Genomic DNA, 121,896 nt, shown 5'->3' with positions numbered 1-121,896 from the left:
CTGCATATTGGGGACGTGTGCTGTCTAATGGGGACGTGTGCTGCCTAATGGGGACGTGTGCTGCCTAATGGGGACGTGTGCTGCCTAATGGGGATGTGTGCTGCATATTGGGAACCTGTGCTGCCTAATGGGGATGTGTGCTGCATATTGGGGACCTGTGCTGCATACTGGGGATGTGTGCTGCCTAATGGGGATGTGTGCTGCCTAATGGGGATGTGTGCTGCCTAATGGGGATGTGTGCTGCCTAATGGGGACGTGTGCTGCCTATTGGGGACGTGTGCTGCCTATTGGGGACCTGTGCTACCTATTGGGGACCTGTGCTGCCTATTGGGGACCTGTGCTGCCTATTGGGGACCTGTGCTGCCTATAGGGAACAATGCTGCCTATTGGGGACCTGTGCTGCCTATTGGGGACCTGTGCTGCCTATTGGGGACCTGTGCTGCCTATTTGGGAACAATGCTGTCTATTAGGGACCTGTGCACTGTTCTGATCTCATTCCAATTTATTATTTTTTTTTAACTCTTTGACTGCGCCCCTACTTGTATATGTTTGAGGAAAAGGTGTGTGTAAATGGGTGTGGCTTAAAAATGGGTGTGGCTTTTCTACACACAAACACAGAACCTGTTGTTAAAAATTTGAATCCTACCACTGCAGTGACATCATTGGTTCCCATTAGGGTCCCTCTCCCTTGACAGTGAAGCCGGTACTACCTGTAGCTTCCCTGTGACCACAGATGACAGAGCTGCTCCGTAGGTGTCATGACGGGTCTGCTGGCACTGCGCTAGCTAATTGCGTTGCCAAGGTTGGCAATGAGGGCGGGCTACGATCTTAAAGGCCACACCCATCGCTCAATGGGCGGGGCTATCAGGAGGACTCCGCCCGCTCGGTGACAGCGGCTGTCATGAAGCGGACAGGCTGAGGCTGGGAGGTGACAGCTAGAGAAGTGGGCGGAGTGACGCGCATCTAGGAGTGGGCGTGGCCTGGGAGCTGATAGCGAGATGGGCGTGCGTTAGGGGGAGCGGTGTGTGGCTGTGGGAGGAGCTACCCGGGATAACGGGAGGAGCGCGGCGCTGTGGGGAGCTCCGGCCTTGGGGTGCGCAGTTAGCAGACGGTCAGAGGAGCTTGTGCCTGAACAAGAGGGGACATGTGGCAGCCGGCGAGCGAGAGACTGCAGGTGAGCTGCCCCCGAAACAGGAGGGGGAGTCCGGCACAGGGGCACCGTGCGGCGCGGCAGTGAGGGGCCGGGGCAGAGGGGCAGCTGGCAGTGCTGAGGGTGAGTGATGCGGGACTGGGGAGTGCAGGAATGTGATCACTGCAAGGCAGAGCAGAGGGGCAGCGAAGCCAGGGATGTGCTCCGACTGCTGGGCACCGAGGATGGGGGGGCACTGAGGATGGGGGGGGCACCGAGGATAATGGGCACCGAGGATGGGGGGGCACCGAGGATGGGGGGGCACTGAGGATGGGGGGGGGGCACCGAGGATGGGGTGGCACCGAGGATAATGGGCACTGAGGATGGGGGGGCACTGAGGATAATGGGCACTGAGGATGGGGGGGGCACCGAGGATGGGGGGGCACTGAGGATGGGGGGGCACCGAGGATAATGGGCACCGAGGATGGGGGGGCACCGAGGATAATGGGCACCGAGGATGGGAGGGGCACTGAGGATAATGGGCACCGAGGATGGGGGGGGGCACTGAGGATAATGGGCACCGAGGATGGGGGGACACCGAGGATGGGGGGGGCACTGAGGATAATGGGCACCGAGGATGGGGGGCGCTGAGGATAATGGGCACCGAGGATGGGGGGCACTGAGGATAATGGGCACCGAGGATGGGGGGCACTGAGGATAATGGGCACCGAGGATGGGGGGCACTGAGGATAATGGGCACTGAGGATGGGGGGGGCAACGAGGATAAAGGGCACCGAGGATGGGGGGGCAACAAGGATAATGGGCACCGAGGATGGGGGGGCACCGAGGATAATGGGCACCGAGGATGGGAGGGGCACTGAGGATAATGGGCACCGAGGATGGGGGGACACCGAGGATGGGGGGGGCACTGAGGATAATGGGCACTGAGGATGGGGGGCGCTGAGGATAATGGGCACCGAGGATGGGGGGCACTGAGGATAATGGGCACCGAGGATGGGGGGCACTGAGGATAATGGGCACCGAGGATGGGGGGCACTGAGTATAATGGGCACCGAGGATGGGGGGGCAACAAGGATAATGGGCACTGAGGATGGGGGGGCACCGAGGATAATGGGCACTGAGGATGGGGGGGCACTGAGGATGGGGGGGCACTGAGGATGGGGGGGCACTGAGGATAGTGGGCACTGAGGATAATGGCACCGAGGACGGGGGGGGGCATTGAGGATAGTGGGCACTGAGGGTAATTGGCAATGAGGATAGTGGTACCGATAATAGTGGTCACAGAGGATGGGGTCATCGGGGATAGTGGACACAAAGGATGGGGTCATCGGGGATAGTGGGCACAGAGGACGAGGTGGCACCAAAGATAATGGACACAGAAGATCGGGGGGGGCACCAAGGATAATGCGCACAGAGCATATAGGGCACAGGGCATATAGATGGATGAACGGAGGGCCCCATGGATACTGGGCGCAGAGATGGAAGAAAGGAGGGCACCAGGGATACTGGTAGAGTTGCCAGCTGTAGAGAAATTCCTGCAGTCTATGAATACGGCCTTATTTCCACCGTCCATAAATAAATAGTTGTGTCCATGATTTTTTATAAAGCTGGAGAGATGTGTACAGATTGTTTCTATATTTATTACAGTTTCCAATGGCTGAAGCTTTTCACTTCATATAGGATGTATGCTCTGTAGATCACGTCATATAGGATGGACGCTCTGTAGATGACTTCATATAGGATGGACGCTCTGTAGATGACTTCACATAGGATGGACGCTCTGTAGATGACTTCACATAGGATGGACGCTCTGTAGATGACTTCACATAGGATGGACGCTCTGTAGATGACTTCACATAGGATGGACGCTCTGTAGATGACTTCACATAGGATGGACGCTCTGTAGATGACTTCACATAGGATGGACGCTCTGTAGATGACTTCACATAGGATGGACGCTCTGTAGATGACTTCACATAGGATGGACGCTCTGTAGATGACTTCACATAGGATGGACGCTCTGTAGATGACTTCACATAGGATGGACGCTCTGTAGATGACTTCACATAGGATGGACGCTCTGTAGATGACTTCACATAGGATGGACGCTCTGTAGATGACTTCACATAGGATGGACGCTCTGTAGATGACTTCACATAGGATGGACGCTCTGTAGATGACTTCACATAGGATGGACGCTCTGTAGATCACTTCACATAGGATGGACGCTCTGTAGATCACTTCACATAGGTTGTGCGCTCTGTAGATCACTTCATATAGGATGGACGCTCTGTAGCATTTATAATCGCTATGATTAATTATGGTTTTATAATGTGCCCATAAAAAAAGTTGTCAGTCTGTGTTTGTTTGAGACGTTGTCTAAAACAAAAAAAATAGTTTGACATCCCTGGTACTGGGCACAGAGATGGAAGAAGGAAGGGCATTGGGGATTCTGGGCACAGAGATGGAAGGGGGCACAACAGGTTCCTGGGCATAGAGATGGATAGAAGTAGGGCACTAGAAATGCTGGGCATGGAGATGGATGGCAGAAGGGCACTAGAAGCTCTAGTTATATAGTATGGGGGATATAGGACACTAGCTGTGCAGGGCTTAAAGATGGATAGAAGAAGGGCCTCTATGAGTGCCGGCCACAGACCGATGGAAGACAATAGAAGTGCAGGACATAGGGATGGATGGAGGGCATTAAAAGTGCTGGGTGTGGAGATGGATGTAAAGAGGGTGGTAGAAGTGGAGGGCATACTGATGGAAGGAAGCAGGGCACTGGGCACAATGATGACTGGACACTAGTAGTGGAGGGTATACTGATGGAAGGAGGACACTAGAAGTACTGGGTTTAGAAATGGATGGAAGGAGGGCATTAGAAGCTCTAAGCATGGCGATGAGGCCTAGAAGACACTGGAAGTGCATGGCATAAAGAGAGATAGTAGAAAGGTCACTAGACGTGTTGGCCACAGATGGATGGAAGAAGGGCACCAGCAGTTCTGGGCGTAGAGATGGAGGGACGGTATTATGAAAAGAGACCTAGGACTGTTTTCCCTGGTGGACGGGTGGATGCGATGACTCCTGTACATACAGATTGCAAACAAGAAAACGGTGCACAAAACCCCTGTAGTAACATAGTAACATAGTTATTAAGGTTGAAGGAAGACTTTAAGTCCATCTAGTTCAACCCATATCCTATCCTAACTTGCCGTAACATGTTGATCTAGAGGAAGGCAAAAAACCCATGTGGCAAGCAGTAAGCTTCACATTGGGGAAAAAAATTCCTTCCCGACTCCACATACGGCAATCAGACTAGCTCCCTGGATCAACGCAATATTAAGCAAACTAGTGTTTATACCCTGTAATATTATACTTTTCAAGAAAGGCATCCAGTCCCTTCTTACATTTTAGTAGGGAATCACCCATTACAACATCATATGGCAGAGAGTTCCATAGTCTCACTGCTCTTACAGTAAAGAATCCGCGTCTGTGAGTATGCTTAAACCTTCTTTCCTCCAGACGTAGAGGATGCCCCCTTGTCCCTGTCACAGGTCTAAGAGTAAAAAGATCATTAGAAAGGTCTCTGTATTGTCCCTGCATATATTTATACATTGTAATAAGATCACCCCTAAGCCTTCGATTCTCCAAACTAAATAACCCCAAGTGTAATAACCTGTCTTGGTATTGCAGACCCCCCAGTTCCCTAATAACCTTGGTAGCTCTTCTTTGCACCTGCTCCAGTTCAGCTATGTCTTTCTTATACACCGGAGACCAGAACTGAACACAGTATTCTAAGTGTGGTCGCACTAGTGACTTATATAGAGGTAAAATTATGTTCTCCTCATGAGCATCTATGCCTCTTTTAATGCATCCCATTATTTTATTTGCCTTTGCAGCAGCTGCCTGACACTGGCCACTAAATGTGAGTTTGTCGTCCACCCATACACCCGGGTCCTGTATGGTGAAATAAAAACAATTTTTATTAATACATAATAAACAACTAGCCAATCTAGTGGCCCACAAGTAGGTAAGTCATCCCATGATAAGGAGAAATCAGTCTAAACACCTGATTGAACCACTAGGGAGAATATTGAGGGTAACATGAGTAATGAATAACATCATACATAGTAAAACACCTAATAATCCATGTGTACTCCCTAGTGGTTCAGTCATGTGTTTAGCTGGACTTTTCTCTTTATCATGGTATTAGGACTTGCCTACTTGTGGCCCACTATATTGTATTTTATTATGTATTAATCGTTTTTATTTCACCATACATGGGTTTTGTGCACCGTATATGGGTGTTATTTGTCCTATAATCAAGTATCAGATTATCCTCCTTATCATTCTCACTGAAGTAATATCTCGGATTCTTTATTAATACTTTTGTTGCCAATCTCATTGGTGGGCATGCAGACTGTAGGGGCAGCCTGAGTCCTGGGGATGGGTTACTGTTGAATGTAGTGGGTGATGGGCCGATAATATAATGTTATATGGCCGATATACAGTATGTGTGCATCTGAATATCGAGAAGTTGCATCTTGTCGGACCCCTCATCCGGCCTCGGTGGGCCTTGGCTGAGTAGTGTGTTTGGTGCATCGTACAACAGGCGGGATGTCAGTAATGGTGGATCGTCATCTTAGGTCGGTGGTCTATTCTACACCTGATTTCCCCAATTGTATTAGTAAAAACCGCACAGACCTGCAGGATACAAGTAGCTGGGGTCTGCTGTGCTGACATAGAGATCCGGGTCTCTTTCAAAGAGTCAGTGAGACAATGTGGAGAGAGTTCAGGACTTTGATATTTTGCAGCAAAACAACATTTGGTGGGAGTCGATCGTCGGCGATTGTGCAAGTTTACAGCCTGTGTGTTCTTGCCAGCGTGTTCTTTCTGGCGGTCCGCTGTCTGTGCGGGGCTTAGCTGCTCGTCTGGGACATCTGTAGTCATCTCCATGTTACATGACTGTACACACCCTGCAGTGATTTAGCCAATTTATTGGATTATTCTGAAGGTCTCACAACGACTAAGGGGCACCACAGCGGATCTGTAGACATTTTGTATAGGAGCTGGTGTGATTCTGGCTGCTGCAGGTTACGTGTGTTTGCATTCTGCTTTTCTAGCATTACAAGCCGCCTGGCATGAAAACCCAAACACGAGAACCTGTCCATGAACTGATTGCTTTACATTGCAGGAATGTCATTGCTGCCAGTTCCGCAGGATGATTGCATTTCAGGCGAATACTGAAGCGAAGCTATAGCCGTGTACATACCGCATTTCAGGCTGGGGAGAGGTCCATCATCCTGACCGTCTCGTGTATCCCCGGCAGTGACAGAACATCCGGATACTTTTACATACATATGCCAGATTGAATTTAGCAGATTTCTAGAAGCCGGACTTAGTAAGTGAAATTGTAGGTCTTCCTGAAAACTAGTGCAGCTCATGACCCCCTGATCATTAAATGGGTGTTCTCAAGTTTCCACATCGAATAACTCTCCGATCACTGGACATCCGACTCGGCTGAATGGAGCGGAGGTCAATCATGCGCACTGCTGCTCCATTCATTCTTGATGGGAGCTCTGGAGATGGCCGAGCACTGCGCTCAGCTGATCTTCGGTACAGCTATGAGAATGAATGTGGAGGCAGTGTGCATGATCAACCTCCGGTTCTTGGGATCGATGGGGGCTGCGGCAGAGAGACCTTTAGTGATCAGAAAGTTATCCTTTGGTTAGTAAATAACTTTCAAACCTGAGAAAACCCCTGTAAAGTGAATCTATCACCCCACCAAACTATTTGTATGCCCTTGTGGTTCTTTGAAAGACAAGTCCAGCAATTCCTTTACATGGCCTGTCCGATCCTCCATTACTGAGAAATCAGCGGTTGAACTGATATGCAAATGAGGCCGACAAACTGTAGATAGGAAGCTTCTGTCACTCCAGCTCTATTCCCTACTCAGCGCCACCTTCTTCCATTTGACTGACAACCTCTATGCTGTGTGCCTTCAGGCAAAGGAGCCGTCAATCAAGACGAGGTGGTACCTGGTGGGGAATAGAGCTGGAGTGACAAAGGCTTTAGACTTACAAATAGCCTCACTTGAATATCAGCTCACATTCTGATTTCTCAGTAACGGAGGAACGAACTGGCCATGTAAAGTTATTGCTGGACTTACCTTTGAAGTCAAAACTTGTCCTTGATTGTGGTTCTGAATACCGTCTCCAGTTTAAGTGTTTTATGGCTCTGTTAACTGGATACTGTACAGCCTCATACAAGGCCCAGAGGTGAGGCGGTCGTCTGAGGGACATTATACAGAAGTGAGGCCTATCCGAAATTTTGAATAAATCCAACTTTACACAAGAATTTACTAAATATATTCATCTGTAAGTAGGAAAACATTTAGATTATTCTGTTACTCAATAGAAAAAAAGGGTTTCAAGAAAACGACCTTACAGCTTCAGTCTGAAACCTCAGCAGGGCTGCATTAACAAGGCAGTAGTACGAGTCAAACAGATCATAAAGGGTTATTCTCATATTGAAAGTTATAAACAGGATGGAGTTGTCAGATATCGATTCCATGAAGAAGGCTCTGAAATTCCTCATTGGAATGAAGGGATGGACTATACAATCTTGTTTTGATTTATTGGCATGGGACTGCCGGATATGGCCTCATACAGTCTTTGGCTTTTTTGAGCATCCCATTGGCAGTGATCTCAGCAGTCCGATCAGCAACTTTTCATCTCTCTGTGAATAGGTGATAATTTCCAAAGTTGGGAGTAACTTTTTAGCTCTTTACTTTTATAGGCTATGTATTCGCTATTGCGCTGGTTTACATATATTATTAATATATTAAGCGCTGTTCACATGTGCATTAGCTTTTTCCTGTCATTGCTTTTTGATGGCCAAGTGCTGATCTACCTTCAAACAAAAAAAAACGAAATCTGAAACTTGTCTATATATCCTAAAACAAAAGCAAAAGGTGAGCAAAGCCTTAGGAATCTGTTCACATTAGCATCATGGCTTTCATTTGTAAAGGGTCTGTAATGGGGTCTACCAAGCTGAGGTACCTCTTTCAGTACCACCCCATGTTTTCGGAGGTCCGCTCTGTGTTGACTGGAGTCTGAATGAATGACGCTGGCTGGAATTCCTTGGTTACATGGGCGCATATAAAAGATCACTGCTTCTCCACGTATTTCCAGTCTGACAACACTTTACTCACAGGACACAGAATATATCACACAGATACAGAGGGCCGGCCAATAGAAAAGCGGCAGGCCAGACATGCATTACAAAAGCCGCAGGTGGCTGGAGCCTGCCGGTGTTTACTGTGGGAATTACAAAGGTGGGGGGGCAGACAAAAGGAGAATATCGTGTCCCCTCTGCCCAGGGGCGCAGCCTGTGGGCTGATGCATTAGGGACATGCATCTCACATGGAACCTATTATACATACATATAACTGCACAACATATTCTGGGTGCTGAGTGGTTCTGTAACACGTAACAGGGTCATTCACTGCTAAAACAGCAATATCTTGTGTCTCTATGTTGGCCCCAAGTGGTCCAGGCTCTGGGGACTGACAAGCGGACTGCGGACCTCTGTCACGACACAGCTGTTGGGTGAACCGGGACCAGGGGCTCTTTCCCTGTCGCTAACACTAGGGGGCACCCTAGCTCGCCCTGCTCCCCAGGATACTTTAGATACTTCAGATGGCAAAGATGCTGGGGCCTCCCCCCTTGCCTTATCTCCTGGGTTAGCCCTCCGTCTGTTTTCTTCTTACAACCAGGGAAGAGGGAGCTCTACTGCTCACCGTAGTACACCAACCCGACAAACAAGACTAAACAAACAAGGGATAACTGAAAACTCCAGGCAAAGTATTCACTCACATATAACAGAGGAATGCATCGGGGTGTGGAGGTAGGGGAATAAACAAAAACAGAGAAAGATAAGGAATTACCATGCATACAAACCAAGCAACAGTCACTAATAACTCCTTCAACACTCCTCTCCCACTATTGGCCATGCAGAAAATGCTACCTCTGACAAGGATTAGTAACTGAGCCCAGATTATAAAGGGGAAAGAAAGGAATGGCTAACCGAGCACAGCTGAGCACAGGGATTCCTAAAGTGGTTGACTAACTTCTGTTCTGCCAGAAGAAATAAACACATTTAAAATGAAGGAGAAGTGCTTCTTCTCTGCACCGGAGTAGGAGCAATCAAACGCTGTGATCTTCTGGCTCCACACTGTCACGATAACCCCATGACACACTGTTTCTCCCGTAGAAAGTAGTGTCAGTTGTGGATGTAGAGTATCAGCAAAAAGGGCAAACGTGGGGACTTATAACTCCAGGACACGGGCCACTAGAGTTACCGTAAGGGGTCACTTACACTGCGCCATGCTCGGCGCTAAACATCCCACTGAGCAGGGACATGTGCCGGTCTGCAGTCATTCAACAAGTCACAAATGCACAGGCAGACTATTCAGGTACGCATTGAGTGATCTGCAAAAGATGGTTCAGGGCACACAAGCTGCCATTGTTTCTCAGCAGCACAGGATGATGTGCTGACAAGAGCAATGATCTTTTGTGAGACCAAAGCATCATTTTTTTGCGTCCTTTTTAGACTGCACAATAATCGTGAAATTAGCATTCCTAAGTACACTCACTAACGATAATCGTGCAGTGTAAATGGACCTTAAAGGGGTTGTCCACTACCCAGACAACCCCTTCTCAATTGCTATATTTCTCCATATAAAATAACATCCTTTACTCGCCTCCAGTGCTGGCCACATTCTAGCAATGAGGCCCTGGGGCTCCTGTGACATTATGGCACGTGAGCCCTGCAGCCTCTTCGGACGAAATTGTCAGCTGGAAGAAGTGAGGAGCTGCTGCTCTCGGGCTACCTCCGAAGGAAGTGAGAAGGAAGCGTCCGCTGATCGGCTGCAGGGCTCATGTGACATAACGTTACGCAAGACCCGGGAAACCAGATGCCAACATTGCTGGTACTGCGAAACCTGATCTTGTAGCTAAGAATATAAAATCCGTCTTGTAGATTCCAGTCAGATCAATGAATGAGTGGGGTTTTTTTAGATCTTAGGAGGATATCTGTTTGTGCAGGTAACTATTACTGTGCAGATTTATTAGGCAACTTAAAACCAAATGTATACCCATTTCACTTGTTTATTTTCACCAGGTAAACCAATATAACAACACAAAATTTAAAAATAAACATTTCTGACATTCAAAAACAAAACAAAAATGATCAGTGTCTAATATAGCCACCTTTCTTTACGATGACACTCACAAGCCTTCCATCCATAGATTCTGTCAGTTGCTTGATCTGTTTACAATCAACATTGCGTGCAGCAGCCACCACAGCCTCCCAGACACTGTTCCGTGAGGTGTACTGTTTTCCCTCCCTGTAGATCTCACATTTTATGAGGGACCACAGGTTCTCTATGGGGTTCAGATCAGGTGAACAAGGGGGTCATGTCATTATTTTTTCTTCTTTTAGACCTTTACTGGCCAGCCACGCTGTGGAGTATTTGGATGCATGTGATGGAGCATTGTCCTGCGTGAAAATCATGTTTTTCTTGAACGATACCGACTTCTTCCTGTACCACTGCTTGAAGAAGGTGTCTAACAGAAACTGGCAGTAGGTCTGGGAGTTGAGCTTCTCTCCATCCTCAACCCGAAAAGCTCCCCCAAGTTCATCTTTGATGATACCAGTGCCCCACCTCCACCTTGCTGGCGTCCGAGTCGGAGTGGAGCTCTCTGCCCTTTACTGATCCAGCCTCGGGCCCATCGATCTGGCCCATCAAGAGTCACTTTCATTTCATCAGTCCATAAAACCTTAGAAAAATCTTAAGATATTTCTTGGCCCAGTCCTGACGTTTTATCTTATGTTTCTTGTTGAAAGGTGGTCGTTTTTCAGCCTTCCTTACTTTGGCCATGTCCCTGAGTATGGCACACCTTGAGCTTTTTGATACTCCAGTAACGTTGCAGCTCTGAAATATGGCAAAACTGGTGGCAAATGGCATCTTGGCAGCTTCACGCTTGATTTTCCTCAATTCATGGGGAGTTATTTTGCGCTTTTTTTTTTTTTTTTTTATCAACACGCTTCTTGCGATCCTGTTGGATATTTGCCATGAAACGCTTGATTGTTTGGTGATCACGCTTCAAATGTTTGGCAATTTCAAGACTGCTGCATCCTTCTGCAAGACATCTCACAATTTTTGACTTTTCAGAGTCCGTCAAATCTCCCTTCTGACCCATTTTGCCAAAGGAAAAGAAGTTGCCTAATAATTAAGCACACTTTATATAGGGTTTTGATGTCATTAGACCACACCCCTCCTCATTACAGAGATGCAAATCACCTGATTTACATAATTGGCAGTTGGCTTTCAAGCCTATACAGCTTGGAGTAGGACAACATGTATAAAAAGGATGATGTGATCAAAATACTCATTTGCCTAATAATTCTGCACCTAGTGTATAACTTTGAAGAGAAAAAGTTTTTTTTTTTTTTTCTCCATATATGAGCCACTTCTCTTCACCCTCTCTGCTTTCTGAACTGATCCCAAATTCATCAATGGCTCTAAATAAAAAAAAAATCCATCTAGGTAAAAACAAGATAGACTGCCAGCATAGACACATGCTGCGGCTTACTAGTAAGTGTTTTGTCTGTCTCCAAAGCTGGATTTACAGATTACCGGTTTAGTACTGTGGTGTGCTCTCTATGCTGCTGCTTCTGAACACGTGCTCCATAGAAACAGGAAAGCAGGAATCCCTCCTTGTACTGTATGTGGGGAGACATCATAGCAACTCTTCTCTACCCACCAACCCAGAGACAACTGAAGATGAAAGCTAGAGCCTGGGAAAATTGGTGAAGATATAAAAGATCGTCAGATGTTGGCATATAATTTGTTCCAAAATACAGATGGGAAAAGCTCCATGTGAATGTACCATTACACGAGGTTTGGAAGGTGCACTTCAATAGCTTCATGTCCATCTGGAGCCTCCTTTTTGCGGATAACATAAAAAAAAAATAGAGAACGCGGTTTTCATTTCTGGTAAAATGATCGACATAATGATCGGTACTCGATTATAGCATGTAGTCATGGCCGAAAGTGTTGGCACCCTTGAAGTTGTTTCAGAGCATTTCTCCCAGAAAATTATAATTACATGTTTTGTTATACACATGTTTATTTTCCTTTTATAGTTGAACACCACTAAAAAGCAAAGGGGAAAAAAACAGCAAATTGGACATAATTTAACATAAAACCGCAAAAATGGACTGGACAAAAATATTGACATCCACAACTTAATGTTTGATTGCAGACCCTTTTGGAATAAATATCTATCTATCTCTTCCTATAACCTTCAACAAGCTTCTTCCACCTCTCATCTGGAATTTTGGACCACTCTTTTACAAACTGCTCCAGGTCTCTCATATTTGAAGGGTGCCTTCTTCCAACAATTTTAAGATCCCTGCACAGGTGTTCAATGTGATTTAGATCCAACTCATTGCTGCCACTTCAGAACTCTCCAACCCTTTTCCATCAATTTCTGGGATTCTTCTTGAAGTTTGTTTGGGGTTATTTTCCTGCTGGAAGACCCATGACTTAGGATGCAAACCCAGCATTCTGACACTGTGCACTACATTGCAAACAAACAATATTTGGTAATCTTCTGATTTCATGATGCCTTGCACACAGCCAAGGCACCCAGTGCCAGAGGCAGTAAATCAACCCCAAAACATCTTTGAACCTCCACTATATTTTACTGTAGGCACTATGTTCTTTTCTTTGTAGGCTTCATTCCGTTTTTGGTAAACAGTAAGATGATGTGTTTTACCAAAAAGCTCTATCTTGTTCTCATCTGTCCACAAGATGCTTTCTCAGAAGGATTTTGGCTTACTCGCATACATTTTGGCAAACTACAGTCTAGCTTTTTTATGTCTGTGTCAGCAGTGGGATCCTCCTGGGTCTTCTGCCATAGCATTTCATTTCATTCAAATGTCTACAGATAGTTTGCACTGACACTGATGCACCCTGAGCCTGCAGGATGGCTTGAATTTCTTTGGAACTTGATTGGGACTGCTTATCCACAATCCGAACTATCTTGCGCTGCAACCATTCATCAATTTTTCTCTGCCATCCATGTCCAGGGAGATAAACTACAGTGTTATGAGTTGTAAACTTCTTGATTATGTTTCCCTCTGTGGACAAAGGAACATCCAGATCTCTAGAGATGGACTTGTAACCTGGAAATTGTTGCTATTTTTCATAAATTTTAGTTCTCCGTTCTCTTTTCCTCCTTCTGTTCTCCATACTTCATGTGGCACACACAGATACACAATGCAAAGATTGAGTCAACTTCTGCCCTTTTTATCTGGCTTCAGGTATGATTTTCATATTGCCCACACACACTACTTGCCACATGTTGAACAAGCATCACATGCTTGAAACAAAGGAATGGTGTCAACAAATTTGTCCAACCCGTTTTATGTGAAATTCTGTCCAATTTTGCTTTTTTTTTTTTTATGTGTTGCGTATAAATACTTTGTTTTCTGGGACAATTTCAAGGGTGCCAACACGTTCGGCCATGACTGTATAATGTATTAAGTCTACGTGGTTTGTCAGGCACTACAGTGTTAGTCATGTAATGGATGAAAGAAGGAACAGAACACCGGAAATAAGAGCACAGAGGTAAACCCAGTCTGTAGAAACCCGATTCTGTCTGGAACAAAATCATGACTCCAGATGTTCCCCTGTCCTTGGGACAGAAAGATGACTCGCTTGAGCAGTAGAATGGTATCTGTACCAAGATAATAGATGGACACTCAGTTATTAGTCAGATATTTTGTAATTTAATTTTAATATAATGTTCAAGTGGCAGGGTATTCCTTCTTTTCGTGGAGTGCCAAACGCCAAGTCTGAAAGTTCTGTACATCACGGAGGTCCAGAGTCTGTGCTCTGGATTTACGTTTCCCAGTACTTAGTCGATAAAATTTAGTGTTGTTTACTATGATTTGTAGATTACTAAGATTTGGCGGGTGCATCATGAGTGAACACGAAAAACATTTCATTAAGGCCTGTTTCACACTTCCGTTTTTGTGTCCGCCAAACGGATCCGTTTCCGTTTTTTTGACGGAAACTGATGCAAACGGATCCGTTTTTTTAAAAACGGATCCGTTTTTTTGACGGATCCGCGGTAACCGCTAATGGAAGTCTATGGGACAAAAAAACGGATCCTGAAAAAAAATGGCGGATCCGTTTTTTTACGGAAACCAACGGATTTTGACGGATTTGAAAAAACGGAAGTGTGAAACAGGCCTAATACCTATGGTTTGTGAGTGTCATTTTAGCATTTTTTGTCTTCCATTTTAAAGATTCCTTACATGACTACCAAAACACTACCAATATTATTGTCCTTCTGTTTTTCACAACTACACCTCTACTTGCTTTTTAGAAGCAAATAATGATAGTAACTCTAATAATTACATGGGCCAGAACACTGGGCTTGCGCATCATGTGGAAAATGTGGCCATATTACATTGAGAAGAAAATCTAATCAAGTCAGTCATTGTAAGCCGGAAGCTGGAGACCCAAAGGTCTAAGGCCCAGGAGATGCCGCAGACTGCTCCCTGTGCAGCAGCACGCGTGTGGTCACTGTGTGCAGTTTTCAACCAGTTCAAGGAAGATGATTGGTTGGAAAGAAGCCTTGAGGATCATTTCTGACAGTAGTCTACTACACGGGCCTAAGATGACTTGTGATTGTCAGGAACCTGCATTCCCATTAAAGTGAACCCTCCAATATCAGCTGACAGCCTGTGTATGGGGTCCTCCTCACTCTTCCTTAGCAGATGATATTAGGGGAGAGAAGAATCCAGCCTGTTGGATTTCTAATGCAATCCTTTTGTTCTGGTAGTTGATATCTTAGACAATACAGGGTCATCGGCCAAGCGGAGCTTTCTAGTGTTAGAGGTAGTCGGGGAACATGGCCGACGGAAGAACGATTGTTTGGCCCTCACATTCTGCCTGACGTAATCAATTATTCAGAAACCTATGTGCGATAACCATGGCATAAAAGGTTATAATTGCAAGTGAGAATTCTTTTTTTTTTTTTTTTTTTTTTCAGTTTGAGAATTTCAAATTTTTGTGCAAAGTCAAAAATTGTTTTGGTCTTTTAACCTCTTTTTGCTACCGTTTAGCATAAAAAGTCACAATGTTGCAAACCTTTTCGGGCATACATAAAATCACTCCAGGAAAGGGACAGGAGGACATGCGTGACAATTATTATTATTTTTTTGTAGAGTTGCAATTAATGAATTTGGTGAAGACATCTGGAAGCCCTAAACTCTGGACAGGAAAAAAATATATCTATGTACCGTGTTAACCAGTAGATAGAAAAATATAAAAATTTGAGAGTCCTTAGTGGTCAATACCATCTTTTCAGTTAGCCATTAAAAGGTATCAACCACTGAGGACTCTCTGATTTTTATATTTTTCCAACATTAAAAAAACCTAAACCTCAGTGGCCAGTTTACTTAGACTATACCTGGGAAGCGTATAACATTTATTCACAACTTTTAAGACTTTAGGAAATTTACTAGACTTTTTTTTAATGTCCAAAGTTGTGTGTCTCTTCCTTCACACGTTTCTGATGCTGACAGGAACATGAGTTATTTTGCGGTATGCTCTTTTTTGGCATCATTGAAAGTAATCTCGCCCATGATGGGTGTCCCATGCCTGTCTCCCATGAAGAATACATTAGTTCATTGCACTCAGGTGGCTGCTTGTGCAATTTGGAAACTTGGATGTTCTCCTCGTTTTGCAGGAGGCTGTCCTGAGTGACACGTATTAGGAAGGTCCCAGGGGGACCAAGGGCTGCTTGTCCTGTTCGATTGGAGCCCCTGCTTCTTTCTCCCTCACTGGAAAATGTTCTCCAGATGGCGGGCCGGACGTGCTGCCAGATGAATTTACACAATCCCACAGACAGAGTTTATTTGGCAGATCCCAGGCAGCTCTAAATCTCCTACTAAACTCTGGAGAACTGACATAAAACATCTTACAAGGCCCAGCTCGAGTAATGGCGCTGGAGGTTTTTACAGCATCACAGAGACTCATTTGCCGGACAGACGCAGCTACTGTGCTGCGTACATTATTTCTCTGGGCATTCTGTGTGGCGTGTGAGACCTGAAAGACACCTAGTGACCCGAATAAATATGAAGTCAAAATATTTCCATTAGGTGATAGTGATCAGTATGGAGAATGTGGTCCATGTCTGCCAATTAGGTGGGTGGTGATAGTATGAGCAGTATGGAGAACGTGGTCCATGTCTGCCAATTAGGTGGGTGGTGATGGTGTGATCAGTATGGAGAACGTTGTCCATGGCTGCCAATTAGGTGGGTGGTCATACTGATCACACTATCACCACCCACCTAATTGGTAGACATGGACCACGTTCTCCATACTGATCACACTATCACCACCCACCTAATTGGCAGACATGAACCACATTCTCCATGCTGATCACACCATCACCACCCACCTAATTGGCAGACATGGACCACGTTCTCCATACTGATCACTATATCACCACCCACCTAATTGGCAGACATGGACCACGTTCTCCATACTGATCACTATATCACCACCCACCTAACTGGCAGACATGGACCACGTTCTCCTTACTGATCACTATATCACCACCCACCTAATTGGCAGATATGGACCACATTCTCCATACTGCTCATACTATCACCACCCACCTAATTGGCAGACATGAACCACGTTCTCCATGCTGATCACACCATCACCACCCACCTAATTGGCAGACATGGACCACGTTCTCCATACTGATCACACTATGGAGAACGTGGTCCATGTCTGCCAATTAGGTGGGTGGTGATGGTGTGATCAGTATTGAGAACGTGGTTCATGTCTGCCAATTAGGTGGGTGGTGATAGTGTCATCAGTATGGAGAACGTGGTCCATGTCTGCCAATTAGGTGGGTGGTGATATAGTGATCAGTATGGAGAACGTGGTCCATGTCTGCCAGTTAGGTGGGTGGTGATGGTGTGATCAGTATGGAGAACGTTGTCCATGGCTGCCAATTAGGTGGGTGGTGATAGTGTGATCAGTATGGAGAACGTGGTCCATGTCTGCCAATTAGGTGGGTGGTGATGGTGTGATCAGCATGGAGAACGTGGTTCATGTCTGCCAATTAGGTGGGTGGTGATATAGTGATCAGTAAGGAGAACGTGGTCCATGTCTGCCAATTAGGTGGGTGGTGATATAGTGATCAGTAAGGAGAACGTGGTCCATGTCTGCCAATTAGGTGGGTGGTGATATAGTGATCAGTATGGAGAACGTGGTCCATGTCTACCAATTAGGTGGGTGGTGATAGTGTCATCAGTATGGAGAACGTGGTCCATGTCTACCAATTAGGTGGGTGGTGATAGTGTCATCAGTATGGAGAACATGGTCCATGTCTGCCAATTAGGTGGGTGGTGATATAGTGATCAGTATGGAGAACGTGGTCCATGTCTGCCAATTAGGTGGGTGGTGATGGTGTGATCAGTATGGAGAACGTTGTCCATGGCTGCCAATTAGGTGGGTGGTGATAGTGTGATCAGTATGGAGAACGTGGTCCATGTCTGCCAATTAGGTGGGTGGTAATGGTGTGATCAGCATGGAGAACGTGGTTCATGTCTGCCAATTAGGTGGGTGGTGATAGTATGAGCAGTATGGAGAACGTGGTCCATGTCTGCCAAGTAGGTGGGTGGTGATATAGTGATCAGCATGGAGAATGTGGTTCATGTCTGCCAATTAGGTGGGTGGTGATAGTGTGATCAGTATGGAGAACGTGGTCCATGTCTACCAATTAGGTGGGTGGTGATAGTGTGATCAGCATGGAGAACGTGGTTCATGTCTGCCAATTAGGTGGGTGGTGATATAGTGATCAGTATGGAAAACGTGGTCCATGTCTATCAGTAACCGCTGCCATCTTGGGTCAGCAGTTAGTTCGCTTTTATGACCGACCCGTTGGATATCCATGTGTACTATCCACATGAGGCTATGATCATGTAGATTCTTGATATTATTATTATTATATATATATATATATATATATATATATATATATAATTTTTTTTTTTTCTTCTCTGTGGATCCTCTCTAAAATCCTTCTTTTCTAAACCAGTGTTCCCCAACTCCAGTCCTCAAGGCCCACCAACAGGTCATGTTTTCAGGATTTTCTTAGTATTGCTCAGGTGATAATTGCTTCACCTGTGCAATACAAAGGAAATCCTGAAAACATGACCTGTTGGTGGGCCTTGAGGACTGGAGTTGGGGAACCCTGCTCTAAACAATTACCAATACTCACTCAACACTTTTTGCAAACATGGGAACAAGTCTTAATCTCCTCATCTATATCCCGTAGGTTGAGTCCATTAACGCCCTTGTTTGACAACCCAGATTTCCCTCCTGCTTCGGGTGCGGACTCGGTTCTAATTTCGGACAGATCCTCTTGGGTTAGATTGAGACCCGTTCTCATGGGATCGGGCTATTTTCCTTCCTTTACAGAACTTGGTGGTTCTATCCTAGATGGCATATTTCCAGCTCAGGTCATTTATAAATTCTCACAAATGTCTGATTAGTATAAAGGTGGAGATCACTCAGTTTCAAACCCTTAAAGGGATATTCCCATCTCTAAAATCCTATCCCAATATGTAGTAGGTGTAATAATAATAATAATATTAGCAAATACCTCCAATTAGAAATGTAGTATAGTGCTTCTGATTCACTATATCTCTTTCCTCATGTGAATGCATTGCAGGACCTTAGATATCCATGATTACGACTGCTAGCAACTAGCTAACTGTCACTAGATCAGAAGTCATAACTATGGATATCTAAGGTCCGGCAATGCCTGCACCTGGGGCTTGGGAGAAGGAATTCGGTTGTGCACATACGCTAAGGCTGAGATGACATATGCGGTTATTGGTGCAGTCCTTTTCAGCCAAGGCAGGAGTGGCTTGAAAAAGAACAGAAAGTATAAAGCAAAGACAGAGGAAAAAAAATTGCCTGCTCTATCAGATGCCATATGTTCTGAGCTTTTCCGTAGGAGCGCTGCTTCTAGAGGGAAAACCAGCTCTCAACATATGGAGCCTCTTAGTGCATAGAGTCCATATGACTTCACATACCACGCACACCTAACACAACTTTGTTGTCCAAAGCAACCAATCACAGCACAGAGCAGATTAATTAATGAAAGTGAAGTTCTGATTGGTTGCCATGGACAACAAAGTTTATTTTGTAAATGGTTTTGATAAATAAAGCCCAGTGTACCTTGATTATTAAAGGGGTAATCCCATCTCCAAGATGCTATCTCAATCAATATGTAGTAGGTGTAGTAATAATAATATTAGCAAATACCTCCAATCAGAAATGTAGTATAGTTCTTCTGATTCGCTATGTCGCTTACTCCATATGCAGGGCATTGCAGTAGCTTAGGTATGTATCCATGGTTACGACCACTAACCACTATCTGTCCACTATATCAGTGGCCGTAACCATGCACACCTAAGGTACTCCAATGCCTGCACATGGAAAATGGACATAGCGACTCAGAAGAACTGTACTACATTTCTAATTGGAGGTATTTGCTAATATTATTCTTATTACATCTACTATGTTTTGCAATAGTGTCTTAGAGATGGGACTATCCCTTTTAAAAGAGTTTTCTGAGAACTATGTATTGATAACTAGGATAAGTTAATCGGTGGGGTCTGACGCCTGGCATCTCCATTGATCAGCTGTTATGTGCACATGACATTCTATGAAACTACATCAAAACTTTTTTTTTTTCCTCTTTTGTGGACTCCTGGTCTACACTCCAAAAAGCAAAGTCCGGCACGTCCTACTCTGGTCCTTTTTTTGTTGACAGAACGCTTATAACCTGGACGGGTTAGTGCGTAATGGACAGCACACACATGGCATCTATATGCGATCCGTTTTTCATTGACACGTGGGAAAGCTCTAACCAATTTTTTTTTTTTTTATTTACTAGGAACACGAATGACCCATGAATGGTAAAAACGGAGCAAATCTATGCATTTCTATGTAAGAATGACTCCCTGTTCACATGTTCGGGGATTTAAGCGCCTTTTATCAGCTTCAAGTTTCCAAAGATGGCAAGAGGTTATGGTTGCAGTCAGACGGCCGTATAAATCGGAAGGCGATGGAAAAGCAATGCACGGACTGGCGGGCGTGACTCCTTCATGAATTCTCTGCAGCTGTCACTCGGGTGGGGAGAGCCGCCGGCCAGTCCGTCAACGCGTTTTGATCTCATTCCGATTTATACGGAAGGCTCAGAAGACACTTGAACGACTCCTGGGCTTCTTTCTGACCATTTTATCAGCGTCTTTGCTTAAAAAAAAATTTAAAAAAAAAAAAAGATCAGTAGTGGGTTCTTCACTGATGAACGAGGTTTAAAGAAAATGTCCATAAAGCACCAGTACAAGAGATGCCGCAGACCCACTGGAAAAGCCCTCAGACTTCTTCTTCCGCTTAAAAAACGGAAGGTTTTGGCTGCCTGGAAAAGTTGCCGCGTGCGAGCACCCAAAAGGACGCCCCCCGAGAGTTTATAGCTCCGGGGTTTATTATTTTTGTTTGGAGGTAAGGGTTACAAAGCGCCTTATTTGTGTGAGAGAGTTTCCGTGTCCTCGATTTCTGCCTACTACATGGCGGTAGTCATTACCTCTTCCTCACTTCTGTTATGTGGAAGGAATGTGAGTCGTGTAGGAAGCGGCTTTGATGTCTTCCAGCAGTCGCCCCAGGAGACAGGTTTCCCACAGGCTGCCCGGATTACCTGCTTACTGCAGCAGCGCTAATCCTAGGGAGCATCCATGACACCATCTGTATCAGTGGTAAGGGGGTACTGGCATGTGATTTCTGGGGAGATGTGAAACAGGAGTAAGGCTTGATTTGTCTTCTAGGACTAAGTTCGCAGGTTTTTTTTTTTTTGTTTTTTTTTTGTTTTTTTTCCCCCCTTTCATTATCTGTGTGGGTTCGCTCCGGGAAAAAAAAAAGACGTACAAAATGGTTAAAAGAAAAATCTTTCCATTCACTTCTTTGGAAAAACGTCCTGTGGGTCATATGTTCAGGCTTTTGAGCATTTTGTAGGCGCTTCATGTTTTCAAAAACGACAAGTAGTTAATGGAAGTAACGCGTCCATTCTTCAAGGTTTTTTTTTTTTTAAAGCAGTACTTTCAGCACAGTGTTCTGTAGACTTTTGATTTGACAGTGGTAAAGTGGTATTCCCATCTCCAAGATCCTACCCCAATACGTAGTAGGTGTAATAATAATAATAATAATATTGGCAAATACCTCCAATTAGAAATGTAGTCTAGTTCTTTAGATTTGCTATGTCACTTGCCCCCTGTACAGGGCATTGCAGTAGTTCCGGTATCCATGGTTATGATGACTTTTATATAGAGACAGTTAGCTCTTGGTGGTCGTAACCATGGATACCTAAGCCGCTGCAATGCCCTGCACATGAGGTAAGCAGCATAGCGAATCTGAAGAACTATACCAAGAAGTCTTCTTGGAGATATTTTATTATATTATTATTATTACACTTACTACATATTGGGATAGGCTCCTGGATATGGGACTATCCCTTCAAGTTTAGAGCCAATTTGCATAAGAAGCCACATTAAAAAAGCAAGTAATGTCATCCCCCCCCCTTCCCTCGGCAAGGTTTTTTAACAGCAAAGTTTCTTTGCTGTTTAAATGAATAGGAAAAGTACTCCCACAAGAATTTAAAGCGTTTTTCTCTTTATTTTTAAGCAGGATCCTTTACAAAAAACTTAACTTTCCATCTGATATACAAATCTAAAAAAGCTCCAAATGTCTAGCACGCATGGAAGCTGCAACAAAGGCCACAGTATAGGCCGACAGTGGCCTGCATCGCTCTCAGGGGGCATTCACACACGTGTGACATGTCTGGTCCGAGTGCTCTCCGATACTCAGTCTCACTGATCCATTCTCATCCATGACCATGAAGGATCCCAGAATGCGGTCGGTGAAATTTAGAACCTGTTATCTACTGGTCTGATGTTGAGGATCAGAATAGGACGTACGCAGTGGGTCTATGTGCCCTCTGATAAAAAATCAGACAGCAAACCAACATTCACAAGGAAGTGTGAATGAACCCTTAGGGTATTTTGATCTGATGGAGGTCACTATGCGTTTATCAGCTTACACGGTTAGTGGAGGGCCTTAATGGTCAGGTGAAAGGGGCCTAGGATATTCTAAGGTATGCTTAAAATTCTGATTTACAGCTTGCTGTTTGCTCTCTTACAATATAACTGTACAATATCTATCCATGGGCTGAGTACAGAACCCCTGAGTTCATGAGCCGGTGACCACCATGCCGGATTTGTGCTGCTGATACAGAATACAGCGATCATCTGATCCTTAAGTTTGGCAGAAGTAAAAAATGTGAGTACTGCTGTTAGAACAGAGAGCGTTGCAAGACAAAAGAGGGGTGAAGAGCTGTATTATAGGGGCACCGTCACGGAAATATTTTTTAAGAGCTTTGCTGGGCACTGTTGAAACACTGGCCACTAGTTTATTGAATCGGCCATAGACAGACCTCAGTGGAGTCTACACGGTGATTTTATGTGGTTCCCTGCAGTATGATGTCAGTGGTTTCCATATCTGGACACGTGGCATGTGATCCTTGTAGATGAGCACCGTGTAGAGATGAAGAGTGCCGCTCGCTGGCGGTGGAAGCGGTTTCCATTCCAATGTCATGATGGCTTTGGTTTACCTTTTAACACGATACAGCTGCTACACATGTGCCTGTGAAAGTAAGAAGCTATCCGTCTTGCCTTTAAAGTCCACACTCCGTGCTACAGTGCCCGTAAATATTAGACCCGTCCATCGTCATTGGTACAATGGTGGCATTATCTGCTGGCCGCCAACATGGCACCGAGGACGCTGAGATGATCCTGCCCAGCGCTCCCGTGTGTCCATCTTCTTCTCTCTTTATTACTCCTGCAAAGCTCCAATCCTGTAAATAGTTTGGAAATGCCTTTGAACCGATATGTGACCATGTCGTTCCTGTGTTCTCCAGATGTGACCCTTCTCCCCTGTCTCCGGCTTGTTCCTGTCATCCCCAGCGCAGATGTTCTGCTTCAAATGCATGTTTGAAATACTTAATGGAAAAGGCGCTGGCTTGCTGAAATATTATACGAGAATGAGCCGGACTTGCTATCTGGAGCTGGGGTGAAGGTCACAATTTGTTTGGCCTGACTTCCTTTGAGACTTCGCATCCTTTCTTAGAGGACCCATGATTTGGTCACCCACCACTATCTACTAACTAGTGACCTCATCATAGTTTCCCATGTATCTTGGTTTAAAAAAAAAAAACCTCGTCATTTTTATGAAGTGAAGTTTTCTATTCCCAGCTGCATAGCAGGATGTGGACCGCCAGTGACCCCCCCCCCCCCCCCCCCCCCAAAAAAAAAAAAAAAAATGAATAAAATAAAAATTATAGGAAGCTCTGCCTGATGCTGCATTACTTGCAGGGTTTCTGAGATTTTTTTTTTTATTTTATTTTGTCTTATCAAGTAAACTGTATGCATTGCTTAGGGCGCGGGTGGGGAACCTTTTTTGGGGGGGCCATTTGGATATTTATCCCATCCTTCGGGGGCTGTACAGATCACGAGCTAACTCCGCCCACAAAGTACGTCCTGACGCGGCCACTGGTGTCAGGACGTAATCTTTAATTGCACGCGCGTCGGTGCTCAGTAGTGAATGCTGTGTGCACATGCTCACAGGAGTAAGAAGGAATGAATGGCCCGGTGGCCATCAAAATACAGCTGCCGGCCCAGGCACTGCGGTCCCCGGGAATATATCCGGGGGAGGGGGTGGATGAAAGGTCACCGAGGGCCGTAAATGGCCCTTGAGCCAGAGGTTTCCCACCCCTGGTTTTGGGAAATGTGCAATTTACTAATTTTGTGTATTTATTACAGTTTTAAAGATTTTGCTATCTGCGAGTGGAAATAGTCTTTATTCTGGCATAAAACTAAATGAAATGCTGCAAAATGTAGCAACTATAGCCATTTTTAAGCCTGACGCAGCTAGCTCTGCTAATATACTGTGTATATATAAAAAAAAAATTTTCATAAAGGGTCGTAGTGTAGATGGGGGACGGGGGAAGGTAACGCTTGGCTGATTATAGCTGGCAAATTTATCATCATGTTATATCGCTATAGTCCTTGAACAGAATACATATCTTGTGGTGGCGCAATGCAGCCAAAAGAGCCACCCAACTTAATAAATGGAAGTAGGCTTGTCTTTGGGTGAAGTTCTCTTTTCTAATGTATACTTTTGCGCTTCTGCCTGTAGTTTGAGCATCACACCCGTGACGGTCTAACCAGAGTAGGTGCATTGTTTCTAGTGTGATGTGTGGGCTTTCCGTATGGTGCAGACCCTCCATATGCTCAGCACACACTTGTTGTAGCCAGATTTCAGATTCTTCTTGTAGACGAGATTCTCTTTGAAGATCTTTTTCTCATGAAAGTAACAAGTGCAGAGTGGATCGCGCTCCAGAACGATCTGATCTGTGAAGCTTTGATGTGCTGGATTTGCACATAACTTAAAGTTTTTGCTGACGGGATGGTGGAGAGCGCCATCACTTGCCGAATTTGATGTTTGCCCTCATTAAGAGGAACATAAGTGGTTTTCATATAAAAGAGTTTGTTAATGTTTACCCCCATAAAAGAACATTATCTTTACGGTATATCCTTCCTCTTACCTGATTTAAAGGGCATGAACTTGGTTCTGTTTTGGCTGCACAGTAATTTTGGGGCTGGGAATGGCAGATTCTTGGGCTTCCATTGTAATTGGCCCTAATGTGTGCGTGCTCTATATGCAGAACTGGCATAACTGATTACTCTACTTTTATGCCATCTTAATAAGATCTTGCGTCTTTGGGTGGTCAGCGGTGGGGACGATGTCTGACCTGCAGAATGACTGCCCTGCATCACATTTATGGGAGACGCTCCCTTTCAGCATAGCGGAGCAAACCTGCCGAAGAGAAACCCAAAAAGTGGTACTTTAAAGGAAACCTGTCATATTCAACATATGTTAATAAAGCAGGTACAAAACCGAACAGATTGATTATATGGTATAAGTTTTACTAAGGAAACAGACTTGCTTAGTGACTGGCACAATTCCCCTTTTCACTGGGCATCCAGATATAGCAGTCAGTCACTGACTGGGACCACCCACTGGACTCCTAATGATTGAAGCTCTATGAATTTCAATGAGTCAAATACAATTTGATATATATTTTTGTTGGAAACGATAGTGTAATCTGTTCAGCTCTTGTCTTATAACATGCTGCCCACAGATCAGACTGCATGCACCATGTGACGGATGCCTTAAGTATACAAAAAAATTGCACTCTGTCGTGCTAAAGCATGTAGACATGGAATATATGACATATGAATAGCAATGCTGCTCTGGATAATAAGAAAAACTTGAGACGCTTAGCATGAATTGCCCAAATTATGCGCTAGGTGTCTCAATTTTTTCTTATTATCCAGAGCAGTATTGCTATTCATATTTCATACATTCCATGTATACATGCTTTAGCATGATAGAGTGCAATTTTTTTGTATATTGTATATGGAGTTGGCTGCTGCTTTTAAGCACCTGTTCACATTAGCTTGGAAGTGCCAGTCAGTCTTTTGTTATTTGGTTGCCTTTAAGGACATAATGCTCAGAAAAGCAATGAGGACTGCTTTATTTTTTTTTAAAGCAATCAAAAGTACCCAAATGTACACATTAATTGCAGGTGTGTGTGTGTGTGTGTGTGTGTGTGTGTGTGTGTGTGTGTATATATCATGGCCAAAAGTGTTGGCACCCTTGAAATTTTACCACAAAATGAAGTATTTCTCCAAGAAAATTATTGCAATTATACATGTTTTGTTATACACATGTTTATTTCCTCAGTGTGTATTGGAACAACACGAAAAAGACAGTGGAGAAAAGGCAAATTGGACATTATTTCACACAAAAACTCAAAAATGGGCCAGACAAAATTGTTGGCACCTTTCCAAAATTGTGGGTGAACAACTTTGTTTCAACCATGTAATGCTTGTTCAAACTCACCTGTGGCAAGTAACAGGTGTAGGCAATATGAAAATCACACCTAGACCAGATAAAAAGGGGAGAAGTTGACTCAGTCTTTGCATTGTGTGTCTGTATGTGCCACACTAATGATGTAGAACAGAAAGAGAAGAGAACTGTCTGAGGACTTGAGAACCAAAATTGTTGAACAAAGTCAAGGTAATGCTAGTTTCACACTAGCGTTTTTAGCGCTGTGCTTCATGCGCAATAGAATCGCATGCAAAAAACGCATCATGCGTTTTGTATGCGTTTGCTTTTTTTTAGGCGCATGCATTTTAACCAGTTTCTAGCCATGTTAACTCTTAAACCGCATGCGATTTTAAACGCAGGCGTGCGCTTGTCTATGCTCACGCCTGCGTTCCCATAGACTGTAATGTGATTTTTTTTTTTTTTGCACATTCCGTGCGCAAGCGTTTTTTTTGAGACCGGTCAGACGGACCAAAAATGCAACAGGTTGCGCCTAGCGCCTAGGCGCATGCGCACAAAAACTCATCCGAACGCGTGCATACGCTAGACTATGCGCACCCACGTTAAACAGGGGCGCTGGACGCATGCGTCTGGACGCGCACGAAGCGCAGCTCTAAAAAACGCTAGTGTGAAACCAGCCTTACAAGTCCATCTCCAGAGATCTTGATGTTCCTTTGTCCATGGTGCGCAACATAATCAAGAAGTTTATAACACATGGCAATGTAACTAATCTCCATGGACGTGGACGGCAGAGAACAATTGATGAAAGTTTGCAACACTGAATAGCCTGGATGGTGGATAATTCCAGTAAAAAAAGAACTTTCAGAGTCAAGAAAATCTTGTGAACTTGAATTTATTAAACCGACCCGTGTATAGCAGCATTAATTTCCAACGTTTCGGCCCATCTCTTGTTTATCAAGGATCTGTGTTGGACTCTGCGTCGGCGTCTCTCCAAGGTTTAGATGTGTAGGCACGCCGTGTGTGATGACACCTTGCAAGGTGGACCCTGTAATGCACCTCTATCTGCTCTTCCCCTATTTTCTTATCCCGATCTCTGATATTCGGCTGATCTGGCCCTTCTCCTACAACTCTATATCCAACATCCCTAGTCACGTTTTAGAGCCAAACCTCAGTGTTTATGTAGCTGCAAGAAAATCAGTCCCGTTTATACGTAAGGCTCCAAAAGTGAATTTCTTAACTAAAATGTGTTGAAGACCCCAGCCCCCCATTCCCTCCCATTTTACGTAACCCTTTGCTGTAAAGCATATTCATAAGGGGTTGCACTGTCTGCATTAATGCTGGACATAGCTGGCTGTATTCCCATTATGAACAGGGCGATTTCTTGTCTCCTGGATGTGTTATGACGCTCCGGTTTTCACGCCTTACTTCTTGCGTAAAAGTAGTTTTCACAGTAAACTGGCGGTTTGGACGCAACCGTTCACCCGTTCTAAGTGAGGGAGTGCCGCGCCACATGTGCATATATTATGAATGGGAGCCATACAGCTACAATACTACCAGGCTTCTAGTTAGTGGTCAGGTCCTAGAAGCGGCATGGAGAATCGCTATTTTGTGAAGCTGACCATAGACATGAGATCTTACCGATCTCGAAGGAATCATTCAACTGTCTTATATCTGTGACGGCTGATTCTCCATTTTGTTGGTGGTAATGGGGATCGTAAATGTCTGGCTTCCCCTCCATAAAGGTGTAATGCCCATTTGGCCAAGATTATGGCGCGATGGTCGCTTGGACACCACAAATATAATATATACAGCGTACACATATACTGTATATGATGTGTCCAATCAATTGCTCTTCTATTAAAAGGCCTTCAGCCTCGCCACATTGCATATAGATAAAATACATATGGATATACATAGCCGTCCCCCTTCTCTAATTATGTGTATCCTGCAATAATTTCCTGTGTGCAATTAGAAATCTAATTAATGCCTTACAGAACTCCGCAGGAATTCACATGGATGAGAATTAAAGCCAGATATTCATAACTGGAGAAGCGGAACATTTTGGTGCCACCTGGGCGTCTGCCGGCAGGGTAATGTATAGAGCGGGTGATTCCTATGTGACAACTGCTGCTGAAGATGAGGCCATTGTGCCCGCTGATCTCTGCTCCTGGGATTATTAGAGAAGCGTCCACTCTCCCATCCAGACTGTTGCACCCTCCTCTTCATTTATACAACCTTTCTTTCCCTCCCCCTATATTTCTTTCTAAAAAGTGAATTTTGTAATACAGAAAATACACAAGTACATGCAATCTTTTTATGGCCCTTATATTTTGCAAAATGATGGGTGGCAACAATGCAAAACCTAGCAAACCAAAGCTATCATACTATGGGTAGCGAAATAACAGCAAAGCTGCCACAACTCCCCCACGAACGTACCTATTCTGGTCAGATGATGGTGCGCGCTACTCCTAAGGTTATGGCATCGGAGACCCTCAAACAATACTTCTGACTCTACGTTTGAAAAGTAGGATTAGACTTCTTAAAATCGAATTTGTCCAATTACTCTTTCCCCAACATGTGAATGGTTTGCCAGTTACCCCAGACATAAGATTTTTTTGTAGATCGCCCCTAAAACGGTAAGATCTGCTAAAAAAACAAAACCCAAACCCTTCTACCTTGGTGCTTTTACCTTGGTGCCTATTTTATTCTTGGAGCTTGTTCTAGTCTAGTATATGTTCTATTGTGCAGTGAGCCTGTTAATGGTTAGAAAGTGAGTGTTAATCTGTCTGGATTTCCAGACCATTTTTTTTTTTTTTTTTTTTACATGGGTAGGTACACAAATCATTCACATAATATCTATGTAAGCCTTTGTGTGTGTTTTTTCCTTTTTGCGTTGGCCAGTGATCATTGTGGAATCTTGTCTAGATTCCAGGAGCTCCTGACATTTTTTACTTTTTTTGCACTCCTGTAATCCGTTTTACCGTCCAGACATAAAAATATCCATAATGAGCTTTCCATACCTTCTAAACCCTGAGTCACCTTTTCTGAGGCCGTTATAATGTGATAATATCCCTAATATCCGTTATATTTCGTATATGAGCCCAGTAATAAATGTATTGTCGTAGTCATCTGCTCGTTGTTGTGTATTAAGGGTAGAATATTTTGCGTAGTGTTGCTGTTTTTTTTTTTTTTTCTTTCTGTGACTGACGTTGTTGGAAAACTTTGTGGGACGGAGTTCAGTCTAGAGATGACTTAGTAATAAAACTTTATTTAAAAATGTTTATTAGCAGATAGCTGTGCAAACACTACAATTGGCCAGAAATAAGGGAATGGTGCTTCCTATTTCTAAAAAGGCGTGTTGAGTAGTGATGAGCAAGTATGCTCGTTACTCGAGAATTCCGAGCATGCTTGGGTGTTCTCCGAGTATTTTGGCGTGCTCAGAGATTTATTTTGTGTTGCCGTAGCTGTATGATTTGCGGCTGCTAGACAGCCTGAATACATGTGGGAATTCCCTACCAAACAGGCAAACCCCCATATGTATGCAGGCTGTCTAGCAGCTGTAAATCATGCAGCTGATGCAACAAACTAAATCTCAGAGCACACAAAAATACTCGGAGGTCACCCAAACATGCTCGGAATTCTCGAGTAACGAACATACTTGCTCATCAGTAGTGTTGAGACATCTGGGCTGAATGATTTTGCTTGTGTCCTAAATTCAAAATTTTGCAACTTTCTAAATTGTCTCTGTTAAAAAGTTCTTAGCTTATTGTTGTAGTGTCTGTGTAACTCCTGCGCATAACTGTCTGTGCTGCAGCCTGTGACCTAAACTTGTCACTACATCGACCGTTGTAGTAATCGGACCAGTCATGTGTGCAACTTTGTTCTTTCGTCTGGATTGTGATCTCATGCAGGAGAATCCTGTCCTAAGCTGCACGATTCTGGTCAATAAAACTAGAGTAGTCTACGCTTCTCCACCAGACAATGCAACTTTATTCATTGTAGCATCTTCTAATTTTTGGAGGTGGCAAAAAAAAAATGAACTCTTGTCTGCTAACTCAGAATTCCCTAACGGGGTGCTCTTAACAATTACCACAGCAGACCAAACCTTTATCTCCTCCGTCTATAAAGACAGAATAATATTTTCTCATTTCATCTTCAAACCAGAAGCTTTAACTGGTAGAGATCAAACAGAAAAGCTGTTGTTGGAGTAATGGATTGCACCTTGGATATACAATTGCATGCTACTTTCTGTATTAGGACCAGATGATGGGTTTACTATACCGTGCCTACATTAGCGGGGTAAGGTACATGCTGTTCTAAGCAATTTTTATAGATTTTTACATCTGTTATGCAAAATACTAGGAGCTAGGACATTAGAAAGTGGGGCTGTCTAGGACTTCGGAGGGGAATTGCTCAATCCAAAAGTTGAGTCATGTTCCTAAATGATTAGTAAAAAAAAAAATCTGCATTTTTCATCAATGTTGGCTCAGGAATAAATGGTTACATTGTAAAAGTTTGTGTTAGCCGTCTACGGTAAATCTGTAGTTGGGTATTACCGGAGTTGTTTTTGTGCATTATACCAAATGTGGTTCCTACAGCTCCCTATGAATAGCCTCCTTTGCTTGCATAAGAAAAGCCACATGTTGCTGTTTATTTGCTCAGTGCATTGATTATCACATTGTGGTGAGTGGTAATAAGACTTTTTGAAGGGGTCCATTGTTTACTTAAGACGATTTTTCAGGACTTCCTTTTGGCATTTGTTTTTCCCCTAATCTGTGCCTTGTGTTAAATCCTTCTCCTTCTCTTCCTAGCACTTCCAAACCATGATAAAGTCAAAGCTGAACGTGTTAACCCTTCGTAAGGAGCCTCTCCCAGCAGTAATCTTCCACGAGCCAGAAGCGATTGAACTTTGTACCACGACTCCGCTCATGAAGCCCCGGCCGCAAGCCGGATGCAAGGTATCGAGCTATTAACACGCAAACGTCTTTGCCCATTACTGACAGGTGGTTGATGTGCGGGTCTTCAGATCTGACGGGATTCTCCATCTGTAGGAATGGATTCTAGGCTCATTTGATTGTTTCTTTATGGTTTTCAATGCCTTTTGTATTTATAGAAAACTAGGTGCCACCCATTGCCAGGTAGGTGACGTAAAGCAAATTCATATTTCGGACTAGGAAACAAGTTAAAGTTTCTTTTTGGGAAACTTTATCCAAAAAGTATAAGTTAAGCAGCACCTGATTACTAGTGGTCTCAACTATCGTGGATATCAGATCTATCATCCTCTAGGTATATATAATTCAGCAATATTACACATGTATTGTAAGAATTATTGAAATGATCACTCAGATCATTGCTAGAAAATGAAAGCGTAAACCCTTATAATAGGGATTATACACGATTATAACATGGCTGCTATTCCTGTCCATGGGTTGTTGCTGATATTGCTGCACTGTTCAGTTGAATTGATTGAAGCTAACATATCTCACACAACCCTCATAGTCTTTCTTTTGAAACTTTAGAGACAATGATCTAATTGTTAGGCTGGAGTCACACTAGCGATTTTAAAATCGGTCCGCTTTTGATTGGATGAGTGTCATGCGACTGTCATACTTTTTTCATGCGAGTACAACCAGATTTTTCACACCTAGCATCCGTTTTACATCCGAGTGCAGTGTGATTGCTATTAAAATTGCATTGCAGTCTAACATGAGCTTTTACATAAAGCAATTCTCTGTTTACACATCATTTTCAAAGGAAATATTCTTCGTAACACACACGTGTGTGTAATATATATATATATATATATATATATATATATATATATATACACACACCGTATATATTCGAGTATAAGCCGAGGCACCTAATTTTGCCACAGAAAACTAGGTAAGCTTACTGACTCGAGTATAAGCCGGGTATGCACTGTCTTGTCCTGGTATGCGTGGCTCCCCCTATTATGAATGGGTCACCGAGGAGGAAAACAAGACCAAGCCAAGTCACAGAAAACCAGAGAGGTTGGTAACTACGCGGATTGCAGACCCCTGATCCTAACCACACAACTAGCAGTAGCCGTGGAGCGTACCTACGATGATTCTAGACGCCTCGTCACAGCCGGAGGACTAAATAAGCCTAAAGCAAGAAAAGGGGAAATCTAAACTGCCCCAGAGCGGACCCCAAAGGAATAGACAGCCCCCACACATGTATTGACTGAGACAAGATGAAAACACGAACACAGGTAGGAAAATAGGCTGAGCAAACGATGGGGCCCACACTAGCTAGAAAGGACAGGAAAGGAAAGATACTGTCTGCAATCACGCCACAAAGCCCTGCAAAAATGTCCAACACTTCTGATGGCAAAAAATACCCTGAAGTCACTAGACTTCTCCCACTATATCAGCACTCTGGCATATTCTGAGAACAGAGCAAAAAGAGGCCAAACTAATAAGGGACAAAAAGCAAACTGGCACATACAGTGACATAAGAGTGGAAATTCAGCACAGCCCCAGCCGGGGCTGGCTGACCAAACAAAAAACTGAATAGACCAAACCAAATCAAATGTGAACATTAGCAAAGACAATTTAGCTTGAGAAGGCAGGAACTGAGCTGGAAACTAAGACCTCCGGAGGCAGGAAAAAATCACCAGCATGGGAATAGGGAGTCGGCTGTCTTAAATCCAGTCTGAGACTCCTATGTCCAATCCTCTTCCTCATTATCAGGTGGCAGGTCTCTGCTAATCAGCTTCACTACCGCCTGCCACCACCAGAGGGAGACTGGAAAGAGAACTCACAACTCCTCTGTCAGCACAACCAGCTCCCTCACCAGAAACCAGAGGCAGACCAGAAAATGACTTCACAACATCCCCCCGTCACTGTCCTGGTATGCATGGCTCTCCCTTCCTGTCCTGGTATGCGTGGCTCCCCCCCCCCCTCCTGTCCTGGTATGCATGCTTCCTATTTAAAAAAAAAACAAACATCCTACTCGCACTCCGGCGTGCCCTCGCAGCACCTCGTACCGGCTTTCAGCAGCTCTTCCTGTGCTGAGCGATCACATGGCACCACTCATTAAGATAATGACTATTCCCTCCATGCCTATGGGAGTGGACACGCATAATAATAATAATAATAATCTTTATATAGCGCCAACATATTCCGCAGCGCTTTACAGTTTAACAGTTTCAAAACACAAGTCATAAGTAGCAACGCTAACAATACAATAATTAAAGCAAAATAAGACGACCCTGCTCGTGAGAGCTTACAATCTACAATGAGGTGAGGGAGATACAGAGTACAGGTGTGTATTTACAATGGTGTATTTACAATGAAGGTCCAGCCATCTTGCGGGAGTGAAGGATGGATGGAGATAGTGAGTGGGCTACACACGCACACTTACACAGAGAATGACTTTGATTAGTGAATGTGATAGGCCGCTCTGAACAGGTGTGTTTTGAGGGAGCGCCTAAAACTATGCAAATTGTGGACAGTCCTGATTTCTTGGGGTAGAGCATTCCAGAGGATAGGAGAAGTCTTGGAGTCGGGAGTGGGAGGTACGGATTAGTGCAGAGTTTAGTTGAAAGTCGTTTGCAGAGCGCAGCGATCGGCTAGGCCGATAGACAGAAATGAGAGAAGAGATGTAAGGGGGTGCTGCACTGTGGAGAGCTTTGTGGGTGAGAACAAGTACTTTGAATTGGATCCTATAATGAATGGGCAGCCAATGTAAGGACTGGCGAAGAGCGGACGCGTCCGAGTACCGATTACCCAGATGGACGATCCTGGCCGCTGCATTAAGTATGGACTGGAGAGGGGATAGTCGAGTGACGGGGAGGCCAATTAATAGAGCGTTGCAGTAATCCAGGCGAGAGTGGATCAATGCAACAGTGAGGGTTTTTGTTGTTTCCATAGTGAGAAAAGGGCGGATTCTAGAGATGTTCTTTAGGTGTAAGCGGCAAGAGCGGGCAAGGGATTGTATATGGGATGTGAAGGAGAGATTGGTGTCAAACATAACACCCAGACAGCGCGCCTGCTTCCGGGGTGTTATTGTGATACCACCCACGGAGAGGGAAATGTCAGATTTAGGGAGGTTAGTAGACGGCGGGAGCAGAAGAAGTTCAGTTTTGGAGAGGTTGAGTTTCAGATAGAGAGCGGACATGATATTGGAGACTGCGGACAGACAGTCACTGGCGTTCTGCATGCATATTCATTACCTTAATGAGCGATGCCACATGATCACTTTACACAGGAAGAGCTGCCGGAAGCCGGCACCAACGAGATGCTACGTGGGCACACTGGAGGGTGAGTATGATGTCTTCTGGAAGCCGGCGGCTGCAGCTGTCACTGTGCGCGCTATAAGAGAAATTAATATTCATTTCTCTTTAGCAGCGGCACAGGCTGTAGCCACAGCCGCCGTCTCCTGCCTCTGTCACCCGCTGCTCCGCACTGCACTGTTTAATAAAAATCAGCTTCTCTACATGTCTGACCACCATTCCATTCCAGTGTCAGTTCAATTCCAACCAGCGTACACCTCATTCTACTTAATGTGCTTCTGATTAAGTGATCACCTGAAACAAATCTTATTTAGCAAAGGAAAGTATAAAAAAAAAACCCTGCTGAAGTGTTCGCAATCCTCTTGCAATAGGACAAGCTGAATGGCAAAACAGGTGCTAGTAATATCCCAAAAGTAATAATAATAAGAAAGAAAAAAAATAACTTTTAACCATGCCAAAGAAGTTGAAAAGAAAAGTCTTGAGTGAGGAAAAGAAGGGCTCAATTCTGGCTTTACTAGCAGAGGGATATGGTGAGCATCATGTTGCCTCCATTCTTAAAATCTCTAAGACGGCAGTCCATTACAACAAGGTCAAGCAGCAGACATTGGGGACAACAAAGCTACAGATCGGCAGAAGGCGAAAACGACTCTCCACTGACCGGAATGACCGTCATCTTATTTGAATGTCACTCAGCAACCGCATGATGACATCAAGTGACCTACAAAAGGAATGGCAAATGGCAGCTGGGGTGAAGTGCAAGGCAAGAACAGTTTGTAACAGGCTCCTAGAGGCAGGGCTGTAGTCATGTAAAGGTAGAAAAAAGCCTTTCATCAATGAGAAGCAAAGGAAAGCCAGGCTGAAGTTTGCCAAAGACCATAAGGATAGAACCATAGAGGACTGGAGTAAGGTAATCTTCTCTGATGAGTCTAATTTTAAGCTTTGCCCAACACCTGGTCATCTAATGGTTAGACGGAGACCTGGAGACGCGTACAAGCCACAGTGTCTTGCATCCACTGTAAAATTTGGTGGAGGATCGGTGATCTGGGGATGTTTCAGCAAGGCTGAAATTGGGCAAGTTGGTGTTTGCGAAGGACGTATGAATCAAGCCGCATACAAGGTTATCCTGGAAAACCAGTTGATTCCTTCTGCTCAGGCAATGTTCCCCCCAACTCTGAGGACTGTTTTTTCCAGCAGGACAATGCGCCGTGCCACACAGCTAGCTCAATCAATGTGTGGATGAAGGACCACCACATCAAATTCCTGTCATGGCCAGCCCAATCCCCAGACCTGAACCCCATTGAAAACCTCTGGAATGTAATCCAAAGGAAGATGGATAGTCACAAGCCATCAAACAAAGAAGAACTGCATAAATTTTTGTACCATAAGGTCGCCTAAAAGCAGTGTGAAAGACTGGTGGAAAGCATGCCAAGACGCATGAAAGCTGTGATTAAAAATCATGGTTATTCCACAAAATATTGATTTCTTAACTCTTCCTGAGTTAAAACATTAGTATTGTTGTTTCTAACTGATTATGAACTTGTTTTCTTTGCATTATTTGAGGTCTGAAAGCACTGGTTCTTTTATTTAATTTTCTCATTTTTAGAAAAAAAATACAAAACTTATTGCTTGGAAATTTGGAGACGTTGTCAGTAGTTTATAGAATAAAAGAGCAATTTACATTTTACTCAAAAATATACCAATAAAGAGAAAAATCAGACAAACTGAAAATTTTGCAGGGGTCTCGTAATTTTTGCCAGAGAGAGATATAGATAGATACAGTGCGTTGCGAAAGTATTCGGCCCCCTGGAAATTTTCAACCTTTTCCCACTTATCATGCTTCAAACATAAAGATACCAAATGTAAGTTTTTGGTGAAGAATCGACAACAAATGGGACACAATTGTTAAGTTGAACGAAATGTATTGGTTATTTTAAGTTTTTGTGGAAATTCAAAAACTGAAAAGTGGGGCGTACAATATTATTCGGCCCCTTTAACTTTGTTGCGCCACCTTTTGCTGCGATTACAGATGCAAGTCGCTTGGGGTATGTCTCTATCAGTTTTGTACATCGAGAGACTGAAATTCTTGCCCATTGTTCCTTGGCAAACAGCTCGAGCTCAGTGAGGTTTGATGGAGATCGTTTGTGAACAGCAGTTTTCAGCTCTTTCCACAGATTCTCGAATGGATTCAGGTCTGGACTTTGACTTGGCCATTCTAACACCTGGATACGTTTATTTGTGAACCATTCCATTGTAGAATTTGCTTTGTTTGGGATCATTGTCTTGTTGGAAGACAAATCTCCGTCCCAGTCTCAGGTCTTTTGTGAACATTTCATTGTAGATTTGGCTTTATGCTTTATGATATATATCTTTATCTCCATCTAACGGCACTGAGGAAAAGGTGTATATCGCCCCACCCAGAGTCGGAATGTCTCCGGGGTCTCTGCTGCCGGGGGTAGCCTATGGACCCCAGAGAATATGATTCTGGTCGGTTTTTACCGACCCCGGGGTTGTGATCGTCATTATTAACGGTATAACGGCGTCCACAAAAAAAAGTCTGATTTGACATTTAATTTCTCTCTCTTCTGATGTGATCACACATCAGAGGAGAGAGAAATAGGGTCCCCGATCCCCCAACCCCCGTACCTCCCGGTGTCCTTGGGCCCTCCTGCTTCCTCCCACGGCCGCCAGCGTCTTCTTCCGGTTAGAAAATGGCGGGTGCATGCACAGTGCGCCCGCCGAGATCTGCCGGCCGGCACCCGACAACAATAGATTTTTCCTATTGGTTCATTTTGATCACAGTGATAGACCCTATTACAGTGATCAAAATAAAAAAAATAGTAAATCAAACCCCCTTGCTTAGGGAAAAATAATAAAATAAAAAGTATTCCATTTTCCCAATAGGGTTAGAGTTGGGCGAAAGTGAGTTGAGCTAAAGTTAGGGTTGGGGCTAAAGTTGGGATTGGGGTTGGAATTAGGGTTAGGGGTGTGTTAGGGTTAGGTTTGTGGTTAGGGTTGAGATTAGGGTTAGGGGTGTGTTGGGGTTAGGGTTGTGGTTAGTTTTAGGATTCGGGTTAGGGTTGGAGTTAGAATTGGGGGGTTTCCACTTTTTAGGCACATCAGGGGCTCTCCGTACGCAACATGGCGTTCGATCTCAATTCCAGCCAATAAAGCAATGAAAAAGTAAAACGGTGCTCCTTCCCTTTCCGAACTATGCTGTGCGCCCAAACAGTGGTTTACCCCCACATATAGGGTATGGGCGTACTCGGGACAAATTGGACAACAACTTTTGGGGTCCAATTTCTCCTGTTACCCTTGTAAAAATAAAAAATTGGGGGCTAAAAAATTATTTTTGTTGAAAAAAAACATTTGGCAGTTAAAAGTTCTCACAACACGCATAGATAAGTTCCTTGGGGGGTCTAGTTTCCAAAATGGGGTGACTTGAGGGGGGTTTCTAATGTTTAGGCACATCAGGGGCTCTGGAAATGCAACAACATGACGCCCGCAGACCAGACCATTCCATCAAAGTCTGCATTCCAAAACGTTACTACCTTTCCGATCCCCGATGTGTACCCAAACAGTAGTTTTCTCCCACATATGGGGTATCCACGTACTTAGGACAAATTGGAAAACAACTTTTGGGGTCCTTAATTTCTTCGGTTACCCTTGTGAAAATAAAAAAAATTGGGGACTAAAAATCATTTTTGAGGAAAAAAAAAGAGTTTTTTATTTTCACAGCTCTGCATTCTAAACTTTAGTGAAATATTTGGGGGTTCAAAGTTCTCACAACACATCTAGATAAGTTCTTTGGGGGGGTCTAGTTTCCAAAATGGGGTCACTTAACTGGGGTTTCCATTGTTTAGGTACGTCAGGGACTCTCCAAATACTCTGGCGTCCAATCTCAATTCCAGCCAATTTTGCGTTGAAAAAGTGTTGTGCACATGATCAGTAATTTTCCTTGAGTGTTTGCAGTGCATTTTTTTTTTTTTTTTATGCAGCATGTCAATTCTTTGTGCGTTTCTGCAGCGTTCTTAACCCATTGACTTCATTTGAGTCAGTCAAATTCACAGCAAAAACGCAGGTGTAAAAATATTTACAGATTTGCTGAGTTTTTGTTTTGTGTTTTACCGGTTTCCTATGGTGTTTCCCATGCTGCCATCTGTGTGACGGCGTGGGAAACACCGATGCAGTGGTTCTTATCGTCTGTAACGCAACCGCCGGTAATACCGTCGGTCAGAGCGCTGCGGGGATATGCTGTCAGATGTCAGCGTGACCCCGCAGCTGTGACTGTGACTTGCGGAAAAAAGCTTACCACAGGTCAGCAGACGTGGGCTGATGAGACTACAGCTCCCTTCAGGCTACGTCTGCTATCACTGATAACAGTGACAGCAGGTGCCGCTGATGGCTGACGTAGTCTCATCTGCCGGTGCCTGTGCTCACAGTTTAAAGAAAAAAAGGCAAAATAATTACATACACATTCACAAAAAATAAAAACCCTTTATACTCCCCTCACACCAAATCCCCGATGCCCTCGTCTCCTAGAAATAATGTAAAATAATAAACCAACTTATAGACCATGTACCATTGAGCTGCCATGAGAGAGGTCACCGAAGTTCATCAGCTGATCGGCTCCGATTCTCTCACTTTCGGGACCGCTGTGTGAGAACTTTCTCACGCAGCGGTGGTGCTGTAAGGGAGATCACCGTAGCTGATCAGCTGATGAACTCCGGTGAACTCTCTCAAGGCAGCTCAGTGATACACTGACAGGAGGTAATCGCTCCCGCAGTGTATCGCCGGCTGTCTTTGAGAGCAGTCACATCAGTGATTGCTCTCAAAGCGATCAGAATCGTCGTGTGACATTATGGATTACCTTCTCTGCGGACAGGTGAGAAATATTGTGGTTTATTTTATTTTTGTTGCACGAGACGTTGGCTTCAGTGGATTAGGCGTTCGGTGAGTATGGTTTAATTAAGATTCATTAAAGGAGTCTGTGTCATTATTTTCATTATTTCATATAAAGGAATTTATTCTGGGTGTATGTTTTTTATACAGTATCACTATGGGGTTACTAATGGATAGGTGTCTTATAGACTCCTCTCAATTGCTAACCTGTGGGCTTGTGTGTCACCTGACAATACAAAGGTAACATCAACCCCACAAATATGAACCCCACTTGCCACCGCTACAGGGCAAGTGGGAAGACCGAGGCTAAGCGCCAGATTTGGCACACCTTTATAGATGCGCCTTTTCTGGGGCGGCTGAGAGCTGATGGTTTTTAGTCTGGGATGGGGCCAATATCCATGGCCCCTTCCTAGGCTATTAATATCAGACTGCAGTTGTCTGCCTAGCCATTGCTGGTTAGATTTTATAGGAGGACCCTATGTCCATTTTTTTTTTTTGGGGTCCCCCTGTAAATTAGCCAGTAAAAGCTAAGTGAACAGCTGTGAGCTGATATTAGGAGCCTGGGAACCATTATGGCTGTTGGCTCCTTCCCAGAATATTAACATCCGCCCTCAGCCATCGGCCTTTTCTCTTCTGGTTATTAAAATTACGAGGGAGCCCACCCAATTTATTTTTATTCTTTAAAATTAACAGTTTCTGTCTGGTTACAGCCTATGTATGTTTGTTCTGTTAACACTCCTACATAGGCTGGTGACAATGTGTGCTTGTGTGTTTGTGTTATCAGCTCAGTAATGAGGGTGTCGGGCTGACACGTTTTCATTACTAAGCCTAGGTCTAGGTGTCAATGACAGCTGCTGACGCCAAGCCCTAATCCCATTACCCTGATGCCACACTGCATCAGCATGAAAATGGTGGTGTTGAACCAAGAAATTACATCACAAATCTTTTTTTTTTAAATATCCTAAGTCTTGGCCCTTTCTGATCTCTTTTGCTAACAGTTGCATTATGTCTTCTAGATCTTGAAGATATTTATTTTCTTTGACATACTCTAATTTCACAAAGTTTTGGAGAGACCGCAAGAACTAGCATAACAAATATTACATCTCACATAATGTTTATCTACACAGTCTATCCATGGCCCCCAGTGATCACTGCCCAGATATTCATAGTTGTTTCTGGTATTGCTGCTCCGTCACAGAAATGACATATTCCCATAATAAATGAGGGATGCTTCATTATCCCCTTAGGCTATTTACACATTTCCATTAGGGATCCGTTACTGGATCCAGTAAGCAAAAAACGGATTTGTTGCAAATGAAAGTAGAATGGATGGCTGAGGAACGGATTCTTTTTTCATAGACTTCAATGTTTTTAAAATGGATCCAGCAGATATCAGTTAATTTAAAACGGCCTAAAAAGTTTTGTCTGCGCAACTTTTTTACCAACAGATTGCTGCTGGATCTGTTCTAACGGATCATTACAGGACATGTGAACAGAGCCGGACGCCTGACTTTTTTGTGTTTCATAGAATGTTAGAGTTGGAAGAGACCTCCAGGGTCATCATGTCGAACCCCCTGCTCAATGCAGGAGTCACTAAACCATCTCAGACAGATGTCTGTTCAGCCTCTGTTGGAAGACTTCCATTGAAGGAGAACTCACTACCTCTCGTGGCAGCCTGTTCCACTCATTGATCACCCTCGTTTATCACCCTTGAACTCATTGTATGCAGTGCCAAAGAACATACTCACATGTATGCTCAAACTTTCAGCAATTGCCTTCAGTATTTTTAAACGCCATGTACGTGGTCTGTAGATTTTTAAATACTGTCTGGATGTTATGAAAATAAAAAAGCTCTGATTATTTCCAGTCCAGGCTCCAGAATCCTGTGCAGTCAACCAATATAGGCTGTTGCTAATTGCTATACATTTTTGATTTTCCATGCCAGCCATTCACATGAATCAACCTGTGGTGCTAAACACAGGCAGGCCAGGCCAAACGATGTGCACCGCATGATCTGTAATAGATCCTTCAGCGCACATAGGTTGCCATTGTTCTCAACAGCATAGGTTCTGTTTGCACCAGATGATGAGCTGCCAAGAATGAAGATTTTTAACCAATCATAAAAATCATTTCACTCTGTAAACAATTGATCTCTCATTCATCGGGCGATCGGCAGCCTGTTTACACAGCAAGATTATAATGAAACGAGTGTTCATAGGAAAGCTCATTCACGATAATCTTTCAGTGTAAATGCACCTTATGCCCATCATATCTGGAGCTGCCTATCAGCTCTAACTAATACAGGGTTCTTAACAGGGCTGTGGAGTCGGTAAGCCAAACCTGCGACTCCGACTCCTCAATTTCCCTTACACCGACTCCGACTCCTCGACTCCGACACATATTGCTTATATTTAAGTGAAAAATTTATTGTAGTACAATGTGAACCTCAGACATTTAATCATTTTTATGATCCAATAGTCAAGATATTTAGAACAGAATATATATTGGTGTACTACCCGGTTTTCATTCTTTTTGGTACAGATACGATATGGATAAACAGATAGAGCAGATTTCTAATCTGCTTTTGCTATTGAAAACATTATCTATGAGCTCAAAAACCTTTCAGGTGATGCAGTTTTTTAAAAAGATGATCTGCTTTTGCAGCTGAAAAACATATCCTCAAAAAACACAGGAAAAACGCTGTGTTAATGTAGCCTTAGATCAGGAATATAACAGCCATTTATAGGACATTTCATAACTTTCCCAAACTCCTATGAAAAAATATTCAGCACATCCTGCATTGAATTACTGTACCCAATTTATTATATATTTTAGGAGCCGGAGTCGGTCCATTTTATACCGACCAAAATGAGCACCGACTCCACGACTCCGACTCCGACTCCACAGCCCTGGTTCTTAAAGGACCTTTTCATCAATTTTTTCCATTTTGAACTGGGTACATGATGCAATATTGCGTGTATGTAGTGTATATGTATGTAAATATATAAAAAAAAAAATTTTTATTTCGCCCCTATGTTGCAGCGACATTAGCAATCAGAGTATTTGGGACACGATGAGTTAACTTTTATTAAATCCAAGTAGGTGTTATCAGATCGTTTCCACTGAGGATATTTACTTCTTGCTGTACGAGTTGTCCAATTATAAGCAGGCAGCAACAAGCTGGAGAAAGATCATGCCACCACAATACCTTAGGTTTCTCAGCATGTGAGATGTAAGAATGATCGCCTGGTCTAACCTCCTGTATGATTAGACAGTGCAGCTGAGTTTAACAGCGTCACATTACAAATCAGCTCTTCGCTCATAGCACTATAGGCTCTGCTGTACTGCTCCTTCCCTCATAATGTCTTTCCAAAGATGAGTCACACTTAACTGTTGTGCTTATAGCAACATAGTCTCACTCAAAATACTCTGAATACCAATATTTCCTCAAGGCAAAAAACGAGTATTCAATTCTGCTCAGGTCAGGGTGTGGTGCATGGAGTGGACTGGGCTCCAGCACCAATGAGAAAATGTTAAGACCTATATTACTGTGCAATTAAAAACATGACGAGAAAAAGCAAAAAGATCAAGGATCCATAAGCTAGCACGTTTTGGGTTATCAATCATTATTCATAGCTGTTCAGGTTAAATATGTATGATGGTTGCTAACCTGAAATGAGTAAGATTATGGATCCTTAATCTTTTTCATTTTTTTATCACCATGTTTTTAATTACACTGTAAAAGTTATGTTTTTAACATTTTCGCATTGGTGCACAGTCCTCACGGACCCTTCTTCCAATATTGTGTTGTGTCCGCTGCAGATGGTGATCGGCCACTGTTTGGCTGCAGCTCATCAATATTCGGTCAGGGCAGACGTCCTGTCTGCTCAAGAGAGCAAACTGTAACCGCACATGTCCTGCAGCGCATGACTCAACACTGTCACGTCACCCTCCGGGAACAGCGGCGCCAATATTGCCGATACCGCCCCATTGCTGGAAGTGAGTATTCATTGTCTTATTTTAAATAGGGTCCTGAATAGGTTACACTGGGAGCATCTACTAGACGACAACCTCTTTATTCAAAGCTACCATATCTCCCTAATCTATGGGCAAATACATAAGTGTTATACTCCCTCCTTACACACTCCCAGCTACAATTAAAGCAAAGACCGGTCCCTAAATGTTATACATTACTCGTGAACCCCTCACATTTTGAGGCGCTTTAACAAAATGGTAAATGTGTTATTTCTCATGCTGTATGGAATGTGTGATGCAGGGGGATGGAATGTGTGATGCAGGGGATGGAAAGCGTGATGCAGGGGGATGGAAAGCGTGATGCAGGGGGATGGAAAGCGTGATGCAGGGGGATGGAAAGCGTGATGCAGGGGGATGGAAAGCGTGATGCAGGGGGATGGAAAGCGTGATGCAGGGGGATGGAAAGCGTGATGCAGGGGGATGGAAAGCGTGATGCAGGGGGATGGAAAGCGTGATGCAGGGGGATGGAAAGCGTGATGCAGGGGGATGGAAAGCGTGATGCAGGGGGATGGAAAGCGTGATGCAGGGGGATGGAAAGCGTGATGCAGGGGGATGGAAAGCGTGATGCGGGGGATGGATAGCGTGATGCGGAGGATGGATAGCGTGATGCGGAGGATGGATAGCGTGATGCGGAGGATGGATAGCGTGATGCGGAGGATGGATAGCGTGATGCGGAGGATGGATAGCGTGATGCGGAGGATGGATAGCGTGATGCGGGGAATGGATAGCGTGATGCGGGGAATGGATAGCGTGATGCGGGGAATGGATAGCGTGATGCGGAGGATGGATAGCGTGATGCGGGGAATGGATAGCGTGATGCGGAGGATGGATAGCGTGATGCGGGGAATGGATAGCGTGATGCGGAGGATGGATAGCGTGATGCGGGGAATGGATAGCGTGATGCGGGGAATGGATAGTGTGATGCGGGGAATGGATAGCGTGATGCGGAGGATGGATAGCGTGATGCGGGGAATGGATAGCGTGATGCGGGCATAGAAGGCATGATGCGATACATGAATCCTTTTCCTCCCTCAGTTGATACCAGGCAAATCAGCAAAAAGAGAAAAAATAATAAAACATAACTTTTAATATTGTATAAAAGCTACCAAACGATGAAGTGCGATTAAAATAAACCACTAAATCAGTTGCCACAGACTATACGATGGAGTGTCTGTCTATATTAGCACCCCAGATCACCCAAAGTACATACATGTGGCTAATTCCATGTCCAAAAGTAACATAACCTGGACAGACCAATACAAGACAATGTGAATAACAACTACAGTCTTATCATGAATGGTTATTTGACCAGAGGCATATGTAGCCCCTATCATATTTAACTAAAACAAATAACTCATTCATGTATAGAAGGGGGGCATCAAAAGCCAGAACAGTGGTCCATAAATGTGCTCAATAAAGGAAGGATCTCACCCATATGTCTGGAAGATTATATAATCAGATGTCCATCGGAGTTGAGACGAGTCAGGAAAAGGGAATTACCCTAATCAAACCCTGTAGGGGCTAACAAACCTGACACCCATAGCTCCCGCCCTAACAAGGGCAGTCCACATCTGACCCTCACAAAAATTGCCCTGCAATGTCCCTATGCATCCCGACGCGTTTCGTCATTTACTGACTCCTCAGGGGATCTAACTGCAAGTGCTGGACTTAACACATAGTAACTAGGCTCCCTCCTAGGTGACAATGGAGTGTCCCTCCCACAGTTGATACTAGATTCTGGATAGATCTTTTTCATATGATTACATTACAGCAGGAATCGTTAGGTATCAGAAATCTTTAGAAAAAAAACTGTGCAGTGGCCTCAATCTGGATGATCACTGACAGCTTCGTTATTCTAGAGAACGATGGGCGTCTCGGTACCCGGACGTCTATTGGAAACTGTGCAAATTTACATTAAGGCTGAGTTTTGTTTTATTTGGCGTAAGATGAGTTTTCCTTTTGGTGTTGCAATTCATCAATGTCCTGTACCCAAAAAAACAACAATTTCCTAACATTTTACTATTGCTGAATCAGTAAGTCATGCCATCTGTGCCATAAGTTATTGAAGTCTGTGGGAAACCAGGGTAAGCTGTGTCCTACAATAGCACCTCTAGTCACTATTGAAGTCAAATCTTCTCTGTATCTGTATAGAAATAATATATTTATTGCAGGAAACAGCCCAACATAAGACAAGACGTAGCTCACTAATGGCTTTCAGCAGTTGACCACTACATCCTCAGTTGTGTTAGGGACAAGACTTTGTGGCTAGGTTGTGTTGCTGTGCTTCGTCTTGCCATGGTGTATGACCTGTGAAACTGTCTTCCACAACCTCACCCATGTAGCAGAGATTGTCTGTTCATCACCCAGTTTATTTATTTTATTCACCTATATAGCGCTGTCATATTCCACAGCGCTTTACAGACATTATCACTGTCCCCATTCTGGCTCACAATCGAAGTATGTCTTTGGAGTGAGGGTCATTCCATATAAAGTGATCCAAAAATGAATATTTTTTTTACCTGACGTCTTTAGATTTTTTTTTTTTATTATTTTTTGTTTTTATGAAGTACAACTTTAGTTAATTACAAATTAAAAGTTTTGAATTTTTTTCTTCATCAGTTAATTTTTTACAGACTTCTAAAGTTGTGAAAAAGCTAATTTTGGCCTGGTATGGCTTTACATTTTTTATCATATCTTGGGCTAGAATTAAGATACAAAGGTGGGAGAGGCATCATTTTTCTCAGAACGGTAACTGCTTTCATTTGATATGTCACAAGACTATGTTTCTTTACATTTTGTTTTTGAGAAATCAAATTCATAATTTTGATGCGCAATTGTGAAAAAAAGTATGTTTTAAAATGGTGAAAAAATGCATGTGCGTTACTTGTGTTCTTGTTTATATTTGTACAGGGATTCAACTTGGGACCTATCAAATTTGTATTATTTTTCTTAAGCCTTGAATCATCTGATTTTATGTTTGTGAGTTTATTCCTTTTTTCTTTTCAAATTACAATGTATTGAACTCAACATTTTATATGTAACAATAAAGAAACACAAAAAAACAAATCCCGAAGTGCCAGAATAAATCCATCTTAATCATCATAACACAACTTGCTCAGCATTTTCAACTTGAATACATTGAACAAACCAAAAGAAAAAAGGTGATCATATCCTCAAGTGTGATTTTCTAAGTGGTCTCATCCAAATTATATGTTAAAAACAAGATGAAAAGAACCAATATTTTTACCACCTATTTATACATGTAACAATTCATCACTAAACATGTCATTTATGAAGTGTTTAAGAAGAATAGTACAGTAGTTAAATCCTCGTTCTATAAAATATGAACTAATCAAACAATGAATAGTACATTTTTAAACTGGCCTTTTATCATCAATTTGTCCTTTCTAGTGGGTGAAATGTAATCTGGTCCATACTAGCAATGGCCATTTCCTTTTGTGTCAAAGAGTATGTGCGGCCGGTCATGGTGTTGGGCTCCACCTGAGTTAATATCTGATTTTTGTTATCTTTTAAAATGTTTGGTTTTCTTGGATACACAAAAGGATGGCGCTGGGCCAGAAGGATGCAAAAAAAAGTCACTTCTACTTCTTCATTTTCACAATTTTTGGAGAGTACAGTAGCCAGCCACCAGTGCCGATCATATTCACAGGTCACATAACCACTTATGTCATCCATTGCCAATCTTGTGCCGCCTTCTACCACTTCACTGTCTTTGCTGAATGAAAAAATCCTTGTTTTTCTTTCTGTTTCACTACATGGAATGACAGTGTGGTATTGCTGAGTCCCTTTGATGCGTTCTGCTTCCTGTAACCGATGCTTTAACGAGCTCTCCTCCTCTTTGTAGTCCTGGTTTGTACAATACATGAACTGGATGTTAAGAATATTTTTCTCACTCCATTTGAAAAGTTGCATGGGTGTTAACATTTGGTCTGAATATGGCCTCTGGAGGCTAGCCCGGGCTGCAAGGCGTTTCACGGTGCCTCCTAAACCATCACATACACCTTTGCCATGAGCAGTGGCAAAAAAGTGCCATTCAGCTTCCACTTCAAAGTCTTTCTTGTGATGGCATACATTTATAAACTTTTTCCTGTTTTTATACTGTGCAGAAGAGCCGTCCGAGAAGAAGTAGACCTTGCTCAAACTTGGTAGGATGTCCGTTTTTATCACTGAAATCAATTTTTTTTTTTTTTTGGAACAAATGAACAGCTATTGAATCATGAAGTAAGCACTCAGATATCATAACTACACTTTTGTACTTTATTTCTCCATTCTCATTGTAATAGATCGCAAAAGGGTGCACAGTTGCTTGTTCATTGTTCCAGTGAAATGACTGTGCTTCATCCTGAACAACACAGGAATAGTTATCTGAAAAGTCTAAGCTTCTTACTGCCTCATTCTGTTTGATGCTTTCTTTGAGGTGATTGTAGTAGTCAGACTGTTGGCGAGCTATAAATGAGTGTTTCTTAAGGAATATCAGCTGTTCACAAAAACATTCTACAAAAAGTTCTGCACTTTTAAAAACCGTGTCAAAAGTACATCTGTCAATAGATATCCACTGTTTATAAGTTATATTATCTACCATAGCCTCTTCAAAATAATTTAATATTTTTTCTTTGAGAGCCAATACTGAAGGACATTTTTTGCAAATATTGAGAACTTCAACTCTTTTCTGGACACAATATTTGAGACAGACATAATTTGTAATCGCCAAGGTTGGGCTCGCCAATCTGAATATCTTTCAGCTTACCCCCTTCAATCATGAGCTTAGTGTTCTGGTGTATTGTATATTATCCCTCTTGAGAAAGCGGCCTGAGACGCCGCGAAACGTGCGTCGGGGGTGCTACAGCCCGGTTCCCCTTTTCCTTCTTACCCCGGTAAGTGCCTCTGAGGTCTCCTCTCCCCATTTTTTTGCTGCTCATTGTGGCAGCCTCTTTAACTATACTGACGCCTTTTACTTTTGCTAACTTCATGATGTCCATATCCAGGTCACTGTGCTTGGGCGTTTTCCTTATTTTATATTGGGGTCTTATGATTCCTTCGGGGACATGGTCTGGGGCTGTGCTTTCCATCTGCATGGAGGTTTAGGGCACTTTGGGTGGATATTGTCTGTTTTTTTCCTCATCAGCACATTGTTATATATGTCTATTGTAGTACTTTAATAAAATTTGATAATCTTTTTACTGCATGCTCTGAGTTTTCTCCTGTTTTTCAATTGTATTGTACATGCGCATACCACCAGCCAGGACACAATTCTTCGGTCGCAGGTCAGCACATTTTGAAAATCCTATTCTGGCAGAAGTGGAATTTTTTCTTTAAAAAGTTCATAGGTTTCTCTCAAATTGGTAAGAACCAGCCTCTTCTGGACAGGAGTTTTCTTACCGTTCACTTTTATAGACACACAATCTTTCTTTCCAGGGATAATTCGGCTCACTTCATCACTTGTAAAAATCTTTCACTTTACCCACTATAGCTTCATCTAATGTTTTGCCTGGTTTAGGATCAGGACAAGACATGAAACCTCTTTCTGTTCAACTAGAGATTTAGCTTTTCTAGCCATTCTATTGCTAACGTTAAATTCATTTTCTATTCTTTTGCATGTCCAACTCTTCGGTAGTGTAGTCAGTATCATGAACTGTTCAATTCTGCTGTGGGTGGATTTAAATTTATCTTTAAGCTGCAGAATGATCTCTGAATCAGTGTAATTTTTTCCTTTACCTTCTACTGTTTCACCTGCCAGCTCAAGGGTCAATTTTTTTGTAACTTTTTTCTAATTTCTTTTTGGCAATAACCTGGATAATGGATTCTTTTTTTTGCAATGGGTGATTCTTCAATGTTAGAAAGTGATTTATTCAAATACTCTACTGTTAAATCAGGATTGATAAAATCCTCTGTGTTGGAAGTTACAGGTTCTTCGAAATTTCCTGCCTGCTGAGCATTTTTCTCTTTTGCAAGTTGCTTTCTACAACTGGTCACAAATTTTCATGCCTGCATTGATTGTGGGAGGAAACCCAAACCGACACGGGGAGAAGATACAAACTCTTTGCAGATGTTGTCCTTGGTGGTAACCCAGTGCTGCAATGCTAACCAACTGCCCAGTTTAAAGCCTTTTACAGAGGTGTTTCTGTACAACATAGATACGAAAATAATGTATCGCCCGATTGTAGAGATAAGCGCATCAGGCAACTCACTTGTTCGCAAGGCTTTTCCTTGGAAATTGTATTTGTGGAGACGTCATTGTCATCAAATTTGATATCCATTATTATGCTCTGGGGTCTGGAGAGACCCCAGAGCATAATAAAATGTAATATTTAAAAATGTAAAAAAAATCCTAATACTCACCGCTCTTGCCTCTCCGCTCCTTGTCTTCTGATCCCCACCACTCTCACTGAAATCCCTTTAAATGGGTGAAAAGTCACAACATCATGACTTTACGACATGTGCCATGACCATGCACAGAACAGTCCCGGCTCCGTGTGAGTGCCGCAGGATCTAGAAGATGTGTTGAGGAGGTGATGGGTGATGGTGAGGAGTGGAGGGGTGGGACAGCTGAGTGGTAAGGTGAGTATAAGAGATTTTTTTATTTGATAGCTTTTCGATGTCCATTTTATTGGTGAGGAAAAATGGCGGACGATCGCTGCCATTTTGTTGTTGGGCTGATTCAACAAAACTGTTTTAGAAGTTTCAGAAATTTTGAGCAACACAAAGTTGTTTATAAATTTTGCAACTTATTGCATTTTCATGATCGTTTTAATCATTTCCTCTAAAATGTAGGATTGTCGTGGCTATGCCTTCCCATCAGAGTCCTCAATGGAGGTGGCATTCCTTATGCCACATATGTTACTCCAGTCGATGATGGGAGTAACCTTTCTGGCGAGGCACGCTCCACTGATGAGATGCGCCAAATTCATTAAATAGCGTGCACCTCTACTGTAAATGAATTTGGCACGTCTTCTTCCTGCAGGCCCCTCATTAAGTTTGCCGTATGAAACACCAGTCTTAATAAATTGGAGCCACAGTGTCTTTTGGTTTTGTACACAAACAACTGGATGTGTTTCTGCCACAGGATTGATGATTCATCTGCGGACATGGCCGTTGTGGTCATGGAGGAAAGGCTGATTTACATTCCAGAGGTAAAGAATCCTCTGTAACATAAAGAATTAGGGTTTCACATTCAGCAGTTAGGATTTCCTAGAAAACCTTTTTGTTTATGGGTTTTGGTTTTTATTTTTTGCACAGTGTGTTCTGCAGAAATGTTGTATTCCACATACATCAGCATTCAGTAAGTCTGCTTATTACACAACACTTGGAAAGCCAGCAGGGTCAGCATATTTGTGTGTATTGTGCAAAATGATGATTTATTGACATAACCAGAAACCTAAAGAGGAAGTAGAAGGAATGTATCTCTCCATTTACTACTCCCTCCTGATGCCCTTTGCACCATGCTGCCATCACAAGCCTTCATCTCTCATTAACCCCTTAACGACCAGGGGTATTTTTGGTTTTGCATTTTCATTTTTCCCTCCCCTTCTTTCCAGAGCCATAACTTTTTTATTTTTCCGTCTATATGGCCATGTGAGGGCTTATTTTTTGCGGGATGAGTTGTACTTTTAAATGACACCATTGGTTTTGCCATGTCGGGTACTCGAAAACGGGAAAAAAATTCCAAGTGCGTGAAATTGCCAAAAAAGTGCAATCCCACACTTGTTTTTTGCTTGGCTTTTTTGCTAGGTTCACTAGATGCTAAATCTGACCTGCCATTATGATTCTCCAGGTCATTACGAGTTCATAGACACCAAACATGTCTATGTCCTCTTTTATCTAAGTGGTGAAAAAAAATTCCAAAGTTTGCTAAAAAAAAAAAATGTGCGCAATTTTCTGAGACCCGTAGCGTCTCCATTTTTCATGATCTGGGGTCGGGTGAGGGCTTATTTTTTCCGTGCCGGGCTGTCGTTTTTAATTATACCACTTTTGTGCAGATATGTTCTTTTGTTCGCCCGTTATTGTCTTGGCGACCAAAAAACGTAATTCTGGAGTTTTCAATTTTTTTCTCGCTACGCCGTTTAGCGATCGGGTTAATGCTTTTTTTTTTTTATTGATAGATCGGGCGATTCTGAACACGGCCATACCAAATATGTGTATGTGGGATTTTTTTTTTTTTACTGTTTTGTTTTGATTGGGGCGAAAGGGGGGTGATTTGAACTTTTAGGGTTTTTTTTAATTTTTTTTTTATTTTTAAACTTTTTTTTTTTTTCTTTTGGCGTACTTCAATAGCCTCCATAGGAGGCTAGAAGCATGCGCAACCCGATCTGCTCTGCTACATATGGGCGATGAGCAGATCGCCCATATGTAGCAGATTTACTGCTGTGCTCTCAGCGCCAACCACCAGGTGGCGCTGAAAGCCATATGCCTAGAACAACCATAGAAGTCTCAGAGACCTCTGGTTGTCCAGGCAACATGACGCCGACCCCCGATCACGTGACGGGGGTAGGCGATGACATCATTTCCGGCCCGGCGGCCGGAAATGCTATTTAAATGCCCGCTGTCAGCTTTGACAGCGGGATTTAACTAGTTAATGCGGGCGGGCGGCGATTCCGCTCGCGCCTATTGCGGGCACATGTCAGCTGTTAATAACAGCTGACATGTCCCAGCTTTGATGCGGGCTCAGCGCCGGAGCCCTCATCAAAGCAGGGGAGATGTCTGATGATGGACTGTGTCCGTCGTTGGACATTAAGGGGTTAAAGGGAATCTGTCAGTAGGATCAACCCTCCTAAGTCATCTATATGGGCATGTAGGTCATAAGAAGCTGAATAAAATGACACCTTGAGATCTGCGATGCAATGTCTTACTCCAGAAAAATACACGTTTTTTCTTATATGTAAATGATTTGTCCCAGGCTATGGTCCGGATACTTATCTTCTGTAGAATCTGCTTCCAGAGATTATATAAATGATAGGTGGCATTACCAGTGAGACATGTAACTAACACAGGACAGTAGAACTGCATTTTATGTCATAACAATCACGTTAGCAGCTGCAGCTCTCACAGCTCTGCTGTATTGCAACACTATTACAACACTGGCTGCCCGTGAGATGGAGGCTGAGTGCAGACGGACTTTTTGGCCCTGCGGATTTTTCCGCGCAGAATGGAAGAAAACCGCAGGTCAAATGACCTGCATTTTTCCTGCGGATTTCTTCCATTTTTCATGCGGTTTTCCTGCATTTTTTGAGCGGTTTTCCATCGCGGTTTTCCCCCCCTTTGGTGACAGGGGAGATGGAAAACCGCACAAAAGAAGTAACATGCTGCGGATTTTGTACCGCGAGAAAACTGCTCGGAAAAATCCGCAGCGTCTGCACAGCGGTTTTTGTTTTTTTTTACATTGATTTAAAGGCTACTGTACATCACAATGCGGATATGCAACGTTTCTGCGTGGTAAAATCCGCTGCAAATCTGCATCGTGTGCACACAGCCGGAAGCTGAGGGGACCTGCAGATGTGTCAGTAAGGCACAAAATAATAGTAGAATTGCTTTATTTTTCTACTTCTTTACTTAAAGAGTTAATAAAAAGACAGGTGTTATGTATACTTCAAAATGATGCCACTGATAAATGCAACGCCTCTCAAAAAAATCAAGACCTCACACATCTATGGAACGTGGCTATGTGAAAGGGAACCTGACAGCTGTTACATGCTGGCCGATCCACTGGAGCCAAGCCTCCTGGGTGACTAGTTAGCCAGGTAGTTCCCTGGTGGCTCCCCCCCCCCCTCCTGCTGTGACTGACTGCATGCGCTTGTGGGAAGAAACCTTTCAAAGAAGAGATCTGTTAGTCATTGGCGGGGAGAAGCCGCCAGGGACCCACCTGTCTTGCTAGTCTCCTGTGTGGCTTGCTCCCCAGTGGCTTCTAAATTATGTTTTTTTCTGAAATGCTGTGACCTTTTTTGCAAATGACACTTGAATCAAACTCTGAGTGTCAGCAAAGTGAGATCTGATTGTCCCGGATGACCGATTCTGCACACGCTGTGACGAGAAGATGGAGAACAAGATTTCTTCTCCTTCACTTCCGATCATGCAACTTGTTTGGGGACACTTAACGGCTCATCAACTAGTCAAAGCCCTCAGTAACATTGACTTTAGAAACACTTCTTCTAAAGATCTGTTTGTGTGTAATGCAATAAAGGGACTGTTAGGCAGGGAATTTAACTACAGTTGAAACTAGAAGTTTACATTCACTATATGTAAAGACAATAATAAAAAGCCTTTAAACAATTCTGGACTGCCCATATGATGATGTCGTGTTTGGAATCTTCTGATTGTGTGTTTGTTTTTTTTTGCAAAATCGGAGTTATTTAGAGACACAGCTGTGGCTGTATTTTAATGCACACCTGAAACACACTACTTCTTTGTGTAGCATCATGGAAAAGCCTAAAGAAATCAGACAAGATAACGGGAAGAGAATTGTGGACTTGCACAAGTCTGGCTCATCCTTGGGTACCATGTGAAGGTACCTGAAGGTGCCTCGTTCATCTGTACAAACCATTATAAGCAAGTACAAACAAGATGGGAATGTCCAGCCATCATACCGCACAGGAAAGAGACGGGTTCTGTATCCCAGAGATGAACATGCTGTGGTGTGACATGGGCATATCAACCCAAGGACAAAAGCAAAAAGACCTTGTGAAGATGATGACGGAAGCTGGTAAGATTGTGTCAATATCCATAGTGAAAAGAGTAGTGTATCAACATGCGCTGAAAGGCCACTCTGTCAGGACGAAGCCATTACTCAAAAAAACCATAAAGCCAGATTAATGTTTGCAAATGCACACAGGAACAAAGGTCTTCATTTTTGGAGACATGTCCTGTGGTGTGATAAAACTAAAATTGAACTTTTGGGGCATAATGACCATCGTTACACTTGGAGGAAAAAAGGAGAAGCTTGGAAGCCTAAGAACATCATCCCAACTATGAAACACAGGGGTGGCAGCATCATGTTGTGGGGTTGTTTTGCTGCAGGAGGGACTGGAGCACTTCACAAAATAGATGGCATCATGAGAAAAGAAGATTATGTGGCAATACTGAAGCAACATCTCAAGACATCGGAGAGGAAGTTAAAGCTTGGGTGGAAATGGGTCTTTCAAATGGACAATGAACTGAATGTATACTGCCAAAATGGTAAAGTGGCTTAAGGATAACAAAGTCAATGTTTTGGAGTGGCCATCACAAAGCCCTGATCTCAATCCTATTGAAAATGTATGGGCAAAGCTGAAAAGACAGATGCAAGCAAGGCGACCTAAAAACCTGGATCAGTTACACCAGTATTGTCAGGAGGAATGGGCCCAAATTCTGACTATTGTCAGAAGCTTGTATAAGGATATCCAAACTGTTTCACCCAAGTCATTCAGTTTAAGGGCAATGGTACCAAATACTAATGAAATGTATGTAAACCTTTGACTTTGCAGTAAGTAATAATAAAAATGCCTTTAAAACATTCTCTCATTATTCTGGCATTTTGGCGAATATTAATAATTATGGTAATCCTAATTTACCTAAAACGGGAAAGGTTTATTCTGATTTCATGTCAGATATTGAGAAAAACATGCATATGTGTCTTTTTAGATAATGTATGTAGACACAACTGCTAGTGGTTCTGGGGACACGGGGGACCTGACAGGTTCCCATTGAGAGGCCAGGTATCAAGTACAGTAGCCTCATCATTCGGTATTCAGTGGTTGATTTTTTTTTTACAACTTGGTGCTCAGACCATTTTGATTGAGCCCCCTGTGTATTGATGTTTCCCAGGGGATTATAGGCCTAAGTTCTAACATCTATGTTTTAACTATCTGACTTTTTTACGCCAATGTTGGTTGACAGAACGTAATTGTCTGACCTTCTGAAGTGGTAAACATGGCACATTTCACGTGTGACGATGGAGGAGTTTACATACTTGGCTATCTGCAATGAGTCTGGCGTCACCTCACTATTCTAAACATTGGAGATTTATAGTTCAGCGCTTGTTTGCAGAAGTACGGTATATTTTAGTTTTTTTAGCTTTCTTTGTTGCTTTTATGGTTTTGCTCTAAATAGGAGAAATGATGAAAATTGTAACTACAGGTTAACCATTACTGAAGGATTACTGCTTCTCATGGAAGGACCCCATGGCGGCACCCTCGCTGTTTATGGAACCATGTAGACTGTGTGCTGACCTACTTACTCGTGCACATGACGTCTCTGAGGTTATACCGAGCCAGAAGTGGGAATGGACAAAGCCATCATTCTTGTGAGAACCATAGAAATGTTTCATCTGGAGTTCAAGGCTTCTTCTAGTGCAGGAGGCCTCTTTTCAGAACCGGTTTGTTTTCTTGCAGTTGGCATTTCTTTTAGTCTCATTTCCCAAAGAAAAAGACAATTATGAAACATCTTTTCTAAGACTCTGTCCATTCAAACATTACATACGTCTGCTCCGTTTTAGAAACAAACGGAATAAGTGATCTGTGGTATCAGCTTTGTAGATGACATCAGAGGGGTGCCATTGATTATTATGAGGTGGTCCGCTTGGTATCCTGGACCCCTAGACGCATTAGCTTAACGCAAAACTGCCGTCGTCCACTTAGATTTCCTCGCCCCCTACACGCCGCCTTCATGTACTGGATAATAAAGGAAACGGTGAGGGCCGCATCTCTTTATCTTTGAAATTAAGTTACGGTAAGTATAGTGGGGGGGTTTTTCTTTCAAATAAAATTAAAAATTTTTTAATTTTACTTAGGAAATATGTTTTTTTCGGAAATGCACAGTATTATGTGCAGCAAAATTAAAAGCAAATGGGGTTTGTTGAAAATTTTGAGTTTCCTATTAAACTCAATGGGGAAAAAGCTCACCATGAATATGGACATGCTGCAGATTTAATGTTTGCACTAGCGGTCACTATCCGTACTTATTTTTATTTTTCCTGCAGTGTGGGGATAAACTTTGTCAACCCCTTTGTGACCATATGATGTAAAGTTTCGTCACAGGAGTAGAGGGGGCCTGGAGCGGCTCAGGAGCTGAGCCCGCACTGTGTTCACAGCCAGGGTTTGGTGTATCAGCCGCGAATGGAGCAAGTTCTGATTGTTCCTGTTTAACCATTTAAATGTTACAGTTAATCACTGACATCATTTAAATTGCTTGGATGGTTTTTTTTTCACCTTACTTGTATTTTTTTTTCTTTTTTATTCAGTGCATTAGATGGTAAAATGCATAGTGTCGTTCAAAAATACATTTTGTCATGGTAATAACAAGCCCTCATATCGGTATGACAATGGAAAAATAAAGTCTTGACACTTGGAAGTGCAAAAACAGCACAAAAAAAAAAGAATCTGCTTTGCTGCTGTTGTAATATGCTGTGGATTTTTCAGAGGGGGAACAATCCTTTTTTGGGAATTAGAATTACATAGTAAATCTGAGGTGTGAAGAAAGCTGAGCACTCGCTGGTGGTGGACGGAGCTCTGCCGTGTGTGACCAGGCTCAATCTTGGCGCAATGTTATCCTGCAAATTTCTGCCCAAAAACAGAAGTGAAAATGGGAGAAGGAGAAGTGAAATCTTTTGTAATGTATTTTGTAAGTGGGGTAAATGTCTTCACTGGGCCATGTCCCCCTGTTCTTCTGCCTTCTCCTTGGGTGGTCTCCATGACCATCTGTGAATAACTGCAGATTACTTTTACATGACCACTACAACTTCCTTATTTCCCTCCTTCATTTCCCCCTGCTGAGTAATCGCACTTCTGCGGTTTGCTGACAATGAACATGTTGTGTTCAGCAGTTATCAAATAACATAAGACAATAAATTCATGAAAATAAAAGACTCACAGGGGAAATATTGATGAAAAATGCCCATTATTTTTTGTTACCCCCCCCCCCCCCCCGATTAAGATCTCATTCACATATCTGCGTTTAAACATGAAAAAATGTTACCGGTGTCATCAGTGTTTGGTCCGTGTATCCATTTTTTACCATCAGTGTTTGGTCCGTGTGTCCATTTTTTACCATCAGTGTTTGGTCCGTGTGTCCATTTTTTACCATCGGTGTATGGTCCGTGTGTCCATTTTTTACCATCAGTGTTTGGTCCGTGTGTCCATTTTTTACCATCAGTGTTTGGTCCGTGTGTCCATTTTTTACCATCAGTGTATGGTCCGTGTGTCCATTTTTTACCATCAGTGTATGGTCCGTGTGTCCATTTTTTACCATCAGTGTTTGGTCCGTGTGTCCATTTTTTTACCATCAGTGTATGGTCCGTGTGTCCATTTTTTACCATCAGTGTTTGGTCCGTGTCCAATTTTGCCATCAATGATTCACACTATAGGAACAGAAAAGCGCAAATAGGGTCTTATCCGATGATAGGAAATAGAAATATATAAATTCTACTCACCCGTTCTCGGAGAGAAAAGGCACATAGGATTAATAAGCTGCTGCACGTCCAAGGGTCAGACAGATAACCGCCAAAGTATATAATCCAATGGAGCTTTTTTTTTTTTGGACTCCGTGCGCTGCTTAATAATAGGATTACAGTTGAGATGAAAGATCAATGTTTTTATTCCCAACGCGTTTCGAAGTATAAGCCACTTCTTCCTCGGGATAACAGACATCTTCGAAACGCGTTGGGATTAAAAACATTGATCTTTCATCTCAACTGTAATCCTGTATATTATTAAGCAGCGCACGGAGTCCAAAAAAAAATAAATAGCTCCATTGGATTTTTTACATTTTTAGCATCAGCGTGTGGTCCGTGTGTCCATTTTTTACCATCAGTGTCATCGGTGTTTGGTCTGTGTGTCCATTTTTACCATCAATATTTTTCACGGATGATATATAAATAATTTACAGAGCTTCTCCAATTCTTTGCAATGTTAAATACGGGCCACATGCGGATTGTACACTGATCCGTGTGCTGTACGTGGTTTTCACGGACCCATAGACTTGTATTGGCACTTTTTCATTCGTGATATTGGGAAAACAGTCATGTGAAATAATTGAGTATATGTTCTATCTGTGATGCAGCACGGACATGTGAATGAGGCCTCTTTCTGTGTAGATGTGTATGCTGTGTCATCTGTTAATATACGCTGCTCACCAGCCGCCAGATAGTTATATAATCGGTCACATCCTAATTGGAATAAGGGTTTAGGAATTACAGCTTTTTTTTTTTTTGTGTACGGAGCGGAGCCGCTTGTGTACGAGGTGTACGGAGCGGAGCCGCTTGTGTACGAGGTGTGCGGAGCCGCGGGTGTACGGAGAGGAGCCGCGTGTGTACTTGGTGTACGGAGAGGAGCCGCGTGTGTGTACGGAGTGGAGCCATATGTGTACGGGATGTACGGAGCAGAGCCGTGTGTGTGTACGAAGCATACAAAGCGGGCTTTTCCCACGGACACAGGAGTACACAGCGGAACCCCGAGGAGCATTTTAAAACTCGCACATGACGTTCTACCGGAAGTGACGTGCTGGAAGCTGACCGGAAATGAGATAATTTCATGAGGAGATTGTGACGGAACTAGGAATGCTTCAGATCCATCACCATGTCCTCCTCCGACAGCGCGGACAGCGGGATCGCCTTGGAATCGGGGATGCCGGCCATGTGAGCGGATGATGATATGTCCTGCATTGGGAGGCTCAGGTGGGCACTACAATGGGAGCTGGGCTGCTATAGTATCTTTATAGAATCTTTATTTCTTTCTGTCTTTTTCTTTCTCTGTTCTTTCTTTCTCATTCTCTGTTCTGTCTTTCTCTCATTTTCTTTCTCTCTCTCTGTTCTTTCTTTCTCTCTCTAATCTTTTGTCTTTCTCTCTCGCTCTCTGTTCTTTCTTTCCCCTTTCTCTCTGTTCTTTCTTTCTTTTCTTCTTTCTCTCTCTGTTCTTTCTCTGTCTCTCTCTGTTCTTTCTTCTTTCTCTCTCTGTTCTTTCTTTCTCTCTCGCTCTCCTTTCTTTCTCTCTCTGTTTTCTTTTTTCTCTCTCTCTGTTTTCTCTCTTCCTTAGTGCCAGTCAGTGTGCCCATAATGCCAGCCACTGTGCCCTCAGTACCAGTCAGTGTGATCAGCAGTGCTAAATGGATGCGGTCGGGCGTGGACATGGGTGTGACTAGTTGCAAAATGGATGTGGCCGGGGCGTGGCCTAAAATTTGCAGCGGTGCGCTGTGCACGCCGCTGTCTTTCTCCTCTTTCCCTTCAAAAGTTGGGAGGTATGATAGGGGCGGCTATGACCAGGGGGTCTGGTTGCCCAATGGATAGCAGTTCTGCCAGGAATTCTCTCACCGTGCGTACAAAAGGGGACAGAGCTTTGGGAGGAGTACTGCAACTAAAAGCCATAAATAGGACTGAGCTGAAATACTGGGCACAGCTGTGACTACATGTTATATAGGCGTGTTAATATCCTCTCACTTCTTGTAACCTACAAGTGTACAAAGATATTATATAGTCACCATGTGACTAGTGGGCCTGGGTAACTTCAAATGCCAGGGCTGAATTTTAATCCCAGTCCGGCCCTGGAGTGACATGTACCCAATCTTCATTGTCTTCCCCAGAGTTTTCATCAGACACACAATCTGGGTTCTTAGGGGTTAATACAGCAGTGCTGTGTCCTGTATCTGCAGAGTTTGACATCTGTGAGAAGCGCTTCCAAATTACAACTTTTTAATGTGTAGCTGCCTCTTTTTAAAGGACCAAAGGTAATTGGACAATGATCTCAGAAGTTCTTTCATGGGCTGCATAGGCTATTCCCTTGTTTATCCATCATCAATTAAGCAGGTAACATGTCTGGAGCTGATTCTGGTGTGTCATTTGCATTTGGCAGCTGTTGCTGTGAACCCACATAATGCAGTCAGAGGAGCTTTCAGTGGAAGAGAAACAGACCACCATTAGATGGGGAAAAAAGAGCACCATCAGAGAGAGAACAGAAATGCTAGGAGTGGCCATATCAACAGTTTGGTACACTGTACAAAAAACAGAGCTTAAGGCCCCGTCTCACTAAGCGACTTACCAGCGATCCCGACACCGATATCAAGGTGTCAGGATCGCTAGTAAGTCGCTATGTGATCGCTGGTGAGCTGTCACACAGACAGCTTCACCAGCGATCAGCACAGCGATGCTGAGCGCCCGGCATCGCTGGCCATCCTGTAAAAAATAGAATAAAAATAAAAATTAGTTATTCTCACCTTCCGACGTCGCGTTCAGTCATCCTGCCTCTCTCCACGCTCCGGTCCCAGTGAGCCTTTGCACGAATGACCGCGAGATGTCACGGTCTCGCGGGATAACAAAGTCTCGCGGTCATTCGTGCAAAGGATCACTGGGACCGGAGCGTGGAGAGAGGCAGGATGGCTGCACGGGACGTCGGAAGGTGAGAATAACTATTTTTAATTTTTTTTATTAGTTTTTACACCTGATCGCTGGTCTCCCACCTGTCACACGCAGCGATGCGTGCTGGCCAGCGGGAGACCAGCGACCAAAGAAATGTCCAGAGGTTTCTTGCAGCGATCAGCGATACCGGTAGGGGGGCCGCTCGCTGATCGCTGTCACACAGCGATCTCGCTGGTGAGATCGCTGTTACGTCACAAAAGTTGTGACTCAGCAGCGATCTCGCTACCGAGATTGCTTAGTGAGACGGGGCCTTAAGGAAGTAAGGTTTGGACGCTCCACTGTAGGCAACAGTGGTGGATGACTGCAGAATCCTTTCCATGATGAAGAAAAATCTCTTCACAACATCCCCCCCCCCCCAAGTGAAGAACACTCTCCAGGAAGTAAGCATTTCAGTATTGAAGTCTACCATAAAGAGAAGACTTCATGAGAGCTACTACATAGTGTTCTCCACAAGGAACAAACCATTAATAAGCCTTAAAAAAAGAAAGGTCAGATTAGACTTTGCCAAAAACATCTAAGGACAGAGGAAACTAAGAGCTATACCAGAATGATAGGAAAAAGATCGTATGGAGAAGGCTTAGAATGGCTCATGGTGACACTTGGCTCGCTCTATATTCACTCCTTTGAACAAATCAGATATCTGGCAAAAGTGAGAAAATAGCCACAATTCTCACTTTCTCCAGATATAAACTACGGTACGTCCAATAGTGGGCCGAGTGAAATCAACGCTGATAGGTCCCAGGGCTCCCATAACATACTAATGTCAACTTGTTGCATTTACCTGGTATAGTGCGTGCCTGTCTCTTGTGACTGCTGTCAGATTTGCTTTGTCTCCAACACATCGGGACTAGCTGGCACGCACAGTGGCCGTAACCAGGGCTTGCGGTCCAACTGCTGGAGATGAGTCAGTTCCGGGAGAGCGGCGGAAGGACGTAGCTCTAGCCCCACCCTAACCCTAGTTCTAGCCCCAACTCTAAACCTAATGGAAATAAATACATTTTTTATTTTATTATTTTTACCTAACTTAAGTGTGTGGTAAAGGGGGGTTTGATTTATTATTTTATTTTGATCACTGTGATAGGGTCTATCACAGTGATCAAAATGAACCAGTAGGAAAAATTTCCTATTGTTGCCGGGTGCTGGCTGGCAGATCTCGGCTGGCACAACGCGCATGCGCCCTCCATTTTCTCCCTGGAAGAAGACGCAGACGGACAGGGGACAGGAACGGGATGCAGGGGGCTTGGGGGACCCCATTTCTATCTCCTCTGATGTGCTAGATCTTATCAGAGGATTGAGAAATGAAATGGGAAATCAGACTTTTTTTTTTGCGGTCGCCGTTATTGCGTGAATAACTGTGATCGCACCACTGTTGTCAGTAAAAATAGACCTGAATCATGTTCTCTGGGGCCTTGGCTACCCCCGGAGAATTTCCGACGCTGTAGGGTGCTATAACCGTATTTCTTAGTGCCATTAAAAAGCGGCGCTGAGGAATAAGTACCCTTAACTGCCGCCGTTAAGACGTATCGGCAGTCGTTACTGGGTTAATACAAATTGCACATGAGTTGTGAGATTGGTGAAACAGATGGGATTTCTAACAATGTCATGTGAGCCCCTGGAGAACCAGTGTGGACACTGCGGGATTGGCGCTGGAGGTGACCATAGGTGTTACTATTTTCCTGGGGCAGAAACCTGGAGAAGATTTGTACGAATACTGTGTTGTTCTTTGGGCTCACGAGTCTCTCGCATGAAAACCCTGCACTGCGACTGGAGCGTGCGGCTGCATAGAAATACGGTCCGAGTGCCGGCGGCAGTGCCAGGTTTTCATGCGAGATACTCGCTTGATAATTGTGTGAGTCTCTCGCAAGTGAGTATGAGCCCTTAGTCATTCATCTGACTTTTTAAATAAATTTGCACAAAACTTCACCAAATGAGTGGAGTAAAACCTTACACACAGTGGTTTATAGATTAGCTACGGTTACAAGTGTCTCATAACTGTGCAAAATACATCACCTGCTGTGCAACATTTTCTAAATTTGGCACAAATCACATTGGTGGAAAAAGAAATGTCCTCCAAAAAGTGGTTCAAAGGAAACTCACGACACTGTGTTATTACTCATGGTAATCTGGGGACATGTAAACCGGCCGATAATGGGACAAATCTGGGTCCAGATTATGATATGGCTCTCAGATATATACTTATGATCCATTTGTTCATTTGTCACAAAGGAAAGATGCTTATGGAGGAAAAAATTGATTTATACAGAAGATAAACCTCCGTCTTTCTAGTTTTTGGGTAGATGCCAGTGGTAAGAAAGGGGGAGGCTTTGGGTACTTGAGTTGTTTTCGCTGCGTTTTCTGTGAGTGGTGGAGAGTAGACACTCCCGCGCACTGTGTCCACCTTCCAACAAGGAATTCATCTGCGTTCCTGGCATTGTTCCTGTCCAGATCATTCCACAAAAATCAGTGAGGGGATGCTGATAATGGGAACCGCATGGACTCTTTCTGCAGATGGAGACAATCTTGCTGGTCGTTTACAGCGTGACATATTGATGCCTCCAACCACAAACCTCCCCATTAGCCGGCGTATGCCGATGACATTACAGGGGGACCTGGCCATACCCTCATGATCTGGTTTGCAAATGTTATATCCTTTTGAAAAGGCAAAAGTTATTGTGATGTTTTTCCTTCTTTGGAAAACCATCTGTGGCGGAATCCACAGCTCTGACTGCTTTTAGTTAGATGGATATATATATAAAAAAAAGTATCGCACTACGCATGAAAATTGGAGCAAGATTTTAATGTATGACTTTGGCTGATAGGGACCAGTTGCGAAGTTTAATGTTCTATACTGGGAGTGGGAAATCTGCAGCAACAAATAAACTTCACATTTCATGGCAGATCTGCCCAGATCAATCCACAGAATAAATTGACTGCCGACTTCAAAGCCGCAGAACCGGCCAATTTCCATGACAGATTTTCTCTACAAATTGTGCAGATGATATTTTGCAAAATCTGAAGTGGAAATTGACTGAGTTTATGTCAGTTTAGGCTCTGTTTTTCACTACTGCTACGGCAATACAGTATGCGTAGGATTTTCCATCTGGAATATCTTTCTAATCCAACTCCTGTGTCATACCCTTAGGGTACGTGCCCAAAATGAGTTTTTGACACTGTATTTTTGCTGCGTCGAAAAGCAGCGTCTTGCACTTCCAGCAAAGTGGATGAGATTTATAGAACTTGTGCCGACTGTGCTTTTTATATATGTGCGCTGAATTATGTGCAGATTTTTCCCATAGACTTGCATTAGGTGCAGAAAATCTGCAAGTATAAAAGGCACATACGTTTTAAGTGTTTCCACCGCGGAAGCAAACTAAATATGCATGAAATCGGCACATAAAGTTTTATTAAAGCCAAATACTAGGAAGTATCAAAAATAAAGCAGCTGAAAAAGAAACCTGGAGCATCAGAAATGCGATAAAAACACACTAAAAAATGCAATGGGGAAAAATGGAAGCCATCTAATTTACTTACCGTATTTTTTTGGATTATATGACGCACTTTTTTTTTTCCCCAAAATTTGTATCAGCGGTGGAGCGGGGTCCCCGGGTGGCTGTTGCCAGAAGCTTCTGGTTGCGGAGGAGGCATGAGCCCCTGGCTGGTAAGATGAGGTGTTAAGCGGTGCAGGAATCTCCGCTGACATTTTGTGATAGGCCCACATTTTCCATACTCTTCTATGCTGTGGACTCCGGGAAAATGGCCGTCAGAGCTGGCGCATGCGCAGATTGAGATCTCGACACTGAGATCTAAGCTCCCGAGATCTCAATTGCGCATGAGCCACCTCTGGTGGCCATCTTCCCAGAGTCCACCGATCTAGAAAGTACAGAAAGTGTGGGGCTCCTGGCTTCCACAAAATGTCAGCGGATCTGCCTTACCGATGAATACCTCGTTGTACCCGCCTGGGGCCCGCAGTCATGGCCCAATTCCTGCCACCGCAGAACACCCTGTCCTACAACCTGGATCCCGCAGCATCTCATGCCTCCACCAGCAATGACCCCACTCCACCACCGGTGCCCTCCAGGTAAGCAACCTCAAAAACAAATTATAACATGCACCATTTTATTTAAAACAAAAAAAGAAACAAAAACATTTTTTCCTATTTTTCTCCCCAAAATTTGTGATGCTTCTTATAAACCGATGCGTTTTATAATCAGCAAAATACGCTAATAGGTGCAGAAAATTTGCAACATCAAAAACTCGCCAAAAGCTCTTTGTGGGGACAAAGCCTTTCTGCTCTAGTTAGATAAAGATATTTGCGCTTTTTCATTGTATTTTTATCGCTTTTTTTCTGCTCCAGGTTTTTGTCTTTTTGGTATTTCATATTTTAAATAAAGCTGCTTTGTTTCTTATACTTCCTGTTACTTTGCTTTGATAAAACTCCGTACTTTTATCCCAGGGGAAGTTCATATCTTGCATATTTATTGTGGTGTAAGTGCAGCATAATCTACTGCAAAATCCACATGTCAGATTGTTCCCATTAATTTGCAAAGGGCAAAATACAGACTGAATCTGAACAAGGAATTGACATGATGCTGATTTCTCAGCACAGGTCAATTTCTGCTCAGAAATTTTAAGAAACTTGTAGCTGAGATTCGTTTCAGTCTGGTTTAGCTTGTCCTGTACTGTGCTGTGGATTTTCTACATGAAAATCCGGATACAGAATCCACACCAAATCGCCACAGTTGACCTGGCATAAGGTAACTAAGGTGACGGGGGAACGACTGCAGATTTGGTTTCACAAGTCACCGTGGTGGTGAGAGGTTTTTCAGCCCCATGGGGCCAGATGCACAGGAGTTTAGCTGGGTCCTATTTATTTTCTTGGCCATTAGTAGCAGCTGGCCGTAGTTCAAAGCTGTAATACTTCTTGCATATATTCTGATTTCATCTGCTGGAGGGAATAGGAATCCATTTGATAACTTAATTTGCTTTACTTCTTTAGGGAATAACCATTTGTTGTCTGCTAGAATAAATGTGCTGCCAGTATGGGGGTTAATCCTGTGAGTGTGCAGCACAGCTTGGGTTAATATTAAGGGGCAATTGAGTACGTCTGATTTTGGAATGTGGTGCTGGATCCAATGTTTAGGCTCCACGGGAGCTCCCACCAGATGTTTGGGGTTTCTGACATGTAGAGCGCTGTGGTTGCAGCTCAGCAGCGCAGGTTTTAACTGTTACTCTTCCAACCTCAGACTAATCTTTGGCGTATCTCCAATTAGATGGCCCGCAGGGTTTATAAATGGTGTTTGTCCCCAGACTTGCATTTATTAACGGGGAAAGAGATGAGTGGCGGAAACTGACCTAATGTCTGAGTTTTACCGGTACAAAAATGCTTCACTTCAGTACGCTGTTGCAGAACGCAGCCCAGAACCGTCACCTCCTGGAAGGAAGTGTGCATTCATGAGCGGTGTGTGTGTGTATGATATATATATATATATATTATAAAGATTTGCTTAGATTATGTGAATCAATACCGAATACACTGCTATAATGAAAGTCCACAGTTTCTACTGACCGACACATGGCCTCATTTAAAGGAACGTTTTGGGGATTCACAAAGCTGAAAATATGCAAGATAACCTGTTGATAGTGGACTATTTTTTTCTCAAGACTTAGATTTGATGTCATTGTTTCTCTTCTTTAGCCCTGAGCTCTATTTTCTTAACGCCCCAATATGGAAGACCTACAGTTTAGTACAACCCCTTCATTAGATCACTAATCATATACGTATAAGCAAAGGAAGAAAATGGAGTCTCCAGTGATGGAGACCCCGCCTTCTTCCTTTTGCTTTTGATGCTTGCGTCCTGGACTGGGACTGCTCCGTGCAAACTATACACACCTGACAAGGTGCATCACAATACGGTGAGATGACTTTCCCTCATTCCTTTTCCCTTCTTTGAATCATATAGGTATAGGATAGGGAATAACTTATTGATTGTTGGGGGTCCGACTCCTGTGATCCCCGCTGACTCCTAGATTGGGGATCTGTGGAGTGGTGTCTGAATAGGGTGGAGGTCGAGCATGGATAGCCAAGTACTGAGCGCTACAATTTCCAGAAGTTCCATACAAAATGAGTGTAGTGGAAGTGTGTGTGCTCAAGCCCTGTTCCATTCAGAAGGAGCTTTGCAGGTCCCCATTCTTGGGATCAGTTAGGTCAGACGTCCAGTGATGGACAAATCATCCTTGGTAGCGAGTAAATAAGCTTTACCTTATAAATAAGATGGGGGATCATTTATTGATCACTGGAAGTCTGACCCAACTGATCTGAAGAACAAAACTCCATTCATTCTTTATAAAACTACTGGAGATAGCCAATTACTGCGTTTTGCAATTTCTGGAAATCCCATAGAGTATGACTGGAGTGGAGATGCGTGTACTCCATTCCGACAGAGCTTTCTACAGCGCCATTCTCAGGATCACTTGGGTCAAACTTCCAGTGATCAATAAATGATGCCCCATCCTATTGATAAGGGATAACTTATGTACTTGGTACAACCACTTTAAAGGAAACCAGCTGTGTTCATTCTGAATGTAGTTTGTTTTTCCATATAACCTGCATTTTATTGATTTGGTAGGTGATCCTACTAAAGAAATCGACGGCCATCACTGAATGAGCGGGAATGCAAAAGTACCGTAACTGGTATCACCATCTACTGGCTGGGTTCATGGATCTCATTTATCAAAAATGCCTTGGGCCCCATTCACACATTGATATGAGACTGTCATGTTCAGGTCAGAAAACCCATGGCCAGTTGAATCACGGTTTGCACTTGGACTGTGCACACGGATGTGTGAATGTGACCTTAAAGAAAAGCTGTTTGTTTCTCATTTTTTTTTAGACCCCTCGGATAAAATGAAAGCTGGGCTGTGATTGGTTGTTATGGGCGACAAAGATCGCTTCAGTTTTATTTGGGGGGGGGCATGGATGTGGGTTTAAGACAGTTTTGAAAAATTTGCCCCAGATTCTGTCTCTAAGTCAGCAAGGATTTAGATAAGTAAGAGTCAACATATACAGAACCTTTCCCTGTAAATCAGCCAATGAAAGCTCAGCTTTCATATTTAAAACTGCATTGGAAAAATGAAAGCTATACTGTAATTGGTTGCTTTGTATCATTTTAGCTGATCCCACTAAACATGTAAAATGATGCAAACCGGACCCAATGTCTGACACCTGCAGCTGTTCAGACTTTAGGTAACATGGCACCTTGTCTTGGTGCGGCCTCATCCGGAATATGCAGCTCAGTCCTAAGCGCCAGTTTATAGAAGAGATGTCCTGGAGTTAGAAAAAGTCCAAAGAGCCACAAAACTGATAAGAGCAAAATGGAAACTGTCACATTTAGATGGGCTGTGCTGCGGGAATGAAGAGCCTTGGGTTTCCAAATCGATGATTATTAATACCAACGCGTTTCTGCTCCAGATCGTTGCCTTTATCAGGTTGTAGAAACCAAATGACGAAAAACTGATCAGTGACATGCGGAATCTTGGATATGGAGAAAGACTAAACTAAGTACATGTATTTAGACTTGAGAAGAGACATTTTAGGGTGGATTTTCATGTGGTAGATATAAGTGTAGAGTAATTTCCGCAATAAAATGTGCCGCATGTGAATTCTCACTGAGGCCAAGTTCACACAACCATGTAAAAAATCGGCACCATCCCGAAAGCTCGCTTTTATTTATTTTTATCCATGTTGTCATCCGTGTGACATCTTTTTAAACATCAACATTATAAAATGTACATGACCAAATGCATACATTCTCCAAAGTTAATTAAGGCAATGTTTCTGTCAAAATCGGTTCCAATACAGTTGACCCATATGGGATCCAATTTTTTCTCCCACACCCACAGACTTGAATAAGCGAGTCTCATCCCACATACAGAAGAGAATAAGGCATGCTGCCAACTTTTTCACATGTGGATTTGGTCCGTGGAAAACAAAAAAAAATCATCCCTATTGAATAACATTGGTCCTAGTGCTGTCCTTTTTTTCACGCAAATGCGATCGTGTAAACTAAGCCTTTGGGTAGCGTCACACATCCGATTTCTCCACAATTAGAGAAAAACCGACCGATTATTCCGATCAGACTTTGATCAGAGTGGCATCTGTTTTTCTTGGATAGGGAAAAAAATGTTCTCATTTTCTCCATTCTGTCTATTCATGAAAATCTGACCACACTCAGACAATCAGATCAAAATCGGCCGACCCCATAGAATATCACAGGAATGAATTCTGTGAGAACGAAGGATAGCACTCGTCCAGAAAAAAAATTGTATGCGTGAGCCCTTGGGGCGAAACCTCACAAAACTGTTGGAAGCATGCAACTGAAAATCCACGCGGTGGCCAATTGTCTGGCCGTTGTCACGCCACAATTGGATGGAACTTGAGTCCCATGTGTGGCAGTGGCCATAGGGGGTCCACAAGGATTCTTTCCCATGATAACTGTGAGATCTTACTCACATGTCAGTGTTTGTCGTACGTGTCTTGGTAGAATAAGAGGACATGTTGGAGGATAACTAAACTGACCTATTCTATGGCCATATTCACGTTCACACCAATAGTCCACACATGTACGTTTATTCGTAGGAATAGGTGTGAAAATCCACTTGTACATTTTTAACAGACACCTGTGGAAACCTCCTTCGGAAAAATAATAAAAAATAATGGGACATGGGTGGTAAAAATAGAAACGTGGATAAAAGCTGGTCCGCCAAACCGGCACAAAGGTGTGAATGAGGCCGAAATCTGTGGTGTGGACGCATCAAAAGAAGGTCATAGTAGGAACAGGCAATGGCTGAAAAAAAAACAAAAAAAAAAACTTGTATGATTTCTTAGAACAGAATATCATGATCGCTGATGTAAAAATGGCCACACTTTTCAGCTTGTTGGAGATGGATCCAGTGCAGCCTTCCATGTTGTCTGCTGGGGAGGGATTCTCCGCATCATCGCCATTCTGCTAACAGGAGGAAATCCAAGGAATGTAAATTGTCATTACAGTGCGGCTGCCAGGCCTGTCTGCTGGGTGCTGAATGGGGCCGGTTCGTGCATCTCTCACAGCTGAACGTGCTGTCTGGACTGACGGGGAGACATATCCCTGTGCTGTCACTGTCGCCGCCGGTGCTGCGGAAAGATCCTCCTGAACAGATGGGGCTTTGTCACACAAGTCTCCATGCCTAGGACATTTTGAGCCGTCCCTTGCAATTTGTGTTCTTGGCTCCCATTCAGACACAGTGCGAATGTAATACGACATAAATAGTGTAGTGGTTGTAAAAAGGGGGTATGCGATTGGGAAATTGTCTGGAAATCTCTACCCTACTCTTCCAAGAGCTTCAGGGGGACTATTCTAATTTATACTCCAATACTTACTCCCCTTCTGTCATTTATGGGAAGCTCGGTGATGGTTCAGACTACTCTACCACATATTGTGCTGATCACATCGCTTTTTCTGTTTTACTACATACACATATAACCATGTCATTGTGCTGCATTGACGAGTGGTGGCAGTAAGCATTTATTTTTTATATATTTTGTTTTTGGCCCATGATGGGCTGATACTCAATATGTTACAAAAATGAATAAAAGCATGTAGCTAGACTAAGCTATCCCATCCACCAGAAGTTGTACAAGCCTCTGTCACTAGATTTATGTTACCCGATCACTTGTTAACCGATCACTGTATCACTGTGCTCCTTGCTGCAGTTTTGACTTTATACTGTTTCATCAGCTGCAGATTTTGCAGTTCTCTGAATGCTGAGCCTTGTATAATCCCGCCCACACCACTGTTTGGCAGCTTTATGTTTACACTCTGCATAAGCAAAAAGCAGCTAATCAGTGGTGGGGGCGGGTTTGGACTACCTGGTAGGAGGACAAGTAGTCCTCTTGAATGATTTTATAAAAATTGCAGCTTAGTAGGTGACACATTGCTGGAATCAGGGTCTCTGTATCGAGTTGCTATCAGATCACGTGGCAGAAACCTGGTGATAGATTCCCTTTAAAAAGTTATTCCCATCTTTACCTTTCATGGTGGAGCCATAAATGGCTGCTTCTAGGTCCCGGCTACCAGACTGAGTTCAAAACACAGAAAACTGCAATCACCCTGATTACTTGGCTTTCATAGAAAGCTAATCGTTGCTGTCCCTTTTTTTGCTTGATATGTGACTTGACTAATGAAGGATCTCACTGAGGAATAGCACAGGCGCCTTGGATACTTATGATTGCATTTGCTGGCCACTTGCTTCGAGAGTTGCTGTAAGAAAGCAGCACGAGCTGGAGGAATGATGAAGCCATGAAGGAAATGGAAATAAACCATTAAAGAAAACATCCTGAAAATCTCATTATGACATAATGGTTAATACCGTTATTGCCTATGGGTGATGGATCTTGTAAACATGTTGCCTTACCTGATAAACCAAAGCCATTTTAATCTATGGGTAACAGGTGCCGCAGTTCGGCATTCATCACAGACTGTGTAACGTTCATCTCAAGAACTTTTTTCTAGCTTATTTGCAAAACATGGCTGAAAAACATAATGTGAATGAGGACTTGGTTCACCTATGATAAGGCCCCTCTTAATATATTGGTCAAATGCTAAAGTAATAATTGCCAAATATGTCTTTACTATTGGAATACGCTCCTTTGCAGTCGGGATATTGCAGAGGTGTATCTAGGTTTTCCGGCACCCCCCGCAAGAATTCACTACCCCCTTCCCCCATTTCTAAGCATATATGCGATTTGCACACTTTTAGTCACATGCCGACTAGCTGCTCTTCCTGATTCTAAAAGCTACTTGTCACAAATCATATATGAGTGAAGCAGCCATGTGATAACTGCTGGAATCTGCCGAGCTGAATCCTGACAGTGAGTATAGTACACACTGTTAGGATTGGCATGCTATATATAGGGCTTCATTTTATAATTAAAGGGCTTGTCCAGGTTTGGGAGGAAAGTCTACCATTATTCTATTTGACTGCAGACTTTCTGAATTCTCACAGCGCATGCACTGCACACTTTTAGAATTACCAGTGGCAAGAGTGGACGGTCATGTGAGCACAATTATGTATACTTCTGGCCACATTCTGACTAGACGTGACCGGCCTCTCTCAATTGATTTTTATTGAGTGAGGTCACGCATGTCTAATTGGCACGTGACCGCATACATGCGTTTTTATGACCTCTCACTGCCGCACCAGAGAATCCTGACAGCGTGCAGTGCATGCTGTGACAATTCAGAAGTCACATAATATACTAACATAAATATAAACATAGTAACCCTTAACTTGCCAGACGGCACAACACTTTATTAGCATAGCCATATATCACATAATTTTACAAGTTATGTATTGTTAGAACCAATAACAGCACAAGAATCCTTCACCAGAACCACGAGCAGTACATAAATACATCCATATGACCTCCATCAGTACAGAAACATATAATTTAAAACCCTCATCAGTACAGGAATACATCATTTTGTCGTCCCCCCCCCCCTATAGGGCCCAGTCTCAATACTGTGCACCTTAGCACACTCCCCCTCCTTGGCATACTGTCATCTCCTGTCTGTGTCCCTACACTGTCCCTCCATGCCAGCCACCCCCTCACACACACTACTCAGTCTTCTACCACTCACACATTTCCCCCCTCCCTCCTCATAGGGTCTCCTCTCACGTCCTCCTGCTAACAATACTGTCTCCTCACATATTTACCCCTTTGGTCTCCAAACTGCTACCTCACACATCCCCCTGACTCCTAATACTGTGTCCGCACCCATCCCATCACCTTCGCTCGCCATACTGTATCCGCATACATTCTTCCCTTCGCTCCTCATACTGTGTCTGCATACAGTCAGGAAAGAAAGGGGAATGCAGCTCAACAGACTGAAATGGCTTTATTCACAAAGTGCTCAGTGGCAGATAAAACAAGACATCCGCGTTGAGCTGGATTCCCCTTTCTTTCCTGGATTGCTTCACACTTTGATGCAGCTTTCTCCGGACTCCAGACAAATCTTAGCTCTTCAGCTCCACTGGAACACTTAGTACCAATGTTGTTTGCACCTCTGCGGCAGTGGTGAGTGATGTCACCATGCTGCTGACGTCTCCCTGACCATGTGGTCAGGGCTTCGATTGTACTCTCGTCTGACGCCAGTACAATTGATCACTGGGAGCTGCTTCGCTTGCACCATCTCTGAGCCGGCTGTCAGCTTGAGCCGCATCAAGCAGCCCAACAAGGCCTCTCTTCCTGCTGCGCCTTGTGCACATGCCCCACCTGCCTTCCCCCTAGATACACCTCTGGGATATTGCATCACCTTCCAGGATCTAAATCCTTCATAGGCTATAAAGATATCATGCATATTACATGTATCAGAATGAGGGTCTATTTGTTTTGCCTGGTGACATTCATATAAGAATGGACTTTTCCTTTTGTGTAATTGCTGATCTGTTCAAGCCGTCTTCTAGATATTAAAAATATCTCCATTTGTGTGTTTCAGGTGACATATCTGGGAAAAATATCTGCAACGGGAGTTCAGTTTTCATCTGGATGTACAGAGCAACCTGTGATTGAATTGTGGAAAAAGCACACTTTGGCTCGCGCAGATGTGTTTCCTTCCAATGCCATCCTTGAAATCCGTCCCTTCCAGGTACGGCTACACCACCAAGATCTCAAGGGCGAAGCTACTGTGCATATGGACACCTTCCAGGTGGCAAGGATCGCCTATTGCACAGCAGATCATAATGTAAGCCCCAACATCTTTGCCTGGGTCTACAGGGAAATCAATGACGACCTGACCTTCCAGATGGATTGCCATGCAGTAGAGTGTGAGAGCAAGATAGAAGCCAAAAAGCTGGCACATGCTATGATGGTGGCTTTCAAAAAAACCTTCCAAAGTATGAAAAGCGATGGGCGAATCCACAAAGACGGCTCCTCCGAAGAGACATCCCAAGGGTTTGAATCTGACGATGGCTGAACGCACTTGGTCCTGTTCCCGGATTAGGCATCTACAGTCTGGAGCAGCAGCAGCTGGTGAGAGGTCTGTATTGGGAATGGGACCATGGGACATTAGCTGGGCCGCTTCCTGCAGATTTGTGCAGCATCTTCGGAGCTGCATTTATGAAGTGTGTGTTACAATGCTGCTTTCCCAAAAAATGTGACAACACTCTTTCCTGAACCCTCTCCTGGTGGAGCTTAATGGATTTCAAGATTTGAACGATCCTACAACTGTACCAGTTGCCTTGGAAATTTAATGATCACTTGCCATTCTGGATCATGCGGCTCACTATTTTGGGTGAGCTAAAATGTTGAATACGTCAGTCGGCCAAGTTCAATTTTTAGGTGTTGGAAAATAAAATGTTGCTTATAAGCATTTCAGAAATATATTTTTATTTACACAACATATAAATTGTATACAGTATTTTTTTTTTATTTTTTTTTTTTTGTATTTTACCATGTTATCGTATTTTTACAAACCATATGTGCAACCACTTATCTACCTTATCATAATAGCGTTGACCCTGGGCCGCCTGATAGAGTGCATCCTAGGATTGAGGGGACGAGAGGGGTTCATACGGTGGCCAAATATATACTTTAGTTTACATTCCGGACCTTTAGCTTCTCATTGTCCAGACATCTTCATGACATGACCCAGGACTCTTTGTTGTGACCAAGCACTTTACAGCTACCATGCTGCACCTCTATGGTACCCTATGGTTCTTGCATAGATAAGTAGATGGTGACAGATGTACGTTTAACATTAACATGCTTTACATCTTGCTGCAAAACCTTCAAGTCCTTAATTTTCCACGACTTTTTGTACAACTTTTACTTCTGATTGACTGTACTCTTTTTTTAATATAATTTAATTATTGTGCAAACTTTTTATTCCCGCAAGTCCACCTTCTTTATGCACTACTTGACCTGGGAAATCCCATCATTTGGTCTAGAAACCCTCGACATTGCCTTCTTCTTTCTTTTGTCCTGTCCCATATTTCAGGAGGTTATAACAGGGATAGAGCTATGTTCATATTCAGATAAATAAGCTTACATGACCGTGACAAAAGCGTAGTGACATAAAGAGTAGTACATGCATGGCACATTATGGCAGAACTTCAGGCAGTAGACCGCATACCTGGATCTATTCAGGCAGTAGACCGCATGCCTGGATCTATTCAGGCAGTAGACCGCATGCCTGGATCTATTCAGGCAGTAGACCGCATGCCTGGATCTATTCAGGCTGTAGACTGCATTGGTGATGGGCGAGTAGCCTCGTTGCTCTTGTCTCCCCCGGCATGCTCGGGTGATCTCCGAGTATTTTGGCGTGCTCGGAGATTGTTTTCCTCGTCTCAGCTGCATGATTTGCCACTTGTAGACAGGCTGAATACATATGGGAATTCCCTAACAAACGGGCATTCCACAAAGGTATTCAAGCTGTCTAGCATTTGCAAATCATGCAGCTGAGACGACGAAAACTAAATCTCCAAGCACGCCAAAATACTCGGAGACCACCCGAGCAACGAGTATACTCGCTCATCACTAGACGGCATGTCTGGATCTATTCAGGCAGTAGACCGCATGTCTGGATCTAGCGTTGCCCACTAGAGACCAAGTCCAGCCGGTCAGAACACCATCGTGTTTTGCAATGTCGATTGCACATGTTGGATCATAGTTTTGTTTTTTTAGTATCAGGCTCCTACATGAAGGTCTGATAATATCAGATTGTGTAAAGATTCTGTACATAGACATTTTCTGAAATGATAGCCCTTTAATAGGCTGTATGTTAATAGTTTAATTGGTATTTTTTGGATGCATTGTGAATGTGGCACATCCACTTTGCTGAAACTTCAGATCAATTTTTGCATATTTGTCAAGAGAAATTTACCCACAAAACAAGCTATTTTATTTGTCATTGTGTTGCTTTTTTCATATTAAAAAAAATGTATTATTTACAAAATTAAAATACAGACCTATTTACGAGAAAAGTAGAATGCGTCTTTCTTATGTCCGACTTGGCTATTATTGTTATATCAAGTAAAATGATGATTTGTGTAAAGGACGCTGGTCTTGCTTTTCTCCATTTTATTTTTATCCCCCCCCCCAATGCAATGCTTCTCAATAAAATCAGATATACAGTGATGAGCAATATAAGGTAATCGGCTTTTACTAGTGACCACAAGGAGAGCAACATACACTGTACGGGAAAAGAAGAATCTGGACACAACACATGGCACCTGCAGGAGCTTTTCTAAAATCCCTTTCTAAAGACAAAGGAAATTATTATACAGTTGGTCTCCCCTTTGCAGTTATAAGGCTGTGTGCCTACTATGAGTTTTAGGTGAGTTTTTAATGTTGTGGATTTTTGCCATGTCGAAAAGCAGCATCTTAGGGTATGTGCACACGCTGCGGATTCTGCTGTGGATCTGCTGCGGATTTGGCCCTGCGGGTCCACAGCAGTTTTTGCTGCCTTGTACAGTACCATTATAATCTATGAAAAACAAAAAACGCTGTGCACATGCTGCGGATTTTTCCGCACGGATTTGCTGCGGTTTCAAATCTGCAGCATGTCAATTGTTTGTGCATAATCCGCAGCAGTTTCACACCTGCTCCATTGTAGAGGTGTGTAACCGCAGGTAAACTGCAGATCTTTTGACCTGCGGATTTTGCAAAATCCGCGCGGAAAAATCTGCAGCGTGTGCACATAGCCTAACAGTTCCAGCGAAGTGAGTGGGATTTATAAAACCTTACACCCGCTGTGCTTTTTTTTTTTTTACTCATAATAAATGGATCTGCGCTGCGTGTTTTAATTCCGCAATATGACAATTTCTCTTGCACGTACTCTGAGGTTTATGCACAGATTTTCCCCACTTGCATTAAAGGGAATCTGGCAGCTGATTTTTGTGTTTGTATGCGAATAATATCCAAAAATAGGGCTCGGGCAGCCCGTTCAGGATATGTAACTTTTATTTCTCTAGTCACCTTCCACGACAGCAGTATTGGAGGATGTCTCCCTGCCCTAATGGGGGACAGGAAATGCACAAGAGGTTAAATAACCCTCCCCTTCCTATTATCTCCAGTGTTTTTCCTGTCCCCTATGGGGCATGAAGAGGTCCGATAGTGCTGCCGTGGCCGGCGACCGGAGGCACTACATCACTTACCTCAAGCCGGACGGCCGACGGTCGGGGGCTGCGCTCTCCTCCGTGGGTCAGGCCGCTCCAGTCTCCGCTGCGGCGCGACTCGGGACCCCCCTCCCGCCTCCTGCGCCCCCTCCGCGGAGCAAAGCAAGGCGGCGACGTGCGGCCGGGGTCCTCAATGAGCTCCACGACGGCCGGCGCACACGCGCACTGGAAGTGACGCGGCGCTGTACTTTCGGTGAGTCATTTTCGGCGCTCCCAGTGGAACGCTCAGGCGGCCAGCATGGTGGCCGCCGATAGAGGCGGCCGACGTCTCGAGGGCGTCGGGAGCACTGTCCCCCCAACCCTGCGATTGACTACAGGGCCGTAAGGAGGGGTGATCACGATTACCCCCACCTGGGGAGCAGGAGCACAGAACACGCTGTGGACCTCGGCTATTTAGACACTGGTCTTGGTACATCCAGGTAAGGCCATTTCTGCACTGGTGACTGTGACAGACTGACCATGGACGGTGATAAGCGCTCGCGGTCTGCTTCTGCGGAGTCCAGCGTTCACCCTCCTACTGTAAGTAGCAGGGTGGGTCCCCCTTTATTCTGTCCAAGTGGTCTGAGGTGACTTAGTATGCCTTCTTTCTCTGTTTTAGGGAGACAAGGCCCCTGACCCCATAAAGAAACCGAGCCGCAAGTGTGTGTGTGTGTGGTACCAAACTCTCCTCGACATACAGGAAAAAACTGTCAGCCCTGCACAGATGACGTAATACTTGCAGAACAACCCTCCCTTCTGGACAGTATAAAAACCCTCATCAAGCAAGAAATGCAATCTTCTATCATGACTAGTGCCCAGACCCCGACACCACAACCCCCTCTGCCTAGGAAAAGGTAAGCGCCCCCTGCGGAGTCGGACTCGGGCAAAATTCACACCTCTAACTCAGAGGATGCATGGGAAAATGAGAGTTCCACTTCCGCCCCCAGGCCCGATAACAAAAAATACTACTTCTCGTCTGAGGACATGGGGGACTTAGTATGGTAAGAGGCACCATGGGATTGGAAGAGGCGGAGGTGGAATACTCTGTTCAGGATGAAATGTTTGGGGGGCTGAGACCCAAGATCAAAAGGGGTTTCCCATTCATGAAAACATCCGAAACCTGGTTATGCAGGAATGGGCCTTCCCTGAAAAAAGGCTTACTATCCCATCAGACCTGAGGAATAGGTTTCCTTTAGAGGGAGATTGCTCCCTATGGGAGATTCCTAAAGTAGACATGCAGGTGTCCAGAGTGACTAAAAGGACGGCTCTTCCATTCGAAGACTCGTCTCAGCTCAAGGACCCCATGGATCGTAAAACGGAGAGCCTGCTTAGGAAATCCTGGGATGCCTCCACAACCCTGCTCAAGGCTAATATAGCCTCTACGTGTGTAGCCAGGTCCTATTTCTCTGGCTGCGTACACTGGAAGATCACCTCTCAGGGAACCGCCAGAGAAGAGATCCTCGATTCTCCTCTACTACAAAAAGCAACAGGGTTCCTAGCCGACGCCTCTGCTGAATCCATTCGAGTGGCAGCAAAGTCGGCAGTCCTCTCCAACTCAGCCAGAAGAACACTGTGGCTGAAATCGTGGGGGGGGAGACATTACGTCAAAATCGAAACTCTGTGTGATTCCCTTCCAGGGGAAGTACGTGTTTGGCCCAGCTCTGGATGACATCCTGGAGAAGGCCACGGATAAGAAGTCGCTTCCAGAACAGCGGAAACCTAGGAAACGATTTTTTTCGTTCCCCCCCCGTGATCAGCCCTCCCAGAGAGAGTTCAAGGGTAAAGGTAAAACGGGCAGGTGGAGCTATCCGAAGGGAGGTAAAGGCAGAAATATTCTGGCCTCCCAACAACAACAAACTCCCACAGACAAGCAATGACGGCATTCCGGTCGGGGGCCGACTCTCAAATTTCATAGATCAATGGCAGTCCATAACCTCAAACCAGTGGTTTCTTCGCACCATCCGTGACGGACTGCGATTTGTAATTCCAGAGTCCTCCCCCTCAATGCCTGAGAATAACCTCCCTACAGGCGCACCTCCAGGGTTCCTTGCTATCGGACATAAAAATATTGCTGCAAGCAAGAGCAATCTCCCCGGTTTCACAACGGGAGATAGGCAGAGGCCACTACTCTCGCCTCTTTGTAATGGTAAAACCCTCGGGGAAACACAGGGTCATTATAAACTTGAAACCTTTAAACCAAGTAGTAAAATACAGGCGGTTCAAGATGGAGTCGGTCAAGACAGCAATCCCCCTCATAGGACAGAATTGGGTGATGGCTACAATAGATCTGAGGGACGCCTACTACCGCGTCCCGATCCATCCAGACCACCGAAGATTCCTCAGGTTTGCGGTATCCCAGGGGTCCCAGGTCAAACACTACCAATTCAACGTCCTGCCGTTTGGGGTATCATCAGCCCCTCGGGTATTTACCAAGGTGATGGCAGAGGCAATGATCTTCATTCGCCAACATGGGATCTGCTTTGTCCCATATCTGGACGACCTCCTAATAGCTCCGTCCATATCTCGCCTGAAGCAGGACGTAGAGAAATCTCTAGAGATTCTAAAATCCTTGGGTTGGATCCCCAACCTGGAGAAGTCAAACCTCCATCCCTCAACAAGGAAAAAGTTCTTGGGGATTCTCCTGGACTCGGGAAAGCGAACATCCTTTTTACCCAGGGAACGGCAACTCGACCTGGCTCAGAGGGTCTCCAAGTTCAGGGACCAAAAGGCACCGACCCTGAGAGACTCAATGTCCATGCTAGGTTCACTTACAGCATGTATCCAAGCCGTCTCCTGGGCCCAATCCCATACTCGGACCCTGCAATCCTACGTCCTTCGGTGTTCAAGAAATCACCAGAATCTACTGACCAGGAGAACCCCTCTTCCCGGTCATGTGAAAGCCTCTCTTCTATGGTGGCTGAACCACCAGAATCTTCAGCAGGGAGTCACCTGGGATCAGCTTCCCCTAAATCGTAACCACGGATGCCAGTCAGAGAGGCTAGGGCGCTACAGTGGAGAAATCGCACTTCCAAGGGTTATGGGGCCCAGACGTCAGATCCAGCTCCTCAAATGCGAGAGCACTAACAGCAGTAGAGGAAGCACTCAAGGCAGCATCAACCCTCGTCCAAAACCATCACGTATGTGTCTACTCAGAAAATATGACTACGGTGTCCTACATCTGTCACCAGGGAGGCACGAAATTTTTCAACCTAAAGCGGGTGGCTGCAAGAATCTTTTCTTGGGCAGAGAAGCATCTACTGTCCATATCAGCAGTGCATTTAAGGGCATTGGACAATGTGGAGGCGGACTTCCTCAGCAAGAAGGACTTTCATCCCAAGGAAAGGAGCCTAGACCAGACAGTATTTTTGTCACTGGTCTAAAGATGGGGATATCCCGAGGTGGACCTTTTCGCCAGCGGTCAGAATGCGAAGGTGGAAACATATTTCTCCCTCAGCCCCACCGATGGAGCGTGGAAAGTAGATGCCTTCTCCCACCCGTGGCACTTCAATCTAGCCTACGCATTCCCTCAAATCCCCATGATAGCAAGAACGCTACAGAAGGTATGGGCAGAGCAAGTTACTACAATCTTGATATCTCCCTTGTGGCCAGGAATGGGCTGGTATGGAGCCCTACAAAACATGGCTCAGGATGGTCCAATACTCCTACCCCAGAGGGCCAATCTCCTTCACCAGGGCCCTCTACTGCACCCAGACCCGTGCAAGCTGAACCTGGCGGCCTGGTTACTGAAGCCAGAATTCTAAAAGCTAAAGGTCTATCGGAGAAAGTAATCCAAACCCTACAAAAAAATAGGAAACCAGTGACTAATGCCATTTATGGGAAAGTCTGGAAGAATTTTTCATCTTGGTGCTCCCCAAATTCTCCAGACCCCTTCCGTCCTAAGATTACACAGATCTTAGAGTTTCTCCAAGACGGTCTAGATCTGGGTCTCACACCTAGTACCTTTAAAGGTACAAGTGTCAGGCCTTAGCTTATTCTACGATCAGGACTTGGCAAGCCATCGATGGATTAAACAGTTCATGACCTCAGCATCCGTCCCAGACTCCGTAGCCAGATTCCCCCATGGGACTTGAACCTGGTTCTCAAAGGCTTGACAGTTGAACCATTTGAACCTCTGGCTTCCACAACTTTGAAAAACTTGACACTAAAGACCGTGTTCCTGGTAGCAATCACTACCGCAAGGCGCATAGGAGAGTTACAGGCCCTTTCAATACAGGAGCCATATTTAACCGTCATGGAGGATAGCATCATCCTGAGATTAGATCCCTCCCTTTATGCCTAAGGTAGTCTCGAACTTTCATAGGTGCCAGGACATTGTATTACCTTCCTTCTGTCCAAACCCCTCCAACGCGAAAGAAGAAGGGTTCCATACCCTCGAAGTCCGCAGGGTAGTCCTCTTCTTCCTCCAGTGGACGGAAAGTTGGAGGATTGATCAGAACCTATTCATTCAGATTTCAGGCCGAAATGTAGGCAAAAAAGCGGCAAAAAATACAATCGCAAATTGGATCAAGCAAGCGATCAGCCTCGCGTACTCGTCACAGAACGTTTCCCCTCCTACATCGTTAAGAGCCCACTCTACTCGTTCTGTAGCAACATCGTGGGCAGAAAGAGGGGACGCATCTTCGGAGCAGATATGCAGAGCCGCCACCTGGTCATCTGTCCATACATTCACCAGACACTATAGACTAAATTTCAACGAATTTAACGTTTGGCAGACGTGTTCTGCAGGCTGTCGTCCCTCCCTAAGAAATTAGTTGTTAGTATTTCTCCGATACTGCTGTCGTGGAAGGTGACTAGAGAAAATAGAATTAGTCTTACCGGTAATTCAGTTTCAAGGAACCTTCCACGACAGCACTAATTTCCCTCCCTACCTGATACTCTACTGGATGATTCCTGCACTTTGGCGGTAACTATACATGCTAGTGTGTACAGAAAAAACACTGGAGGTAATAGGAAGGGGAGGGTTATTTAACCTCTTGTGCATTTCCTGTCCCCCATTAGGGTGGGGAGACATCCTCCGATACTGCTGTCGTGGAAGGTTCCTAGAAACCGAATTACCAGTAAGACTAATTCTATTTTTTGTACGATTTCCCATTGTATTGCTGTAAGCTCCTGAAAATTTGTCTTGCATCGGCTAGTGAGACGTATGTTAAAGGGTTGTCCACTACTAGGACAACCCCTCGTTAAGCTAAATGTTTGGCTCCGATAAAATAATAAAGCCTATGCTCCTCTCCCTTGCCGACGATGTTACAGCGGTGATGTTACAGTGGTGTTGGCACTCGCGGTCCTGAGGCTGTGATGCAGTGGAATGGCGTGATGCCAGATGCACAATCGGCACTGGATTCACAGTCTCTACATTAGGACAAACTGAACATGAAGAGTAAGTCCGAGAGGAGCGGCAGCCCTGGCTTCCTCTTCATGTTCAGTTTGTCCGAAGGTGGAGACAGTGATACCAGCGCTGATTGAGCCGTCAGTGTCACGTATCACAACACCGCACCAGTGCTTCCATATGGGAATGGCACCAGCAGAGGAGGTGATCCTAAGCTTCATTATTGGGGCCGAACATTTAGTTTAAGAAGTTGTTGTCCTAGCAGTGGACACCCCCTTTAATGCCAAATTAATATTCACCACTTCCCCCGCCTATACTCCCACCCTCTCCACCAGTGTCACTGATTGGGTGCAGTCAGACTGCCGTATTACGTGATGCGATCCTCTGGCTGGCCGTCTGCTCTCCTGACCTGAGCGTGACAGCTGCATAAAAATTCATGCCCAATCAGTGACACCGGTGCAGAGGGTGGGTGGGATTATGGGCAGGGGTAGGGGTGCGTTTGACTAGCTGGTACACAACAATACATTTTCAGGGGCTTACAGCAATACAACGGGACAATGTACAAAAATAAAAATTACAAATCCTGAAAGTGCTGCCCCAGCCCTATTTCTTGATACTATTAGTAGGGTTTCCATGTAAATCTCAGAAATACTTGATTCAGACGGCACTCTCATTGCAAGATTCCCCATAATGAGGCAGATGGAGGCACTGTGGATGCTGCCTGACCTGTGATCCGGCAGTGTCCCTCTTTTTAGGATTGCATAAAAGTGCCGTCGGCCACAATTTTGTGCACCTCTGAAAAGGACAACGCTGAACAGGGGCAAGACAGAGTCCAGAGTAACTCTGCTGCCTCATTTTTAATGAATGAATCCCTCGGGGGGGTTCATCTGAGTCACGTCATTTGGAGGTTTAGATGGAAACCGAGATGTAAGTGGTTAGCGGTAGAGGGACAGATAAATGTGATCCCAAACGTTATGTAAAATGTTAACAAAGCTTCAACTCAATCCACAAAAAAAGCAAGTCACCACTCAGATCTGTCATCTGTTAACCGAAATATAAGGGCCCTCCACATTACTGGTAGTAAAAAGGCTAATGAAAAGCAAAATGGCTCATCGCCCACCAAAAGAAATCCAGTTAATTCTTCACTCCCAAATCCAATGTCACCCTCCTTTCTGAACCCCATTGTGTCTAAACCACAAATAGCGCCACATGTATAGCTTTTTTGTAGTGAGGAGAGCCCGCCTAATTTATAGGTGCGTGTCTCCTGAAGCATGAGGAAAGCATAATGTACTGCTCTCTACAATAGCAGATTTGCAATTTTCACTTCACAACATCCACGGGTGCTTGTTTCTGGAAAACACCCCTGGTGTCAAATCATCACTACACCTGTAGATAAATTCCCAAAGATGGTATAATTTGTGTGACAAATTTTGGTGCTATTTTCACCCATTTCCCCTTATGGAAATATAAAAGTCTGTGTTTTTGCGCAAAAAAAGCATGCATTTTTTTCCTATACTTTACATGGGTGCGCATACACATGCGTTTGTACACACATGCGTTTTTTTTGTAGTGTGCGCCCGGACACACAAAATGCATCCTGTTGCATTTTTTGTGTGTCCGACTTGTCCCAAAAAAACCGCATGCGCACGCAATCCGCACAAAAATCACCCAAAAACCCATTATAGTCAATAGGTGCGCATGCGTGCGCATGGTAATACGCACGTCAGCGCAAAAAAAGCATGCTTTTTTTTTTATAAAAAAACATGCGCAAAAACACAAAAAAGCACACGAGCGCATGATGCATTTTTTATGTGCGTTTTCACTGTGCACGGTGTGCAGCGCAAAAAAAAGCAAGTGTGAAAGTAGCCTAAGGCTGGGTTCACACGTAGCGGAAATTACCGCGAGAGTTCCGGAATTCCATTCCGCGGGTAAATCGCATTTTAAATTCCCGCGATTTTCCCGCGGAAAAACTAGCATTTTGCAAGCGTAATTAGCTTGCAAAATGCTAGCGTTTTCCAAGCGATCTGTAGCATCGCTTGGAGAACTGATTGACAGGTTGGTCACACTCGTCAAACATAGTGTTTGATGAGTGTGACCAGCTTTTTACTACTGAGGCCGCCTATGCAGCATCAGTAGTAAAAGATAAAATGTAAAAAATAATAAAAAAAATAAAAAATGGTGTTATTCTTACCTTCCGACGTCCCGCGCAGCGTTCCCGCCTCTCTCCACGCTCCTGTTCCCAGTAATCCTTTGCGAAAATGCCCGCGATGACGTACGTTCTCGCAGGATCGCGACGTCTCGCGATAATTCGCGATGACGTTGCGCGAATCACCGCGAGACTTCGCGATCCCGCGAGAACAGACGTCATCGCGGGCATTTTCGCAAAGGAGTACTGGGAACGGGAGCGTGGAGAGGCGGGAAGGCTGCGCGGGACGTCGGAAGGTGAGAATAACAATATTTTTTATTTTAAATTCTATTTTTTACAGGGATATGGTACCCAAAGCCCGGAGGACAGTCTCCTCTCCTCCGGACCGTGGGTACCATCCGCAATTGTTCTGCTTACTTTTCGCATGGTGGGCACAGCCACATGCGGAAAGTAAGCAGAACAATGCATTCCTATGGGTGCGGGATCGCCGCAATTCCGCAAAATGAATGAGCATGCTGCGTTTTTTCCGCGAAGCGATTCCGCCGCGGTAAAAACCGCAGCATTAGCACAGCATTGCGGAATCCCATAGGAATGCATGGGATGTTTATTTTTCGCGGCAAAATTGCACGGTTAAAACCGCCGCAGAAACGCGAAAAAAGCGCCACGTGTGAACTCAGCCTTAAACAACATTTTTGTGGTTAAAATGTAATTGTTTTTTCTTCACTGCCCAATGGTATAAAATTCTGTTACACACCCGTGGTTTCAATATGATTATGGAACCCTTAGATGCTTTCATTGAGAGGTGTAGTTTGTAAAATGGCATCACTTATGGGGTGTTTCTGCTATTCTGGCACCTCAGGGGCTCTGCCAATGTGACATGGCACCCTCAAACCATTCCAGCAAAATCTGAATTCCAATATGACGCTTCTTCAAGCATGAACTTTGCACTGTGGCTCAAAAATAGTTTTTCACCACATATGGGGTATCAGTGTACTTGGGAGAAATTGCATGGTGCAATTTCTCTAGTTACCCTTGTGAAAATAAAACAAATTGGTCTAAAAGAACATTTTTGTCTCAAAAATGTGATTTTTTTTTTTTTCTTTTCACACTCAACATTATAATCTTACTGTGAAGCAACTTGGGACAAAAAGGTGCTCAACACACATCTATATACATTCCTTGAGAGGTCTAGTTTCCAAAATAGGGTCACTTGTGGGGGGTTTTCACTGTTTAGGCACATCAGGGGCTCTCCAAAAAGTGACATGGTGTCCTCTAATAATTCCACCAAATTTTGCATTCAGAAAGTCAAATGACGCTCCTTCCCTTTTTGAGCCCTGCTGTGCACCGAAACAGTCATTTCCCCCCCAGATATAGGGTATTGGCGTACTCAGGAGAAATTGCTCAACAAATTGTACAGTGCATTTTCTCCTGTTACCCTTGTGAAAATGCAACAGTTGGTGCTAAAAGAACATTTTTTGTGGGAAAAATGAGATTTTTTTTTTTTCTTTTCACACTCAACATTATAATCTTAGGTCAAGCAGTTGGCGGTTCAAGGTGCTCATCACTCATCTAAGTACATTCCTTGAGAGGTCTAGTTTCAAAAATAGCATCACTTTTGGGGGTTGTCCACTGTATAGGCACATCAGGGGCTCCAAATTTGACATGATGTCCGCTAATGATTATAGCAAATTTTGCATTCAAAAAGTCAAACGGTGCTCTTTCCCTTCTGAGCCGTGTGCCCAAACAGTAGTTTACCCCCACTTATTTGGTATTGGCATACTTAGGAGAAAGTGCACAATAAATTGTACTGTGCATTTTCTCCTGTTACCCTTCTGAAAATCAAAAAGCTCTCAGGAGTTCTCCAAACCCGACATAGCGTCCACTCTCAATTCCAGCCAATTTTGCGTTCAAAAAGTCAAGCATTGTTCCTTCCCTTCCAAAGCCGGCCGTGCACGCAAACAGTAGTTTTCTCCCACATATGGGATATTGGCGTGCTATATTAAGGCACTTAATTCAACAGATAAGTCACCTATAAGAGCAGATTACAGTGACCTTAGTACCTGTGACTCCTTAGTACAGAACCGGAGGGGACTGCATTTGCTGCCATAAAGCCTCTTGCACACAGACGTTTCACAGATCCATGTGGTATAGATTTTAAATCCATATTTTGTACTCATATAGAGGAAATATATTTTTATATAATATGAATAAAGACGAATGTCCTTTCTGGATATATCTGCTGCAGTTAACTGCTGAAATTCTATGGATTTGCCACTGATTTCAACCCAACCCTCATATTTCAGTGGGTGAAATCCATTGTGACAAATTGCAGCATAAATTTAATTTCTGGGATGTCAAATCCACAGTGTAGGTTAATTTCTATTGCAGATTTTCTCTGCAAAATAAATAATGCTGGTACTGTAATATGTAGCATAATTCACAAGAGGGAAGAAATTTACAGGCACTCCCAGTTCCACAGTGGTACACAACAGCGGGTATGGAATATAAAAGTGTCTGATTTAGGGCTCATACTCATCTGCGAGGAAAACAGACGAGTGCAATCCGATAAAAAAAAAAAAAAAAAAATCGGCTTACGCTCTGACCAATCAAGCTATGAGTCACAGCTCAGCGGTGATTTTTTTTTCTTTGATGAAATCGGACTGAGAAAAAAATTGCATAAAAGAAGTCTGAGGGCACCACAAAATAATACTAGTGATCACTAGCCCCACACTTAAAACATGACTGTGTTAATACTCAAGAAAAAACAGTTGCACAAAAAATGGCCAGAATCACCATGGATAAATTTCAAATATTCAAAACAATACATTTTATTAAAGCATGATTACACAGGAAACAGACCACATGTTAAAAACAATAAAAAAAACCCAAACATTGAAGGTATAAACCATAACACCTGAAGGACCGGTTAGGTACCTTGCAGGTATCTCCACTGCGTGCTCCAGACGTATCAAAAATAATGCAACATTGAACAAATGACAATCAATAGTCTAAATGAAGTAAATTACCCCAAAAACAGACAAAATATTCAAGTCCAGTGGCTAAAGCTGCACTGAGAGAGCCCCAATAGAGCAAACTCAAAAGACCCTAAACAACAACGGGGTCAGTTGAGCTATAGGTTTAAATATAAAAACTATAGCATATGGTAAAAGCCATTTAGGGGTAAAAGAAGAAACCTTGTTTCCTCTCTCTACACACCTTGCTGTGACCGGGTTATTTGTATCTCCGCATCCACCTACAGGCTTTTTTGCTGCCTTCTTCTTTTACCCCTAAATGGCTTTTACCATATGCTACAGTCCTTATATTTAAACCTATAGCTCAACTGACCCCATTGTTTAGGGTCTTTTGCATTTGCTCTATAGGGGTTCTCTCAGTGCAGCTTTGGTGATCCTGGCCATTTTTTGTACACGCTCCTTTTTTTTTTCTTGAGTATTAACACGGACAGAGAAAAATGTCTCACCATGCTGCAATTGTCCTCGTATGTTGGACAAGACTCGCCAATGCAAGTCTATGGGTGCAAGAAAAATATCTCATGTCACTCGAACCATGTGATTGCCATCCCATTTTCAGACACCGATGTCCTTTGAAAAGCCGGCAATTCATCTGCCGCGTACAGTAAAATCACAGCGTGACCCATCAGAATAGAATAGATATATACACATAGAATAGATATAAAGGTGTCAGTGACATATGTAGTTAGTGCAGTGCGTGTGTAGCTTACTGTATATGTATTTTATTGTGGGATCCTCCGACATTTTATTAACCAGCAGAGGGAAAGCGGACAGCTGGGGCTGATGTTTATAGCCTGGGAAGGGGGTAATATCCATAGAGCTTCCCAGGCTATTAATATCAGCTCACAGCAGTTTACTTACCCTTCACTGGTAAACCCTATATTTAATAATCAGCACAGAGTGCATAAATTGGTCCCTCAGCCTATGGCAGTTTTAATTACAGCCTTCCCTTATAAATGTAATGTAGGCTATAAGTCCATGAAAGGAGTCCCCACAGGATAGGTCCCAGCAACAAGAATCACCTTGTCATGGCTGCTAGGCACGCAAGAATCAGCCAATTTATGTGCTAAGTATTCTCAATTTTTCTAATTTTCTAGAGCAGTAATGCAGTTCAAATTTCAAATATGTCATGTTTGCATGCTATAGCTCTAGAGTGCTACTTTATTGGTTACCACAGGAGACATGTCATCACGTAACTGAATTCTTTATTAATTTAGCAATAGTAAGTAAAAGAGTCTGAGGACTTGTGATCCCAGGTGGCTAACTAGGTTTTGCATGCACTCATGCTCTCTCAGGGCCTTATGAAATGCTATATTGTGCATGTGAAACAGTGTTGGCCATGGGAGATCACCAGTTTTCTTGCTTTTTTACTTGAAAATGCTGAATTTATAAAAATGATATGATGATTGGTGCTGTGACAGATCTCCTACGGTAATTTGCTGCATATTTTTGTGACTGGAAAATTCAGTTCACATCTGAGCCATATGAACTTACCAGTAGGAACTTCATCTAAAGCCATACACAGTCTGCAGTATGCCTGACTCTTTAAACCTCATCTAATTTTTCAAATGTATGGTAGGCTCAGGGTTTCTTTTCCAGGAAATGTTTTGTCATGGCTTTGTCATTTTTTTAAAAAAATTATTTTTCTTTCATGACCTCAAGACCGCAGCATTTTCTTTGGGATTGTGAAATCTACTGCAAAAAAAATGCAATTATGCTGAGAAGCCATTATTGTGTCTAAAGCCCTCTTCACACATAGCGAGATCACTAGCGATATCGCTAAAGCGTCACCGATTTTTGTGACGCAACAGCGATATCGCTAGCGATCTCGCTACATGTGACACTTACCTCCGACTGGCCCTCCCGCTGGATATCATGATCGTGCGTGAACGGGATGGTCCATTTTCCCATCACCGGCTTCCTGCTGGCGCCGACGAGCGACGCATGGACGCGGGCGGAAGACGTCAGCACAGCTGCGTGACAGGTAAGTAATGACCGCCAACCGCTGCTGCATCGCTGGTGAGATCTGTCTGTTTGGCAGCTCACTAGCGACCATTTAGCGATGCACCAGTGATCCTGACTGGGTCGTATTGTTGTCGGGATCGCTGGTGCATCGCTAAATGGAACGGGACCTTAAGAAACAACCTTTTTCATTCATTTGATGTTCCTGTTGTGTCGTGTTTGTGTGATCCGGTTTGCATTTTGTGTTAATTTTTACCATCAATGTGTCAATTGTTTTTCTCCTCACACTGCCCTGGCTAGTCCTCTGGCTGGCAAGGGCGTTAGCATCACCACTGCTGATGGTACAACTCAGGGGGTGGTGACAAGCATGAGAAAAACAAGGTGAAAACACCACACTTAGGCTAGTTTCACACTAGCGTTTATGAGCGCAGCGACGGCCTGCGCACGGCTGCCGCTAAGCCCCGCCCCCTGCTGCGCCTCCGCCGGTAGCTCCGCCTACCGGCGCATGACGCTGCATGCGCCCTGCGTCCCCTATCTTTATCACTGGGGGCGCAGGCCGTGCGCAGTATGCGTTTGGCGGCGCATGCGCCTTTTTGACGGTGCGCCGACCTGCGCCAAACGCAACCTGCTGCAGTTTGGTTGCGCCGGTGCACCGTCAAAAAGGCGCATGCGCCGCCAAACGCATACTGCGCACGGCCTGTGCCCCCAGTGATAAAGATAGGGGACGCAGGGCGCATGCAGCGTCATGCGCCGGTAGGCGGAGCTACCGGTGGAGGCGCGGCAGGGGCGGGGCTTAGCGGCGGCCGTGCGCAGGCCGTCGCTGCGCTCATAAATGCTAGTGTGAAACTAGCCTTAGCTTCCAGACTCTGCTGCCAAGCTCCACACCGCAGAAGACACAGAAACAAGACTCCGAACTCCAGAAGTAGCTGATACAGCGCTGACACCAGAGAGCTGCAACTGCAAGGCTTGTCTCCACAGAATAGCTCTATCACCAACAGTCAGCTGATGCATCAGGTGACCACTTAAAGGATGGTGGGAGTGGTCAGCATCCACATCAGCTGACCTAGCAGCTCTGCAGTTTCAACAAGCTGCCAACAAGGGAAACTGACATTAACCCCCACTGGCCTGAAAAGAAAAAAGCTATATTTAAATATATCCCATATCTATCTATTTATTTATCTATTATCTGTCTACAGTTGTGCCTAAAAGTTTACATTCCCCGGCAGAATTTTTGCTTTTTTGGCCTTTTTTCAGAGAATATGAATAAGGCTAGTTTCACACTAGCGTTTATGAGCGCAGCGACGGCCTGCGCACGGCCGCCGCTAAGCCCCGCCCCCTGCCGCGCCTCCGCCGGTAGCTCCGCCCACCGGCGCATGACGCTGCATGCGCCCTGCGTCCCCTATCTTTATCACTGGGGGCGCAGGCCGTGCGCAGTATGCGTTTGGCGGCGCATGTGCCTTTTTGACGGTGCGCCGACGCAACCAAACTGCAGCAGGTTGCGTTTGGCGCAGGTCAGCGCACCGTCAAAAGGACGCATGCGCCGCCAAACGCATACTGCGCACGGCCTGCGCCCCAGTCATAAAGATAGGGGACGCAGGGCGCATGCAGCGTCATGCGCCGGTGGGCGGAGCTACCGGCGGAGGCGCGGCAGGGGGCGGGGCTTAGCGGCGGCCGTGCGCAGGCCGTCGCTGCGCTCATAAACGCTAGTGTGAAACTAGCCTAACACCAACCTTTTTTCTCCACTCATGGTTAACAGTTGCGTGAAGCCATTTATTGTCAAATTACTGAGTTTTCTGTTTTTAAAGCAATGACAACCCAAAACATCCAAATGACCCTGATCAAAAGTTCACATACCCCATTTCTTAATACCGTGTATTGCCCCCACTAACATCAATGACAGCTTGAAGTCTTTTGTGGTAGTTGTGAATGAGGTTCTTTATTTTCTCAGATGATAAAGCTGACCACTCTTCTTGGCAAAAAGCATCCAGTTCCTGTACATTTCTGAACTGTCTAGCATGAACTGCGTGCTTGAGATGTCCCCAGAGTGGCTCAATGATATTGAGGTCAGAAGACTGAGATGGCCACTCCAGAACCTTCACTTTGCTCTGTGGTAGCCATTGACAGGTTGACTTGGCCTTGTGTTTTGGATCGTTGTCATACTGGAACATCCAAGTGCGTCCTATACGCAGCTTCAGGGCTGATGATTGCAAATTTGCCACCAGTACATGCTGATAACGTTCTGCATTCATCTTTCCTTCAACTTTGTCCAAGTTTCCTGTGCCTTTGTAGCTCACAAAACCCCAAAAGATCAGTGATCCACCATTGTGCTTTACAGTAGGAATGGTGTTCCTTTCAACATAGGCCTTCTTGACCTCTCTCCAAATGTAACGTTTGTGGTTGTGGCCAAAAAGTTCAATTTTGGTCTCATTACTCCAAATTAGCCTGTTCCAGAAGTTTTGCGGCTTGTCTCTGTGCTGTTTTACGTATTGTAGGCTAAATACTTTGTGGCATTTGCGCAGAAATGGCTTTCTTCTGGTGACTTGACCATGCAGCCCATCAGGGGCGTATCTAGGGGGGGCAGCCGGGGCAGTTGCTCCAGGCGCAGCCGGCAGGGGGCGCAGTCCGTGCCGCCTAATGCAGCGGTCCGCAATGTCCTCCCTGGCGGCTGCGTTCTGCCGCCCCCCCGGCCTGGGAGTCGGCGGTTCTCTGTGTCAGCTGTCAAGCTGACAGCTGGCGCAGAGAAGGTGCGTGTGCCGGCTCCCAGGGAACAATTGTACTGGTGTCTGTATAGACGCCAGTACAATTGCAGCTCTGACCACTGGGCCAGAGCAACGTCAGCAGCGTGACATGTCATGTGATCACGCTGCTGACGTCACTCCCTGGCGCCCAGAGTGAACGCTCAGCGCTGGTGGTAAGTGTGCTCCACTGTGGAGCTGAAGAAACCACCGAAGAGGGCGGTGTTAATGTGTGGCGATGGGGGTTAATGAGTGGGGATGGGGTGAATGCGTGGGGGGATTAATGAGTGGAGATGAGGTTAAAGTGGGGAATGGGATTAATGTGTGGGGAGGTTGATGAGTGGGGATGGGGTTAATGTGTGGGGGGTTAATGAGTGGGGGGTTAATGAGTGGGGATGGGGTTAATGTGTAGTGGGGTTAATAAGTGGGGATGGGGGTTACTGTGTGTGGGGAGTTAATGAGTGGGGATGGGGGTTAATGTGTGGGGGGGTTAATGAGTGGGGATGGGGGTTAATGTGTGTGGGGGTTAATGAGTGGGGATGGGGTTAATGTGTGTGGGGGGTTAATGAGTGGGGATGGGGGTTAATGTGTGTGGGGTTAATGAGTGGGGATGGGGGTTAATGAGTGGGGATGGGATTTAATGTGTGTGGGGAGATTTGAGGACACAGAGTATGTATGAGGAAACAGTATGGGGGTTGGGTGCAGACAGTATGGGGAGCGAACGGGTTAATGTATGTGGACACAGTATAGGGAGTCAGGGGTATGTGTGAGCAGACAGTATAGAGAGTGAGGGGGTAAATATATGATGAGACAGTATGGTGAACAGAGGGATGATAGAGGAGGGAGGGGAATAGTGTGAGGTGACAGTATATTGCAGACATTTTTATTTAGGAGCATTATAATGACTCTTCTATCTTTAAGGGGATCGTGTGGAGATTAGCTGCAGAAGACCGGAGAAGATGGAAGTCTGCAGAGGCCGCTGTGGATGAGAAAACTCATCATGGGGTTTGGACAAGAAGAAGAAAAGGAGACCGACTCCAGAGACGTCATCTATAAGGTACCCGGATGTAAATATTATTTGTGATACTGACTTATTCACATGTTTTTATTTGTTAGGAACATTAAAGGGGTTGTCCAGGTTTGTACGGAGTCTGCAGTCATTCTAGGTGACTGCAGAATTCTGAATTCTCACAGTGCTCACTGAACGCTGTCAGGATTCTCTCGTGCTGGTAATTTACATACATGCGGTCACATGCTGACTAGACATGTGTGGCCTCACTCAATGAAAATGAACGGAGCGGGGCCGGGTACGTCTAGTCGGAATGTGGCCAGAAGTATATAAATCACATACTTGTGCTGACATGACTGTACATCGGCAAGGGAGAATCCTAAAAGTGTGCAGTGCATTCGTTTTGAGAATTCAGAAGCTGCAATGTCAGGATTCAGCTCTGCAGGTTCCAGTAGTCATCACACGGACACTTCACTCATGCGATTTTCATACTTGACAAGGAGCTTCTCTTCCTGCTTCTCTCAGTTTTTTACTGAACATTGAGAGCATTAGGGAGAGCAGCTCGTGGGTACATGGCTAAGTGTGCAAGTCGCATATGTATTTGGTGTGGGGGGGGCGCCGAACCAAATTCTTGCCCCGGGTGCCAGGAAGCCTAGATATGCCTCTGCAGCCCATATTTCTTCAAGTGCCTCCTTATTGTGCCTCTTGAAATAGCCACATCGCTAGTTTTCGGATAGTCCAGTATTTCAGCTGATGTTATTTGTGGGTTTTTCTCTGCATCCCGAACAATTTTCCTGGCAGTGGTGGACGACATTCTTTTTGGTCTACCTGACTGTGGTTTGGTTTTTACAGAGCCCCTGACTTTCCATTTGTTAATCACAGTTTAAACGCTGCTGACTGGCATTATCAATTCCGTGGATATCTTTTTGTATCCCTTTCCTGATTTTATAGTTCAACTACCTTTTCCCGTAGATCTGTTGACAATTCTTTTGCTTTCCCCATGACTCACAATCTTTAAACGTCAGTGGCTGGATAAAGGATGCAAGAGTCTGTCTGGATCCCAGAAACTCACTCAGCTTTTATGCACACACACTGATAACATCCTCAAGTGTGACCTGTTTGATAGTTATCTTTAGTAGCCATTCAAACCCATTTGTGTCAACTTCTATGCATGTTATCAGGCCAAAATCACCAGGATATGTAAACTTTTGATTAGGGTCATTTGGATGTTTTGGGTTGTCATTATGATTTTTTTAAAAAGAGAAAACACAGTAGTTTGACAATAAATGGCTTCACCCAACCACTAAACATGAGTGGAGAGAAAGTTTTGGTGTTATCATTCATATTCTCTGAAAAAAGGCCAAGAAAGAAAAAAATTCTGCCGGGGTATGTCAACTTTTGAGCACAATTGTAAGTGAGTAAAATAAATAAATCAATATATAAAGAAGTACTGAAATTGCATCCCTGGCAGAAAAAAAAGATGTATCTATTGATCTATCTATCTATCTATAATAATAATAATAATAAATTTTATTTCTATAGCGCCAACATATTCTGCAGCACTTTACATTTTAAAGGGGACTTGTACATACAATAAAAGACATTACAGCATAACAAAAATCAGATAAACAGCAGATACCAAGAGGAGTGAGGACCCTCTGAGGAAATAGGGGAGACATGAAAGGTGGATGGTAACAATTGCTTTTATTTTTCTGACCAGCCATAATGTAAGAAATCGGGCGTTCATGTAATGCTGCATGAACCGGTTATCAGCCTAGGTATGTAACAATACAGACACAGAGGCCTATTAAATGCATAAAGCATGTGAGAACATGATGTGAGGAACCTGGGTATGGTAAAAATTTTGAATGGGCAACACAGGGATAGTTACCGTAGATTAATGTGTTGAGGCGGTAGGCCTCTATCTATTATCTATCTATTGCAAAATGTTTACTTTGAAAATTATCTTTAAATGACATACAGAATTCCTCTATATGAAAGCTATTGTTAAAACTGCATTGCATATGACTTTCATACGGATGTCAAACGGATGCTAGGTGAGAAAAATCGCAATGTACTTGCATGACACTCGTCCAACTTTTCAGGAACATCGGACCAATTTTATTCACGCTGATGGGTATGGGCCCTTATGTGTATTAACATGATAGTTGTTAAAAGTTGACTGGTATTGAGTATTCAGAGATATTGAGCCAAGATCTAAATCTGTGCATGCACCGACACCCCCTGCTATTTTCCTGAAGCCGTGAGATCAATGTGCGCAGTGGGGTCTCTGCTCCTGCCTCTCACCAGCAAAATTTTCTGGAAGCCCACCATCGGGAGGTCATTGGCTCCTACTATGCACCACCGGGACACCCCCTCATCCCAGCGCAGGGCCTCCAGCATCGCCCCACTCCTGCCGCTGACGGCTTCCTGCAGCGGCGACCCTGCCTCCTGTGACCATGCTCTACCTCCGTCCCACTGGTAAGCTACAGTTGGGCTATAAGACACCCCCCTCCCCCATTTTTCTCCCAAATTTTGTTGACAGGTATTTGAAAATTTCCATTTTGATTTCTAGTCTGCGACAGTTCTATGCCCATCTGAATTGACACACAGTTTAATAAAGAAGTACCAACATGCGTGTCATAGCAGCTTAGGGCTCCATTTGGGGTTTGTACTAATCCAATTATTAGACGGATATAGGCAGAACTTCAAAACACATCACAAAACACTCGAGCCCTGATTCATCAAGGTGGTTACGTAAAACACTTTTGAAAATTTGCAACTTTTGGCATTTTTACACCAAGCACCAAATTGTGACGAGTCATAACTTGTCCATTCTAGGCTTCTGGGATACTATAACAATGGAAACCATAACACCAATGTGATCAGAGCTTTGGTTATCAAAAAGTCGGCCATGTTATGGCTCAATTTTGTAGCGAGTCATAAAAGTGCTCCAGGATAATATATCCTGTATGATGAATGCCTCTGATTTCCAAAAGATCCATATAAAAATAAAAATGTGCCATGCTCCATCCAACTTTCTAATACCCTATACGTAGAGCACAGTGGACCCTATTGGGCAGTGTCTAGAGATCACGTGTAACATGCCATATAGGCGGCTCTGTGTGCAGAGACCCATGTGCCACAAGCACATTTTAACCTTAGATGACATTTCTCTGAGTTTTTAGGCTCCCTTACATGATTGAGTTCATGCCATTCTCTGCATTAATTGTAAGCCCTCCCTAATCAGCATGGTGGCTCAGTAGTTAGCACTGGGGTCCTGGGTTCAACTCCTACTAAGGACAACATCTGCAAGGAGTGTGTATGTTCTCCCCGTGTTTGCGTGGGTTTCCTCCGGGTTCTCCGGTTTCCTCCCACATTCCAACGAAAGACTGTTTAGGAAGTTTAGATTGTGAGCCCCATCGGGGACAGTGATGACGATGATGTCTGTAAAGCGCTGTGAAGTTAATGGCGCTATATAAGTGAGAAAGATAAATAAATGTTTTATGAACCAGAATTGTGATTAGTAAAGCAGGGATTGCCGCATGGGAATAGGAACAGATGTTTGCAAATAAGTTTCAGACTCCATTATGTTCTTGTAGACAAAACTGGAAGCTGAACAGATACACCAACAACAGATGAAACATTCGACAAATAAACCACATCATTAATGGCGCTAATTTCATCTAAAATCCGGAGACGGGCACAATTAACATTTTCTGCTTGAGACTTCCTGTTTTTAACTTTCATCATCCATTAACTCGATTGTTATTGAATATGATTGATCCAGAACATAACAAGCCTTGATGAACCTATGGTATCTCTTCTGTATCGCCATTTCCAAAATATTGAGCTAAATGTATTTGTTGGCTGCCGACATTATTTTGTGACTACAGCGGCTGAATATTCATTAGAACAATCTGACACATTTGGAAAGAAGAAAGTAAAGGCTTAAATGTTCCAGATGCAATAATAAGGGATTAGAGTTATTTGGCAATAGCCATCTGTATTAGTCACTGGTTACAAAAGTTTCCACATGCGGCAGAATGATTGAAGACCCTTCGCTATAGCAAAATGAATCAGACTCTATACTGAGAGTGGGTTCACATGTGGTGTATGTGTATGTGATGGATTTGATGAATTCACAGCAAACTTCGCACGTCCTATGGATTAGCCAATGACTTACTACAGGTTTCACCCTTTGGAATGCAATCCGCATAAAAGTCCACATGCAGATTATTTACCAGGGATGGCTGCCGCCAAATCCATGGCGTAAAAATGTCATATGTGACTAAACAAACAACCTACAGCAAAAAGAAAGGAAGGAGCCGGAGCATAAGTTGGTATACGCGCAATGTGTAAGAACACGTTCACACTGTCGCAATTTCACAGACAAAACCCATGGAAAAAAAAATGAGCATATAGTCTGTAGTAAGTAAATAGGTATGTATAAGCAGAAAACGGGATTATAACCTAACATATAATAAATGATAAAAAATACATAGACACAACACAACTTCAATCAATGCCAGAGATCCTATTGTGTGGGTGAGATCATTTCACTTTATTTCTTATTGAACTATTACTCACTTATAGCACCCTGTCAGGTCTTTCCATTACATGTCACTGGTAGCCAATTACAGACAATTGGTGCTTCATTTGACCTGGTAATTTGCATGGCAAGTCTTTTAGAGGTTCTAATTATATGTTTTGTTGAGTCTATGTATTTTTAATGATTTATTAAATGTTACGTTTTAATCCCATTTTCTGCTTCTACTTACCTTTCACCTTTGTGGGATCACTACTTTTCACTTGATTTAATGTGTAAATCAAATCTGCTATCTTGTAAGTAAGTAAATAGCAATAAAACTTGTAAATAACACTATTTTGATGAAAAAAGCGTAAAAGCCATCGCACCACAACAAGGTGTACCCAATCGGGACAGTTCTATCCTGTCTCTAGTATTAAAACCTTACCATGTGTCAGCCGATCTCAATGGAGATAAGGGCAGAACAGGACAGGGGCCCAAGTTTTCAGACATCTGTCCATGGGAAGCAAAAGGGAAACAACGTTTTAAACTTTTGACTTTCAGGCTCCGTATCTCACTATACAATACTGCTTTAGAATGGTAGAGTTGGAAGGGACCTCCTGGGCCATCTGATCCAACCCCCTGCTCAAAGCAGGATTTGCTAAATCATCCCAGACAGATGTCTGTCCAGACTCTGTTTGAAGACTTCTATTGAAGGAGAACTCACCACTTCTCATGGCAGCCTGTTCCACTCATTGATCACTCTAACTGTCAAAAAGTTTTTCTAATATCTAATCTGTGTCTCCTCCCATTCAGTTTCATCCCATTGCTTCTAGTCTTTCCTTGTGCAAAAGAGAATAAAGATGATCCTTCTACAATGTGACAGCCCTTTAGATATTTGTAGACAGCTATTAAGTCTCCTCTCAGTCTTCTCTTCTGCAAGCTAAACATTCCCAAATCCTGCAACCTTTCCTCATAAGACAGGGTTTGCAGACCGGTCACCATTCTGGTCGCTCTTTTCTGAACTTGCTCCAGTTTGTTGATGTCTTTTTTAAAATGTGGCGCCCAAAACTGGACACAATATTCCAGATGAGGTCTAACCAAAGAGGAGTAGAGGGAAATAATGACTTCACGTGATCTAGACTGTATGCTTCTGTTAATACATCCTAGAATTGCATTTGCCTTTTTTGCTGCTGCTTCACACTGTTGACTCATATTCAGTCTGTGATCTATTAGTATACCCAAGTTTTTTGCACATGTGCTGTTGCTCCCATTCTGTATATGCTTTTTCATTTTTATTGCCCAGATGTAGTACTTTGCATTTTTCCCGGTTAAAAACCATTCTGTTAGTTGCTGCCCACTCCTCCAGTTTATTTATGTCTTTTTGATTCCTCTCTCTCTTCTCTAGTATTAGCTATCCCTCCTAGCTTTGTGTCATCAGCAAATTTAATCAGTTTACCCTCAATTCCTTCATCTAAATCATTTATAAGGATGTTGAACAATACAGGGGCCAGGACAGAGCCCTGTGGTACCCCACTTGAGACATTTTTCCAACTGGATGTGCAGCCATTTACGACCACTCTGGGTCCGATCACTAAGCCAGTTATGAATCCACCTAACAGTTGCCTTGTCCAATCCATACTTAGCCATTTTTTCAATAAGGATTGAGTGAGATACTTTGTCAAATGCTTTACTGAAGTCAAGATATACTAAATCTACAGCATTTCCCTGATCCACCCAATCAGTGATTCTGTCATAGAAGGAAATTAAGTTAGTCTGACATGACTTGTTAGTTCGAAACCCATGCTGACTCTGTTTAATCACTTTATTCTTGTCCAAGTACTTACAGTTGTGGCCAAAAGTATTGACACCCCTGCAATTCTGTCAGATAATACTCAGTTTCTTCCTGAAAATGATTGCAAACACAAATTCTTTGGTATTATTATCTTCATTTAATTTGTCTTAAATGAAAAAACACAAAAGAGAATGAAGCAAAAAGCAAAACATTGATCATTTCACACAAAACTCCAAAAATGGGCCAGACAAAAGTATTGGCACCCTCAGCCTAATACTTGGTTGCACAACCTTTAGACAAAATAACTGTGACCAACCACTTCCGGTAACCATCAATGAGTTTCTTACAATGCTCTGCTGAAATTTTAGACCATTCTTCTTTGGCAAACTGCTCCAGGTCCCTGATATTAGAAGGGTGCCTTCTCCAAACTGCCATTTTTAGATCTCTCCACAGGTGTTCTATGGGATTCAGGTCTGGACTCATTGCTGGACGCCTTAGAAGTCTCCAGTGCTTTCTCTCAAACCATTTTCTAGTGCTTTTTGAAGTGTGTTTTGGGTCATTGTCCTGCTGGAAGACCCATGACCCCTGAGGGAGACCCAGCTTTCTCACACTGGACCCTACATTATGCTGCAAAATTTGTTGGTAGTCTTCTGACTTCATAATGCCATGCACACGGTCAAGCAGTCCAGTGCCAGAGGCAGCAAAGCAACCCCAAAATATCAGGGAACCTCCGCCATGTTTGACTGTAGGGACCGTGTTCTTTTCTTTGAATGCCTCTTTTTTTCTCCTGTAAACTCTATGTTGATGCCTTTGCCCAAAAAGCTCTACTTTTGTCTCATCTGACCAGAGAAAATTCTTCCAAAACGTTTTAGGCTTTTTCAGGTAAGTTTTGGCAAACTCCAGCCTGGCTTTTTTATGTCTCGGGATAAGAAGTGGAGTCTTCCTGGGTCTCCTACCATTCAGTCCCTTTTCATGCAGACGCCGACAGATAGTACGGGTTGACACTGTTGTACCCTCGGACTGCAGGGCAGCTTGAACTTGTTTGGATGTTAGTCGAGGTTCTTTATCCAACATCCGCACAATCTTGCGCTGAAATCTCTTGTCAATTTTTCCTTTCCGTCCACATCTAGGGAGGTTAGCCACAGTGCCATGGGCTTTAAACTTCTTGATGACACTGCGCACGGTAGACACAGGAACATTCAGGTCTTTGGAGATGGACTTGTAGCCTTGAGATTGCTCATGCTTCCTCACAATTTGGTTTCTCAAGTCCTCAGACAGTTCTTTGGTCTTCTTTCTTTTCTCCATGCTCAATGTGGTACACACAAGGACACAGGACAGAGGTTGAGTCAACTTTAATCCATGTCAACTGGCTGCAAGTGTGATTTAGTTATTGCCAACACCTGTTAGGTGCCACAGGTAAGTTACAGGTGCTGTTAATTACACAAATTAGAGAAGCATCACATGATTTTTCGAACAGTGCCAATACTTTTGTCCACCCTCTTTTTTATGTTTGGTGTGGAATTATATCCAATTTGGCTTTAGGACAATTCTTTTTGTGTTTTTTCATTGAAGACAAATTAAATGAAGATAATAATACCAAAGAATTTGTGTTTGCAAACATTTTCAGGAAGAAACTGAGTATTATCTGACAGAATTGCAGGGGTGTCAATACTCTTGGCCACAACTGTACATACATGTTGTTTAATAATTTGTTCAAAGATCTTTCCTGGTATAGAAGTCAGACTCGTCAGCCTATAGTTGCCTGGGGACCCCTTCTTCCACTTTTTAAAGATAGGAACAACATTTGCTCTTCTCCAGTCTTCTGGGACTTCTCCTGTTCTCCAAGAATTTTCAAAGATTATGGAGAAGGGTTCAAAAATTTCTTCTATCGCCTTCAGTACTCTGGGCTGTAATTCATCTGGACCTGGAGACTTGAATTCATTTAGGTTAGCTAAGTGTTTCCTCACTATCTTTCTGTTTATAGATATCCTGGTTTCTTCTATTCCCTTAATAGGATAGTGAAGAACAGTTGATGTTACATTTCCTTTCTGAGAGAAAACAGATGAAAAATAGGAATTTAAAAGTTCAGCCTTCTCAACATCCTGTCTTACCATTTCATCATTTTCATCCTGTAAAAATCCTATAGCATCTTTGAATTTTCTTTTACTTTTGACATATCCCCAAAATCCTTTATTATTGCTTTTGATGTCTCTTGCAAGCCTCAATTCATTGTCAGCTTTAGTAATCTGATTTGTGCCCTGCAAGTTCTGCAGACAGCATTAAATTCTTCTTTAGATATGCCTCCCTCTTTCCATTTCATAAACATTTATTTCTTCCTTTTTAGCATGTGCTTAAGTTCTGTGTTCATCCATCCTGGTTTCCTTAAATGCTTCCTATTCTTCCCTCTTTTCGGAATTGTTAACAATTGTGCATTGAGAATTTCATTTTTCAAGATTTCCCATCCTTCCTGGACATTTTTGTCCTTAAGGATATCCAGCCATTGGATCCTTCTAATTCTCTCTTTGAATCCCTTAAAATCTGCCTTAAGGTCTTCCTCCTCTAGTTATCCAAAATTCTAAAATAGCATGGTCACTACCTCTTAGGGTCCCAGCCACTTTTACCTCCTCAACCATTTCCTCCCTGTTTATAAGGATTAGATCCAAGGTAGCAGTTCCCCTTGTTTTCTCCCCTACCTTTTGGAAGATAAAGTTGTCAGCAAGAGAGGATAAGAATTTCCTTGACCTGTTAGTTTTGCCTGAGAGAGATTCCCAACAAATGTCGGGATAGTTGAAATCTCCCATGACAACTATGTTATATTTTTTGGAGAACTTGGCCATTTGATGCATAAAGAGTTCATCCATATCTTCAGCTTGCACAGGCGGCCTGTAGTAAATGCCTACAATGGTGTCCTTTCCATTGTTCTGTCCTTGTATTCTTACCAAACAGTTTCCACAGAACTCCCAGTCTCTGAAGCTTCAATCTCTGTGCAGATATACGCGTTTCTAACATACAATGCGACACCTCCTCCTCGTTTATCAAGTCTGTTTCTTGCAATTAAGTTGTATCCTTCTAGCCTTGTATTCCAATCATGTGTATTGTCCCACCAAGTTTCAGTGATTCCAATGACATCATATTTCTTCTCCTGTGTTAGGTCGAATTCTCCTTGTTTGTTGTCCATGCTTTGTGCATTAGTATAGAAACATTTTAGTTTGTGATTGGTTTCTCTTTCTCCAATATTTGTATTATTTAGATTCTTTTGTCTTTGTTCTTCCTTTCCACTTCTAATAGCAGAGTTCTCAATAGCATTTATCAGGTGTATGGCTTTTTCTGGCCTTTTGCTTCCCTTCCCACATTGTTCTAGTTTAAAGCTCTCCTGATGAGTGTAGCAAGGCGACTTCCAACGCGACTTTGAACGCGAGACTACCATAATTTTACAGAAAATAACCTTGGCTATATGACTTGCAACTATTTTGCATATTTTTTATTTTTATGTATTTTACTCATTTATATAGTGCCATTAATTCCACAGCACTTTACAAACATTGTCATTATCCCCATTGTGGCTCACAATCAAGAATCCCTATCAGTATGTATTTTATGAGTGTGGTAGGAAAGCGAAGTACCCGGAGGAAACCCACCCAAACATTGGGAGAACATACAAACTCCTTGCAGATGTTGTCCTTGGTGTATGATTAGTGTGGCGACAAGGGGAGTCGGAGGGCGCCCCGGTCCGCTAGCCGAAACCGCATGGACCAGGGATCATCCCACCGAAGGCCAGCTCTCCCTTTAATGTAGGCATAGCACTTCTCAGACAACACAGAGTGAGGGTAGAACAGTGTGGCAATGCTTTATTGAACCACAAAAACAGGCAGATAACACATAGAACAGTCCCAGCAAAATACCCCAAAATGTTGCACATTACAGAAGTCTCACACTTCCGCTGACTGGGCGGGATAATGGCAGCTGTTATTTCAGAGCTTCCAGGGTCGACTACCCCACCTGTGGCAAGCACCAAGAGGAGGTAACAACAAGTGCAGGAAGATGACAGTCAATTCCAGCTCTACCCTTGCCTACTGTATTCTCACCCATCCCTTGTAGATTGTGAGCCCTCGCGGGCAGGGTCCTCTCTCCTCCTGTACCAGTTATGACTTGTATTGTTTAAGATTATTGTACTTGTTTTTATGTATACCCCTCCTTACATGTAAAGCGCCATGGAATAAATGGCGCTATAACAATAAATAATAATAATAATAATAATAATTCAGGTACAAGAGCCAGTTGATTGGAGGGTCACAACCTGGCTTCATCTTCTAGGGTTGATTACCACACCTCTGGCACGCACACAGAGAGAGGTAACGACAAGTGTAGGAAGATGACAGTCCACTCAGGTACAAGGCCAGTTGACCGGAGTGTCACAGTCTGGCTTCTCCAAACATATCCATGGATTTGCGATGATCAATGGAGCAGATCTGTATTCTTCCAATCAGGGCCACGGTCCGCTAGGTTGGCATTCTGTAGAATACTAAATCTGTGTCCCTCGTGATGGAGCCATAATGTCTTGGCTGCAATCTTGTAGAGTCCCTGGATGTTTTAGCTGAATCTCTGTCTCTCTTTGTCTCTCTATATAGAGGCATGTAATCTATTTTTATAGTTAACAAGTGTCCTTCATTCAGTATTTACCTAAATGGTAAGAATGGCGATGATATCCAGCAGCATGACTTGTGTCACGTCACCGTCAGACTCAGGACCTGCTGTCTCGGCCTTGGCCACTAGGAGGCGCTGGACTGTCACATCACGGTCTGACTCAGGGTCTGCTATCCCGGCCTCGGCCACTAGGAGGCGCCGGACTGTCCCATCACCGGCTGACTCACGGCCTGCTGTTCCTGCCTCGGTCACTGGGAGGCGCTGTGCTTCACCCCCGAGTAATGGTGGCAATAGAGATGAGGCTCTTGCTCAGGCATCCGCTGGACGCAGGCTCCGCTCCTCGGTCAGTCATGAAGGGGCTGGTGCATCACCATCCGACCTGGTCCTGGGGGCTGTCCGGATGACATCAGCAGTCCGGGAGCCTGTGAGGGATGACCTGATCCCTCAAATACTTTGGGTCTGGTCTTGCAGGCTGCCGGATATATTCTTGGTTCCCCTATGTGCTACTGTGTGATTGACTATTGTTTGACTCTGACCTCAGCCTGGATTTCTGACCCCTCTATTGCCTGACGATTCTGTACTTCTGCTATTCTCCTGGTTTGTGACCTTGGCCTGGATATTCTGACTCTGCTCCTGCCTAACGATTCTGTACCTCTGCTGTCCTCCTGGTTTATGACTCTGACCTTGGCCTGAATTTGACTCTGCTATTGCCTGCCGTTTTTGTACTTCTGCTGTCCGCCTGGTTTAGACTCGGATTCCCGACTACGCTTTTGTTCCCGTTTTTAACCCCTCTCTGGCGACCGTCCTGCTCTGGCCGCTGCTCATATTCAGACAGATACCTCCTGGGCTCTGCTGTAAATCCAGATCCCTGTATAGGGGTAAAGGGTATCGGGGTTGCTCGGGTGCTGTCTTACTGCAGCCCAGACTTGCAGACGGACGTTACAACTTGATTATTTCATCTATTTGCATAGTTCTTCCTCCTCTGTTTTCAAAATCAACAAACTATCTGGCCTACACAATGCATAATTAGCATATCAGCAAACATTGCATGGGTTTCCGTGGCCACAGTAGGCGAAGCGTACGTTGGAGGGAGCTGGAGACACATTGAGCCACTGATCACGGGTATTTATGATCTTATTACATTTCCTATGCACTTTATTTGAGTTTTCAGACCCTGTGTCTGCTTACTATATGCACTTTTTTGCTGATGGAATTTTTATGATCACTATATTTATTCATGGCTTATGTGTTCACTATGTAACTATCTCCTTATATTATGACATTTTATGGTATTGTATTATGTTCAACTTGTCTGATTTTCCTTTTATTGTGTAATTAATAAAAACTTTTTAAGTCTTTATCCACAAATGCTCGATTGGATTGCAGTCTGGGGACTGTGGGGCCAATCTAGCAGCTCTACTTAATTGTCATTGAGCCATTTTTTCGCCAGTCTCGACGTATGTTTTGGGCCTTTGTCCTGCTAACACTCATCGTCCTTTTTATACCCATAGTACTCAAGTGTATAAAGTAACTCATCTTGTAGTATACTCACATATAGCTCAGCACTGAGACCGCCATCGATCTTGGTCAAGTATCCAACTCCTTTGGCTGTGAGACAACCTCATATCATCGGGCTTCGTCCACCAAACTTGTCAGTTCCTTCATTTTCTCGATCCGTTAGCCCATTTTTTCCTTGTTTCTTCCAGACCTATTTGCACCCATTAGAGCCTAGTTTTTTGTCTTTTGTCTCATCACTCCAAATCACCTGTTTCCAATCTTCTACTGTACACTTCTCGTACTTTTTTGCAAACTCAAACCGACACTTCTTATGAAAATATTGAGTTGAGGCTTCTTCACCTTTTTTCGGACCACCATTCCAGACTTGTGTAACGTGCGTCGCATGGTGCTTGCATGGACGTCTGTGACCTTATTATTATGAAGCATACGAGCCACCTCCACTGCCGTGTTTGTCGCACCAGAACTGATAGACCTTATGATGAGCTGATATGTTGACTCCAATACACCTGTGCAGTTTGGCAATTTTCTTGGCCAAGCGACAGCTATTGATGAGCTGGATGATGCTGTTTTCTCGGGAAATCGTTTTCATCGCTGCTTCTCGATTCGAACCAGTGATCTTTCGCTTTGGAATCATTGTAGTGACATGACAAGAATCTGCATAACTAATCATATGCTAAATAGTTGCAAGTCAAATTAATGTATGACATAGCCAAGATGATTGTCTATAAAATGATGGTAGTCTCATGTTTGAAGCAGTAGCAGATGGTGAGATATGAAGCTTGAAAGTCAAAAGTTCAAAACATTGTTATTATCAGTGTATATAGATGAAATGTCTTGCTCAAAAAGGGGGACCGCGCCCATTTGTGCGAGTGTACAAACTTGTAAAAGTTTTGCTATAGTTTCTTGTACTTTGCACAAACCAGGGTGTGCCCCCCATTCACGTGCTTGCTTACTATAGGGTATAAGCTCATTTTGTTTTTGTTTGTTCCTTGTGTTTTGTTTTGAAACAAGCAATTTAGTAGTAAAATTGCATGAAAACACTATGACCATTAATATTCTTTCATGGTAAAAATATTATCTGAAATATTATGACTTTAGTTATTATGATGAAGATGCATTAAAGTGAATCTGTCATCTGATTTCAGAATACAAGCTGTGAAAATTATTGTATAAATCTCTTAGGCATGATGAGGATAGTGTACTTACTTTGTATATCCATATCGCAATGACTGGACACATAAAGTGCTCATTTTAACATTAGACAGGAAAACTTCCATAAAGGATTATACAGGCATCATGACATGAATTTTTAGAGTTTGCACACCAGCTTTATGACTAGTGCTGATGGTGTGCCATAATTCCGGCAAAATATTTTAACAAGAATAAAAAATATATATTTTTTATGTGCAAGTAGGTGTACAATCTGTATAGGAGGTATATTGCCTCATCTATGCTATTTTGTATGTAGAAGTAACCTTTGTTCCTGTCAAAACATCATTTCAGGTCCCGCGATGCAATGGCAAGTATTGTGGTTAACATTTTTAGTATGGAATGTTTTTAAGGATGTATTTTTACCATTTGCATGGCATGTACCTGTGAAAATAAAAAAGCATTTTTTGCACGGTATAGGCACCAGGCACTACTCCATTCTTCCAAGGCCACCTTCCTTTGCTGCTTTCCATGTGGGGTTTCTCAGTTAACAAAGCAAAATTCAATGATATCATCACCATAGGCTTTTTGTGGATGGCATAGGTAGAGTCTTCGTGATTGGATGTCAGTTCTGATCACTTGGGTGTTCTCAGCACCAACCGCTTAGCAAGTTACCAAGTTCACTCAACTGTTCACATCTGCCTGCTGCAATCAAGGTAATGCATCTATTCAAGAAAATTTCCTCTTTACTTATATTCCATTGCATTTACTTCCCTGTTACAATCGCTGTTATTGACCATGGGTCTTCTGAAAGATACCAGACTGCATTTAATAACACAACTGCTTTTCACCATTGCCCTGCTGGAACAAATTTTCCTTGTTACACTTCTGCAATTAATAACTGTTTTTCTGGAAGATACTGTAAGAGAGGGCCAGGACGGTAGTCACAGCCGAGGACATCGGGGCTCTGTTGTACTGGCATCCTCCCACAGAAAAACCATCAGCTTCTACCAGCATACCTGTTTGGGGTGCTGGTCCACGGACAGGGATTCCACTGCGGTGCGACCCAGCTCCTTCACACTTGGTTCCAGTGCTCAGGGTTGAAATAACGGACACAGATACAGGTTCTGATCCCAAATCAACATTTTTACTTTCTTCTTCAACGGTCCCGGACACATCAGTTACATTACAGTCCACAAAGCATTCCTCCTGCACTTTCTCTTGCTTACTTTCTGTATCCTCATGTGCATTACGGGGTAGTAGCGCCCTTGGCGGTACCACAGCTTCACTACTGTAGGACCTCAGGATGTAGGGGATCCCACTCATCTATTTCGCCCTGGAGCTTTAGCCCTATTAAAGATCTGCCACATGGTGAATGTCCTACACCCAGCATGACTTTTGGACCAAGTGTTCCTTTCCGTTCCTGCTGCTGCCATAAACTGTAATTCCCCCGGGTGCTCCGATCTTATCCAGCACCTGTCTGACTGCTTCTCTTCTTTAAACAGCGTTTCGTAGCTGCTATGGTGTCCTGGGCTTAGAGCCCTTGTGGACACTTCGGGCGTGCTCACCCTTCCGACTTATTCCTATATCCTACACTTACTTAACCCATAGAAGCTCCTCCTACAGGTAACCCCTATGTGAACTACCTATCAGCTATAACAAGGCCCACTAGTATACCCCCATCTAGTGGTCCACAACAGAACTACGCTTACCCAGTCTATGGAACTATATACTAACAGTGCCCTCCACTATTGAACCCAAAGGGTGCACTGAATTACCCTAATCTAAACATTAATATACGGCATACAATACAATGCGTACAACATGGTAACACATATTACATGGCAGTACCAGTGAGAACGGCGGTAATACACAATAGTGTAGCAGTACCGAAGCATAATAATATCTGTACAACATTTCCAATATAGAACTCCTTAAAGGAGAGGTGGCATTAAAGGGATATTCTACCCAATCCCCTACATTCCCTGTTCTGCCCTCTGAATATAGTGCAAATATGTTTGTATTATGTGCTGGTTTAGTTATAGCACCATCTAGTAGTGGCTGAATTTATAGCTGTGTCTTTAATAGCTTTTATAGCCTGTGCCTTTAATAACAGAGTGCTGCATTGTGAGATTGAAGCAATGTATTCTGGGATGAGGAAGATGCCATTTTCTTCTGTGTATTTCATAGGGCACACGTTGTTTGTCCTCCTGTAACTCCCCTACTTGAGTCGCTATCCTGGTAAAGCATATCTGGTAAGATTAATATCATTTCTTGCAATGCAGTGTTGTACAGAGATGTTATTAACCGTATAGCAGCCAGTGCTCAGTAGATGTAATTAGACACCTGTGTATTCCATGTAAAGTTTGCATTACACTGTATACTTCCTGTAATTGTGTTAGCTGTGTGATAATCTGCCCAATACTTACCCATGTTGTTTATATTCTTTATAGTTTTACCGCATGTTCTATACTCTTCACCAATAAACAAATTAGACTGCAGAGAATGGTCTGCTTATTTTGGAAGATAGAAGGTGGTTTATGCTGTATGCTAGATTGCACACCGTGTCAACGTGTATGAAGGCAGACCAGTAAAAGAGATGCTAGACGCCTGCGATACCAAATACGACTTAAGGAGCCGCTTGTACCCACACCGCGCTGCCTGCGGATACTGCAGCGGCCGCCATACAGTCATAAGTACCAAGAGTGCAGCCCGTCATCAAGCGCTTCATCTTTCTCGCCATGTGGAAGCCCGCCACGCATAGACTCAGTTTCCCGCCAGTGTACTCAGCAGTACACAGCTAAATGCACAATGTCTCGAATCAGCACATCCTCACTCAAAACGAGGTCACAAGGAAGTTCTGGCAGGTCGTCAATAGCAGAGCTTGCTGCTGTCGCTCGTGCCGAGGTCGATGCAGCCAAAGCAAGATCCTCCTTTGCCGAATGAGAGATGCATTTAAAGCTGAGACAAGCAGATCAAGATGCCTAAACCACACATCTGCAATCACAACAAGAGACGGAAACTTCATGTTTACAGGCAGAGAGAGGCGGAAACTGCAGGCCGAAACCACACGTTTGCAGGCAGAGAGAGAAGCAGAAACAGCATGTTTGCAAGCAGAGCTAGAAAGACTTGTGGCAGACAAAGAGACAGCAGCTGCAATAGCTAAAGAGTATTTGGAAGCTATGAAGGATCCTGATTATGAGAGACGCAGCAACATTCTCGGACCAGATCTAGAGTAGCCAGATCCAGCGCAGAGCGTCGCAGAGTACGTCCGTCAACATTCTGGCGTGGTTGACAGCCCTGACACATTATATAGATCAGCCCATGCCGATTACCAGTGATCCAACCCCGAGCTTCACTACCATAGGCGAGGAGACGTCCAGCACAGAGATGTTGACCGCATCTACCATTCCACTGAGAGGAAGGTACAGCTCCCATCCCGCCTTAAAGTGCCACCTTCTTCACCGAGAAGGTATTGCACAGACTATCTGGAGTCAGAAGCATCTTACAGATATGGTAATACACCACACACTAGACAAGACAATAACACACTGGCTCATGCCAGCACTGACGGAGAAACCATGGACTTTGCAAAGTTCTTTGCCTGCCGAGAACTGGTTACAAAAAGACTTGTAAAGTTCACTGACAAACCCGAGAACTATCGGTGATGGCGAAGCTCGTTCCAGAACACCATTCATGGTCTGGACCTTTCTTGTAGTGAGGAGTTAGATCTCCTAGTAAAGTGGCTCAGAAGTGAGTTGGTCAAACATGCCAAAAGACTGAAAGACATTAATGTAAAGCATCCCCGCACAGGTCAACGTAAAGTGTGGGAAAGACTTGAATGCTATGGGACAGTAGAAGTTATAGAGAATGCTTTATATAAAAGAATTGATGATTTTCCTAAGATAGGGCCTGAAGGTTATCAAAAGCTTAGAGAACTGAGTGATTTATTGATAGAGTTACAGGTTGCCCAGGAGGAAGGAGACTTGCCCAGATTGGCATTCTATAATGTATCATTCGCTCCTTTCATTGTATTTGTTGATTTTGTCACCCAGCAATCTAGGATTAGAAATGACCCTAGTTTTGACTTTACTCTGTCGTGTTCCACTGCCCCTGGTGTCAAACCCAATAGAACACCCGTGGCAGTCCATAAAACTAACATTGTTTCCACAGGCCCACCTCACAATGTTAATAAACCTCCTCCAGATGAGAGAAAGCCTCAGGATGTTAGTAAACATTGTCCTCTACACAAGAAATAACATCCTCTACTAAAATGCAGAGTGTTGTGAACTCATTTTCTGGTTTACCTATGGCTTCTGGTAAGGGTGCTGGAGCTGGCTGTATTGACAAAGGAGTCGTGAGTTCTTCATCCGGGCTCCCTCTAGTGGTGACAGTAGGTAATGAAGCTGATCTAAATGGCAGAGACCTGCCACCTGAGGAGGAGGACTGTGAGTGGACATCAGGAGTCTCTGACTGGATTTAAGACAGCCACTCCCTAATTTTGTGCTGGTGATTTTTCCTGCCCTGAGGTTCTGGTTTCCAGTTCTGTTCCTGCCTTCACAAGCTGGTCTGGTTTACTCAGTTTTTGTGGTCAGCCAGCCCCTGTTGGGGCTGTGCTGAATTTCCATTCTTATGTCTCTGTTTATGCCAGTTTGCTTTTTGTCCCTGATCAGATTGGTCTCTTTTTGCTCTGTCTTCAAAATATACCAGAGTGCTGATATAGGGAATTGAAGTCTAGCGACTTCAGGGTTTTTGTTATCAGAAAGTGTTGGACATTTGTTGGCAGGGTTTTGTGCGTGATTGCAGACAGCGTCTTTCCTTTCCTGTCCTTTCTAGTTAGTGTGGGCACCATCGCTTGCTCAGCCTATTTTTCTATCTGTGTTTGTGTTTTCATCTTGTCTCACTGTCAATACATGTTTGGGGGCTGTCTATTGCTTTGGAGTTTGCTCCGGGGCAGTTTAGATTTCCCCTTTTCTTGCTTTAGGCTTATTTAGTTCTCCGGCTGTGACGTGGCATCTTGAATCATAGTAGGTACGCTCCACGGCTACTGCTAGTTGTGTGGATAGGATCAGGGGTCTGCAATCCGCTTAGTTACCAACCTCTCTGGTTTTCTGTGGCTTAGCTTGTTTTTGCTATTCCTCCTCGGTGACTCATTCATAACAGAATCACCAGCCATACCGCAGATTCTAAGGTACTCAAAAGCAGGAAACAAAAAAAAGGTGTCAGAATTTTTTTTTTTTTATATACATATATATGTATTTTTTCCTCTTTTTCTCTGGGGCCGTAGGAGGATTTTTTTTCCTTAATGGAGATTAAGCAATTGTCTGATCGTGTGGAGCAGCTCGCTGCTGAAGAACGGGGAATTTCCGCCTATCTTGCTCAATCACTTGCTGTTGAACCAAAAATCCCTACTCCTGATGTGTTTTCTGGGGATCGGTCTAAACTTTTGAATTTTAAGAATAATTGTAAATTATTTCTTGCCTTGAAGCCTAACTCATCGGGGAGCTCTGCGCAGCAGGTTAAAATTGTCATCTCCTTGCTCCGTGGCGATCCCCAGGATTGGGCGTTTTCTTTGACACCTGAAAATCCTATTCTGACTAATGTGGATGCATTTTTTCAAGCCTTGGGGTTGATGAACCTAATGCTATTGATCAAGCTGAGAAAGTCCTATTGGCATTGAACCAGGGTAAGGATTCTGCAGAGTTATACTGTCAAAATTTCCGAAAGTGGGCGGTCCTTACTACATGTAATGATGGTGCCTTGGCAGCTCTCTTTCGCAAGGGTTTATCAGAAACCGTAAAAGATATTATGTGGGATTTCCTGCTCCCTCTGGTCTTGACGATTCTATGTCATTAGCCATTCAAGTTGATCGGCGTTTATGTGAACATATAACTACACGAGAGGTGTTGCCACCTCTTCAACAAATGTCTAAACCTATGCAATGTGATAGAGTTTTGTCTAGGGTGCAACGTCAGGAGTATAGAAGGCATAATAAGCTGTGTTTTTTCTGTGGAGATGCCTCTCATATTATTTCTGTCTGCCCTAAACGAGAGAAACGTTTAGCACGCACATTTGCTGTGGGTGGCATACAACCTAAGTTTCTTTTGGCAATTACTCTGATCTGCTCCTTATCCACATTTTCCGCCAAGGCTTTTGTGGATTCAGGAGCGGCTTTGAATCTGATGGATTTGGATTTTGCTAAACGTTGTGGTTTTCCCATGATACCTTTGCGGACGCCTATTCCTTTGAGGGGTATTGATGCTACTCCTTTGGCGGAGAATAAACCTCAGTTTTGGCCCAGGTGATAATGCGGGTTGCCCCAGACCACCAAGAAAATTGTAGATTTTTGGTACTGCATAATTTGCATGATACTATTGTTCTGGGTTTTCCCTGGTTGCAAATCCATAATCCAGTTTTGGATTGGAAATCTGTGTCTGTGGTGAGTTGGGGCTGTCGGTGTGCTCTTGGTGACACTCCTGTTTTCTCCACCTCGCCCCAGTCTCATGATGTTCCTGACTATTTGGCTGATTTTTATGATGTATTTAGTGAGAGTAAGTCTGCGTCCCTGCCTCCTCATAGGAGTTATGACTGTGCAATTGAGTTGAGGCCTGGGTGTAAATTTCCCAAGGGTCGGCTTTTCAACTTATCTGTACCTGAACACAAGGCTATGCGATCTTATATTAAGGAGTCGTTGGAGAAGGGTCATATTAGACCATCCTCTTCACCTTTAGGTGCTGGGTTTTTTTTCATGGCTAAGAAAGATGGTTCATTAAGGCCTTGCATTGACTATCGTTCCCTTAACAAGATTATGGTTAAATATCAGTATCTGTTACCCCTGATTTCTGATTTATTCTCCAGAGTTAAAGGTGTCTGCTGGTTTACTAAGCTTGACCTCAGGGGGCGTATAATCTTATTCGCATCAAGCATGGGGATATATGGAAGACGGCGTTTAATACTCCAGAGGGACATTTTGAGTACCTGGTGATGCCTTTTGGGCTCACTAATGCCCCTTCTGTCTTCCAGTCCTTCATGAATGATATTTTCCGGGACTTTGTGGATAAGTTTTTGATCATCTATTTGGATGATATTCTGATATTTTCCAGTGATTGGGATTCTCATGTGGAACATGTTTGGACTGTGTTCCGGATTTTAAGGGAGAATTCCCTGTATGTTAAGGGATCGAAATGCCTTTTGGTGTACAGAGGTTTTCATTTTTGGGATTTATTTTGTCTCTGTCAACTATTGAAATGGACCCGGCCAAGGTACAGGCCATTTATGATTGGGTTCAGCCCACTTCTTTGAAGGCTCTCCCGAAGTTTTTGGGTTTTGCTAATTTTTATCGTAAATTTATAGCTAATTTTTCTGGTATTGCCAAACCACTGACAGATCTGACCAAGAAGGGCGCTGATGTGCTGAATTGGTCTCCAGAGGCTGTTTTGGCATTTCAGGAGCTGAAGCGGAGGTTCACTTCTGCTCCGGTTTTACGGCAACCTGATGTCTCACTTCCATTTCAGGTAGAGGTAGATGCTTCGGAGATTGGGGCAGGAGCTGTTTTGTCCCAAAAAGATCCGGTGACTTCTAAAATGAATCCCTGTGCCTTCTTTTCCCGAAAGTTCTCCCCATCTGAACGCAACTATGATGTGGGGAATCGGGAATTGTTGGCCATGAAGTGGGCATTCGAGGAGTGGAGACATTGGTTGGAGGGAGCTAGACATCAAGTTGTGGTCCTCACTGACCACAAGAATTTGATTTACCTGGAGTCGGCCAAACACTTGAATCCTAGACAGGCTAGGTGGGCCTTGTTTTTCACGCGTTTTGATTTTGTGGACTCCTTTCTTCCGGGCACTAAGAATGTTAAGGCAGACACCCTTTCTAGGAGTTTCTTTGCTGATTTTCCTATTGTGACCAAACCAAATCCTAGGTGAGGGGGTAGTTCTTTCTGCCATCTCGCCCGATTTGAGACGTGCCCTGGAAGAATTTCAGGAGGACAAACCTGAGCGTTGTCCTATGGGAAAATTGTATGTTCCTGACCAGTGGAGGAAGAGAGTGATGTCTGGAGTTCATTGCTCCACGTTGGCTGGTCATCCAGGTATTTTTGGTACCAGAGATTTGGTGAGTCGGTCTTTTTGGTGGCCTGCCTTATCTCGTGATGTCAGGAATTTTGTGCAGTCTTGTGGGACTTGTTCCCGGTCTAAACCCTGTTCTCGTTCTAGTGGGTTGTTGATGCCCTTGCCGGTGCCCGAGAGGCCATGGTCCCATATCTCAATGGATTTTATTTCTGATCTTCCTGTCTCTCAGAGAATGATTGTTATCTGGGTGATTTGTGATAGATTTTCTAAAATGGTCCATCTTGTACCACTCCCAAAGCTGCCATCTTCCTCTGAGTTGGTGCCCTTGTTTTTACAACTGGTGGTTCGGTTGCATGGGATTCCTGAGAACATTGTGTCGGACAGAGGAGTCCAGTTTGTCTCCAGATTTTGGAAAGCTTTTAGTTCCAAGCTGGGAATTCAGTTATCCTTCTCCTCTGCGTTTCACCCACAGACCAATGGGCAGACTGAGAGAACAAACCAGACTTTGGAGTCCTATTTGAGATGCTTTATATCTGCTGATCAGGATAATTGGGTCCCATTTTTGCCCTTGGCCGAATTCGCCCTAAATAATAGAGCTAGTTCTGCCACATTGATGTCGCCCTTTTTCTGTAACTTTGGGTTTCATCCTCGATTTTCTTCAGGGCAAGTGGAATCTTCTGCCTGCCCAGGTGTTGACACTGTGGTAGAGAGAATGCAGCAGATTTGGGACCAAGTGGTGGATAAGTTGTCCCTCTCTCAAGAAAAGGCCCAGCAGTTTTCCAACCGGCATAGGACCATTGGTCCCCGGTTTAAAGTGGGTGATATGGTTTGGTTGTCGTCAAAAAATATCTCTATGAAGGTTGCGTCTCCAAAGTTCAAGCCAAGATTTATTGGACCTTACAGGATTTTGGAGATTCTTAACCCGGTTTCTTTTTGATTGGCTCTTCCAGTTACGTTTAAGATCCATAACGTGTTTCATAAATCTCTGTTGAAGAGGTTTGTTGAGCCAGTGGTTCCTATGGCGGCACCTCCTGACCCTGTGTTACTTGAAGGTAATGTGGAATATGAGGTTGAGAAAATACTGGATTCTCGTCTGGTTAGACAGAGACTCCAGTATTTGGTCAAGTGGAAGGGTTATGGCCAGGAGGACAATTCTTGGGTCTCTGTCTCTGACATTCATGCCGATAGATTGGTTCGTGCTTTTCACCGGGCCCATCCTGATCGGCCTGGTGGCATGGATGAGGGTTCGGTGACCTCTCCTCAAGGGGGGTACAGTTGTGAACTCATTTTCTGGTTTACCTCTGGCTTCTGGTGAGGGTGCTGGAGCTGGCTGTATTGACAAAGGAGTCGTGAGTTCTTCATCCGGGCTCCCTCTAGTGGTGACAGTAGGTAATGAAGCTGACCTGCCACCTGAGGAGGAGGACTGTGAGTGGACATCAGGAGTCTATGACTGGATTTAAGACAGTTGTCTCCCTAATTTTGTGCTGGTGATTTTTTCCTGCCCTGAGGTTCTGGTTTCCAGTTCTGTTCCTGCCTTCTCAAGCTAAGTGTGCTCTGCTATTTTTTCACATGAGATTTGGTCTGGTTTACTCAGTTTTTGTGGTCAGCCAGCCCCTGCTGGGGCTGTGCTGAATTTCCATTCTTATGTCTCTGTTTATGCCAGTTTGCTTTTTGTCCCTGATCAGATTGGTCTCTTTTTGCTCTGTCTTCAGAATATACCAGAGTGCTGACATAGGGAATTGAAGTCTAGCGACTTCAGGGTTTTTGTTATCAGAAAGTGTTGGACATTTTTTTGGCAGGGTTTTGTGCGTGATTGCAGACAGCGTCTTTCCTTTCCTGTCCTTTCTAGTTAGTGTGGGCCCCATCGTTTGCTCAGCCCATTTTTCTATCTGTGTTTGTGTTTTCATCTTGTCTCACCATCAATACATGTTTGGGGGCTATCTATTGCTTTGGGGGTCTGCTCCGGGGCAGTTTAGATTTCCCCTTTTCTTGCTTTAGGCTCATTTAGTTCTCCGGCTGTGACGTGGCATCTTGGATCATCGTAGGTACGCTCCACGGCTACTGCTAGTTGTGTGGATAGGATCAGGGGTCTGCAATCCACTTAGTTACCAACCTCTCTGGTTTTCTCTGGCTCAACTTGTTTTTGTTTTTCCTCCTCGGTGACTCATTCATAAAAGCAGAGCCTTCAGGGAGAAGTCTTTAGAGGATCGCAAAGGTTTCCTCAAGGAGAACAACATCTGCTTCAAATGTTGTGCCACAACCTCTCACTTCGCCAGGAACTGTGATGCTAGCGTGAAATGTGCAGAATGCAGCAGCATGGATCACAATACAGCCATGCACCCTGGATCAACTCCACGAGTGTTGTCATAAGCAGAAGAGCACGATGAGAAGCAGAAAGACACTGACGAAGACACCTCTGAGGTCAGCTCTAAATGTACGGAGATCTGTAGGGGACTCACAGGAGGAAGGTCCTGTTCAAAAATCTGCCTCATCCGAGTCTATCCTACAGGCCACAAGGACAAAGCCTTCAAGATATATGCAATCCTGGATGACCAAAGTAACAGGTCCATAGCCAGGTGCATCTTCTTTGACAACTTCAGCATTGTAGGCCCTGGTTCTCCCTACATCCTGAAGACGTGTTCAAGTACCGTTGAGACGGCGGGGAGAAAAGCAACCGGATACAAGGTGGAGTCCATAGATGGCCAAACCAGCCTATCGCTACCGACCATCCTGGATTGTAACCAGATTCCTGACAACAGGTCAGAAATACCTTCAGGGAAGTGGCGACTCATCACCCCCATCTAAAGCATATAGCCCACCTGATACCTGAGATGGATCCAGGAACCCCAATAGCTCTACTTCTGGGAAGAGATATACTACAAGTCCACAGGGCAAGAGAACGTATAAACGGCTCCAGGAACGCTCCGTACGCACAGAGGCACGACCTTGGATGGGTCATCATAAGAAACGTCTGCCTAGGAGGAGCACACAAGCCAGCCTCAGTCGACAGCATGCTTACCATTACTCTTGAAAATGGACGTCCGTCTCTCTTCCAGCCATGTAAGAGTAGCTTCCTGGTAAAAGAGTTGCCACACAATGCTCCTCTACCTTGTCCATTAGCTGATCCTTCCTGTGAAGACCACACATATGACGGCGACCAAGATTCCATAGGATGCACAGTTTTCCACAGAACAAGAGAAGACAACAAGGTAGCAATGTCCATAGAAGACAGACTGTTTTTGGACATCATAGATCGAGAGATAGTAAGAGATGAGTCAAAGAGTTGGATGGCCCCTCTACCATTTAAACCCCAGAGGCAATGTGTTTGGCGTTGTGTTCCTGCAGCGGCTCAACAGGAATCCAGAGCCTCACATTCTACGGTCTCCCATTATCTATCGACCGCAGAGGAGATTGCTCAGCAGTCCCGGCATCCCAGACGCTCTGCCCAGTCCTGCTCTGTGGGTCTGGCAGTTGCTGCCACCTTTCGGTCAGCTATAGCAATGCAGGCTGCTCAGCAGCAAATCGCTTCAGAGGCTAAGTCCCTCCGTCGCTGTACAGGGCATGCTCACGAGACGATCTCCCATTGGAGATCGGGAGTCACATGCCCAGGTCCTTCTCGTGATCTGAATGGTCCATCTCAGGGATCTGGAAGCTTCCGGAAGGTCCCGGCTATACAAGGTTCGCACGGCCACTCGGCCATGCGCTAGTATAGTTTCTTACTGTGTGAATGATGATGGATTCATGAACCTGCGAATGACTCATTAAGATCCCCTCCCTCTGATATTACGAGTGTGTATAGGGACTTAGGTTTAGAGTCAGCGCCAGCCAGTGGCAAGCTACAGGCCACAATAAGCATCCTCCCCAGTGCTAGCGTCCGACAGTGCGCCTGCTACCGGGCATTGTCGAATAGCGGCAGTGTCTCTCGCCACGCTGCAGTCTGCAGCTCCTCTTGGCGTCCGCAGTTGCGACGCCGCACGCACGGTAGGTCTAGACGGACTCTGATCCTCTGCCTAGGGCCCAGCTCCTGTGACCATATACCGTGCGTGCACTCCTCTGAGACCTGTGACAGCCTTTTGTGTTTAACACTTAGGCGTCTCTGTGAATAAACAGAGATCGCTCAGCGCACCCTGGGTGACGTCTAACCCGTGTGCGTTATATCGCCTTATTACACGTCCGCCATTATCTAACAGCAGTGTTTACACCTTCTGCACGGTGGACCCCAGGCGGCAAACGCACTTTACGTTATTTAATATTTAGTGTGTTCCGCCGTCCCTAACACAATGCTTACCCAACAACAGAGAACCTGTCTACGTTCGATTTGTCTCCCTCAAACGCAAATTTCAGAAGGCACCTGAAATGAAAGAGCACTTCTTTACCTTCATGGAGAGAATACTGTACTTCAGAATGGCCATGCAGAAATTGCACATGTACTTCAAGATTCCGAGGAATGTTGGTACTTACCTATTTTTGGTGTATATCATCCTAAGAAACCTGGTCAGATAAGAGTAGTATTTGTCTCAAGCGCCAGATATGAAGGTGTCTCGCTAAGGCTGGTTTCACATTAGCGCTTTTGTGCGCAGCGCATCGTGCGCACCCGTGCGCATGCGCACTGCGCACCTATACTTAACATGACGTGCGCATGGTCTTGCGCATACTTGTGTTTTCGTGCGCATGCGTTTTTTTGTCTTTTGCGCCAGGCGCGCCAGACGCAACATGTTGCATTTTTGGTTCCGCCCTGTCTCGTCAAAAAAACGCATGCGCACGCTTGCGCACGGAATGCGCAAAAACACCACATTGGAGCCTATGGGAACGCATGCGTGCGCATGGTCTTGCGCACGCTTGCGTTTTTTTGCGCATGCGTTTTTGAGTTAAACAAGTCTAGAATGTTCTCTAGACAATGGAAAAAACGTCACACTTAAAAACGCATGCGCATAAAAAACGCCAACGCATGCAAAAAACGCATGTAAAACGCAAACAACGCTGCGTTTTTTTTACACATCAGCGTGCGCATGACGTTAAAAAAACGCGCGTTTGTTTTGCGTTTTTCTTTGCGTTTTTTATGCGCCCGATGCGCTGCGCAAAAAAACGCTAATGTGAAACTAGCCTAAACGATGTGTTTTTGTCTTGCCCAGACCTCAATAACAGACTTCTAGGAGTACTTCTTTGCTTCTCCAAAGATGCAGTGGCATTTATGGCTGACATACAACAGATGTTTCATTGCTTCCTTGTCAAAAAAGAACAAAGAAACTATTTGAGGTTTTTCTGGTACCGCGATAATGACCCCTACAAAGATATTGTGGAGTATCGGATGAAAGTACCCATCTTCGGGAACTGCCCTTCCCCTGCTGTCGCCATCTATGGTCTTAGACATTCAGCCAGAGAGGGCGTGTCATGGTATGCCTAGGTTACTTTAGGCAAAAACCCCGGGACCCCTGCGATGTCCCTCAGACTAGGGAAAACCCTGTCTGTCCCTCAACCCAGGGTTTACACTGAAGGTGTGCCTGCCTGATCCTCCACCCTGTCCCTGTCTCCTGTCCAGCCCTAAGCTGAACCCACCTCCCTCCACCCAGTGAGGGGACCAGACACCAGACCCCACAAATACGTATGGACAGGGGTAAAAGAAACACCACACAGTTAATACACAAGGGAATACAATAATGTGCAAGGGCAACCGAATATATATATAACAGATTGGAGAAAGAACCACTGAGGGATATACTGCACCAGATATCAGACGCTCCAACACCACCACTGCTGACCGGTATTGCTAGCACTAGGCAAAAGCTATAGTCGGCGACGCCCATAGTCAGGACGAACTATTTAAAGACCAAGGGCGTGGCCCAGCCCTCAGCCAGCATGACAACCTGGTTAACCCTATCCCGACTGGAACAGAATACCCAACAGGGTATTACCGCTGTCTGCCGGACACCCTGGTGTGAACAGTGTCCGACATGACAGTACCCCGCCTTCTACGAGGGACCTCCGGAACCTCACCATGTCGAGGACCTGGCTTGTCCGGTTGGCGACGATGGAACATAGTAACCAGTCGATCAGCATGAATGTCAGAGGCCGGCACCCATGTCCTCTCCTCAGGACCATAGCCACGCCAGTGGACCAGGTACTGTAGAGTGCGACGCACAACCCTAGAGTCCACCACTTTGGACACCTCAAATTCCAATGCGCCATCCACCAAGACGGGAGGTGGTGGCCCGGGGGAACCATCCACCAAACCCACGACCTTCTTTAGCAATGCTTTGTGAAATACATTATGAATCTTATACACAGCCGGCAACTCCAAACGAAATGCCACGGGGTTGATCACTGCGGAGATTCTAAATGGGCCAATGAACCTGGGACCCAACTTAAGTGACGGTATCTTGAGCTTAATGTTCCTAGTAGATAACCACACCCAATCACCCACACACAGGTCCGGACCTGGCACACGTCTGCAGTCAGCCACCCGTTTGTACCTGGAACCCACCTTCAACAAGCGCTGCTTGACTCTCCTCCAAACAGACGACAATTGAGCTCCCAACTGGTCCTCCTCAGGGACGCCAACTGAGCACCCCTGACGCAAGGTGCAAAATTGAGGATGTTGACCATACACACAAAAAAAAGGAGATTCCCCAGACGATTCCTGGCAATGGTTGTTTATTGCGAATTCTGCCAGAGGAAGAAACACTGACCACTCTTCCTGATTGTCGGAAATAAAGCAGCGCAAGTATTGCTCCAGGTTTTGGTTCATCCGCTCAGTCTGTCCATTCGACTGAGGGTGGAAAGCCGATGAATGAGATAATTTGATTCCAAGGCGAGAACAAAAAGCTCTCCAAAACTTTGCCACAAACTGCGTACCTCGATCAGACACAATGTCAGACGGGACACCATGAAGTCTGACCACCTCACGAA

At 44.1% G+C, this 121,896-nt stretch overlaps 1 protein-coding gene across 1 annotated transcript; it reads left to right on the top strand.

Annotated features, from left to right (window-relative positions):
- The first annotated feature begins 1,025 nt into the window (after positions 1-1,025).
- Positions 1,026-75,886, top strand: PID1 (phosphotyrosine interaction domain containing 1). The gene is made up of 3 exons (XM_073565178.1): positions 1,026-1,174; positions 31,094-31,240; positions 73,402-75,886. The coding sequence occupies exons 1-3, from the start codon at positions 1,145-1,147 to the stop codon at positions 73,876-73,878; spliced, it is 654 nt and encodes a 217-aa protein (XP_073421279.1). The 5' UTR covers positions 1,026-1,144; the 3' UTR covers positions 73,879-75,886.
- The last annotated feature ends 46,010 nt before the right edge of the window (positions 75,887-121,896 follow it).

The sequence above is a fragment of the Dendrobates tinctorius genome, unplaced genomic scaffold (genome assembly GCF_039654945.1).
Source record: "Dendrobates tinctorius isolate UK_male_01 unplaced genomic scaffold, ASM3965494v1 ptg000572l, whole genome shotgun sequence".
Lineage (NCBI taxonomy): Eukaryota > Metazoa > Chordata > Amphibia > Anura > Dendrobatidae > Dendrobates > Dendrobates tinctorius.
This window is presented reverse-complemented; position numbering and strand designations above follow the sequence as displayed.

Coding starts and splice junctions, on each gene's coding strand:
- PID1 (XM_073565178.1), top strand. CDS start 1,145: ATGTGGCAGCCGGCGAGCGAGAGACTGCAG. Junction 1,175..31,093: donor CGGCGAGCGAGAGACTGCAG/GTGAGCTGCCCC, acceptor TTCTCTTCCTAG/CACTTCCAAACCATGATAAA. Junction 31,241..73,401: donor GGCCGCAAGCCGGATGCAAG/GTATCGAGCTAT, acceptor TGTGTGTTTCAG/GTGACATATCTGGGAAAAAT.